This window comes from Megalops cyprinoides, chromosome 23 (assembly GCF_013368585.1).
Source record: "Megalops cyprinoides isolate fMegCyp1 chromosome 23, fMegCyp1.pri, whole genome shotgun sequence".
Classification (NCBI taxonomy): Eukaryota; Metazoa; Chordata; class Actinopteri; order Elopiformes; family Megalopidae; genus Megalops; species Megalops cyprinoides.
The window spans coordinates 9,930,087-10,068,245 of record NC_050605.1 but is presented as its reverse complement, the minus strand read 5'-3'; the positions used below and the strand labels follow the sequence as shown (position 1 = coordinate 10,068,245).

Below are 138,159 nucleotides of genomic sequence, written 5' to 3'. Positions count from 1 at the left end.
AAAGTCTGCATTGAACATAAAAATCATTTGAATTTTGGTTTTGCGTTGATTATTCATCTTTGTGCCATTTAGAAATGAGTAAAATAATTCACAGTTGAATCAATACTTTTTAGTCCTCACGGAGATGGAAAATTGTTTTTGATTGAATACAATACCTTTCCACTGTGTAATCCTCTCTTGGTGTTATGATGCATGAAACATGTGAAAATGTGATCAATGAATATTAAATGAATGAATGTTGAAATAAACACATAAACAATTAAACTGTTAACTAAACCCAATGTTGAGAAATAATAAATAACAATCCATAGCACACAGAATATACATTTGTGCATGTACTGAAATGATTTAATGCTGATGCTGATGTATTGGTGATTAAATGATACCCTTCATATCAGGAACATTGATGGAATTACTATTTGTTATTGTTATTGTTATTTATTTATTATTTCTATCACTACTGAAATATTCTGGCTTGTATTTGTCAAGTAATAAACTGCTAAACTGCTTATATTGTATTTGAAGAGGATCACTGTTTTCTGTTTATGTGATGTACTGAAAACCCCTAATCACATGACAACCCCAATCAATAATTGATATAGAGTCTATAGACTTGGACTTGTGCAAACAAAACATTGTTTTCTGGAATAAAACACATTGGAGTCAAGCCGTTTGTTTAATTTTCATGGTTGTCAATGTTGTAGTGGTCATGAACATGATTTCCTTGAAATCACAGGGTGCTGGGAAATTCTTTGTCCTCTCAAAAACAGCTAATTTCAGAAAATGCATTACAATAAGCAATGGAGACCTTCTTTAAGAGAAGCAACACAGTTAAAGTTCACTTAGCTTCTGTCCTACCTGATCATCTGTGCCAATCTCCTTCCATATACATATGTACAGAGTAACAAAAGTTCCCTTTCTATCTGTGATTCAGTGCTTTATTATGTGGCATTGTGCAATGGATCAGGCGGAATATAACACATCCACCCCCTTTACAATGGATTATGTGGTGTTCACCAATATTAAGGAGGACATTGTGTAATTAGCAAAACAGAGTAAAGTTTGTCAGATTTGTCACTCACAGTGGAATGCCGCTTCAAGTTAAGAAGTGGCTACATCTGAGCTGCCCATGCAGGCAGAAAAATCTATGAGAGGCAACACAGTCTCTTATTCAAGTTCACCTAGCTTCTGTCCTACATGATCACCTGTGATCTCCTTCTATATGCATGTGTACTGAGTAACAAAAGTCCCCCTTATATGTTGATTTCAGTGCTTTATCATGTGGCATTTTGCAATGGATCAGGCAGAAAATGACATGTCACCACCACCCCTGCCCCCCCTTCCAGATGGATATGTGGGAGGAAAAAGTTAGTAGGTGGAACTGGATGATGCTCTAGGAGGGACAGGCCTTTCTCTTTCCTGTAACATACGCATTATCATGCTTTCCACATAACCTCCTGATTTTCCATTGACGATGCATAGATTATGTCTGATGGGCTAATTCATGTCTGACGGGTGCATTTCACTGTCAGTCTCTGTGGCAGTCTTCACTAGCTGCATTATACTGCCTTCTACTAGTTCCTGTGTTGTGGGGCCATATTTGATGTTTTCATCAGTGTGATAACATGCCTTAGTATAAACAATCTGAATGCCATGCTTTTTGCTGTGGAGGAGCATTCTTTGGAGCCATGCTGAAGCCTTTCCAATGGGCTTTGAGATGATGGCTTCAATTTGTTTGTGGTAAGACAGCCCTCTTCTGCCACATACAGTGCCCTAAACACAAAGGTGATGGGTTGCTTACCTTTCATCCAGAAGGCTCCAACCCCATCCTTAGAAGCATCTGATCTTGATTCTCAGTGCCTTCCCGTGGGTAGAAGAACCTTTTTCAGCTCATGCAGTGCCTTCTGCTGTTCTGGATGCCCCTGCCATGGGATGTCCTGTCTGTAGAGAAGTTGTATAAGTGCATGAAAATGTAAATGAGTGTGGCCTCATTTGGGATATACTCAGCTAGGTACCGTGTCATGGCCAGTAACCTCTGAAGTACCTTTTTGTCAGGTGCGTCTGGGCATGTCCAGTTCCCTAACTACTGGGGGAGATATTGAAATATTATGTTGCTCCCAAGATTGAGCATTGCAAAAATTAAACTCCATTTCTTTCCCTAAGCATTGCATAAAACTCCCATTCCTTCTCTGTTAATTACTCACTGCAAAGAATGTTTTGAATGTTGATTCAAAGCAATAAAAATAAATCTTCTTTTTCATATTATTGTCATTGATATTATTAACAGTACAAAATAATATTTCACTGAATAGAAAGTGATGGCAAAAAATGTGATCCAAGTTTAGTTATACAAATCATAAAAACGAATTACAAGTTAATAGACTTTGACTGGTAGCAGTTTTTTATTTTGTCGTTGAAAAAGGAGAAACAGCAGTAGAAATTCTGAGGTCACCAAGAGCCAGGGCAACACAGCCCAGCAAAAGCCCATACTCACAGCCATAACTTCACCTTTGTTTTCCACTCAACCTTTCAGAAACCAGTCACTTGACAAAAAAAATTTTGGTAAATATTCACAATGTCAATGGACTTATTTGTGCAAACAAAACACTGCTTTCCGGAATAAAACACATTGGAGTCAAGCCATTTGTTTAATTTTGGTTGTTGTGATGAACATGATTTCCTTGAAATCATGGCATGCGGGGAAAGTCATTGTCCTCTCAAAAACTATATTATCAGCAAAGTCGAGGTCCTCAAGCTGAGAGAATGAGGTGCACTGGATACCACAGGGTTTATCGACTTTTTTAAAAATTTTGGTTGTTGTCATTATTAGTCGTCATTAACATGATTTCCTTGAAATTTTTGGGTGCTGGGAAAGTCATTGTCCTCTCAAAAACAGCTAATTTCATAAAATGTCTTAAAATAAGCAATGGAAACCTCCTTTACGGCTTTATGTCATGTTATGGTTGTTCATGTAATTGTAATACATATTGTCCACAGTACATATTTATTAATTCATGGAAATATTTTTAGTTATTATTAGTTTGGCAAGCGCTGATATCCAAACAAACTAACAGTGTTAACCATGGCATGATACTTAAATGCATATCACAGCAGCAATAATACCAATTAGGAAATTGGTACAGAACAGCCAGATTTACAGTTAAAATGCATCAAGCTGTAAAACAGTGAAACACAGAGCCTAACAATGATCTACAAGAGAAACTTTTCTTTAAGCACAGAATTCACATTTTATAGAGGAGTGATCCATAAAAGCAGCCTTAATTTGCTATCCCATGACACATCCATATCTATACAAACCTAATTATTTTTATAGTAGTATCATTATAATAATATTATTATAAGGTAACCCATTAGTCAATTTGCCACACTGTTGGCATCAGTGGTAATGCATCATTATATAATTAGGTTCAGACCGGGATCTGTTTGCAAAGTTGGTGTGTCGGTGCCACAAAATAACCAGCAGGGGGCAGCACTTGCCCAGCAGAGATAATCGTGAGTTCTACTGAACATTGCTGCACGTGAGGAGGCTGAGGGCTAGATTAGATTAAGATAAAGCACTGAGAACAAGACCAAAACAAAGTTTAAATAATAAGGTAAAACGACAATCTTTTTTATTAGTTTTGTTTGCTTACTGAGACATGATGCTTTTCAACATTGTGAGATTGTCAGTACAGTATTTGGTACCTACCTGCTTTTTTGGCTCTGCACAACAGGAGAATGTATACATTACAAAATGTAGACCAAAAGGAGTCACCTTTTAAAGAAAATGGCCATAGATCACTGAGTGTGTTTTTAACTGTTCTGAGGTGATTCATACCTGAAATTCATTAGGTCATTGCTCATCACACAGCCCCGCTTACATGTATATGAAAATAAAGGCAAACGTGTTTTGCTAACATAATATACACACATAATAATACACTGGATATCAGGAAGGTTCTAGCTTCCTCTTACAGCAATTCTAGCTCACAATTATGGGCAGCAATGTCAGGTAGCATTTGGGAGCCTTGAGATTTGAAGGTATTTTTTCAGTTATGATCTCTCCAGTCTGAAACACTTCTCTGAGTTTTTATCTGGAAATATCATTTGAATCGTATATTGCCATGAATTAATACAATGTTAGAAGCAAGCTTAGCCTGAGGGAGTCAGCAGAGAACAGCAATAAAAGAAGTAATTCAGAGTGCCTAGTGTTGCACATGACTGCCCTCTAGTGGTATGTTTAAGTCCACTACAGGCTTCCAGCTTCATGTCCACAATGCTTACTTTTTAAGTATAGCCCCCACCAACTTGAAGACCAGACCGGCAAAATTATATTAGCTTGTGTTAGGTGCAGTGAGTTGCTTTTTATGACACTGATACCTCAACAAGCATTGCATTCATGTCATAACATCATACACAAAAACTGTATCCAGTTTCCTAAGTTTGGGTGACAAATGAAATGCAAAACAGGCTGTTTTCTCATTTTCCTGTTTGTGATTGAAGAAAGAAAAAAAGATGGGCAGAAAGTACCAAGTCTTCACCTCACAGTATTAACTTTTAAATTACGGCTTTGATTCAGGAAATCACAACCAAGGTCCTAATCATTTTGGAATGGCATGAATTTTGCGGGGGTAAAAATCAGTATTGCCCTCACAATAAAAGTTAATAGTCAAGAATTTACACAATATCTATAAGGCTGTGGAGACACCCAGAAAACATTTCAGGTCCTCCTTCTTGAATGAAATCATATGGCAGTGAACACATGACAAAGAGTGTTCTCACCCATAGGTAAATTATAGATTCGATCAAGGGGTGTCACCACGAGTCAAGAACCACTACATTCTTCTGACTTCCCACTGACTAAGGACATTCCTAGAGGGCAGAAAGAATATGTTACTCATGCTACTGCATAGCTCTGCAAATTGGGAATTTTGAAGGACTGCACTGCAGTTTCATTTCATTATGTCAGATAAATAGTCCCCCAAAACTTTATATAATTACACCTTAGGGTGATACGGTCACCATGAAGCCTGGGATCAGCTACTGCATTGTTTAAACATGTTAAGAACAATCCTTGTTGCATGACCGTCGGAAAGAGACCAAGATTTTAAATACTCATCCTTGCACACAAATGTCAATGCTAAACCTTTGAGTGACATTGCACCACACTTAGGATGTTACATTCAGAGGTTGAAAGTTTGAACTGTACATCCCATGTTGCTACATGTTAATACAGCTATGATGATAGAGCAGGAATAGCAGGCATTCATTTCATCTGTTTCCTCCCTGCTGTCATGTAGGTACATTGGTCACTTGTCACTCGCTTAAAGATTGGCATTTGACAATGACACCATGGTTTCGGCAAAATGTGAGGCTGAAAATCACCATTAGCCCACTTATGACTGTGTGTTGATTGTTTTAATGCAGCATTTTGTTATGAAAACAGTATACAGTGTGGTTGTTACAAAGCAACTAATGATTCACAACCAGGCAAAATGTATATGTGCAGTGTAATCCAAAGTGGCTTCAACACTATTCATACACTGAGGTGAAATACCTCTTTGCAGTACAGTAGAGTGTTTTGGGATCAGACCCCAACAGTTTTAATAAACCTTATAAAATATCAATTAAGCCATCTTACATACATGGCTCAAAAAGTGAAAGTGTTTAAGATTTTAAATCAAAAACAAAAACACACACCATAACTGCATGCACTACATGAATGTCAAATGCAGTTGGAAAAATGAGTTGATCCATTTTGTCACTGCACGCCTCTACTGGCAACACTAAATTATTCTGTACTTTGCAGATGAGACTAACGTTGCTGTATCTCAGTTGTAGTTGTACATGTAGTATGTACTGTATGACAAATCTGCATTGCCCGCCCTTTCCTTTCTAACAGACTTAGAATGTGTGCTTTAGACTGGGGTCCATATGTAAATGCTTGTCTGTATGCATATAGGTACACTGGAGGAATATGTTTACATTAAAGTGCTATTACAAATTATATGGCTAGCAAACCTTGAGCCCACATAGCCCTCTTAGCAAAAATTACTTTCATCAAAAGTTCTTAGACTTTATGAAAAAGGAGAAATTGTTCTTATTTAAGAAGGGGAACCTCCTCTGAAGACCTTTGTACATGGTGATTTTTTAACAGTATTGTTTGTGATACAAGGGTTTTAACAGATATATTTGTCTAATTATATTACATGAGCAGGTACAGTGCACATTACCCATTAATTGATGCTTTTTAATCCAAAACCTTGGAGTATCTTATTTATGGTTTACAGGCATAATCTATTAAATGGGCTTAATCCATTAAGTGAACCATAAGAGTAATCAGTTATGACGTTTTGCTGTAAGACAATAAAAATGAATGCTATGATTCAGTCTCATATGACTATAATCATATATTTGTAACTACTTTATGGTGCTGATGCTACTGGTGAAAGGACTGTATGATATACTGAAAGTATGCATGCTTCAATTTACATGTAAGAAAACAGTGTTATGATAACAAATGGAACAACTACCTATTTTCATAGCAGCTTTTTGAAAGTTACACTTTAGGTAGTAGCAATCCTGGATCAAATTTGATTAATAACATATGGTGATAAAATCCTTAAATTAAGTGCAAACAATAATCAAGAACATGTTTGTTGGTACAGTTCACCAGATCACATACATATTAAACTTAAATTCCCTTAAACTAAATTGCATCTTCACTTATCGCCATACAATAAGCAAGTCAGTTAAACATTCAAAATTATACATTGATATATTTATGTGTGAAATATCAACCTCAAGAGGGGCTTTGACGATCTAGCCGTACTGTGAAGCTTTCAAAATAAACTGTTGCTTGTACACTATATGGAATGACAATGTTTGGACAAATTGAGTGTTGTGACTTACAAGTGAGGTACAATACAACACAAGCGAAAAACCATACAGAGTCACAATATTAGAAGTACTGCATGTCAAGTTCCAAAGGTTGGCCAGGCGAGGTACCAACCAGCAGGTGAAGTTAGTGAGTGTGTTAAGCCATTATAAACAAACTTCTCTGTATCACAGCAATTTCAAACTCAACATTTTTTCACACACCTGCACATATCAGCTTGCCATAAATAATTCATCAGTTTTATTTTATGTTACTCGGCACTTCACACCAAAGCTCAGTGCGTGCACGTATGTCCTCATAGCCACTATCAAGGAAGAACCGCGCATCAACTTCAGGAGCAATCGGGCAGTAAGAGCTAGAACTGATATAGACGTCATACCCTGGGAGATCTCTTGAGGGATCCTTGTTAAAGTGTGTAGCCCATGCGTATGTGTCAGGATTTTTAGAGTCATCGTTGACTGGGGAATAGAAACCCACCCATGCATAATAGAAGTTGCTTGTCCAATCAGTAAATGACTTCCTGATGAATAGCCGAGCATAGGCACAGCCATCTTTAGCAAAGAGCTGCAGTAGGGCATCAAATCCACTGATTTTCACAGGTGCTTTTCCACAGGAGTCACTGACCTCTGGCCCCCTCCAGACTGAATTTCCATGCCTTTCTGTGAACAGCCTCACATTCAGACCATGAGTAATGGGCACTGAAGTCTCATATGAGCCTGAGGCTTGCTCATATACCCAGTTATAAGCCAGGTATTGATTATATTCAGAATCATCTGCAGGATCAACATCATTTTTGAACAACCCAACCCAGGCATCCTCATTCAGCCCCTCTTCAGGAACATGATTCCAGACAATCTTAGCCTTTCCATTCTCTAAGGTATGAACTTCGAGCTGTGGCTGACAACTTTCAGTTGGCATCAATGGCATCACACGTGTCTAATCTAAACAAGGATTGCCTCTTCTGTCTTCTTTTGCAACTAAAAAGTTCCATGGAAAAATAATTTTCGAAGAAGTCGGGACTGAGATTAGCGATTTGTCTAATGAGGTCATTATTAATGTAGAAGGTTCTGTCTGGATCATAATAATGTGAATTTTGAATATGCTGGGTGATATAGACAGCGTTAATGTAAAAAGAAATATCTGAGTCAGAATCTTCTCTGTTACGCCCTCCGATGATGAGTCTATCAATATTTTCATTTCTTCTGTAATGTACAGTTAAATACCCAGGCAAATCATTTGCTCCAGGATGGTTATAGGAATTCAGATTGCCTATGATGTAATAATAGTAATTATTGCTGGCAGTAGTTATAAGTCTTTCATTGTTATAAAATCGATGACATCCAAACTGATTAATATTGGGATTTATCCCAGTCATCCAGTTGTTGTCATAAAATCTGACGTGACGTGAAAACCAATAGAGAAGCCTAAGTCCCTGTGGATTGAGGCATGCCTTTCTCAAGTCATCCAAACTGCTCAATTCTTCTACTGCTAAGACAGCAGAGAGAGTCAGAACCAGAAAGAAACAAACCAGAGAACGTCTCATTGTGACCCTTTGAAAGAAAGAGTGAGAGACAAAATAGTTTTACATCAACCATTCAGGAACCAAATACCTATGCCCAGTAAAACTGGCAATGATGTGAAGATTAGCTGGACTAAAACTGATAATCACTAATTGTGTAATATACATATATTTGTACAAATATAACAATTTGATGTTCTAGGACATGACCAATTATACTGTGTTAAACTGAAAAGACAACAATGCTAAGTAAAATACAGGTACAGTGCTTTCTAACAACTTAACGCTAAACAAAGTTTGGGGTAAATAAATAAATAAATAAAAGATTTTTCAGAATAATATTAGTAACAAATACAAAATAACACAATGACCAATGTTTTTTTTTTTTTCTAAAATCCAGTACATGCAGAATGTTACGTAATGCTTTTTTAGAGCCTTTCAATAACTGCTGCAAATGAACTTTGGATACACCTACCTGTGCAATGTGTGTCTCCTCTGACGGACCTGAGATGTGTCTTATTTTATAACTGTGTGTGTGCGTGTGTGTGTGCGTGCGTACGCCTGTGTGTCTGTGTTTAATTTGGTTTACATAACAGTTCAGTTCAGTTCAGTAGATCTATATTGTCCTCAGAGGTGAAGTTTTACGCAGCATTTGCAAGATCTTCTTTACTTTTGCAGTTTTAATTCAGTGACGGATCTGTGAAAAGTGTCAGCATGGTATGGTCCAAATCAAAGGGAATTCAGCTGCCTGAGCAGGAAAAATCTCAGTTACATCTTGGAATGAATTGAATTTTTTTCTTAGCTGTGTTGTCTGTAGTATTCTCAGTGGATTGATCTATGGTTTGACTGTGGATTGATCCAACAATTAAATAATTATCTTTTTCAGTAATTAATTAATTACCTTTTTACCAGTCCTTTAGGACACATGAAGACAATTATTTTAAAATATAGACAATATACCATATATATGTCTTCATGCGTGGTGAAATGAATAATAATTCCATTCCATTGTTTTGCTTTTAAATGACCTATTGCTGTATTTTGTGTTGTCTAAAAGGGTCCACCAGAGAGGGAAAGCGATTATGGGTCTGGTGGAATAAAAAAAGAAATATTAAAATAAGTACAATAACTCCCAGCTGAGTGGGTCATTCTTACTTTTAACCACATTGATTTTCAGTACAGAAATTTGCTTGTGTCATGATGCATACATACCAGGCACATGCTTGGTGTAAATCTTACTGGAGCCAACAATGGTGGAATGAACAAGCTTTGTTCCATGAGGAGTAGGGGTCGGTATTTCAGCTGGGTCCCCTCGTCTTTCCACTGAGGGACCCTATACTGGCTCATGAGATGTCTGTGAAGTCCCTCGGTGACATCAGTTGGGAACTATTCATCCTCCACATGACGCATGCTCCGCTGTAGCACACGATGGGACCTACAGTGTGAAAAATAGCCTTTGTCTCACGTTTGAGTGTATTGCAGGATTAAAATCATTAAAACAATTTGGGTCAGATGACTTCAAAAGAACTAAAAGGTTATCTACATCTTTGCCACATTTGCTACAGAAGACAGCGTATGACCACATTTCACCCATGGTTAAGTGGCTAAAAACTAAAATAATTTTGACCAGTAGAGACCTGTTCTGGCTTTATGGAGAGCTGTGTTGCTCTCTATTCTCCTTCACCTTTTTGAATATTTACTTACTTTGTTTACAACTGACTGATTGCTGTAGAGTTCAGTTGAAGACAAAGTCTGACAACGTGGATGTTGGACTATGAAGTGTTTTCACTTGTGATCCCTGTCATAGCAGTGATGAACATGATTTCCTTGAAATCACGTGGTATTGTGGAAAGTCAAAGTCAAGTCAAAAAAATAATTATATTATATATTTATATATTTATATGTATATATATATATATATATATATATATATATATATATATATATATATATATATATATATATCCCACAGGTCAGTAATTTAATGACAACAGTCTTATCAAGATTATCTTAAAATGGTATTCTCAAAATGTTCCTTTTTGTATTGCCAACATTATTTATTATTGAGAATGTATGCTTCAGAGTGGATGGATGTGGTGGATTATTGAGATAAAAAGCAGAACCAAATACACAGCTGGTCAGATGATTACACATGACTCAGAGCCAAATGCAAGTATTTGTTTATCTTTTTAGATGTTAGATGATGCCAGAAATGGTTAGGTGGTCAAATAGCGAGCAGCAATCTTTGCATTTGGCAGGAACAAGAGCTGGGGTATTTTGCTGTCAAGGTTGAGAGGATCTGTGTCAACTGTCCTACTCTAGTGAGATAAACATTTAGTCAAAAGTGAAACTGGCTGTAGATAAAGCCACCTACTCACAATTCATCTTTTGGCTTATTAATTCTGTGAATAAATAGTGGTGTTATAACATTTATATCACCTTTTGGTGACCAACTAAACCGATAAAGATTAACCAATAAAATAATGGTGAAATTCATTCGTCATTTGTCTATATAGAAATACATTAAATATAAAAATGTTAAATAATGAACTAATTTTGACCAATGGAAATGTTAACTCAGAGCAATTAAGCCCTGCAAAAGCCCATTCTCTTAGCAAAAAACCTCACCCCTGCTTTCCACTCAACCCTTCAGAAACTAGGCACTTGACCAAAAATCTCAGTAAATATTCACATCAAGCATCATGGATTTTGGACTTGTGCAAACAAAACAATGTTTTCTGGAATAAAACACATTGGAGTCAATCCATTTGTTTAATTTTGGTTGTTGTCAATGTTGTAGTGGTCACGAACATGATTTCCTTGAAATCACAGGGTGCTGGGAAATTCTTTGTCCTCTCAAAAACAGCTAATTTCAGAAAATGTATTACAATAAGCAATGGAGACCTTCTTTGAGAGGCAACACAGTCTCCTATTGAAGTTCACCTAGCTTCTGTCCTACTTGACCATCTGTGCCAATCTCCTTCTTTATGAATGTGTACAGAGTAACAAAAGTCCCCCTTATATGTTGATTTCAGTGCTTTATCATGTGGCATTATGCAATGGATCAGGCAGAAAATGACACATCACCCCCCTGCGTCCTCCTTCCGATGGATATGTTGGGGAAAAAGTCACTAGGTGGCACTGGATGATGTTCTATGAGGGACAGGCCTTTCTCTTTCCTGTTGCAAGCCTTTCAACTGAGGAGATGACTACCTTTCACAGGAGTAGGCTACTATATGGAGGGATACATTTTACATGCAACTGCATGTGATTGCAGAGAAAGGAGTGCTTTAACACAAAATAACTTCAATTTAGGCATTGCTGTTCAGTTCTGTATAATAATAAGAGACTTCTTCATTTAATTGCATCAATGTGTTAATGCTATGGTAGCTTAACATAATTAGACATATCATAACATAACATAGATCAACATGATCTATGTCAGTGATTTCATGGATGAGAAACTTGATTTTCATGATCCCAAAATTGAATTCCAATGCACCTTTTCATCACATGCATTATCATGCTTTCCACATAACCCCCTGATTTTCCATTGACGATGCATAGATTATGTCCGATGGGCTAATTCATGTCTGACAGGTGCATTTCACTGTCAGTCTCTGTGGCAGTCTTCACTAGCTGCATTATACTGCCTTCTACTAGTTCCTGTGTTGTGGGAGCATAATTGACATTTTCATCAGTGTGGTAACATGCCTTAGTCATAGTAGTATAAACAATCTGAATGTCATACTTTTTAAAATGCATCAAGCTGTAAAACAGTGAAACATAGAGCCTAACAATGATCTACAACTGCAACATTTCTTAAAGCACAGCATTCACATTTTACAGAGGAGCGATCTATAAAAGCAGCCTTAACCTGCTATTCAATGACACATCCTTATCTATACAATTCTAATTATTTTATAATAATATCATTATAATAATATTATTATAAGTTAACCCATTAGTCAATTTGCCACACTGTTGGCATCAGTAGTCATGCATCCTTATAATAATTATATAATAATAATATAATAACTAGAGGTTGCAAGCTACCTCAAATGCTTCCAAGCCCCAAAGGTATAAAAAGATATATAACAATTAAACAAACTGAATTTTTTTCTGCACAGCATGATTCCATAATCACATTAACACCTTCAGCGCTTTCAGAACAAATCAAACAGCAAAAGAATAGTAATACAATAATGAGATGACTGCAGACACAAGGATGAGAACAGAGAGAAAGCACAAGGAGAGAGCTGAACAAACGTTAGTTGTTATGTCTGCTGTCTTGTCCGAGAGTTGTGCTTGTTAGAAAGTATGCCTAAATGAAATGGTAAAGGCCATTTGTAACGGAATAGAAGAACAGGAGACATGTATAGTTTTTAGGTATACTTAATGTGTAGTTCAGAAATAATGTTGTTTTATGTGTCATGTGTAAATGTAATGTAATGTCTGCTGAGAGTGGTAGATTAATTGAAAGTAGTGCAGGGAATTTTGAAATGCCATACATTCAGTAGAGCAATGTTTGAGAAATGACAGTAAGGCTACTTGAGAAGTTGTATGTTAATGATCATTAAAAATGGTAATGAATATTGTCAATGAATTGAGAACAAAAAGAGTTATGACGTGTTATAGAGAAGTGTTCATATTGTGGGCAGTGAAAATATAATCGAGATGCTGTACAAAATTATTGTGTGAAAGAAGGTTTTATAAGAGATAAACAGCAGTTTGCACAGTAACCAATGAAAAAGACAAAGAATACTTTTGTTGTGAAAGTTTAATTTGAATACTAAAACTATATTAATAGCAGACTTGATATGGCTGTGTATGGTTGTAAATGTTTAGGGTTAGGGTTAGTGCAACAGTGTAATGAAAGTGTTGTTATTGATGAGAATTTCAGTGTAGTAGTGTTGTCTTGGTTGAATGATTAGTTCTGATGAAATCGTAACAATTTACAGAGGGATATAGGACTTTTTGAATGGCATTTGTCTTCCTTCATAGGAATACAATTTATGTATATTAGATAAAAGGAAGGTATAAAACATAGCTCTGGAAATGAGAGGAGTGTGACAGATGAGTGTTGGGAGATGTGTGTTTTAATTTAATTTAATTAAGGGAAATCAACATTTCATTGGAAAAAGGTAAATATGACATGTAAAGATTGTGTTTTATAGGGCTAAAGCAAGACTAGTACATGAAAGAGTTAGTTCCAAGAGTTGAAGGAAAATGTAGAAATTGTGTGAACTGAAGAATTATGAATGTGTCAATGTGAGCTTGGAGGACCTATTGAGTGTTCAAGCGCAGATTGGAGACAGTGATAACAGTATAAGACCTGCATGCATTGGTAAGTACTTGATCTTTTTTGATGTGATTTGTTTTGATGAGTAATCACAGTTGGTTAGTGTTCTTAGCAAACCTGGGTACTGAAAGGTGTGAGACCATGTTGTGAAAGGTCATTTGCATATAGTGCTCATTGTGAGTGTCATGGAATGAAATGGAATTTAGATCTAAATGTGAATAGTATGTGCATTTAGTAAATAATATTGTAGAAACCATTTGTATTGACATTTGACAATGTTTTTTTAAATAAAGTAGTTTGTGTATAGATTAAATGTAATATATCAATGATGAATGCAAAAAAGGAGGAATAGATATGGAGGTAATACATTTACATGTATGTTTAGTATAAACAAATACACATCAAGTATAAATATTAATGTCACATGAGTGATAAGTATTGGAGATTTCTTTTGTTTTTGAAGATGGTTTTGGTTATTATATCAATAGTAGCCTATATGATGCAAAAAGAAATGGTCTAAACATAATTGTTGCTGATAACTGTTATTGTAGAGCGCAGAGGTAATGATAAAAGGTAATGATGATGTAATGGTCATGAAGGATATGTATGTTTAAAAGATAAGTAATATGAAAGACTCATTATCAAGGATTTAAAGGATATTTTATAGAATTTGTGTGGATTGATTCTTACTATTATATAATGTATGAATCTGAAGTTTGGAGCATCTACTGAAGTGTAGCTACAAAAGAGACATTGGTAATACAGTGTGAGATGGGAATTGCATTGATAAAAGCTTGACCTTTTTCACGTGCATTTCTTTGATGAGTAGGCAAAGTTGATCAGCTTTAGGTCTGCATTGATGAAAAGCCTTAAGGGACAACAAAGAGTCATTTGAATATAGCTGTCATATTGAATGTCATATAATCGAATGCACTTTAGAGGTACATGTGAAGTAGCGTATTGAGAAATTTCATCGAGAAAAGGTAAATATGACATGTAAAGATTGTGTTTTATAGTGCTAAAACAAAACTAGTACATGAAAGAGTTAGTTCCAAGAGTTGAAGGAAAATGTAGAAATTGTGTTAAATGAAGAATTGTGAATGTGTCAATGTGAGCTTGGAGGACCTATTGAGTGTTCAAGCACAGATTGGAGACAGTGATAACAGTGTAAGACCTGCATGCATTGGTAAGTACTTGATCTTTTTTGATGTGGTTTGTTTTGATGAGTAATCACAGTTGGTTAGTGTTCTTAGCAAACCTGGGTACTGAAAGGTGTGAGACCATGTTGTGAAAGGTCATTTGCATATAGTGCTCATTGTGTGTCCTGGAATGAGATTTGATGAGTTGGTAAAGTTGATCAGCTTTAAGTCTGAATTGATGAAAAGTCTTAAAGGACAACAAAGAGTCATTTGAATAATGATGCTATATTGAATGGTATATAATCAAATGCAATTTAGAGGTTAACATGAAGAATATATATGATTATAAAGTAAATAATATTGCAAAAGTGATTTAAATTAAAAGGTAACTATATTTTGAAAGTGAACTTATTTTATGAAAGTTATAGCAGTAAATGCCAAAGAGTATCGTTAATGATTTAAGGTTGGTTAGTAAAATGTAAGAGGGAAAATGTGCTATCATATATGCTACAGTATTATAAGTATGATGTTTGTCATGTGGCAATTGAGAATATATGTGTATACATGAGAATACAGAATACATCAAGAATGCATAGTTAGTAGCAGTTGTGTCACATTGATGTTAAATACTGGGGACACATTTGAAATTTGGGGTATGGAAATGTTTCCATATGAAAAGCAGTTCGTGTGAGGCAATTTGATGTAGTTGTGTGGGTATATAGATATATATTACTATTTTGATGTAAATGATATACAAACATTGTAGCCGCATAGAGCTTTATTGTCAAGAAAGAAGATGTATGAATACAAATGTGTGAAAATCAAATTTTGATTGTTTGCTCATTGTAGTTCTCTAGGTATTTATGATGAAGAATAGAAAAGGCACAATTTTTTGTTAAAATTGTATATATGTTTCAATCTTGTCGTGTAATATTTTATAAATATAACATGAATGATGATATGCTGAGGAGATCATACAGATATTGTAAAGGATGTATAGGATGTATACATTATATAGAGTCAATGTTTAAACATTGTAATAATATTAACAATCACTTAAAAGGAAAGTTGGAGTGAATTGAGTAAAGGTGTGGTTTACAGATTAGAAGTGTTTGCTGTAAAGAACAAATGAAATGTAGGAAAAGATATCATGTCTGTAGAATTTGTGAGGGGGGGGGGGGTGTTGCTTAAAAGTGATTGGATTTTGAAAGAGTATATAAAGAAGGGTCAGGTTATACATGCTAGTTCTTTGACTTCAATGCTGAATAAGCAACACTTGTGAATCAGAGCCTAACATTCAATAAGGAACACTTTTAAGGGAGTGCTCCACTACTTTACTTATTTGAAAGCAAATCAGGAAAAGTAGCTGTGAACTTTCTATAGACGTGATCCTGGAAATTGGTGTGAATATTTACAGAAGAGAAAGAGACGCTGTCCTCTTTTAAAGGTAATGTACAAATTCACATTTATTTTTCAATAGAGATGTAAATGTTTTAAACATACCAAAATTTAGAGTAAAATACAATTGAAAGAGTACCCTCATATAGATCTAGTGATATAAAGTTAATATGTTGCAGAAGTTATAAAAGGTGTTATTGTTTGTAAACAAACATTTTGAAGTGATATAAGAACATGTACATTTAGATGTTGTAAAGAAATTATGCGTACTTTTTAAAAAATGAAATAATGAAAGAGTCAGAATATGGCAAGATACAGAAAATGTGAGGAACTTCAGCCTCTGGTGAGTAACGACAAAAGTGTGGGTAGACATGCTATAGAAATTACTCAGGGAAATGCTAAATGAAATGCATTTGTTGTTGACATGGTAGAGATTGAAGAGGTTTCACATGTAATAGAGGTAAAAGTGTTTTGATGTGGAGGTATCAAGCACCAGTGTTGTTATGATAATTGTGTGGTTTACAGTTAGAAAATCATATGTGTGGGTATTTACAGATGTTGGTATACATATTAGAAAATTAGACTACGTAATGACATACTTGAATTGCTTTCTTGCATTAGTCTTCTTGCAATAACGTCCTTTTTAGGTTAAAAATATAGTTGAAATATGGTATAAATAAATGCAAAGTATCTGTGAAACTTTGCATTAATACAGATGTGTATTACTGCTGTTATAGCGAGGATCAAAAAACTTTAATCCATGTTTATCTATAATCACTATTTATCCTGTTACTTTCATGTCTCAAATCAGATTTTGTTGATTACATTGACACTGCTTAATCCTCCTTCCATCCTGTGTGCATGCTTGTGGATTTCCTTTTCATCAATGAATATTTTAACTCAACACCAAAATAATATGATGAAGGCAGTCTGGCACAATTATCGACTGAAATATTTTTGATGTGTTTGACAATGATGGTAGCAGGAGCAGCTTTCAATAGTACTACCTACATATTTTACATATTTTTCATGGTTATGTGGTTGAAAAGCCATGACTTGATAAAAAGTCCTGAAAAAAATGCTTTGCAATTGTTTGTGGTTGTATGTGGTACCCTGTGGTTGTTTGTGGTACTTTGTGGTAGGTGTTTATGGTAATCTGTGATACTCTTTTTTTGTTTGTGGTACTTCGTGGTCCTGTATGATAATTAGTAGGACCCATGGCAAGTGTAGTCTTAAAACTGTATTGACTGGGAATGCAGCCGACCTAGAGTCTCATCTGCAAACTTTTACAAAGTTAAAGATAGCAGAAAAATCATAAATTCTCTCCTAGTAGCTGTGGCCCATTGAGATGGCATTACTACAGTTTTGAAGTAAGATATTTGCTTTGTACCAAAAACTGGATTCAGGTTCCCCACCTTTGAAGCTGTTGTTTTAAACTTTTCTCGTTCTAAACTGTGACAAAAGAATCTGTGCTTCCAAGCCACTAATATTCTGACTTTGAAATATTTGCTTGCCATCTGATCCCTACATAGATTTTCTACATGAACTCTCTTTGCTTATATCAGGCTCGACAAGGTTCTCATTGTTCAGTATTTCAATATTTATACTAACTGTACATCTGATATTCTAAAAATGGCCCTTATGTTTGTTCTTGAGTCTGGCTTCATCTTTCATGTAACTGATCCTACACATTACTGGAAACTTGTTACATCTCATTATCACCCTTGGTACTGACTTGTAAGACCTGACTGTTTACCTTATCAGACGACATTTATGTTTGGGGGCCCGGCTGTGCACTTAACTTTCACTGATGCTATTTTTTCCAGAAATAAACTGAGGATACGTCATGGCCAGCAGCAATGAGTGCATCGTGAAACTGAACGACGGAGTAAGGAAGATCTACAGGGCTCAAGATGTCAGAGAGGAAACTGAGCTGAAAATGAGATCTTACGCTAACTGGGGGGAATTCCTGGTTCCGGGGCCAATGTCAATTGCTATACTCGGTGAACTTGTATTTATATCAGCAAACCACGATTTCGCAATTAACAGACACACACCCAACAAAACCTACAGGCACATAAAACACCCAGAGTCCTTCAGAGCCTGTTTGATGCAACTCTGTAATGATGGATGGAAAGCTTTCAACACAGCTCACAAAAACATGGATGCAATACGTCTCTTAAGCTCACACATACCAAATGACGTGAAGATGGTGGTGCAGACCCTCATGCAAGATGATGAAAAAATTGTGCAGGGACTGCTTCCTAGTCAACTGAAAAAAATTAAAAACATTTCAGACAAGTGTTTCAGCCTGGCAGAAAAGGTTGAAAAGGATTTCCACAACATCATTGACCTTACCTCTGAACTTCTGGAAAACTGCACATCTGCTAAATCATCTCACGAAGGAAGCCTGAAAGAAGTTAACCAGGCCATTGAAGCTGCTGAACTGAAGAAGAAATCTGCAGAACTGGCCAAAGAAATGGCAAAAGAATATCATGAAAATGTCAATAAGCAACTGGAAGAAGCGCAAGAATATTACAAGAACGCCATCAACTCTACGCCCGGTGTAGGTACCATGATTGCAGCATCCCTGGTAGATGCTGTTCATACCATTGCTAGTATTCTCCCAAACTTCTTCCACATAATAACTAGCAATTCACAAAGCAGCCAAAGCCAAGAAGAATCTCAGTCTCTAGAGTCGGACCCTTTTGCCATTATGAACATTGCATCAAAAGTTGACATAATCCTTGAATCGTCAAGAAGTCTTTTGGGTTACATCAACAAGTGTCATGAAATTGATATGACCCGGCTCCGTGACCAAGAGACAAACACAGCAAAATCAAATGACATTTGGAAAACTTTCAAGAGTGTTGCAGCTTCAGTGGAAAAGGAGAAGGAATGTGATGTCAGAGCAAGTGCGCTGAATCTATGCAGGAAAGGTGGAGACATTTGTGAAAAGTTAGACCAAATGGTGTCCAAAGCATGTCATCAGGATGTACCTGATCCGACATTAATAGTTGCAGACATACAAAAGCTGGTCACGATGGCTCAGAAGTTTAAGGTTAGCTGTAATGGTATAACAGGTTCCTCTGCCTTTAAACAACATGCCCCAAATGCATCAAAAGCAATGGCAAGTTCAGAAATGTCTGAGAGTTCTTTGCAGTCTATGATGCAAATGAGTCACATGAAAATCGAGCAGAGCATAGAGCAGCTGAAACAGAGCAGAGAGGAATACCACAAGTCCTTTGAGAATATGAAAAAATGCACCCAGGAGTTTGACAGCATTTTCAATGAAATGCAGAAACTTCAAGTGGAGAAAATTGACTTTGACACCTCAATAAAAATGTTGGTGAAAGGATTAGATGCACTGGGTCGAGTGAGAGAACAGTGGACCAAGATGGTACAGTTCTTCGAAATGATCACCAACCTAATTGACTCATGTCTGCAACAAAACATCTCTGAATTTCTTGACCATTGTCAGTCGATTCCTGAAATACCCAACTACCGCCATATAGATTACATTAAAGACGTGCTATATGGTCCAGCATTCCAGGCAAGTAATGTAGCTCACCTTGTCCATATGATCTCCGAGACATATGTTCAAGTTTCTAACAAGTACCTTATGGATCGCATGAGTAACTTGACAACTCTAATGTCTCTTGAGCAAAGCAGTTCTCAGTTTGAAAAAGCTCGTAGGGAACTGGAGGGAAGCTGCAAGGAAGCTCTAACAGGGATTCTGGATCTTGTGCAGAAAAACAGAGATGAATTTGACATGCTGATTGAGAAGAGAGTTAATTCCATCAATGAGAACCTGAAGGCTGTGCTGCCAGCTCCTTCCACGGCAGAGATGAAAGCGATTGAGGATGCTGTGCAAAAGCCACCCCAGCTACTGCTGAAGGAGATGTCAGCAGAGGATGAAGATCAGTTTGCCTAAGGATTTCATGCAAAAATGGAGAGACTGAAACACAAATACAAGTACAAACCACCAAGTACAAACATTCATTTATCGTGACCATTTTCCTACATAACATTCTGATGAATGTTGAAAATATTGTAAGCATGCATGAAATTCATTAGATTAAATTGAAAATCATATCCTTTAAAAAGTTCTCTACAACATGGATTTTTTTCCTCATGTAAAGAATCATTTAAACTTTTGTTTTCAGCGTTGCAGAAGTATCATCAGTGCTTGCACTAACATTTTTAAATAGTGGTCTTCCTATGCAGTATCCCTGCTTTACACTTTAGTGTTTCTGCTCCTGTCTTTTCATAACACCTGAGTGCGTTGAAGAATGTTTATGTATGTCTTTTTAGAGAAAGTAAGTCTGCATTGAACATAAAATCGTTTGAATTTTGGTTTTGCGTTGATTATTCATCTTTGTGCCATTTAGAAATGAGTAAAATAATTCACAGTTGAATCAATACTTTTTAGTCCTCACGGAGATGGAAAATTGTTTTTGATTGAATACAATACCTTTCCACTGTGTAATCCTCTCTTGGTGTTATGATGCATGAAACATGTGAAAATGTGATCAATGAATATTAAATGAATGAATGTTGAAATAAACACATAAACAATTAAACTGTTAACTAAACCCAATGTTGAGAAATAATAAATAACAATCCATAGCACACAGAATATACATTTGTGCATGTACTGAAATGATTTAATGCTGATGCTGATGTATTGGTGATTAAATGATACCCTTCATATCAGGAACATTGATGGAATTACTATTTGTTATTGTTATTGTTATTTATTTATTATTTCTATCACTACTGAAATATTCTGGCTTGTATTTGTCAAGTAATAAACTGCTAAACTGCTTATATTGTATTTGAAGAGGATCACTGTTTTCTGTTTATGTGATGTACTGAAAACCCCTAATCACATGACAACCCCAATCAATAATTGATATAGAGTCTATAGACTTGGACTTGTGCAAACAAAACATTGTTTTCTGGAATAAAACACATTGGAGTCAAGCCGTTTGTTTAATTTTCATGGTTGTCAATGTTGTAGTGGTCATGAACATGATTTCCTTGAAATCACAGGGTGCTGGGAAATTCTTTGTCCTCTCAAAAACAGCTAATTTCAGAAAATGCATTACAATAAGCAATGGAGACCTTCTTTAAGAGAAGCAACACAGTTCAAGTTCACTTAGCTTCTGTCCTACCTGATCATCTGTGCCAATCTCCTTCCATATACATATGTACAGAGTAACAAAAGTTCCCTTTCTATCTGTGATTCAGTGCTTTATTATGTGGCATTGTGCAATGGATCAGGCGGAATATAACACATCCACCCCCTTTACAATGGATTATGTGGTGTTCACCAATATTAAGGAGGACATTGTGTAATTAGCAAAACAGAGTAAAGTTTGTCAGATTTGTCACTCACAGTGGAATGCCGCTTCAAGTTAAGAAGTGGCTACATCTGAGCTGCCCATGCAGGCAGAAAAATCTATGAGAGGCAACACAGTCTCTTATTCAAGTTCACCTAGCTTCTGTCCTACATCATCACCTGTGATCTCCTTCTATATGCATGTGTACTGAGTAACAAAAGTCCCCCTTATATGTTGATTTCAGTGCTTTATCATGTGGCATTTTGCAATGGATCAGGCAGAAAATGACACATCACCCCCCTGCGTCCTCCTTCCGATGGATATGTTGGGGAAAAAGTCACTAGGTGGCACTGGATGATGTTCTATGAGGGACAGGCCTTTCTCTTTCCTGTTGCAAGCCTTTCAACTGAGGAGATGACTACCTTTCACAGGAGTAGGCTACTATATGGAGGGATACATTTTACATGCAACTGCATGTGATTGCAGAGAAAGGAGTGCTTTAACACAAAATAACTTCAATTTAGGCATTGCTGTTCAGTTCTGTATAATAATAAGAGACTTCTTCATTTAATTGCATCAATGTGTTAATGCTATGGTAGCTTAACATAATTAGACATATCATAACATAACATAGATCAACATGATCTATGTCAGTGATTTCATGGATGAGAAACTTGATTTTCATGATCCCAAAATTGAATTCCAATGCACCTTTTCATCACATGCATTATCATGCTTTCCACATAACCCCCTGATTTTCCATTGACGATGCATAGATTATGTCCGATGGGCTAATTCATGTCTGACAGGTGCATTTCACTGTCAGTCTCTGTGTCAGTCTTCACTAGCTGCATTATATGTAGAATAATGTGTCAATGTGAGTATAATGTACTTACCAATGCATGCAGGTCTTATACTGTTATCACTGTTTATCACTGTTTCACTGTTTTACAGCTTGATGCATTTTAAAAAGTATGGCATTCAGATTGTTTATACTACTATGACTAAGGCATGTTACCACACTGATGAAAATGTCAATTATGCTCCCACAACACAGGAACTAGTAGAAGGCAGTATAATGTACTTACCAATGCATGCAGGTCTTATACTGTTATCACTGTCTCCAATCTGCGCTTGAACACTCAATAGGTCCTCCAAGCTCACATTGACACATTCATAATTCTTCAGTTCACACAATTTCTACATTTTCCTTCAACTCTTGGAACTAACTCTTTCATGTACTAGTTTTGTTTTAGCACTATAAAACACAATCTTTACATGTCATATTTACCTTTTTCCAATGAAATGTCTCAATGCACTACAGCAATTGCTAAAAAGATGATTTCCCCTTAATTAAATTAAATTAAATTAAAACACACATCTCCCAACACTCATCTGTCACACTCCTCTCATTTCCAGAGCTATGTTTTATACCTTCCTTTTATCTAATATACATAAATTGTATTCATACAAAGGAAGACAAATGCCATTCAAAAAGTCCTATATCCCTCTGTGCATTGTTACGATTTCATCAGAACCAATCATTCAACCAAGACAACACTACTACACTGAAATTCTCATCAATAACAACACTTTCATTACACTGTTGCACTAACCCTAACCCTAAACATTTACAACCATACACAGCCATATCAAGTCTGACCTTCATATAGTTTTAGTATTCAAATTAAACTTTCAAGTCACAACAAAAGTATTCTTTGTCTTTTTCATTGGTTACTGTGCAAACTGCTGTTTATCTCTTATAAAACCTTCCCTTCTTATAAAACCTCCCCTTAATTATTATACAGAATGTGTCAATGTGAGCTTGGAGGACCTATTGAGTGTTCAAGCGCAGATTGGAGACAGTGATAACAGTGTAAGACCTGCATGCATTGGTAAGTACATTATACTGCCTTCTACTAGTTCCTGTGTTGTGGGAGCATAATTGACATTTTCATCAGTGTGGTAACATGCCTTAGTCATAGTAGTATAAACAATCTGAATGCCATACTTTTTAAAATGCATCAAGCTGTAAAGCAGTGAAACAGTGATAACAGTATAAGACCTGCATGCATTGGTAAGTACATTATACTGCCTTCTACTAGTTCCTGTGTTGTGGGAGCATAATTGACATTTTCATCAGTGTGGTAACATGCCTTAGACTAATGGGTTAACTTGGGTTAACTTATAATAATTGATGTGGTTTGTTTTGATGAGTAATCACAGTCGGTTAGTGTTCTTAGCAAACCTGGGTACTGAAAGGTGTGAGACCATGTTGTGAAAGGTCATTTGCATATAGTGCTCATTGTGAGTGTCATGGAATGAAATGGAATTTAGATCTAAATGTGAATAGTATGTGCATTTAGTAAATAATATTGTAGAAACCATTTGTATTGACATTTGACAATGTTTTTTTTAAATAAAGTAGTTTGTGTATAGATTAAATGTAATATATCAATGATGAATGCAAAAAAGGAGGAATAGATATGGAGGTAATACATTTACATGTATGTTTAGTATAAACAAATACACATCAAGTATAAATATTAATGTCACATGAGTGATAAGTATTGGAGATTTCTTTTGTTTTTGAAGATGGTTTTGGTTATTATATCAATAGTAGCCTATATGATGCAAAAAGAAATGGTCTAAACATAATTGTTGCTGATAACTGTTATTGTAGAGCGCAGAGGTAATGATAAAAGGTAATGATGATGTAATGGTCATGAAGGATATGTATGTTTAAAAGATAAGTAATATGAAAGACTCATTGTCAAGGATTTAAAGGATATTTTATAGAATTTGTGTGGATTGATTCTTAACTATTATATAATGTATGAATCTGAAGTTTGGAGCATCTACTGAAGTGTAGCTACAAAAGAGACATTGGTAATACAGTGTGAGATGGGAATTGCATTGATAAAAGCTTGACCTTTTTCACGTGCATTTCTTTGATGAGTAGGCAAAGTTGATCAGCTTTAGGTCTGCATTGATGAAAAGCCTTAAGGGACAACAAAGAGTCATTTGAATATAGCTGTCATATTGAATGTCATATAATCGAATGCACTTTAGAGGTACATGTGAAGTAGTGTATTGAGAAATTTCATCGAGAAAAGGTAAATATGACATGTAAAGATTGTGTTTTATAGTGCTAAAACAAAACTAGTACATGAAAGAGTTAGTTCCAAGAGTTGAAGGAAAATGTAGAAATTGTGTTAAATGAAGAATTGTGAATGTGTCAATGTGAGCTTGGAGGACCTACTGAGTGTTCAAGCACAGATTGGAGACAGTGATAACAGTGTAAGACCTGCATGCATTGGTAAGTACTTGATCTTTTTTGATGTGGTTTGTTTTGATGAGTAATCACAGTCGGTTAGTGTTCTTAGCAAACCTGGGTACTGAAAGGTGTGAGACCATGTTGTGAAAGGTCATTTGCATATAGTGCTCATTGTGTGTCCTGGAATGAGATTTGATGAGTTGGTAAAGTTGATCAGCTTTAAGTCTGAATTGATGAAAAGTCTTAAAGGACAACAAAGAGTCATTTGAATAATGATGCTATATTGAATGGTATATAATCAAATGCAATTTAGAGGTTAACATGAAGAATATATATGATTATAAAGTAAATAATATTGCAAAAGTGATTTAAATTAAAAGGTAACTATATTTTGAAAGTGAACTTATTTTATGAAAGTTATAGCAGTAAATGCCAAAGAGTATCGTTAATGATTTAAGGTTGGTTAGTAAAATGTAAGAGGGAAAATGTGCTATCATATATGCTACAGTATTATAAGTATGATGTTTGTCATGTGGCAATTGAGAATATATGTGTATACATGAGAATACAGAATACATCAAGAATGCATAGTTAGTAGCAGTTGTGTCACATTGATGTTAAATACTGGGGACACATTTGAAATTTGGGGTATGGAAATGTTTCCATATGAAAAGCAGTTCGTGTGAGGCAATTTGATGTAGTTGTGTGGGTATATAGATATATATTACTATTTTGATGTAAATGATATACAAACATTGTAGCCGCATAGAGCTTTATTGTCAAGAAAGAAGATGTATGAATACAAATGTGTGAAAATCAAATTTTGATTGTTTGCTCATTGTAGTTCTCTAGGTATTTATGATGAAGAATAGAAAAGGCACAATTTTTTGTTAAAATTGTATATATGTTTCAATCTTGTCGTGTAATATTTTATAAATATAACATGAATGATGATATGCTGAGGAGATCATACAGATATTGTAAAGGATGTATAGGATGTATACATTATATAGAGTCAATGTTTAAACATTGTAATAATATTAACAATCACTTAAAAGGAAAGTTGGAGTGAATTGAGTAAAGGTGTGGTTTACAGATTAGAAGTGTTTGCTGTAAAGAACAAATGAAATGTAGGAAAAGATATCATGTCTGTAGAATTTGTGAGGGGGGGGGGGGGTGTTGCTTAAAAGTGATTGGATTTTGAAAGAGTATATAAAGAAGGGTCAGGTTATACATGCTAGTTCTTTGACTTCAATGCTGAATAAGCAACACTTGTGAATCAGAGCCTAACATTCAATAAGGAACACTTTTAAGGGAGTGCTCCACTACTTTACTTATTTGAAAGCAAATCAGGAAAAGTAGCTGTGAACTTTCTATAGACGTGATCCTGGAAATTGGTGTGAATATTTACAGAAGAGAAAGAGACGCTGTCCTCTTTTAAAGGTAATGTACAAATTCACATTTATTTTTCAATAGAGATGTAAATGTTTTAAACATACCAAAATTTAGAGTAAAATACAATTGAAAGAGTACCCTCATATAGATCTAGTGATATAAAGTTAATATGTTGCAGAAGTTATAAAAGGTGTTATTGTTTGTAAACAAACATTTTGAAGTGATATAAGAACATGTACATTTAGATGTTGTAAAGAAATTATGCGTACTTTTTAAAAAATGAAATAATGAAAGAGTCAGAATATGGCAAGATACAGAAAATGTGAGGAACTTCAGCCTCTGGTGAGTAACGACAAAAGTGTGGGTAGACATGCTATAGAAATTACTCAGGGAAATGCTAAATGAAATGCATTTGTTGTTGACATGGTAGAGATTGAAGAGGTTTCACATGTAATAGAGGTAAAAGTGTTTTGATGTGGAGGTATCAAGCACCAGTGTTGTTATGATAATTGTGTGGTTTACAGTTAGAAAATCATATGTGTGGGTATTTACAGATGTTGGTATACATATTAGAAAATTAGACTACGTAATGACATACTTGAATTGCTTTCTTGCATTAGTCTTCTTGCAATAACGTCCTTTTTAGGTTAAAAATATAGTTGAAATATGGTATAAATAAATGCAAAGTATCTGTGAAACTTTGCATTAATACAGATGTGTATTACTGCTGTTATAGCGAGGATCAAAAAACTTTAATCCATGTTTATCTATAATCACTATTTATCCTGTTACTTTCATGTCTCAAATCAGATTTTGTTGATTACATTGACACTGCTTAATCCTCCTTCCATCCTGTGTGCATGCTTGTGGATTTCCTTTTCATCAATGAATATTTTAACTCAACACCAAAATAATATGATGAAGGCAGTCTGGCACAATTATCGACTGAAATATTTTTGATGTGTTTGACAATGATGGTAGCAGGAGCAGCTTTCAATAGTACTACCTACATATTTTACATATTTTTCATGGTTATGTGGTTGAAAAGCCATGACTTGATAAAAAGTCCTGAAAAAAATGCTTTGCAATTGTTTGTGGTTGTATGTGGTACCCTGTGGTTGTTTGTGGTACTTTGTGGTAGGTGTTTATGGTAATCTGTGATACTCTTTTTTTGTTTGTGGTACTTCGTGGTCCTGTATGATAATTAGTAGGACCCATGGCAAGTGTAGTCTTAAAACTGTATTGACTGGGAATGCAGCCGACCTAGAGTCTCATCTGCAAACTTTTACAAAGTTAAAGATAGCAGAAAAATCATAAATTCTCTCCTAGTAGCTGTGGCCCATTGAGATGGCATTACTACAGTTTTGAAGTAAGATATTTGCTTTGTACCAAAAACTGGATTCAGGTTCCCCACCTTTGAAGCTGTTGTTTTAAACTTTTCTCGTTCTAAACTGTGACAAAAGAATCTGTGCTTCCAAGCCACTAATATTCTGACTTTGAAATATTTGCTTGCCATCTGATCCCTACATAGATTTTCTACATGAACTCTCTTTGCTTATATCAGGCTCGACAAGGTTCTCATTGTTCAGTATTTCAATATTTATACTAACTGTACATCTGATATTCTAAAAATGGCCCTTATGTTTGTTCTTGAGTCTGGCTTCATCTTTCATGTAACTGATCCTACACATTACTGGAAACTTGTTACATCTCATTATCACCCTTGGTACTGACTTGTAAGACCTGACTGTTTACCTTATCAGACGACATTTATGTTTGGGGGCCCGGCTGTGCACTTAACTTTCACTGATGCTATTTTTTCCAGAAATAAACTGAGGATACGTCATGGCCAGCAGCAATGAGTGCATCGTGAAACTGAACGACGGAGTAAGGAAGATCTACAGGGCTCAAGATGTCAGAGAGGAAACTGAGCTGAAAATGAGATCTTACGCTAACTGGGGGGAATTCCTGGTTCCGGGGCCAATGTCAATTGCTATACTCGGTGAACTTGTATTTATATCAGCAAACCACGATTTCGCAATTAACAGACACACACCCAACAAAACCTACAGGCACATAAAACACCCAGAGTCCTTCAGAGCCTGTTTGATGCAACTCTGTAATGATGGATGGAAAGCTTTCAACACAGCTCACAAAAACATGGATGCAATACGTCTCTTAAGCTCACACATACCAAATGACGTGAAGATGGTGGTGCAGACCCTCATGCAAGATGATGAAAAAATTGTGCAGGGACTGCTTCCTAGTCAACTGAAAAAAATTAAAAACATTTCAGACAAGTGTTTCAGCCTGGCAGAAAAGGTTGAAAAGGATTTCCACAACATCATTGACCTTACCTCTGAACTTCTGGAAAACTGCACATCTGCTAAATCATCTCACGAAGGAAGCCTGAAAGAAGTTAACCAGGCCATTGAAGCTGCTGAACTGAAGAAGAAATCTGCAGAACTGGCCAAAGAAATGGCAAAAGAATATCATGAAAATGTCAATAAGCAACTGGAAGAAGCGCAAGAATATTACAAGAACGCCATCAACTCTACGCCCGGTGTAGGTACCATGATTGCAGCATCCCTGGTAGATGCTGTTCATACCATTGCTAGTATTCTCCCAAACTTCCTCCACAAAATAACTAGCAATTCACAAAGCAGCCAAAGCCAAGAAGAATCTCAGTCTCTAGAGTCGGACCCTTTTGCCATTATGAACATTGCATCAAAAGTTGACATAATCCTTGAATCGTCAAGAAGTCTTTTGGGTTACATCAACAAGTGTCATGAAATTGATATGACCCGGCTCCGTGACCAAGAGACAAACACAGCAAAATCAAATGACATTTGGAAAACTTTCAAGAGTGTTGCAGCTTCAGTGGAAAAGGAGAAGGAATGTGATGTCAGAGCAAGTGCGCTGAATCTATGCAGGAAAGGTGGAGACATTTGTGAAAAGTTATACCAAATGGTGTCCAAAGCATGTCATCAGGATGTACCTGATCCGACATTAATAGTTGCAGACATACAAAAGCTGGTCACGATGGCTCAGAAGTTTAAGGTTAGCTGTAATGGTATAACGGGTTCCTCTGCCTTTAAACAACATGCCCCAAATGCATCAAAAGCAATGGCAAGTTCAGAAATGTCTGAGAGTTCTTTGCAGTCTATGATGCAAATGAGTCACATGAAAATCGAGCAGAGCATAGAGCAGCTGAAACAGAGCAGAGAGGAATACCACAAGTCCTTTGAGAATATGAAAAAATGCACCCAGGAGTTTGACAGCATTTTCAATGAAATGCAGAAACTTCAAGTGGAGAAAATTGACTTTGACACCTCAATAAAAATGTTGGTGAAAGGATTAGATGCACTGGGTCGAGTGAGAGAACAGTGGACCAAGATGGTACAGTTCTTCGAAATGATCACCAACCTAATTGACTCATGTCTGCAACAAAACATCTCTGAATTTCTTGACCATTGTCAGTCGATTCCTGAAATACCCAACTACCGCCATATAGATTACATTAAAGACGTGCTATATGGTCCAGCATTCCAGGCAAGTAATGTAGCTCACCTTGTCCATATGATTTCCGAGACATATGTTCAAGTTTCTAACAGGTACCTTATGGATCGCATGAGTAACTTGACAACTCTAATGTCTCTTGAGCAAAGCAGTTCTCAGTTTGAAAAAGCTCGTAGGGAACTGGAGGGAAGCTGCAAGGAAGCTCTAACAGGGATTCTGGATCTTGTGCAGAAAAACAGAGATGAATTTGACATGCTGATTGAGAAGAGAGTTAATTCCATCAATGAGAACCTGAAGGCTGTGCTGCCAGCTCCTTCCACGGCAGAGATGAAAGCGATTGAGGATGCTGTGCAAAAGCCACCCCAGCTACTGCTGAAGGAGATGTCAGCAGAGGATGAAGATCAGTTTGCCTAAGGATTTCATGCAAAAATGGAGAGACTGAAACACAAATACAAGTACAAACCACCAAGTACAAACATTCATTTATCGTGACCATTTTCCTACATAACATTCTGATGAATGTTGAAAATATTGTAAGCATGCATGAAATTCATTAGATTAAATTGAAAATCATATCCTTTAAAAAGTTCTCTACAACATGGATTTTTTTCCTCATGTAAAGAATCATTTAAACTTTTGTTTTCAGCGTTGCAGAAGTATCATCAGTGCTTGCACTAACATTTTTAAATAGTGGTCTTTCTATGCAGTATCCCTGCTTTACACTTTAGTGTTTCTGCTCCTGTCTTTTCATAACACCTGAGTGTGTTGAAGAATATTTATGTATGTGTTTTTAGACAGAGTAAGTCTGCATTGAACATAAAATCGTTTGAATTTTGGTTTTGCATTGATTATTCTTCTTTGTGTCATTTTAAAATGAGTAAAATAATTCACAATTGAATCAATACTTTTTAGTCCTCACGGAGATGTAAAAAATGTTTTTGATTTAATACAATACCTTTCCACTGTGTAATCAAGCATCATGGATTTTGGACTTGTGCAAACAAAACATTGTTTTCTGGAATAAAACACTTTGGAGTCAATCCATTTGTTTAATTTTCGTGGTTGTCAATGTTGTAGTGGTCATGAACATGATTTCCTTGAAATCACAGGGTGCTGGCAAGTTCTTTGTCCTCTCAAAAACAGCTAATTTCAGAAAATGTATTACAATAAGCAATGGAGACCTTCTTTGAGAGGCAACACAGTCTCCTATTGAAGTTCACCTAGCTTCTGTCCTACTTGACCATCAGTGCCTCCTTCTTTATGAATGAGTACAGAGTAACAAAAGTGCCCCTTATATGTTGATTTCAATGCTTTATCATGTGGCATTATCCAATGGATCAGGCAGAAAATGACACATCACACCCCTCCCCCCTTCCGATGGATATGTGGGGGATTAAAGTTATTAGGTGGCACTGGATGATGTTCTATGAGGGACAGGCCTTTCTCTTTCCTGTAACATATGCATTATTATGCTTTCCACATAACCCCCTGATTTTCCACTGACAATGCATAGATTACGTCTGATGGGCTAATTCATGTCTGACGGGTGCATTTCACTGTCAGTCTCTGGGCAGTCTTCACTAGCTGCATTATACTGCCTTCTACGAGGTCCTGTGTTGTGGGAGCATAATTGACATTTTCATCAGTGTGGTAACATGCCTTAGTCATAGTAGTATAAACAATCTGAATGCCATGCTTTTTGCTGTGGAGGAGCATTCTTTGGAGCCATGCTGAAGCCTTTCCAATGGGCTTTGAGATGATGGCTTCAGTTTGTTTGTGGTAAGACAGCCCTCTGACAGAAACAACGTATACATTCTGGTGAAACCATTCCTTCACAAACACAGCTCTTGTTGTACCTGGGCATAATTTTGTTCTGTCACATACAGTGTCCTGAATGCACAGGTGATGGGTTTCTTACCTTTCATCCAGAAGGCTCCAACCCCATCCTTAGAAGCATCTGATCTTGATTCTCAGTGCCTTCCTGTGGGTAGGTCTCTGTTAATTTCTCACCACAAATAGATTTTTAATGTTCATTCAAAGCAGTAAAAATAAATCTTAGTCAAATATTACATCTTCTTGTTGTTCATATTATTGATATTGATATTATTAATAGATTATAAAATATTTATATTCACTATTATTTATTTGGCAGTTAACCCATTAGTTTGCCACACTGTTGGCATCAGCAGTAATGCATCATTAGGTTCAGACTGGGATCATTTTGCTTCGCTGGTGTGTCAGTGCCACAAAATAACCAGCAGGGGGCAGCACTTGCCCGACAGAGGTGATCGTGAGTTCCACTGCACACTGCTGTACGTGGGGAGGCCGAAGGCTCGACGGGTCTCTGCATTCCAGCAGAACGTAGTGAAGAATGAGTCTGCCCATGGCGAGCCTAATCTAATGAAAGCTGTCAGTGAGAGAACCAGTGAGAGAACAGCCCACCAGCCCCAATCCAAAAATAAACACTCATAACGGCTGTGACGGTTGACTCGTCCCTAATCAAATTGTTTTGAAGTGAGGGGACCATGATGCAGAAATGGAAATACATTTACATGCAGGATGGAGGCTGCCCGCCCAGCTCTGTGGTTGATGTCTTAATAAAATCCCAGTGGAGTTAAATTAGATCAAGGCAATGTACTGAAAACAAGACCAAAACAAAATTTAAATAATAAAAAAATGACAGTCTATTTTTCTTCCTATTTGTTTTGTTTGTTTACTGAGGCATGCTGCTTTTCAACATTGTGAGATTGTCAGTACGATATTTGGTACCTGCTTGTTTGTGTGGCTCCGCACAATAGGAGAGTGTGTCCTCGTATTACAAAGCGTAGACTGAAATAAGTCATCTTTTGAAGAGAGATCACCAAAGTTCACTGAACGTTATTTTAATTGTTCTGAGTGGATTCATTCCTGGAATTCATTAGGTCATTGCTCATCACACAGCTCCTCTTACATGTATATGAAAAATAACCAAATGCTCAAATAAAGGCAAAAGTGTCTCGCTAACCATGTAAAGCTCTCAGAATTATTCGGCGTCATCTTGAAATAAAATGGAAATTAGCCTTTCATTCTGTAATGTCCCACTTTGATGTTAGAAACCTGCTCCAGTGCTGTTTACAAGAGCAATTCATCCAGCTGATGTTTGCTTGGCAGTTGATTGCAATGAGCTGTTATCAGACTCCAGTAATGGTTCTGTTTCTTTTTGGGTAATGGAGCGTCAGCGAAGCACATATTCTGTCAGCCAAGCCCTGCTTTGCCTCAGCCGCCATTAATCTCACGTGTCTTTGCATACTGCTTCCCAGTATTGATTGAGAGGCTGTCCAATCCACTTCAAGGACATGACTAGTTCCTCATCTCAGAGTTGTAAATGAGGTCTTACACATGAAGATTGCCCCCAGCAAGAGCCATTTGTTGAGCCTTTTTTTCAGTCATATTGAACAATCCTAGTTCGTTTTAACAGAGACAAAAAAAAATTTGCAAATGGCTCGGTTTCAAAGTGCAAGCTGAGCGCTATGGTTCGAAACAGCTATTTCAGGTCAAGGCTATGCCCTTAATCAGCTATGGCCACGAGCTCAAAGTAGTAGGACAATGTTGCCTTCATCCAGCTTATGTTGACCAGGGATCCTGGAGTCTCTGCTGTATACTAGCCAACTAGCGACAACACAGCGGAAGGCCTTCGTCAGTAATAACACGGATCAAGCCAAGCCAAACAGGGCCTGGTGGGGATGCTTCCAGTGTGGGTACACTGTTGGAAAGGTCACTGCAAAAATAAGGGGTACTTTCAGCAACCCTGTGTCAGGCACTTTGAAGGGTATATGTTCCTCAGAACAGATTTTCAACAACTTCAGAGCTGGGAAGGTATTTGTGGGTAGGATCTTTCAGTTTGAGTAGTTTCCCTCACATAGAAAGTGAAGTCACTGAAGCACAGAAAATTAGACATAATTACTTTCATTTCAAGTAATTCCCATTCTACTCAGGTAGAGAAATTATTTGAAAACCATGGTTATACTTGTCATCAATAAGTTTTTGAATATTCAGCAATGAAGTGTGCACATCAGAGCTCCTATAGTAGTTAGAGTAACCTAAAGGTTATGCTCCCAGGGGCTTATTTTCTATTTAAAAGTACTAGAATTGGCTCCTAAGCAGCAGTGTGGAAAATGACACAAAAAGCTCAAAGGCATCAGGTGTTGTTTACAATAAACTCTGGGAGCATCAATTTTCTAAATTCTACTAACCAAGGAAAAGTGGAGTATACAGTTAACATTCTAAATGCATGTGCAGACACATCCCTTCATGTGCAATCAGTGTACTGAAAACATGGCCAGTGTGTCCTTGCTGGTATGCTTAGGGTTGCCCTGACAACACTTCAGGTGTGCGACTAAGTTGAATAAACAGGTTGATAAAATGGCTGCACACTTCACAACCAGACAGAGCGGAAACGATAATGCACCCAGCACGTGCGGAACTCAGTGACAGATAGCGAGTGCCTCCAGACGCACCCGCCATCATATTTCCCACCTGCTCCCCAGACAGTTACACAGTACCAGCTCACTTCGAAGGTCTGAGTGCTTATCCTCAAACCCACAAATCTCATTTAATGTGACTTTGTTTCGGGAGAGGCGGAGGCGGATTTGCCACAGTCTCTTTATTTTCCCTCTACTGTACGAGGAGAGGTTCCTTGAACTGTTGGAGGAGTGTAAATGATGGGCAGTGAGGCTGGTGGCAGTTTTGATGAATGGGGCCCGCGGGGCACGTTTGTTACAGATTATGGTTCTCTTTGGCACTGCAGCAGTGATAGGAGAGTGAACCCGCCCCCTACGCTGAACCGTGCCTCTGTCAGAAGCACCTCCTTCAAGTGTCATTCTATATGCCCCACCCTATCCCAGGAACCCCCTGATTTATCAAAAATCACAGTTGTGCAACAGATGAAGTTTTTACCCTTCCACAGTTAATATGTGGAGGTCTATAGTAACCTTTCAGTTAACATACAGAGTCAATCCTGCTTTTATCAGGCGATGGGAAGATAGAGAACGTGAAATATGTGACCAATGAGTTTAAAGGTAGGTTGGGCTGGAGATTTAAACAACGGTAGTTTTGAACTTTGTGTCCATCAAAAGGTTTGAGAACATATTTGAAGATTAGGGCAAGACAGCAACACAGGTGAACCCCCATCTTGGTGCAGAAGAAGCCTCTATTTATAACACAGTACAGTCTTCTCACTTTCCTCCATCATTTTGCAGCGCATCAGGTGCAGTTTGACCTGGGGCCTCTTAAACCCTCAAATGGCGTCACGTTCCCATCACTAAATTGCAGCGTTTGTCTCCTCTCAGCAGTCTGCTGATTTGTGCCCCAATACATCTTGACACTGACTGATATTTCTTCCCTGGATGTTTTAGTAGTCAGTTAATCTATGGACAGCCTTTTTATTTATCTAAGGGCAGAATCAATGGGGCAAGAGACATGCTCAAGAATTATATCAGTCTACTTTCAATCAATATGTTTTATAAGGGTCACTCTTTCCCTTCATTATTGATTTTGCTGGTACTTATAAACTTCAAAAAGTTCCCCATGTTAGCTAATAGCAGTCTTCTCTTTGTACAAAAGGTCCCTTCTGTCTCATACATGTACTCAAACATGCATTTGTCTTGTCTGAACTTAAATCAATCAGTCAATAAATATCGTTATTTGTCCAAAAGGCCAATAAAAGATTTTTTCTGTTGTCTTATTTTACTTAAAAACAACATACATTGTTGCCCTTTTTTGCATATACTGTTTATCCTCAGATTTATGGTCGATGATTGCCCATAGATAATTATAGGTCTCAACAAACTCTACAGACTGGTTAAGATTTGTTACAGTGTTCTGAAGCATGTAGAGGTCATTTAGTTTTTTTGACTTAGGAGAAGAGAGAAGTCTTCACACAACTGGACCTTGGCCTCTGGACCCGAGGGCTGACGTTAATTATCAATGCAAGAGCAGTTCAATTTAACTGGCATTTTGAGTGAGAAAATTGAGATAGACACAGGAAACAAGTACAACATTTATAAACATATACACTGTACCTTGAGTGACAGTATATGAAGTGAAACTTATTTGTTATTAGATTGGAGGAATGGCACCAGTCACGTTTGGTTCATTTTGCACTTTCAGGCATTGTTCACTATCACAAAAAAAGGTCCAAGGTGTTCTTCCATATTCTACTTTGTATTCCAGTTCTGTCTACATGATTTATCTGTTGCAGCAGACAGAAGGAAAAAAAGATCAGCCGAAAGAGAATAACGCATTTTCGTTTCTCCTCCTGCATTAATTTATTAAGGCCAAAGCAAATGCAACATCCCTTATAACAAATGCGTGGCATTATTGCGTCTGAACTTTATTCATAGCACCCAGCTCACTACACTAATAAAACTCTGTTAAGCTGTTGAGGAAAAAGTTGGCAAATGCAGGCCTCATCTACTAGTCACTCCTTGGTTTTCTGACATTAGCAAAGGGAACAGGTTGGGGGGGGGTGGGGTTTGTTGGGGTGCAGCAGTGAAGGTTCTGTATAAAGGACGTCCCTTCATTGTAGGGATGAACCTGTACCAGCATATTTTATAATGCACAGCTCCTACATACCCAGGGCAGACTGGGTTTGAAGGGGCATTTTGAATGGCACAGACAGGAGGGAGATTTAGTGTGACTGCACCACAGCCAGGCCTCACAAATCCTCTCCTCTCAGTGGAAATGCCACAGATTTGGCAAAAAGAGGCAGAGAGAAGTCATCTGAACAAACATAATTGCATCAGTGGATACCGAGCCAGCAAACCAGTAATTTTCACAATGGCTTCACACAGCTGGAACTAAAGGCTGGTTTCTCTTTCTCTTTTTGAGACAAATTTACAGTAGTCTTCTTTACTTATCATTTAATTACACATAAGAGTCACTGTATCATGATTCTCTCAAGGGTCATCTTGCTTAGTGTCCAAGTGTAAGTCCATAAAGAGTTCTATGTTCCTGGAATGTGGAATACTTCTGATACCTGTCCCTGGTAATGGGTGAACTCCTGCACCAAACACCTTGAACACAACAAACTGTGGCTGACTGTGCCACACTACAAGGTATGGTTAACTGTGCTAAGATAATGTAAAATGCAGTCATTTATGTTGATCCCTCTTTGCACTTCTTGATGAGAAGCTGGCTGGGAGGAAAATTATAAATGTATAATACATATTAGAGACAGAGAGAGTGACAGCAGATAGGGGCACATAAACCACATTTTCCCAATGCATCAGACAACACTTTGCTGAAATGAAGCCCCAATACAATGTAGCAACTATATACAGTACATGTAAAAACATGTATAGCAGGGATAGTGAACCAGTATTACTCAATTAAAGAAACAGCAAACCAATATATTAACAGGCATTACATTCCCAGTTCAAAGTATTTGCTAAATAGGCCAATTTTGTTTCATTGTTTGGGTCAATGAGAAAGCCTTCAACAACTCAACCATCTTTTTTCAGTTCAGCTGGGGCTGGTTTTTTGACCTCAACATGACGTCAGTTAGAGAAGCACTTTCAAGCCCAACAGTATGCCTGGCTGCACAGTTATCTCCCCTCCGTTATGACACATGGTAAACATTTTTTTTTTTCAGTGTTACATTATTCAGTTGTTTGTGAAGCAGATGCTCTTATCCAGGGTGACTCACGTAGATAATATTTTTTCACATTATCCATTTATACTGCTGGATATTTATGCTGGCGCTTCAGGTTAAGTACATTGCTCAAGGACCCACTAACTGTATCCCACCTGGGAATTCGAACCTCCAGCCTTACAGCTATAAGGTTAATGACTACATCACCAGCAGCTATCAATTCACTCATTTTAAGTTGATTAAAGTTGTTGGCTTTTGTTTGACCTGACTTTTTTCCCTGAGGGAGACAAAGCAATGTGGGTAGTCATGCCTTGATTACGTGCTCAACAGCTCCACCAGGCCGCACTTTTCCAACCATTGCACTGAGAACCTGAACTCAAATAGCAATGGTCCAGATGCACCTTTAAATATGCATGAACAACCTGAGGATTCAGACCTGACCATGGCAGGGAGGAGGATCAGAACCAGTTTCTGCAACCAGTCTATTCAGTATAGCTAACACAAGTAATGGAAACTTTACGTCTTGCATTACATTACATTACTTCATTTAGCAGATGCCCTTACCCAGAGTGACTTACAAATAAGTGCATCACTATGCTAAGAATAGTTATCACAAGGTATTACAAGATATACATTTAATGAGGTATATCAGAGCAGAGCCGTAACGCAGAGCGTCATGTATTGGTAATGTTATGTGTCCATGCCTCCCATCAGTTAGGGGCTTTGTGCCTGCTGGTGGGCTAGTTAATTATCTTCTACCCAGCTGGCTGTAATGGTTTTCTTTCATGCATCTTCAGTAAGTCAAACCTTACCCCATGGATAGTTCTGCTAGCATTATCTTACGCAGACATTTCCATCCAATACACTTCCAAGATTTTGCCAGAGTGCTGTCAAGTCATGGGAATTTTAGGTAAAGCTGGGTTTGGTGAAGCTGTTGGTTTATAGCATGTTCAGCATTCAGTTCAGTTCGATTCCAACCAAATTAAGCTTTCCCTTGTGCAGTCGAATAATCCTAAATTGCCATGAAAGAAGTAACGCATGTTTAGGGGATCTGATTGAACCCAGTCCTTAAGGATATGTTATGCCCATATACCCATCCTTGGTCACTTACAATATAAGATGATTGTAGTTAAACTTAAATTTAAAACTTAAAAAGTTAAATAGATTTCTCAAGAACTATGAAAGCTTTAAAATAATAGCCTTGAACCAATTTGGTTTCTCTCCCCAATTCTGAAAGCATTAGTGGCTCAAAGAGAGCCAGAAAACTAGCTGTAGTGTGGGTATCCGGAACTGGAAGTGTGTAAATCTAGTTATCAACACGCCGAAGCCCTTTGCTTTTTCCATGTTTATTTCTATTCACATGCTAGTCCTTTTAATGGCCAATTCATATTGCAGATGCAGATTTCATTACAATAGCAAATGGATTAAGTTGTCTTTTTTCAATCAAGAACTTGATTTAAATGTGTTATTCAATCAGTCACTCATTGTAATGGAATCTGCATCTGAAAAGGATGAAATACTTTAACCCGATGTTTCAGCCACCGTAATAAAGTGAACGCTGTCTGTGTGAATATAGTGTGCGTTCATTTGAATTTTGAATATGGATGAAATTAGATCTCTTAGATTGCATTAGCTGTCAAAATTACTTTCGCTGATGCATCTGGGAGCAGAACATTTCAACAGCACTTGATGTCCCCCTCATGAGCCTAATTAAGGATCATCTGATAAAAATCTTATCTAAACTAAATACGAAGATGTTATATTCAGAAAACTTCAGTAAAACGCAACTCCGACAACAGTGTTAAACAAGACGGGTTCAGTTAGAAAGCATTCACCTGTGAAAAATGAAACATTGAAAACAATGAGGCTTGACTGTCATTCAGGATGGGGGAATATCAGTTCTTTCCCCTGCCCACACCTCTGTCTGATTTCCATCTACTCTTTGTTAAGTTGTGACAACTTGCTTTTAAAGAGATTTGATCCTATTTTGTGAATCCCCCTGTCTGACCATGAATTCTGTCTTTTAATCTGCAGGCAAAAGCTCCTATCATTGTTAGGCCACAAAATCAATGCTGATGCAGCAAAACGCATCAAAACTACTTTTTCTGCACAATACTGGATGAATTCAATTAGGCCCATTGCCCATGATGGTGCTGTAATGTGGAAAGGCTGGTGAGTGGTACTGATGGGCAATGGTTGCTGTACTTATCATTGCATGGTTTTATTCAACAAAGTAGCACAGTTATAAAGAGCATCAGTCTCAGCATGTTGCTGATGTGGGCACCATGCCACTGGTCTTCAGACATAAAGTCTGTTACATTTTAGGGACTGCTCAACATAGACATGCTTTTTTGCACAGGCCACCCCTGTGTAGACCTTGCCTTAATACCAACGTACAGACCAGCTAAAGGGGGAGAAAGATAATGGATAAATATCTGTGGCATAAGCCTGTCAGTCCTTCAGTACCCATATTTCCATTTGCATCTTTTGCTGAATGCAATACATTCACAATCAAAATGTAGGATATAAAAAATAGATTTGATCTTGTTAGTGCTGTGTTCATCTAAGGACACAGATGCATTTGAACAGGAGATAGATTTCACTTAAGGCAGAATAAATATACTTGCTTCCTGTTCTGTAATAACATACTAAGTAAGAAGTGAGTACATGAGGATCAGCGAGAGAGAAGAGGTTTGACCGTGTTCTGTTTTTACACAAAAAGCTACCCATGAAATATCGACATGGTAATGCACATTAGTTAAAAAAATTAGTTAACTGTTTTCATAGGTGATTTTCTTTTAAATTAAGAATTTGTTTGTTGTCTTCCTTGTCTTTCCTTTGAATGCTTTAATTGTACCTTCATAAAGCAGTCCATTACTGCTTTACAAAGCTTTCATAAATGATTACAGTGACTTTTGAAAGTTGACTTTTGAGATTTTGTTAGCATACGGTATGTTTATTTTTTCTAACTAATATCCTGTTTATGAAGGTTCAGCATGTGTTTTTTTAGGCCGTACGAAGGCACACTTCATAAAGTGCGACCCATTTTTCAAGCAAAGAAGTGTCTCCCTCTCATTCCAATCAAAGGTACAGTGTAGTCTGACCTCATAGGCAAGGCTGTATATAACATTTCTCATTTAGGGCTGTCCGTAATTAAATCCCATCCAAACTACCTCTCTCCTTTTAGGACCTAAAAGATGTCGAAAATCAGTTCCTTGACCCAGCACTTTTGCTGGACAACAGTGGCAAGAATCAATACAACAGAATACTGCCCTGTAAGTGTTCTGTTTACTTTATGTGTGCGGTAATCTGCTGCCATGGCTACTTTGAGAACTCCACAGGAGAGGACAAGATTATTGGAAATGACGTATATCAGCTCTGGGGGGGAGAGACAGTCATGTCAGTGTGTCTGGTCTGCTCAGCCAATATTTAACGCCGAGGGCCTAAATGAAATTGATTTGGAAAAAAAAAGGTTTGTGAACAGTGGATGGTGATGGCCATATCATTGCATCAGTTTTTTTTTTTCATCAGTTGTTATTCTTGACTTCATTTAGGTCTAGATAAATTGTTTCACACAGAAATAATCAGATGGCAGTTATAGTATTTCAGTGATAACGCAAAAAACATTACAATATCAGGCAATGGATTTTCAGGTTTGTGCTTGAATTCATACACAGTAGTCAATCTTCACATCATCTGGTTATTCATGTAATATAGTACTAGAAAACTGCATGGTCATAATTTCAACTCTTTTTCCCAGTCTGCTTTGGTTGCTTTTGAGTATCTTGCCAATCAACTTTACTGAAAATGTGTGGTCATTTTAAGAGAGTCAGGCCCATTATGTCTTTGACACTGAAATCAACCACAGCCACAATGGAAAAACAGGTTAGTCCTAAAGAAAACCAGCCAATCAGCAACATCAGATGCCTGACAGTATCAGCACCTTGCCGTGTAGAAGAAACTCCACAAGGCAACGTTGTCCGGGGGGGCGGGGGGCTGGGGGGGTAGCTAAATCACCTGTAGTTGCGTTCCAGTATGCTGACATGCAGAGTCTGTTTGTCTCATTTGTTTTTAGTTAAGTTGATGCGGTCACTTTGGGAATGCTTCTTCTTGATTAAGAATTGCATGGTAGGATGAATCAGATGGAGCACAATGAAGATGCTTTTTTTTCTCCTTGTTCATGCTCGTTGGCATTCTAGAATCGAGCCTCATAAATGGTTGCAGCAATTCTACTGTGCATTCATTTTATGAATACAAATGAATGAATTAAAAGTCCTAATGTCCGGTTGTACACCTGAATCTAAGAAGACAGGCCATCAAAGCCCTGGTCCTGAAGAGCACCATTGCTTTCAGCTTAATCAGTGAACAAAAGACAATTCAATTACCAAAGACCGGGAGTGTCTGTGCCTTGAATGTCTGTATTTGTAATTAGCGCTTGATGTCGCCAACAGCACCCAAACTAGAATCACATCAAATATCAATTAAGTATATGGCTTAAGAAATAAAAGCTCTGGTCTTTGAAGGATACATATTCCAAATTATGTTTCAGTACCATCAACAGTTCTCAAATTTACTTGATCCAGAGGAAATAGCTTAATTGCTTAACTGATTTTTCTTACTGATAAAGCCTGTAACTGTGTACCACAACACCCAGAACAACAGCACAATATCTGAATGTGTGTGCAATCGGGGTGTGTGTCTCCCTGTGTGCACTCTTTATTTGTAAATGAATGTGTGTGTGTGTGTGTGTGTGTGTGTAAGGGATGGCACAAAGCCTCACAGAGCAGGACTAATATTTATCCACCTCCCCACCTGCATATCCAAGGGTTGTAACCCCCTCCAGAGAGATCTCTGTCTCCAGTACCTCCATCACAATCTTGAATTTCCCAGGCACCCCACTGTTTCTTTTTTACTTACTTTCATGTCTTGTTACTCTTTTCCACTGTGCCATCTCTGACAGCTGCCACTTCCACGAGCCCCCCCCCCCCCCCCCCCCCCCCCAAGGCAAGGTCACGTACACCAGTGTGTGTTTCATTCTCAAGCAGGCCAAGACACGGACGCTTTTCGCAGAGCACTTCAGGTCAGTGGGATCGTTCAAAAGTAGCACTCCACTTCACGTACTCTTCAACCAGTGCCATTCCACCCAATGAGCTGTGCCATTTCTGCTGAAATAATAGAAAACTCAGGTCTGCGAATCACAAAGGCAATGAATCTCACCATTGGGACTGCGTGTCAGCTGTGGGTCTGAACAGCTCCCCATGCCCTCTCTGGCTCTCAAAGGTACAGTCTTTAAACATGTGGGAGTGTGTTTTTATGTTTTATTTATATATTATAAATATTTAAATATGGGAATTTATTCTAATTTAACATATATTTAATCAGGGCAGTCAAATGAGAGCGCATTTTTCTTTTACAGTGACAACCTGGGCAATCAAGGCAAAAAGAGTTATTTCTTCCTCGGGTGTTGCCTTAGCTGTCAACAGCCCTGACTTTTCAGTGATTCTGTTTTTCCTTCACGTAGACAGCCGGGAGAGCTATGCATCAGGACAGCTATGCAAGACTGTGATAAGGGCTGCCGTCTTTGATTCATTTCTTTTCTTTCAGTCCAGTTCACCCAGCCTTATCAGGCAGAATTAATGTGTGTATTCTTGTTCACCGTTAATTATTTCCGGCAAATATCTTATTGCAATACTCTTCCTCCAGACTCTAAGAGCCATGAAGTGCTGTGCCGCTGTTCTTCATGATGTAAGGGCAAAATGACCCAAACACAGGGAGTCTGACTTTTTGCATTGGAGCTGCACAGAGACACAGGTTATTTGTGATTTAAAGAAAGACACAGTCTGTTGGCCTTAAAACAGTACAAAGGAGTGTGAGGTGGAGATGTGGGCTCATTGAGTCTAGAACAATTGAATGAGCAGAGACTTGCCTACAAACTCTGCCATTGATCTGCTCTCTGTTTAAACCTGACATTTAAATACCTGTGTATCTTTCAATAGAAGGAGTGAACATTCAACAGAGACTCAAGGACCATGATCAGAAGAAGATGCACTGGCTAACAAGACAATAAAATGCCAAGTGTGAGAAAGGATCAGGTGCTCTGTCACAAGATGAACAGTCACTTGTTTGGGAAAAAAAACTGATGTTCTTGAGATTTTTTGTTCCATGCATTACAAGCCAGCTGTAGGGAATGAAGTCACAGCCTGGAGGTGTTTTTTTTGTTGTTGTTTTAACTTTTCTTCATACCCTGGGGGTCCCTGAAAGCAAATCCCACAAAGGGGGATATCCAATCAGGCACACCCCTCATGTTAACAAAGCCATCACAGTCTCCGCTCGCTGAATCACCTTGCATCAGAAATACTGTCGCCTCGCCCCCACCCCCCTGCGGACGCCCCCGTCGCATCTCACCCAAGCTATTTTAGGCCGAATCTGGTGGACCATCAGCCGGTATTTAAAGTCTCAGCGATGGCTGAAAATAGATCTCCCGCTGGACCCATCCGCCCCCGCACCACCCACTCCGCGAGATGAGCCTTCCTAAGCCCGTTTGTCAAAACAAGATATTTCTCATCAGGATTAACTGCCGTTTTCTGAACATTTGCACCACCCCTCCCGAGCAATCTGCCCTTGATATTATTGAGGGAGGTATTAAGGCTGTTTAATCTCCACTCCTGTTGTTCTTCTCTTCTATGTGATGGTGCTTTGCAGTATATCTGTAGTATTGTTGTCGTATTTGTGTGTTGTGTGTGTGTGTGTGTGTGTGTGTGTGTGTGTGTGTGTAGGGGGGGGGTACAGTAGAGTAACCGTCTTTAATGGATCGACACTTATAGATTCTTAAGCAAGCCCTTACAGCTTCGCTGAGCAATTAGTAAAAATACCGTGTCATCAGACTGACAAACATTCTGTATTTACTGGATTCAGCCAATTTACTATGAGGTCCGATTGTATAAAATAGTGAATAAATACAGTTGAAGATTCTAGAGTCCTAAACATTAAGTATTGCTACATCTACATTTCTACATTGCTGCAAGTGAGCATTGATGAAGAGCTGCCTTTACTTTCTCCATGCAGAATGGGCTTGAATGACATGCAGCCGCTGTAGTGTGTGTGGGTGCTCAGGGCACTCCCTCTTATGCCTACCTGCAGATCCCTGGTGAATGGGAGTGGGCAGTGGTCTCTTCTTATAGGGATCACACCAACTCCAGCGTTGAGTCCTGCTGACAAGAAAGAGAAACAGAGGTAGAGGTGGTTATGGGTCACCGCCACTGAACTGTCTAGTGCTGGGGACTGTTTTCTTTGAAAAGCCAGGGACCCCAGTACTAGGGGCAGTGTGGGAATGGGTGAGGCTGAAATCCCCATCTCCTGACTCCCTTATCCTGTTATGGTTTTGGTGTCTGTGTGTCTGTGCGTCTGTGTGTCTTGCATCTGTGATTGCGTCCTCTTTTATGCGCCTCACATCCTCTGCTGTCAATTGGTTGGCTATTACGTTTCAGTTGACTTTCAGATGTAGTATCCCTCTGTGTTTTTGGTTCACGGTGCAGTCACTGCATTGTGTAGAATAGACTTGTTTGCTTTGTCTTTTGTGTGGGAGCATAGATGGGAGCACTCCAGCAAGTGCCTGAAGTACCAAGTACCTCCTGGTGCAGTAATCGACTGAAATATAGAGTAACAGAAATTGTGCTTACCTGCTTCTTAGTGATTTTGTTCTGGTATGGTAGAAGATCATGTTACGGGTGAAGACGTCATCCAGGAGGTAACACAGCGTTTTGTACGGTAGCCTTGAAATGCAATCTGTGTCAGAAGAATTTATTCTTTAAAATAATGAAAAATTCCCCCAAATGAGTCTAGGAGAGTTACAGTAGTAAACTTTAAAAGCAGATAGTGCCCTTGATTCCATCAGAAGCCAACAAAGGAAATATCATCTGATGAAGGTATTGCTTTTTGGCTACCTCCACCTCCAATAGCAATTCTACAGTACCTACATGACTTCACCATAGTACCCAGAACTTGGCTATACGCTGTAAGTAGCACCCAGTATTTGATCACCCCAACCCCAAAGTAAAAACTGTATCTGAAATCTACAATAATGTTGCTCTATGAATAATTGTTTGGCTCCATGTGAAAATTAAGATATGAGGTAATTTTGCTCTAATAGGTCACAAGTATGATGTGGGTATGTTGTTCCAGATGGTAGTTATTACTCTGTCCCTGTGTTCTTGTTGCTCCTGTGATACACACTCAGTGTATCTTACCATCTTAATTTGAAATATGCCCAACATACAGTATCTGCTCACCAAAATGCTGAGGAGGATCAGTTTCACTGTACCACAGCAATCAGTTCAACCAAACCAGAGCAGAGGGCAGGAGAGTTGAGGCACAAATGACTCTCAAATCCTATTAAATATGATTAACTCCAGGTGCTCCAGCCACTGGAGAAGATGGAGAGGGCTCCCAAATGTGGCATTAGTTATGATTTTTTAAATGTACTGTAAAGCCTGAGCCCTTGTAGTAAAACAAACAGTTGGGATCAATCTTCATACAATCCTGAGTAGTACATTTGAATGTTGGGTAGTGTAGATCTTTTTTTCCCCATAATGTAAACCTCTTTTGAAATGGCAAACTGCACATTACTCTTATTTCAGTGCAACAACCTCTGCAGCTGTACAGGAGCAATGAAGCAAGATGAAGCTGAAGCAGAGCTGTGTAATAGTAGCTTATGAGTTCTGTGTAAAGCCAGTAGGGTATCAGGTAGCAGAGCAGTTTCAGCAGTGATGTCACCCCCTGAGGCTTAGCTGGCATCATTACCTATGGAGCTGGGGACAAATTGCCTTTTTCTCAGGTAATAATGATGTTCGTGCTTAGTGAGCTGTGTGTGACGAGAGTACAGGTTTGAATATCACTGGCTGAGGTGCAGACCTCTTTTGTGTTCATTACAAGTGCAATCCTCAGATACTCTTGCAGCTAACAGTAATTTTTCAAACTACAAGTCCCACAGTACACCACCACAAGTAGGTGCTTATCCACTGACGTCAACTCATAGATGCATGAAAACTTAAGGGTCCTTGAGAGTGATGGCATAGAGAGACCCTACTGACATACCCACCTCTACCCTTTTGTAACAGTTTTAGCCAGTTTTATTTACCACTGTGATGCCCTCGTCATTCTCAGATAATGTTACGGCTGTGATCAAGCCGCCACCACAGGGCTCTGTCTGCACTCAGGACAAACACCTTACCAGTTGAGCAACTGTATGTCCCACATATGTAGTGAATCAAATGGGTAGCACTTAACCAATGTGAAACCAAAAGAGTTTTCCCCACCTCATTTTGTACACTTATGCTGTAAACAAGAGATCAGATCATTGTATGATCGCTGAATGAGACTTTTAAGCTATAACAAACCCTCCACCCAGCCCACTCCAACACACATATCCTATGAATTCCTGGCTGTCACATTTGTCACTTGATATACACCTGAATGGTTCATCCCTTCCTAATTGCACCAAAGCTTCCAGACACTTTGGTGTTCTAATCTTGTGTCAAAAGGCCTGAAAAAAACCTTTCAAAAGGCTGCATTTTACCTTTAAACATAATCTGAATGATTAGTCATTTGAAGGTCTTTCAAAGCAGAGAGGGGTGTTCACCCTTGCCTTTCACCAGCAGTGCCAGACCTTTCCTTTACTGAAAAATTTGAAATGCAGAGGAAGAGAGATCTAAGAATAACTAAACCTTCCTCTTGTAAGCGTTGCTGTCATGGTAACCCCCCATCAAATAAGTGTATAATTTGAGGCAGCTGTGTTTATGGGGAAAAAAACAATGATGTGAAATTAAAAATAATGGCGGACCCAGCAGTCCTCCATCTGTGCATTTAAATCATATATTTTGTACAGTTATTAATAGACGTATAGAATCTGTCATTTAATAGGCTGTTTTTAACTTTTTGCCAGCTGGAGTTTTTTGGAAAGACTCAAGCACACGGAGATGTTTGGAGACAATAATCATGTTTTTAATAAAGATTTATACCAGGCACTCTTCATTAAAGTAATACATTGGTTTATGAACATGTGTTTGTTTGATAGGCTGGAGCTCAGTTGGAGAACAAGTCTAAGAAACAATGGCATGATTTCTTACAGTTCACTAAGAAGCAATAGCACAGTGAAGTCCTGTTACTGTGTGTGTGTGTGCGCATGTGTGTGCTGGGGGCAGAAATGACAAAAACGGGGTCTTTCCCCAAAATATGATTTAAAAATTCATTTTGCCTTCATTTCTACCCATGCTGAAATGAAATGTTGTAATATACTAAAGGATAAGTTCAGCCCAAGAATATATTGTGAATATAATTAGAATATATTAATGCAATTCAGAAATATGTTGCAATATACCAAAATGGCAATAATTTACACATTTTAAATATATTTTGGAACTAAAAATATATATTCTGTAAAATATATTCTCAATATAGAATAATTTTTGTATGGGTATGTTCCCCATGAGTGGATTTAGAACGCCTTCTATGGTAAGACAATGTTAATGTGTTTCACCATTGATTGCTGAAGAAGTATTATATTTCTGGCTTGATAAACTGCATTTTTCAATATTTTCTTTGAAAAATTGGGGTCTTGTAATCAGGACTGCCTAATATTTGGAACAATAATGGTAAATATTGAACATAGATTTCATGTTGTGTTTGATTGGGTTATTAACAAATTAAGCAATTAATAAACCACTCAAATTTGAAATGCTGATTGAACATGCTGCTTTGTTCAAAAAACAGTTGGCTGGTGAAAATGTGATTTTAAACTATTTGAATGTAAGTCACCACATGTTAATTTTTAGTTTTAGTTTGTTAGTTTTGTAGTCTTTTTGAACCTGATGTATTCTACACAGTAAAATGCTTTCTTGTAAACAATGTAACTTTTGCCTTATACAATTCTATTAAGAAGAGTATTACATTGCAATTTGTCTTTTCTTTAAAAATATAAACTGTTCATTTTCTTCTCTGACAAGTTTTTTTTTAATATATATTATATATCAGTTTAATCAGGGCTATGAATATGGAGGCAATGCATTTCCCCCCCTATTTTTTGGAATCACCTCTTTCACCCACAGGAAATCCTGAAGCAACTCCTCTGTTATACAATCCAGCAGGTATTGGCTTTTTTGGCTTTTTTACAGCAATACAAATTACACAGTGTACTATACAGTGGGAAACCATGGAACCCCATAAACCCACCCTGACAAAGCCAATTATGCCCCTCTACTACAGACACACACATTCATCTAATAACCCAATAGCCCAAACCTGAAGTAGCAATTCTAGGGCTACAAAGCGCAGCTGAGTGCCTTTACCAGCTGATCCACTGTGTGCTGCTACTGATATATTTCTGACGTACAATGACATTTCTGATGTTTTTCTAATGCTCAATCACTTAATTGGTTTATGCATACTTATCTCATAATGTGTTAATACGTGACAACTTAATTTGATGCTCTTTTGTGTCTGAAGGAACATATTCCTTTTCACCACGCGTTAGACAACACAATAAAGTATTGCAACCATCCAATGTCTTTTTCTGTTATGTAATTTGTAGTGTGTCTTTGTATTTGTTTATGTACATTTATCAAATCTGATGACAACAAATACACATATACAAATGTATACGTGTGTTTAACTGTCTTATACAGACGCATTGTATAATTAAAACTGTGAATTGTGATTTCAAATAATGTAACCAAAATACAATGTTATTTATTTAAAATAGAACGGAAACCATATCTTTGGAGCAAACAGTAATGCGTTCCATTCATTCCATTCAAAACAGCCTGTGAATGTTTAAAACATAAAAATGTCCTTTGTAAACACATCATATTCATCTCAATATGGCGGGAGAATCAGTCTGAGGGATTTTGAGGGTTACTTCTTGCCATCTCAAGACCACAGCAATTACTATAATGTTGCTGAAGAGATTTTAAACAAACATGAATTAGAAAGATGTAGGAATCACAGCTCTCAGTTCAATGTGATGTCAATGCAGTTAATTACTGTATGTAGGGACTAATGCACCGAATATGAACATATGAATGAATATGGTGTTCAAGTTATTTGAAGTCAAAAACATTTACAACTCCTTAAATGGAGGGGCATAAAAGCCTCAATATAGACATATTTGTTGGTTCAACAAAGATGTTGAGTCCAACAGGGGAGACACCAGAAAATGGCAGCTATCATGTTGGCCATTCCGTGATTAACAGGGCTTCTAAGACCATGCACTTAAAAACTATTGTTTACCTTGATATGTTGTATGTATCTAATTGGAACTTAAAATTAATCTAACATTTTCAGAAAAAAAAGCTATAAATATTTCTAAAAGCATATAAAGGTGTAAGTTGAATGTACTGGGCACACGCTAATTCGATAGCAATTGCAAGGTTGATTTATAAACGCCTGGCTCATCTGAATTTCCCTGGGTATCACTTCCTCATGGAACCACCCGCCTTTTAAGTACTCTACACATTAGCTTCCCTGGGTCAATGTGTGATAAAAGGACAGACGAGGGAGACATTCTGAAGTTCACGGTCTAATGTATTTCACACCCAGACAGCTTATTCCACAATTTATGCACAAGGCTGAATGGCTTAGGAGTCATTCATTCATGAAATGCGCCGAATCGCAGAGGGTCGATGAGAACTGGCACAGATTGTTGTGCCCAGATGAGAGTGCATTCCATAAGACTGGGTATTTTTATCCTGTCCTGAATTCGAGCCAAATGCAAAATATAGATATACAATGAATAATTTGGGTCAAAAATTTTATGATTAGGTCAAACTTTCAATCTCATTTGACAAGCCAAATGTGGTATCCTGTATGGATGTACACACAAGGTATGGCAACCATTGACAGATAATGAACTTTTGATTGGGAAAAGGAATCTGATAAGATCCTATGTAACATTTGGCAGTAACTTTAAATGAACAAGGTCATTGTAGCTTGATTTCTGTGGTCAAAACCTTGCAACTTTTAAAATCAGTCCCAATATTTCACCATCACCAGAGAAGTTTGGCAGCTTGAAGGAAAATTTCCTGTTCAAGTCATTTCATGAGATTATTTTCTCATTCTAATCCATTTTCTTACATTGCATACAATTTATATATTACAAATCTATACAGCTGGTATATACGAATGGGTCATGACCATAGCTGTCATGAAACCCGCAAAGTGCTTTTCTTTGATAAAGTAAGGACTTGTGGCTGAGACAAACCGATTTTATAGGCCAAAATCAACGATGTGTGGGTTGCTCCATAGAGATGGCCAGTATGGTCTGACGTCACTTAAGGTTCAAGGAGGAGCCAATGGAAACACAGAAGAACCAATACACCAGAGTCCAATCACCATGGAAACCAGACACTCACCAGACACAGATGACAGAGTGGAAAGAAAATAGCATTGTGTGTGTGTGTGTTTTCCTACAGACTAAGCCATTTGCAGTACATTACTTACTGCACATAATTACATATGCCAACATCAAAAAGGTTTCCACTGTCCAGGTCCTCTATCCTCGGTGTGCTTCAGCTGAACAAGCACAATGAATGTTTCACACATCGAGAGACTTGACACAAAGACACAAGCAGACAAAGACAAAAACATTCGTTTAAAGCTTCCTGCCAGGAAGGCTGTGGCCGGGGCAGCAAGGCAAAGGATCACCCCTGCTGTGAAGTCATCATTCCTCCGCCACCAATCGGAGCACCGAGACAACTTCCTTCTGCACCCTCTGGCTTGTAGAGGGAACATCTGACCACCATTAACTGTCACTGCAGTGGGCAGGCCCTCCTAAAGAGGGAACCTCATGGTGTGGGGGAGGTTTTGTTGGTGCCCCCTGCTGGTCCCTAAGAGAACTTCCTCTTCTGGATGGCCTCGGCACGCACAGCCAGGCTGCGGGCGCAGATGGTGAGCAGGACAATGAGGGTGCCCACCAGCAGGCTGACCAGAGGCCAGAGCACACAGTGCAGCAGCACGGTCTCGTCATGGGACCGCTTCCAAAGCACATCGTCAGGCCTGCAGGGGGCGACAAAGAGAGCAGCAATGGGGAAAGGTGTCACCGACTACACTGCTCCAGAAGGGACAGAAGTCCTTCAAACTCTGCTGTAGGTCCCAATCATTTTGCCAACGCTGGGTACTTAATCCTCTCTATCAAAGGGAGACAAACCTGGTGCTAGCGTGCCACAGACATTCCTGGTGTTTCGTCCACCTCATCTTATAATTGAATTATGGAATAATGTAACATTTTGGGCCCATTACTATGAAATAATTAATAAAATGAAATAATTTGCAATTATTTTACAAATAAAACATGCAAATTTTTATTTTGTACCTTACCCAAGGGTACAACAGCAGAGGCCCACCTGGGAATTAAACCAGCAACCTTTTTATTATATATTATTTTCTCTGCTCCTTAACATGACACCACACCATCTGCCATTGTTGCATACCATTGATGACACTGCATGTGGGGCATCCGGGTCCAGCAAAATCAACAAATTAAGCTATGCACTTTTCTGCACATTTTTTAATATATTATTGCAAAAATAAACTTGGGGGGGGGCACAAGCAAGGATCCTCCCCTAATCCAAAAACAAGAAGACCCTCCCTTGCATTTAAACATTATTTGCATGCCCATCGACTCCCCCAAAGTATGTATTGAGCAGTCCCTAAGAAAATAATTTTTGAACAGAGGGCCTGGACTAGGCTCAAAGCCCAATCTCCGACCTTGTGATGAAAAGACATCTTCCTGTAATGATGCCATTTTGCTACTTTGCAGAACCATCACAGTGATTGGGACAGAGACCAGAACTCTTGATCCCTAAGGCCTTAGATCGAAACGGCAACACTTTGGCAGCACTCCACAGAGGAATCCATAATGCTTCATTTAATTGCGGCCAGTCAAAACGGCGAGAAGGATTTTGGCCCATCCAAGTGATTTACTTCCGGAACAGAGTAAGGACAGGCTGGGGAGTACTGATGGACCTCTACAATTTGACAGTCGGTGGGGAGATTTTTTTTTGTAGGCTGGTGTTTTTGGGCCTGAACTTAAGAAACTCAGTAGAGGGGCAAGCTTTGATATATCAGCAGACTGCTGAAATCAGGTCAGGATAAGGGCTGTAGTTTCAAAAAGTTGGTGGCAAGGGACGTGAGTGCAGTCTTAACCACCGCTGCTGACTGCCTAAAATAAACAGTGATACAGTGTCATCTCCCCTGCATGGTGATATTGCCACCGTTCAAGGTCCCAGGGGACAGAATTCGGCGGTGTGAAGAAACAGGAAATTATGAAATGATAACAGATGCAGCCGGGAATAGTCCCCAAATCTGTACAGCTGCAGGTATTAGCGAAAGATGCTGTGATCCAGTCCCAGTGACATTGCACTTATCTGTAATTAGAGTAGCTATCTTACTGCATTACCACGCTGTGTGAGTGGACATACAGTACACAGCTGTGTTTTATGTGAATATTATAGCATAAACATTGATTCCACATTACAGAACTCTTCTGCATTATGCAGCCATTATTAATGTAGGTTCATAAAGCTGTAAAATGTCCTAGATACAGGGAAATGTCTTATCAGTCACTTAAATGGAGCACGTGTGGAGTTCCTAAGTCTTGATCTGATAAGAATAGAATATTTTCTCCACACATCAGTGTGCATTCATCATTCAAATGAAGGAAGGCCACATTATTATTTCTTGGAATAATGATGTAAAAATATCCATTTTTTCTTTGACACAATGATGAAATAGAGCAGAGATAGATCTGTCTTTTTCTGCAGATCTGAAAAGATCTCATAATGAATTGAAACTGTGACTATAAAGACCGGGCAGACGCTTATATCGAAATGAATACAGTCACTAATGAGCTTTCTTTTTTTAAACAAATTGCTTTTCGCAAGAGCATATTGACATAAACGCTGAGCTGAGTAGTCAGAGACAAATGTGTCTTATTTCAAGTGCTAAGCTCATATGGTCTGGCCTATATTCTGTTGTGAACCCTTCTGAGTAAATATTTTCATTACCAGATATAAAAGGCAAGCGGAGTGGAAAGGGACGGAGTCTGGGGAGCCCTGCTTCAGTCAGCTCTGCATCAGCACCGTGCTCCACTCGAGCTTGGAGCCTCCCGGACCCCTGCTGGAAAGTAGAACATATCCGCCCCGGCAAAAGGAGCTCTGGGGGCCCCCAGACTTTCCTGTGTTAGTTTTACTTTTAATTTAGTCTGAGTTCAGCTCAGCGGCTGGAACATTTGTACAATTAACGAATCGATCACCCCTCAGGTGCTGGATTATCTATCGTCTATCACTGTTAGTAGGGATGCTGGAGGGTTTGCGATCATGGATCTGACAATTTTATGTTGAGGTTAGATGGTACAGAGGAAAACGTTTGCAAGAACCCCTGACCTCAGGCTCATCGTGGTTATTTATGTAGGGAAATGCCAAAGGGGCATAACTACCTGGGCTGTATAGGTTTTGTCCTGCTAGCCCAGCTTGGCAGATGGCATATTTCCCATGCCAATCTGGTGACGCATTATACCGCATTGTGCTCTTGTCAGTGTCAGCTACCAGGCTATGCAGTAACACTCTATCTATACCTCATAACAATTTGACAATGCTGCTATGTCAAGAATGTTACAAGTTAACTGTGGATACTGGGGGCCGATTTCACGTGATCTTTGAGGGTGCAGGAGGCAGGTCTTTATCAATCGCTCTAACTGCAGTGGACAAAAGTCAGTTAATCAGTTTTGGAGGAGAAGGAAAATTGTTCATTGGAGTAGGTGCAGAAAGGATGTTTCAGTCAATCTTTGTGGGGTGAGGAGGAAAGTCTCTGGCATATGGGAACAGCAATAACGTCTCACTTTGTCAGGTTGGGCGCAACTGTAAAGTCTCACCTTCGCTGCTGGTTGAAGAAGCAGGTGAATGACTGAGAGCTGACCTCTTTGGTCCAGTAGTCTTGCCACCTCAGCACATTCTCTTTGTTCTTCTGGTTGTCTCTCTCGCAGGGAGGAACGTAGGAGCACTGACCCAAACAGCAGGGGACAGTATTCAGTGTTACACCAGGAAAGGAAATAATACTCTTCAATCATCCTTTAGCCTACTATCTCATCACCTTACCCTCCCCCATACACTTTAGCATGCAAAACTACCCCTTGTATTGCATACGTACCCTGAGAGTATTTAGAGTTTCACAAGTTGATATTTGGACAAAATGTGTTACTGTAAGTTTGAAAGGGAAATTAATAATAATAAAATGTTCGGTTATTCATACATAAGAGAAATATTTTACACTTTAATATAGGCATCAGTTTTTAACTTAAGATGCCACTTTTCAAGAATGTAAGCTTTTTTGTGCATAAAGGATTAAAATTTAGTAAATAATGAGCAAGGTGAGTTTTTTTTGTAAGTATACAAGTTCTCATCAACTCTTATCCTACTGCTAGCAGTAAACCCATCCTTAACCCCAGTCCTGAGCTCCCAGCAAACCCAATTCATCTGCTTCATGTAGTCACATACATGTCACAGCATGTATTTACAAATTTTTTATATTGAGAGCTAATGTCCCACACAGCAAAATTATTCGTAATGCAACAGTAGGTTATTCACAGATTTCTTATTCTCAAGAATAAGTGTAACAAAGAGTCTCAAGGCACATTGGGATATAATTAAACTATAATTCTCTATGCCTAGGCCCTAGGGCCATGCAAAAGGGTCACTGTGAAATAAAATAGTTTCTAAACATAAATTAATTATATCTGAGTTATATTCACACAAGAGAAAATAGTCAGATTCTTTAATATTTAAATACACTTTGGGTTTACAGTGAGATAATCCATGATATTAAAGTCATAGGGGCCAAGTAAAAGGGCAACAGACAGTCCTATTGGTTGACAATCATGATGACCTCTGAGGACTTGTCTCTGAAGCCATGGTTCTCAGATTCCAGTGAGTAGAGAAAAGTGAAAGTAATCCCTGTGCCCCTCCATGAAGCGAGGCCCCTCCATGGTCCCTGAGCCCACCAGGATGTCTGCTTCACCTGGGCAACAGGGTTTCCATGGCAATACACAGATAAGAGCTCTGTGGAGCAGGGTGCCAAGGTTATTAACGCCTCAGGTAATGAAGCCCAGAGAGCAGCCCCCTGTCTGTCGCCTCCACACCTCTGTCACCCACACCATCAGAGACTGAAATGGTGGCTACGATGGCGAGATCAAAGGTGTGAGACAACTAATGTCAGAATGTTCTCGTACAAATTGCAGTCTACACATACCAAGAACTATATGGGCTTTTTATTGAGAAATTTGTGATGTGAGATAAATGTGAGATAAAGTTCAGATGAAATGGTGACTTTTCCATACAGTCTAACAATATTCTTCAAGGGATAATACTGCCTCCTAAAATGACCAAAGTTTTTCACTTGAGTGACTTACTTACTGTAAGTGCACATTTAAGTTCATTTTTATTATAATTTAAATTTTTCATTTTATAGATATCCATCCAGACTTTTACTTATGACTTCAGTTTGTAGATGAAAACCAAAGTCATGCAAGACAGAAAAATCAGGTTTGGAGAGATATTAAATTTGAAAATTTGGAATTTTGGGAAAATATTAAATATTCCTATGAAATTGCTGAAATTGCTATTCTATATAGACAATATATAGATATAATATACAGAATAGCAATTTAAGTGTATGCTTGACTGAAGTGTTATTTTCACATAATCAAAACAAAGAACTTGTTCAGCATTGCACAGATACAGTTTTTGACCTACTGTGTTTCCAAAGAAAACAATGCCCATGAGAATTACAATGCTCCTCCTACTCCACAGTTGACAACACCCCCCCTCACCTTCATATGGCCCGCATTTGCCTTGCTCATGACACAGAAACACTGTGACTTCAATCCAACGTGTATTAAAAATCTGAGCATTATCTGCGAGATTACAGAGCGCATTGGGAAAAGGATTAACCACGTGCATATCTGTATGTGTGTGTGTGTGTGTTTGTGCACTGAGTGCGTGCAGGAGAGGCAAAGAAATCAAGCATTTGTGCGTGTGTGTGTGTGTGTGAGTGAGAGACAGAGACAATGTGTATAAACATTACCATGTGTGCACAAGTGAGAAAGGTGAGCACGAACAATAGTGCATGTCTCCTGTCCTCAGGAAATGGCAACCCTGTTTCCCATGATCCCCTGTGTGTGCACTCCCTTTGTGTCCCCTGCACAGATACATTTATCATAGACGGGATTAAGTGCCTTATGTCCTGTTTCATCCAATGCCACTGAAATTGAAGTAGGATTGAGCAAAGCCCCTTCGGCCGCCTTCATTCTGCTGCCACAGTCAGATCCACAAACAATCAGAAGCCATGCCACTCTCAAGCATCATACAACAATAAAAAGAAGAAGAGGATTTCTCCTTTTCCTCTTCTTTTTCTTCTTCTTCTTCTTCTTCTTCTTTTTATTATTATTATTGTTGCCGCTGTTTTGTTGTTGTTGTTAGTATTAGCATTAGCATGAAGCAAATACCATTATTCAGGGTAAGTAGGTTCAAGTGTCAGATGGACATAATTACAGTAAAAATCTAGAAAACAATAAATACTGCAACTAGAATGTTCAAATAGAAATGCAACTCACATGCAAGGAATTTAATCTGTTATGTTCATTAATATCAAGCTGTTATTTGTAAGAGTAAAAAAATCATGGATTACCAGAAAGATACATGGTCAAAGTAAATTAAAGGCATTGAACAAGCCTTAAATTAAAGTCTAATGAAAGAGTGGGGGAAAAGGTAATATTTACAGAGGTGTGCATTTAAGGCCGTTTGAGTTGTCAGAACAGTCAGTTAGCTCGACGAGGACATCAACAGTCACATCAGCTGTTGACAGCCTGCTGTCGTGTTTCTCTTTATCTCTCATCCATCTGTCAGAGCGGTGAGTCAGCCCTCTGTGCTGTGATTGGCTGAATGCTGAGACGAAAAGGCCACGGAATACAGATGAGCATCAATGGCCTTAATGTGTTGATTCTGACATCACAATGCTCGGAGACATAAATGCTCCAATCAGATATGAGGGCAGGTCAGGTGGAAGGCGATAATCCTGAAATTTTGAAATGAAATGCCACCTCCTTTGCAATCGTCCCCACAGAGTAACAAATGTCTTTTCCACTACTACAAAATGAATACATGATTAATTGAGCAAAATAACACTTGATATATTGTATACTCTTAAATCATTTTTTAAGTCAAACTTGATTCTTATTTAGTTGTCTATTGCAGCCAGTTTTTGTACAGATATTTTATTAATTTTATCCTCTCATTCTGGTTGCAAGATAGGTTTGGCTGTTTGGCTCTTTCTGTTATGGTTCGCTGTCAGTGTTTTATGATCTGACTAGTGAAGACTATTTGTTGGATTAATTACTGCATACAGAGGGGAGAATTCGATTACAAAACACACCATAGAAGATAGCTAATCTCTGTATTTTTTCTGTTTCACAGTGTCTGACTGGGGATTGATTGTCATTTCATTTAGTTTTTAAACTCCGGTGTAAAAATAGCCAGTGCTGTCACTGGAATTCTTCACTTTAATTATACAATGATTAAATGTTGGTATTCATCAGCAGATGCTCCTCTCACGTCTCTCATAATTTAGCATTACTGTTGATCAACCAGCCCTTGTCAAATATTCAGGGTAGAAATTGCATCAGTCCACATCCATCAGTATATCCCGTTAAACAAATGCGGAGTCACACTACCATCCCGGAGTCAGACTGTGATGTCACCATCCACATGCCTGTTGCATAACCTTCCATATTCCCAACATAACACAGGCAGCTCTGTCAGGCTAGAACTAAGAGTGTGCATTATCTCCATTTTTTTTTTTTCCATTCGGCTTTGCCACAGTCATTTTGGTCTTTACCCATTACATACAAATTGCTGATTTATTTCAATTAAGAATCACATTAATCATTGGTGTGCAGCCTGAAGTGGTTTTGTTCAAATTCCCCAATGTCTCAAAGGTATACAATGGCACCCTAATGTATTCCTGGCCTGTGCCAATACTGTTATTTAACAGAAGAAAGTGTGTAATTGTTTTTGTGCAAAAAAAGTAACTTTGTAAATTGTATTGCACAGAGCACAGAGCAACGGGACGTGATACATATAACTTTGTGTTATCAAATAAAACTGGGTCAAGAGAAAATGCCAGAATCATCTTAACAGACTAACAGAAAATCAAAGCCACTCCAGAAATGAGTAGTCTGGACCACAGAGCAACCCACAGAAATAAAGCCCCTCATGTTCCACTTGTCATCAATATTGATCAAATGTATGTGACAGCAGGTTGGCTGTATTGAACAGGACTTAACCAGAATCCATCCATTCATAAGATTAGTGCTGAAATAACACAGATTCCATCTCTCACATTAACAGAGGGCCATGAGGTTCAGCTTGTCTGATAAAAGCCTGTGGACAAGGAAAAATGGAAAGGAAAATGTGAAACAGTAATTATTTGCCATGGTGTGCCTCCATGTGCTTAAGTTGTCCTTGGGCATTCAGTTACTGTAGATGATACAGACCTGTTGTTGATGGTGAGCAGTAGCACAGTGGTTAGCCCTGTCCTAACAGAGAAGACATAACTGCATACCTTGGCTTAGGTGCAACTTGGATTAATAGAAACAGCCGCTGTGACGTGCCCAACATCACTGACACCTCTCAGCAAACAAATGACAATCATGTTGAATTGTCTGTGCAGTGCAGCAAAGCACAAGGACAGAGCGCTGATTCAACTTCTGCACGTGGCAGCCTGGCTGCTCTCCCATTGCCCTGTGTGAGACCAGGGGGCTCAGGTGAATGCATTACGATACCTAGCTGTACATATTATTCCCATGCATTCATCACATCAAATGCATCAAATGCTCTTCTACATAAAAGAGAAACAGATAGCCAACCTGGACTTTTGCAGATTCAAATATACTTTGAAATGGGTTCGTGAAGTGATTTAAGTTAGTGGGTTAAGTAGAGAGCAGACAATACACCTCTCTCATGGTATGATCTGTATCCTGATACCATGATTAAAACTGTAACTTGTTCAGACATAAATAATGTCTTATACATTATACATTGACCTTCCTAAAATGCATGTAATAAAATTTTTGCTTGACATCATTAGACCACATCTAAAATCACATGATACATTGCAAGCAATCCTCTCAACATCACAATCCACATTGTAATATTGTATTGTCATAATATATGATGTAACAAATCTTACATGTAACAAATGTTACATCTCCACCCAGTACTACACATAAACAAAAAAGGTCCACAAAATTTCAGATTGCCTTAATTATTGTACTTATGCATTTGAAGTACAACAACAAGAACAAACTTTCCAATTACTTGCCACCACCCGCCCAAACACAGCCACCACCACCTCTGTGGCGTCCTTTATGTTCCCTTCTGACTATGTTTGTATTGTATCCGCTCCCCAGTAAAAACAAAATCCAAATCCTTCATTATATGACAATTACCACAAATTAATTAGACAGGCCTGCTTTACATTCCAGTCCTCATTATGCTTCAGCCTGCTGCTGTCCCCCCTCCTGTGCATTTGGGAAACAGCAGCGCTTTACAGGAGCAGAGTCAATGGACTCCAGAAGCGTTGGCAGCTCTCCATTTGTCTGAGCGCAAATCCCATCACATCTCAACCACAAAGCCCTTCTCTGTTAAATCGTTTTCCATTAACAAAAAGGTTACTCTTGTCGTTTGACCAAGGAACTCGCGACAGGGTGATTATTAAGAAACACTTAGAACTACATTCACGCAACACACAACAGCTCTCATGCCTTTCTGACTGAACAGCCCTTGTTCACCATCCCTGTCAGTTTATTTCCTCCCAGTCTTTTCATTTCATTTCAACTGGTTCTGGATATTCGTCACTAGATGACTAATTCAAGGTTCAAGGTCATCTTTATTGTCCCACTATGGGGAAAATGTTTTGCAGCCAGGGTTCACATCCAACAAAATACAAAGGACAACACTGACTACAACATCAGCACACTAATCATAGTACAGTATGTAGTACAGCTAGTACAGCGAATGGAAGTTCATACCAAGATAAAAATAAATAAATAAGTATGCCGGTGTGCAAATGTACAAATGTGCAATGTGCTGGGAAAGGAAATTCGTATCAAGCACAATGTGCTAGTGTGCAAATATGCAAGAGTGCCAGTGTACATGTGGTGCAAGGAGTGCAAGCCAGAGCGCTATCTGCTATTAAGCAAATCAATTGCACTAGGGAGTCATGGAGAGACACTGTTTGTAGGACTAAGAGACGCGGAGTCTCTTAGTCCTACAAACAGTAGCCCTGAAACGCCGACCTGAGGGCAATAGCACAAACTCCCTCTGGAATGGATGGTCCTGACAATCCAATATAGCGTAAGCCCTCCTAAGGACCTGCCTGTTATAAAAAGCCTGACATGACTCCCACCTGAGATCTTACTGGCCATATTAACAAGACTTCCAAGTCTGTTCTTATTGGACAGATTTAAGTTACCAAACCATGCAATAATACAAAAGGTAAAAACAGATTCGATAAAACTTCTATAAAAGAGAGTCATCATCTCAGTATGTAAGGTCTTGTCTGTGTTTCACTGCAAATCTGTTCTTCCTGGTGTGATTTGCCCCAGATATTGATGTCATTTGAAACCGCACAAAATGCACCACGAAGATACATGCTAACAATGAAGCCCATTCAAGAATAACCAACATACAGTCCATATCAACAAAATTTTGCTATCTATTAGCTCTGTGAGCAACCCCATACACACATGCACATCCACAAAAAGCCTAACAAAGATGTATAACAGCAAAAATATTTGGCATTATAGCATCCACGTGGTAAAAAAATAAATCATCCATAAGAGCAACACTACTTCACACCACACTGACATTGAGTAAGTAAAAAAATCTGCAAGAGGAATATTCCACTATATTAGATTTAGATCAAGGTTTTAGTAATTGGCCAGGCCCTGTGTGCCCAGCAGAGAGTGCATCCAGCCTCCAGGATGCAAGGGGGTGCCTTAACAGGCGTCTTTGCAATCAGTGTCAGAGGATGGTGAGCTATCATTGCTTCAAGTCGGATATTCCACCACTTAAAGGGTTCAAGTGAGGGAAAGGGAAAAGTTTACGGTGTACAACCACTGATGGCAAGAGATACAAGATGATCAGAGGTTGCGAGACAGAGAACTAATCCACAACTGTAAGGGCTAATGATGGATTAGAAGTACAGTAGGAAGGAGCTGTGACCTTAACTGCCAGGTTGGCTGCCACCAGGGTGTTGAGTTTGATGCGAGGTGTGATCAGTAGCCAGTGGACGAAGACAAAGAGGATCACTAAGGGAAGTTAAAGACCAGCTGAGCAGCAGCATTTTGAATTTGATCCAAAAAGTATGATCTGAAGCAATCTAGTGGCAAAGGCGGGGAGGCCAGCCTGCAGGAACTTTCAATATTCCGGGCAAGATATCACAAAGGCAGGGAGCAGGGAGATAATGGGAGATGTATATATTCGTCTTACATTATTGCAGAAGAACCAACAGGTTTAACAAAAACATATCCTCTATTAAAGAGATTGTATCATCAAGAGTAATACCCATACCTTTGATGCCTGGGACGGAAACATAACAGAACTCTCCAAGATTATGGAGAGGTGGAGTCTATCTGACAGCTAGAGCAGGTGTGTCACAGTTTGCATTTAAATCAATGGCTCTGTGTGCTATGATAATTTAGTCTACACAGTAATCCTTGCACAGGAGGATGAGCCGCCAAACCCCAGGCATCAACTGCAGCTAGTGACCCAAACTTTTGGGACATAATAATGAACCTCTGTGTTTGCAAAGAACAACCATTTGGGTCCTCTGTCAGTGCTTGGTGACAGAGGTGATGTCTGGTGATTACCTCTTTATCCACTACAAACAGAAGTGCTGGTAAGAGCTTTGAGCCTCAGTTACGACCGGGGATTTAGGTGCTAGGTTCAACCTGCACTTGTACACTCTGCATCCCCACAACACTCCGCTCTGCTCAGACAAAGCCCGACATTTTCAGTCTGCTGTTTGCCCTCCACAGTGTCACACCTCGCGCTCCGCATCATTCTCCGACCTCTGGCAGCCAGCGGAAAAGGCGGCGTAGCGATGCATCACCTCGCTAAACCTCAGAGCCAAAGCCATTATCATTCCTCTGCACTCTGACAGGATCTCTGATAAAGCGCTTCCTGTGCCCGATAAAGCCTCTCCCTCAGCATAACCTTTAAAACCTCGGAACATACGTGAGTGATAATGTTCTTTTCCTCATGCGGCAGCCAAGGTTGGTGGCGGCAGACTCACATAGGGGTGCAAAGGAAGAAATATGGGCGTGTCACTCCATTAACGTGCGCCATTTTCTTTCAGAACGGAATCCTCACGTTAACTCGGAGATTGACATCCCTCCCAAAGCCATTTATATTAAGTAGTAAGCCAGTTCTATCACACACCAGGATTTATACTTTATACTGCGACTCTGCTGTATTAAAGTGCTTGACGACGGGCATTTTTCATGAATGTAATTGATTCGCTTTCAGTGCAGCCTGATCTCAAGGAGGGTCTTCAGCGATGAGACGAGACTGAAGGGCCGTGTGGATGAGGAAAACAGTGCCTCTCCATTATCGTTTCAGGAAACGCATTATCACTTCCCTTTCAACAGCTTGAATAACTGCCTTTGTCAAGAGTACATCTGCTGAAGTGGCCAAAAAGTACTCCTAAGTATATGATGCCGGACTTGAGAAATTAACAGCAGCCGCACTTACTCAAGATGACCCTACAAAACTCTTAGGGTGCATGCTGTAAAAGATCAGATCGTATTATACAACCACAGGGTATAAACTAATAGAAAATAAAAGTGACTTATGAGGTAGAGAGAGATAAGGAACAAGCTCCCTCCCTGTGGCAAAGATCGAACCCAATCACAGCAATGAGAGAGCCCTCGTAAAACCACACGAATGGTTTTCCTCTCAAGGCTATTAAATGGGCTTTCAAGGAAAGTACCCTCAGAATGGTATTTGGGCAGACTTGTGCACAAGGTACATCAGTGCATAATGGAAGATTGTATTATTAACTTCTTTATGCTTTTATATATCCTTGGGCTAGTATTGCAAGCAATGGTCCAAACTCATACCATTCCATGGCAGTTGAGTTTTGTTATTCCACAGAAAACTGAATTCAGTAAAAATATATTCAGAAATAAGGAATGGACTTGGCCTGTAATGAAACTGTCACGACAAGAAGCATCTAAACATTGTAAAATGTTTTATAGAATTGGTGTAATCATCAATTATCTTTGAAAACAAACTCTCTACAATGCTGCTACCTTGCATTCATGCATGCAGGGCCAAGGAGGTGATTACATTACATTTATTTGCTTAGCAGATTTCACAGGGCTTGCATTTGTGCATATGGTCTATAACACGTATGTGTGTATAACACTGGTGCATAGTCGCTGAAGCAGTTCGGGTAAAGTGCCTTGCTTGAGGGTAAACTCAACTTGGGGCTTGAATCTGCCAACATGCGGTCCCAAGTTCCTAAATACCATTCCACACATTCCACACTGTATCAGACACTTCATCCGTGGCTGTCTCTCGCACTCTCCCCACTTCTTCACTATAACTTCAACACTGACCCTCTGTCAGCATCAAGGGGCAAGTTTGAAAGAAGTTCTTCAGGCATATACATGTCAAAAAAACAGCATATTTTCACCACTGCACTGCTATTTTTCCTGCATTATTACATTATGGTCAATGGCTCACAAGGATGAGATCCTGGTCCTGGGCAACAACCCTCTAGTCTCTTTGTAACTTTTGTGAACATCTGTGTGTGTGGTTCACAAACACCAGCATATCCTCTCTCTCAACCCTGAGATTTCTGAGGGTTTCTGTCAGTACCAACCAGAAGGAAATCCCACCCAGAACATTTTCAAAACATGACCTCTGATAAAGGCTCCTACTTCCAGGAATATTTAGCATTTTAGTCCTAATAACAATCTGTTTTTCATTCCTGGTGAAACATAAGCAGCTTATCACCAAAGACTGTTAAAAGACATTATAAAACTATGTCAATGCTGCACAGCAACTGCATATGTGTCCACTCTCCTAACATTGTTTTAAAAGCAAACTGGTATACAGCTTGTCTTCCAAGATACCTTGGGGTCCAGTTTCTGCTTGTGTCAGAAAAAAAGCCTGTGATGAGGGGACCACAAATATGAAACAACTCCAATTAATGTGCACTGTTCAATCTCAACAATGTGAATGTCACCCTTGTGAAAGGGATGATGAATGAATTTCCCCATAATTTTATCATTCGTGGATATTAATCCCATTCACACACAACTTCCTTTGACACAAACAGGCCGGATGTTTTGGTAAAGAAAGGCCATCTATTGAGGAGAATGATACGATACAGAGCACACATCTTTCATAGAAATTTGGTGACACTTCAACAAAACTTGATTAGAAATTTAAAAAAGAAAATGTTTTGGAGTAGAAGGGGAGGGAAAACTGTCTACTCTATTTTGCAAGTTGAGTATGAAGGATTTACTGGTCCATGAAAAAGTTTAATAGTTATGGCAGGGAATAAAATTTAATGAGAAACTGAGTGAAGTATGCTGTATTACCTGAACTAAAGGAATCTTTTGACATTGAAGTCTAAAACTCCTCATCAAACTTCAGCATGTCTGATTTAATTAATTATAACATTTAACTATGGAAAACTAGTGTAATTTTCAATTGGTTCTTTAAAGCTGTGTCACATAGTTTATGCCTTCACTCTGCTATGCTTTCAAGCCTATTTCTGAGAGCGTATAAAAACACCTTCAGCAAGACAGCAGAGTGAACTGTGCCTGTTCCAAAACAAAATGGTAATTTAAAAATGCCAATAGAAGCATGAGATTCTGCAAACCCCTACAGGCTGTGAACCCAAGTCACTAACATCAGAACAGCATAACTTTAAGATCACAGGGCCATAGACAGAGGGACCAGGAGAGATCAAACGAAGCAGAGCAAATGGAACAATATCCTGCAAACACAGCCCCACAGAAACCATGCTTGAATGACCGTGTGCCACTAAACATCATACTGTCACTTTGCTCACTGGCCTTATTGATGGAGTCTGGCCTGAAAGCTGAAGGTTATGGATTTCAATTCCTACCTGAGTCATACCAGACATTAAAAAAAAATCAAATCAACCACTTAAAATGCTTGTAACTCACCATTACTGAGATGGACACGTGGCTGTGGTGTTCCAACCAGCATTTTACAGAGATAAAGTAACAGAAGTTGACTGCCGTTTAACACGTTTGATATTTGTTGAGATTGCTGTGGCCTCTGTGTGGCATGAAAGGGATAGAAATACAAAGCAGTTTGCCAGTCTGACCAGCAGCTGAGAGCTGCCTGACTCCTGCGAGCTGACAAGTAGCATCTGAAGCACCACAAAATCAATAAGCAGTTAAAATTGAGTATGGGTGAGATACAGCACCTTCTGTGCACAGTTATTAGGGGGTCATCAACAACACACCATACAAATTTTATAGGTATAGCAGCTAAACAGGGACACCCCCCCCCCCCCCCCCTTCACAGAGGCAGAATATTAGATATTACATTAGATATTCACTGAGCTTATAGAAACATTTATGAAGGCAACAACACAGAATTTTTGTTGGAGAATTAATGCCCAAATGCCCTTTGGTGGTCAGGAATAAAAAAGTACTGGCAAATTTGTCACCAGATTATTTTTACTGTGTTTATTAAGTAAGTATTCCCCCACCTCACCGCACCCCCATTAAATAAATATTTACATTTATTGGTCAAAGAGTGTGCCATATCAGTGTGTTACTCTGTTGACACAGCAATGTTTAACTAAACGCTGTTCATTCACAGATGCCGTTGGGTCTGTTTCATCAATAACCAAACAACATGGACTGGTAGGATAGTGTGATTCAGCAGAGACAACCTCCCAAAACTCCCCTCAGAATGAACCAGAACGATTGCAGTCAAGAGACATAGAGCTCATTAAAGTCCAACAGTTTGGAGCCTCATTTAAAATTTTAACAAACTAACAGACACGGTCAACCAGCTTGTGAAATCACTCTACACAAATCGTTCATTTAATCATGGCGCATGGGAAAAATGATGCATGGAGTAACTGTGTTAAGTGATATTTAGCATTATTAATCAAAATTATAGTATGACTTTTTAATGATCTTGTCCCTTAATTAAAAGATGTTAATATATAAGCTGCCTAAGTCGAACATGAGGGATCATTTATTAGCGACACCACTTAGTTTAAGTGTGGCAGAACAAATCACCTAAACCATCTTTTTATTTTCAGTGATACATACACAGCAATGATATACTGAACAAGTGCTTGCAAGTTCTTATTTTAGCCACTTGACCACTGCTGTTAGCTTTAAAAACATCAGTCCGTGAAGCCTTGCTCTACTTTCCGTTTGTATTTCTCTTCAAGATGAACAGACTGAGCAATCTAATTCAGACTGAGGCATTTTTTTTTTTTTATTTTATTTTAAAAAGGAGGATATGAAAGAGCAGGGGGGCAGAAATATTATCTTATGAAGACAACTGTGAAAGGGAATGTGTTTGCTTCTCTCAATAATTCCTCTTAAAAAGATGACATCACTGCAATTGTCACCGAGCTGCTCCTCTCTGTATGATTTCCACAAATGTCTCTCTGCTTATGGCTGCGGTCAGATGTAATGATGTTCAGTGTGCAAACAGCAACACGGCTCAACATCTGTTCTTCCTGTCACACTCACGTCTTCTGAAATGAGCTTTTTGGTTATTACTGAATACTCAATTAAAATGAACGCATGGCCCCAAAACCCCATGGGCTGGCCCAATGGCTGGCTCAAAGGAGCAATGTTTTGCATACCATCCATATGAACTGTTCACTCTAAACAGAGAACAGCCGAGAACAGGCATTTGGTATGGGTTTGAAAAAATGTGGGCTTATGAGTTTAGTTCCTGGTAAAGATTTAGTCTTCCAGATGTGCAAATGAGAACAAAAGCTTTCATCTTTTTTTTGGCCAGCAAAAATATTTTCTTAATTCCAAAAAGCACTGAAATATAAAATCAAAAATCCATGCCTTCAATGTGAAAAAGAGCCCAAGGTGTTTGTACTGCTCCTCCACTCTTGATCCCAAGGCCCCCTCTCCTCTAGAACCTTTTTGAGAGGCTGCAAGTATTCATATGCCACACATTTTTAAGTGGCTCCCATGCCACCTCTTTTGTTCTCTATGCAAGTCCACCTTGCCTGTAACTGAAGGATGGTACTGATGAGACAGGGAAAAAAACTGAAATAGTGCTTAAGAACAATCAAGGTTCCAATTAGAAAAGAAAAAAAAATTACTCCCCCAAAATAATTTTGACAAATGAGAAAAAAAAGTTTAAATCCCAATAAGATCTTCATCAGGAGTCAAAACTGACATCTTTTATTGCTAAAAAACATTTGACTAAAGTACATTTTTGAGGGAGTGTACTATTGATTTAATAACAATTGTCTTCTCTCAGTCCAGCACCGAATTTTAAACAGACAGCGTATGTTCTTTGATCGCCCATTACTTGTAACCATTGCCTGGCTGGATTTCAGTATCATCCAATGGCACCAAGGTTGTGGTACCGCCTACATCCTAAAGGGGGTTTGCTGTTGAAAATCAAATGCCCAGAGACTTCTCTACCCCCATCCCGAACATAAGTATTCAGTTTCATAATGGTAGTACTTTAGAATGCTGATATTACTACAAGCCAACAAATGGAACCATACACAAACATGGCTGGAGAGATAATTTCCTTGATGAGGATCTAATATACATCTGAAGAAGTGAAGAGCATTCCAATTCTCATTAACCGATGCCTTAATAAACAAGAACTTGCATCTGAACTACATCATTTCTATTTGTTTTATTCACTAAAATAGTTCCAAACAAGACTCCTAAATATTTAATTGTATTTCCAAATTTTAATTGTATATATTATTTCAAAATATTATTCTATATATCTTCTTGCATGGTTTAAAATGTAATTAAAATTGTCATTAATTTATATATAAATGGGTGTAGACAAAATAATGGAAAACACTCAAGAATATTTGAATATTTGTTAATTAATAAGTAGTTTGGCTGCCCTTTGTCTTCAGAAGAGGTTAGATTCTTCTTGGAATGCTTTTATAAAATTTTGAACTGTGTCAAGTGGGATATTCAGTCATTCTTCAAGAAGGAAAACTTCCAGTGCTGAAAGATGAAGGAGGTACTACTCTACTCAGTACTCTGTTATAAAACTTCATATTTACAGTATATATAAAGGGGTGTGTGTGTGTGCATGCGTGCGTGCGTGCGTGTGTCCAAACATACATTATGCATCTTTGTCAGCTGTGAACCAGCTCTGATCCCAGCATCACCTCACCTTATTCCAATCCTGTATATACACACCTTGCTGTCTCTGACATCTGCTACCCCCTCAGAAGAGCTTTGCTTGTTTTTGCGTCTCAGTGATGAGGGGAATGTGACACAAGAGAGGTGAGCCCTGCTCCTTCATGAATGGCAAATGCGCATGGGATGAGACTGGCGCGCTGTAATGTAGGCCACCGTCTGGGCGGAGTAAACCCCGGGTATTAAACAGGACACCGCGTGGATCCTTGAGGAAATCAACCCTGAGGAAAGCTGCTTGGTTGGCTGTGCCAAGCATGTACAAGTGTGCCTTGTAAGAGCCGCTGACCTGTGTGTGTGACTTGTTTTGCATGGGCTTCATTTCCTAGTTGACCTTGAGGTTTGAAAGAGAGAAAGAGAGAACAAAAGAGAAAAAGATGGAGGAAAAAAAGACGAAGGCCCATGACCCCAGACCCAGCTGTCAGATAATGTCACGGCACATGATGTCCATGGGCTCACAGGCTCATTAAGCAGTTGCTTAATCAAGTCATTAGCTCCACGTCTTCCAGGAGCCTGAGCTTTCATTACTGGCCGTTTCTGAAAGGTCAGTGTTCCCTTAAGAACCACATACCGATGAGATGCCGTAAGACATGTGCACATTGCTCTAACTATTACTCGGAGGTAACCTGAGTGGACAGCCCCTGCAATGCTAACAACATGTCCTCACAGGCCAGCCAGGGGTGCTCTTCAAAATAAATTCACGAGTAATTCAGATAATTGTGCGGTCAAGATAATCGGCTAATCTCTGGGGCAGGGATTGCTACTCATCTGCTAATGTGTGGCTCTCTCTGTAGACCCAAGGATAGATAGAGACTGGGATTTAGCTGTAGGTAGACTGGCAACCAGGTGATTGTGGGTTTAAATCCCTAGTGACATCTGCTGTTTTACCCTTGAGCAAAGCAGTTTCTCCCAGTTTAAAAAAACCAAAGATCACATAATATGGAAATATAAAAGGTGTACTGTCAGGTCAGCAATTTGTTCCAGGCAAGGACATCTCATATGAAATAAACTATGTAAATTAAATTGTAAATTCATAGGGTACAAGTTTACACGGGCACACTTTTTATTTCAAGTAGTAATAATAACATACTTCCCTGGGCTTGGAGTTAAAGTCAGGAATATACAATAAGGGGTCCAGGTCTGTTTTGATGTGCAGTTCTGGCACCAATGATTTGGACAGGATGTTTCAACCTATCAGGACCCAGCGTCCTTAATCCATGTCTTCATCACTCTCATGAAAACCCTGACGCAGCACACTTAAAATGAAGTCACCCGCCTGGGTTGATATCATCAGTAGCCAATACCTAATGGTTATTTCAAGCCAAAGAGGGATGAGTTGTAGAGTTGGACAAAATAATTTGGAAAATGAGATGAGATAATGTAAGCACAGAGACTGCCAGGAAAACCCACAACTCTGTGACTGTACAGAACAAGCTCTAGCAAAGAGGGCTTGTGTCTAATACAAGCACTATCAGCTTTAAAACTCTGGCTACCCAAACACTAACGTGCAGAGCGCAGGTGAGCACCACGATTACCCAGGTGAGTGATAACCCCATTTTTTTTTTCAAGAATAGTTCTTTAGACATGAGGTACAGTCTGGACCATTTTGCAATCCAGCTTTGCAACTGACCCCTATGTGTGTCAAAATCTTGGCACACAGACCTAGAGAATTCATTTGACTTCTTATTGAACTTGTTCTTTTTTGGTCAGCTTTTCAAGACACCCACTTTATACACCAAAGAGACCATGCCATATTTGGTCTTGGTTTGTAAATGGTACTGCATAAACAAGATCATAGTTAGATAATGGTGTGTCAGCTTGGGGAGAAGTCAGACTTTGGAGTCTCGTTTATTCTTTGTCTTCTCTAGACTCCCGATGGTAGACTGAACTGAACACCAGCTGAATCTTCTTACCTGTTATTGTCTCCCAATAACTCTCATATCATTACCTCTGCTCTTTCTTCCCTTGTATGTGTGTTTAATCTAATCTCTAAAAAACATGTTTTGATCATGGATCTTTATAATAATCACCATTATTTACTTCTGTTGCAATTATTGTTCACTAGTTTGAATTTAATCTGAACTGTCATAATTTCTTGCATTTCTACTTTTCATGACTAGGTAAAGCAGAACAATTTTCAAATGTGCTTGAAAATATTCTTCATATTTGCATTTGATAATTTATTTGCATCTGCAAAGCATATAAATTGTATTGTAATAATGACACATATTGGAAGCCACACTGGATAAACTGGCAAATATCAATGTACAGTAAAGTGGAACCATGAACTCAGGCAGTGAGTTTGAGGCTGAATCCCTTGGTGAGATGCTGCTGTTCTAACCCTATGACCACTTTAGTAGCAATCCAGCTCTCAGCTAACCTGCAGGCTTATTATTTCATTACTGTAATGTTGTATCAATGTTGTGAATGTTGAACTGTTGAAAAGCTATGCATAAGCAATGTAATTGGAAATGATCAAGGACAGGGACATCTGACATAGCAAATACTGTCACGAAACGAGGCAATCACTAATATCAATCAATAACTCTCAGCACATTTTAATGCGCTTTAGAATGTTACTATAGACACCAAGTGAAAACAGAAACTGTTAAGAAGCATGGGTAGAATTATGTTACCATGGTGCTCCAAGGTAACAGTTTCTTTATGTACAGACATTTAATCAGTTTTGGTGCTGAACCAACATGTATTTTTTTAATCCATGAGTGGCTGAGGTACAGAATCAATAGAAATTAAGGGGTTTCTTTCCATTCAAAAATTATGTCCCAATTCCTACAGTAAATGTTCTTTATTAATTTTACTGACTGAGAATCTTACAATGCTGTGTTAAATATAACAAATCAGTAAGACTCTAAAAATTTTTCCTCAGAGTTAAGAACAATGCATCACGGTGCTCAGGTGAATCTGCTCCTGACGGTTAACAACAACCTGTACGTGTTATTAGCACACAAAACCAAAGCCTCTGGCATTATGCTCATCTACTAATGTGTTAAATATTGTTATGAGTTCGTAAAAATTGATAATAAATGAATAATAAAAGAGTCTTGTTTCAATTCATGATAATTCATTACCTTTTGAAGGGAGAACAGCTTATAACAATGTTGAAGAGGTAATAAAGTGTTCATATAAGGACTAAGCTGGATACAAAGATGCTCATACTAGGACACTGGTGTGACGATGCTTTGACTCAATAAAATTCAGACTTGTAAGACTGACCATGAGCATCTCAGCATATTTCTCATGCTTGTGAGTCTTTACATTTGTTTCCCCATTGAGGATACACAGGTTTTTCATCATGAAAATTCTGATGTATTGTTTGTTAACTGAAAAATTGAAGTAATGGATCTAAATCACAAAACACATTTCCCCCCGGGTCTCAAAATCACAAGCCTATAGTCTCAAGTCAAATTTCCCTAACCACCACAATACTGTTCTTACACTGTACACCAAGGATTGATTGCAATGACAATGGTGTGAAGTTGCTTCAATTCATTAAAAATCGAGGATGTGCGATTGTACATCACCACCTAAGCATGGTTCCAGTGGCTGTAGTTCTCTTACAGAAGCTGACATAATTTGCCACAAACAAACACTATGCAGATGTGTCGCCTTTTATGCAAAGTATGAAATCTCTCCAGTCCTTTTGTGAGAGAAAAAAAAAACAGTTCTTGCCAAAATACCAAGTTATCTACTTTTATAGTGGAGGAACTTCACAGGTGTTAAAGTCTCAAGAGAGTTTTATTTAATTAGCATGACCAATGATACAGTGTCTCTTGTACACATATAAGCAACAGCCTGCAGATAAATGCTAAATTCAGATACATAGTTGTTGAGACTAAGTAAAACCGCTACTTTCACAGCAGCTGGAATAGTACACTGAAGATCAGCTCTCAGCAGGATGTAATACGCAGCTTTGACTAAATTGTGATGTTGACCTCAGAAAAAATGTCTTCATTCATAAATGATGCAAGTAGATCTTTAAAGATGATATTACTGCTCTTACTCCTTCTACTAGTACTTCTACTACCAAAACTACTATGATGAAGAAAGACACTATTGAGCCACTGCCTGGACATTGCAAAAAGTCCCCTAAACTTTCAAAAAGACAGGTTAATGAGCAATGGTTAGATTTGCTTTGTAATAATTGATAAAAAAAAAAAAATAAACACATAAGTACAGTTCTGCTTGTTTGATGTACTGTAATTATTTATCAGTTATAAATATTTAATAAAGAACTTAAACACGCGTATTACGATCCCGGAGTCGGAGTTAACATGTAGCCTACCTTGGGGTTCAGCACCAACTGCTGTTCGTCGTAATGTAGCAACGCCACGGAGTTGGACTCCGAGTTATTGACAAATATCTGCAGACACGGGTACAACGATGTGCCTTTGCAGTCCGCCCCGCACGTGAAGACGCACTCGAACATCTCCTCCACTCGCTGCACGGAGATCACGGTGCAGTTGGCCGGCTTGCTCTGCATGTTCTGCAGCGTGGGGTTCAGCCAGCAGAAGCCGAGTATAAAGAGCGACACGATGCCACAGACGATGAGGAATAGACCGAGTCGGATGCTTTTGTCCTCTGCCTCCGAATACTCGTAAGACACTCTTATCTTCGCCATTAGCCCTCGTCCGCGCAGCGACCAAGAGCATTAACACCACCTGAAATGGGATGGAGAGGACGCGGGGGGTCTCGGTTGACCCCCGGCGCTGTTCACCACCACGCAGGAGTAGTAGCTTCCATCAAAACTTCCCTCGTAGTCAGGAGCTCCCGATGTGCGCCTTTGTGGTTTATTGTGTACGGAAGGATTGGCGAAGGCGGCTGTTTTGCAGTCCTCCTTCTTGTTTACGCGCGTGGTTTTCCCCCGGATTTCTGTTTCAGCAGCCCCCGCAGATTCGGAATTTGTTGAAAGGCTGTATGTTACATCTGGGATTAGATAAGCTTCTTATGCAGAAATAGCACAGGGTTATGCAGAAATACGGCTCTTGACTGGCGGTCAGCTGATGTGCAGCGGTTACTATGTCCATCACCGCTGCAATCGTGCTCCTGGCGGAAAAAGAGCGTTCCTCGGTGGTTGCGTTTAGCTATAGCTCTGAGCTCGGTTGACACAAGGCCGTCGGTATTTAAAAAGTTCGAAAAGTGAGCGCAGCAGGAATCGGTGAATAAATTGAACGTTCACAGCTGAATCAGCAAGATTTCGTTTAAGGCGTTTAGCATTTCCTTTCGAGTGGAGGGGCTGTCACTGCTTGGTGCTGACCATTTGGCACGTATCTCCCGACAGATTGTAATGTCAGTTCGTTGGCAGGGTACTTAAGTTGCGTTTGGCACACGAAATGATAACGATTACGGCTCGGACTCAGAAAGCAATGCAGTATTATGCATTGTAAGAATCAGTTCAACAGATGCCCTGGTGATTCTGGCGTCTTGGGACCTGTTCGTGTCTGAAACGCCTGAATATTGCACGTCTGTTTATTCCGCACATTGTTTTATCCCTCTCCGTTTCCCTTGCAAGTCCGCGCACTTGGATTCGGGCCACGACACCTGAGCACCTGAGTTCTGAATGCTGTCCTGCATTTATTGTGCTGTTTTAGGAGACAGCGCTAGAAACACGCAGGAGCGGATACATTTGAAACTAGTTTCACGTCCGTTTTGTACAATGAGTAATAAAGGTGTACATATTCCTGGTGGTAGACTTATGATTTAATGATTATGATGATTACAACCAAATTAATTTTGTTCGATACAACCTATCATGAATTCACTATCAGCTGTTAATGTGAGGTACCAATTTTAGTTTGGTCTAACCATATGCATTAGCAACAGCTGAGTCCATATCGGTAATGTGCTGCATTCTTCCTTCAGTAGGCTAATGCAGCGTTTCCCAACCCTGCTCCTGAAGGCACACCGTCCTGCATATCTTCTATCTATCCCTGCTCTACCTACCTGACTGAACTCATCAGTGGCACTTTTGATTAGCTGAGCACACCTGATTTAGTCAAGCAGGAAGGATACATAGAAGATATGCAAGACAGTGTGCCTCCAGGAGCAGGGTTGGGAAACACGGGGCTAATGCAACTAAAATGTCATTTTCAGTCTCACACTCACAACCCCTTCGTCACAAATTTTGCATATCATGTACATATTGATATTTCAATGAAGCTCAGGTTATCTTCCGCAAGAGTGCAAGAGCACTGTCCCCCTGGATATCTACACTCAATCTCCTTTGTTCAAAGACCCTGGAATGTAGCTGTTCTATATTGTTTATAACCTTGCTATCACTTGTATATTAAACACAGCAAGGTAAGAATCTCATTTCACAGTATATATAATATGACCCTTGATGAAATGATATTCACGCCACCCGATTACACGCAAATCTTCAGGAAAATGTTTATGTGGATAAACAACGAATGGACAAGTAACCTGTTGGAAGTGACACTGCAGCATTACGTAGACACACCGAGACGTTGAGGCCGCTATGTACCTCTGATTCGAAGACAAATGTGCATTCGATTTTCGTGAACTTTTTCTTAAAATCAAAGTATTGGCCTTGTCCCCGAGGCCCTCACTAGCCAGGAATAAGTTCAATGCCTGAAAGCTCAGCATTTCGCTTAGGTCCACACGAAGCTGTCCCATTCCTGGGATTTTATCTGACATTTTTCTGTAGGCTGTCAGTAACTTGCCGTGCGTGAGATTTTTTGCGAGATTCAGAGATCCATAAAAAGTATGTCTGCACATAAACTCAGATTTATTAAGACTGTTGTACAACGACCATAATATCGATTTATTTAAAGGACGAACTGTTACAAGTACTGTGGTGGTAATAAGGTGGGCAGGGTCTCGACCGCGCTGCCAAGTCATTCTGGGGAAAGCTGCAGCTCTCTTTACTACCTGCTAATTATGAGAAAATGAAAAATTAAAAATAACTGTGCATGAAATAAATATGAAGAGACCAGATTGTACGTGGGCCAGCATCGATTTAAGGCATTCATTTGTTAATTAGTAGAGGATTAAATCGCTCAAAACAGCACGCGCTCGGTGTGCAGACAGTCCGTGCGCTTAATTGCGTCGGCCACGCGCTTTTCAGAGCCGTAAATCACGTCAAGAGCCCTTTATTCCTCTCATAACTTTAAACTTAAAACCGTGTCTCTAGTAGGCAACCTCTTTCAGCAATATATGTCAAAGATTGATTTTATTATCTTATTAGCTTTCTTAAGGTTTTTACCTTCAGACTGGTGGGACAACAAATCACTTGCTCACACGAAAGGTTCTTGGCAGAGTTATTGTCTTTGGCATTAGGTTTTTAAAGTTCTTACCTTATTGAAGTTTTTTTTTGTTTTGTTATGGAGTTGAAAGCCTGTGTAAAAAGTCCATTGAAAGGCTTCACACTGTTTACCATTGACAGTTAATGGGTTGATTTCAATGGAAGAGACCTTTTCTCTTAAAAAAAAAAAAAAAAAATCTCTCACATTAAAGTACAACATATCATATCCTGGGATGATCTAAGTAGGAAAATACATTTGCAAGTTTAGTAACTGGACAGAGTTACACTTCAGAGTAGTCAGCCCAACAAAGAGGCACGGATACATTAATCCTACAGGGAGTCATTAAAATCCACATTCATAATCCTATCCAATCCAGATGTAAATCACTAATCAGTGAGCCCACATGGCACCAATCAATACTGCCACACTGTGTACTGATCAGGAGCTATGTTCCCGTCTCTGATAGCACTGAGCTCAGCTTAATTCTGATTCCTTTCAGCAAGCTCAAGGTTACAGTTCTGACACTCTCTGCCAAAGACAAGAAATGACAACTGCTCTTTCTAGACAGGTTGGTTTAAATGTACTGGAAAGTGGGGTACTTGGACTGGAAGCTCATCTTCCGGAAGGGTTCCGATATAGCAATGCTCCCTCTGGTGGGAAAGGAGAGAAGTGCAGCACAAGTCAACAGTAACAAAGCAATTCTAGCACCCCAAGAACCAAAGTAAAAGGGAACGGTGACAGAAACCCAATATACTGGTCCTTCCCCTGAGTCTTATTGTCTTCTATGTTTGCTATGCTTTTCACTATATTAGAAGTATTCGTGTGTCATTTTTTCCTGACTGTTGCTGTAGGTGACTGTCTGTATTTCAAGCATGAATGCATCCCACAAAGTACACCCTTTTAATCCCATTAACAATCAGGTATTTCCCTTAGAGAAAAATGAAGGCATAATACCTTAACCTCTGTTTGTATTTGGGCTATGCTGGCAAAGTCTGACTAACATTTTTGGAAACCCAGTACTATGCAGTGCCTGAGACAGCAACACTCCCCCATCTGCAAGAGAACTGCAGTATCCAGTACACCTACAGGTGAACTGCGCATGGACATTTTGGGTTAAACAAGGTGAGTTTACACAAAGTTAATTTCCCCTGGCATTGGGGGAAAAAAAAATAAAACAGACGAGTAAAATTATTCCCAGAAATTCATTCAATGAAAATCAGAATGACTCAATGCCAATTGTAACAGGATGGGCAAAAATAACACCATCAAGTATGTAGCTCTGTACTGCACATTACCAGTGAAGCAGTTTGCTCAGCTAAAAGAAGAATGCATCTCTTTTGCTGCTGACCACCCCAGACCTCACACCTGACACCTGTTCAGATTGCAGGTTTCATACTCTAGGGATGGCTTTTGACAAGATCAGGACATTCAGTGAGGAGGATGAGCTGGGGAGAATGCAAGTAGGCCTGAACATCCCTCAGATCAAGCAACACCATCAGTTCAGTTCTGACTACTGTGAGTGCACCGTTTGTGTGCAGAACCGAACACAAACAGTACACTCACAGTAAGTCTGTATGACTGTAGGTGAATCTTTTCAACCTTAAAACTCAACCGGCTGATCTGATATGCATTCCTATGAATGAATGACTAATCGGTTCTGCATTACAAAGATGTTTAAATTTACCGAGGATGTTCTAGTACCAAATTCGTTTCTGAATTCATACTTACCCACACTCTGCCTTTATGACATCTGCACTGCCCCTCAACCAATCAGGAACCTACCTCAAAACTATGAGGCACACATATGAAACATCTACACTCAGGGTATCAAGGTTTGGGAAAGGCTATCTACCTACCAGGCAGTGGCAGAGGAAACTGAACACTTAATTAAGCTGAATTAAGCGTGTGATATTGAACTGATGATACCCCTACCTCTTAAACACACCCACAGCCAGCCCCCTCAAATCAGACTCCACACTGCATTCAGGAGAGCCTTTCTACTTTATTACAAAGAGAAGAAGCTTGAACGTGGTCAGAAAATACAAGATTGATCTGTTGAATTTTTTTTTTTATTGGGTTTTTCTTTTCCTATGAAATGCTGCCGTTTAAAACAGCCAGACTGAAATGCCTCAAGTCCTCTTCCTCAAATCCCAACTCGTTCAACTTGGGTATGGATGTCCTTGGTTCGCTGAAAATCTGGCCCTTTTATTTTTTTTTGTCGTTTGTCATCATTCAAATCAAAAGTGCACAGGGCGACAACCGTGGTCCCCTGCCCAGCAGCTCCAGAAATGTCCTGTTTTAATCCACATATTGCATCCGTGCTCACCTCCTAAAAACGAGGTACAGCAGGGCAACGTTTTTTTTTCTTTTTTTTTCTCCAAAATAGATGTCATATATATAATATATACACATTCGTACATACATATCTTTATTCATGTGATGTCCAAAAATTAAAAAAATGTACACGTTTATTACAAAATCGTAACAAAGACTGGACAGTGTTTCGCTCATTCTGGAACGATGAAGCTCAGTAATCTCACAGCCCGGGAGGAGATCGTCCACGGGACTGTGGCAATAACGTTCACTAAAACAGTCTCGGATTTGTTTTTATTGAAGCTGGGCAGAAAACGCCCATTGAGAAAAGGTGTGTGTGTGTATGTGTGTGTGTGTGTGTGATGGGGGGTGGGGCAGGAGGGTGGTGGGTGTGGTATATGTAAATGAGAAGGGAGGAGGGTTAAAGGTTAAAGAAAAACAGGCTGCTTATCTTTCCAAACCAAATACGAGAAAGTGACTTCACATAAAGAATGCACAAACAATTTTTGTGTTATTTTATAACCAAATAGTGCTACAGCGGATGGCATTTCTCCTGTCTTTTATCGGTTTGATTTTTAAGCTGTTATTGTATTTGTTGGTACTTCCCCCCGCGCTTCTCAGGTTTTGCCACTCTGGAAAATTAAGTATGAACCTTGTTCTGTTACTGTGAGTGTTTGAACGTCAGCTATCCTGCCTTTGAAAAGATGGGCAGCTGAAAACGAGCCGTAAACGGAAATTCAGACCCTGCTCAAATGAAAAGAATGAAGGAAAAGAAAACGATGAGGAATTAAAAAAAAAAAAAAAAAAAAGGAACAAGGTTGGTGTTTGGGCAGCACGAAAATTCGTAAGGCAGGACCCCAAAAACGGTGACCCCCCTCCGCCTAAGTCAATTTGCCAGATCTTCAAGGAATAAAAACCAGGATGCCTGAGTCACGTCAGTGCCTGCTGTTTCAGTAAGCGACGTGCTGAGACAGCCATACCCCATGAACAGGGAAGTCTTTCAGAAGGCTTGCTGAGCTGGGTTGTAGTTGAAGGTCGATGGCACGTGAGGCCTTTCTTCTAGCTTGTCGTATTCCAGGTGAAACTCCTGAAACACCAGAACACATTGGCGGAGTTAGTGTTACTTCTGCACAGCAGGCATGAAAGACATGAGTGGAGCTGGGGGGAGTTTCTGTTGAAAAGACAGTAAGGACACTCTTAGCATTGACAGCATTCTTGTCAGCCTTCAATTCAGGAAAATAAATATTTCACGAAGGAATGGATCTGACTGCCCCAATGGCACTACACTGCATCAAGCCGTCACCTCATAAGGACATTCAAACCCACATGCAGACATCTGTGGAACATTTAGAAAGTGATACATCCTTAAAAACGGGAGTTGTAGGTTAACGAACTGGCCTTTCTTACACATACTGATATACACTTCTCTGACTGCCACTGCTTGCATCAATTTGAATGTGATTAATGCAAACAGTGATGCAGCCACTGATCAACAATTTTTCAGATCCTCCTTGACCCCCCCTGGGTGACTGCCCCAGACTCTGCTGTCTGATGTCAGAGTTTGCCTCCGCAGTGATCGCGGTGTAATTGAGTGACAGCTCAGTCTAGCACTGTTCTGTATCAAAGACTGTACAGCTGTCAGGCAAATCGATGCTGTCACAACCAGCAGCACACCCAACAGCTCAGTAGAGTGTCTGCTTTTGTGGAAAGGGGGTTAGGTGCAGGGCTCAGACATGGTGCTCCACTCCGAACTGTAATGAGCTGCTGATGGAGAGAGGGGTTAATGCTTGGATTTCTACAGGGTCTGCTGTGATTGGCCCTTGCTGCAAGTGCTGTGCAGCAATGGGGGTGTGAATGTGCGTTTCCCATTTCTGTGCTTCCTGTCTGTATGGTTCGTGGTATGTTTGAGCAGTGTGGGTGGAACGTGCAATGATAGTCTCTGCTGGCAGCCAAACAAACAAACCAGGAGAAAGGGCCAGGGAAGAGGCTAAAGGACAGAATGATAAGGCATACAAACAGAAATATAATTTCTGAAGAGGAACAAACAATTCAAATTCAAGGGTCCACATTCAAGGATCAGTTCTAGAGGCTTATGTAAATGTTTGTGATCCACACAAATGCTGCTTTTTGTGGTGCAACCAAAACATGAGGAGGACCACAGCTATGACCCAATCGCCCTTGATACACCCTTTTCTATCTTGCATTCAAGTCCCTGCTGGGGCACTGCTGCTGTACCCTTGGGCAAGGTACTTAACCCGGAATTACCTCAGTAAATATCCAGCTGTATAAATCGGTAACATGAAAAAAAAACTGTAACCTATGTAAGTCACTCTGGATAAGAGCGTCTGCTAAATGCCAATAATGTAATGCAATAATGCATTTACAGTAGGAAAACATGACTGAGTACACCATGTATGAGATGGCAAATACTCAATATCTCAAACACACAACTGCAGCACAGTTCCCCCCAAAGCAATAGAAATGTCCAGCACAGTTCAAGACAACCTGCCATGTTCTCCGACCAGAGACAGAGACTGATGTAGATTAAAGGTAGTGGATACTCAAGCCAATACCTTTACCTTAGCTACCTTCCTCCAGTTAAGACAATCAAAGAAGTAGTACGTTCCCCTCTCGTAGGTGTTGGTCTTTAATGTGGGCTCCATGCCCGGCGCCCGTGTGATCCACACTCGCTCCTCCTTGTGGTACCTCCAGTCACGGTTGAAACTGTAGGAGACGGGGGGGGGGGCAAAATAGTAGGGGGACCAACATTAACACTTTACATGAAGTGGAAATTACAACTGTTATGATCCACTTAAGCAAGCTGTATCCGAGCCCGGGTGCAATATAAATTCATTCTCGCGTTTCATCTCTCCTTTAGTATACCACGTCCCCAGCAGAGAGGCTGCAGGTACCACTTTAAAGTCTTTGGCAGGGTGTGACTCAACTACAAATTAAAACCCATAACCCTCTTGGGGGATAGGGAAGACTCTTAAATCACAAGGATTCTTGAAACAGTAATGAACCATGTACTAAACCTTTTTAAGTCATAAGCTTACAGTCTATTTAGTGTGAATAAATGGTGGAAGGAATCCCAAGGTCCCTCCAAAGATCTCCCTAGCAAATCATGAACAAATTGCTTGTTACCTCTCAAAATATCCACCCTAAACTCCTAAAAAGGTTTTTTTCTTTTTTTTTTTTTTTTTTACATAAACTTGTCATAGGTAAAGTTTTCTAAGCCTTCAAAACCTATGTGTAGTAATAGACTGCTGATTGCTACTTATGTCCTACTGAGGCAGTTAATGTCTAATCCAGCATAGTTACTTTGAAGTGTTACCACAACAGTATTTTCATTTAGGATAAACTTTGCAGTAACTCAACACATTATGTGTTCTTGCAAATGCTCTCTTCCAGAACAGTCTTTCAAATCAGGCAAGTCTTACAAGAGCTCATATTTCTGGCTGTGGAAACTCTTAATTTAATGACGCAATGAGTGGATTCAATCTGGCATATAAGGGCTAAAGTGGAACCATACCCAGATTCCCTCTTGTTCTTGACCTCCACTAAATGAGTGATTTTACTCCTACTGCCCTGAAGAGGGCGCTTGTTTCACACCAGCTGATGCGATACCTCAAAATCTTTGATAAAGACCCTAAAACCAATCCTTTCAGTCATACTTCTCAAATATCTCTAAATGGTACTCAATATTGTTTTTTTCATCTAAATGACTGCATGGATTATTGTTATACTTTATATATAATGCAGAATGCATTGTGCCTTGTTCAATTCTAGAGCACATAACACACTTTGACAGACTGGGCACAGATAAGATTCTGCTCCAAAGGGTCCCTGAATCAATTTTCCTATTTTATGCACAATGATCGGGGTGAGGACTGGGATTGCAAGAGCTGATCTCGGGTCTGTCGTTGGGAACAGAGAGTACCTGGAGTGATTAACTGAAGACGAGAAGCTGCCAAGACAACCAGGAGCCTGGCCAAAGAATCAATTAGCAGCTAAGCAGGAGCAGCCAGGCAAAAACAGCTCATGAAGAACTGGGATTCATGTTTGGTCAGAATATGTTAAACCTTCCACCTCGAGTGTCCTGGGTTCAAGTCCCAATCAGGACTTGACTGTCTTACCCATGACAGAGCCCATTTCACGGCTCCAACAAAAAACTCACTGAGCCTCAGGCTTCCTCCACTCAGTAAAAGAGTACTGGCAACATTAAGGCAGCGTCACTCCTGCTTATTTTAAACGGTCTTTCAGATGCATAACTACACTACCGAGACCTTAAAGCACACTGCCTCCATCGAATGCACTCCATCTGCAAAATTCATCCCCGGTGCTGGCCTCAGGACGTCGTCACATTCGCCTCAGTGACTCAAACCGATAATTTACTGAGTGAAGGAAAAAAAATACATGGCTGAATAATTAAGGTGATGGGTCCCTTGCAGTTCATGTTCTTGTTACTCAGGGAAATTAGAGGCCGAATGACTGGCTGTTTGATTAGTCCAATCCGGCAGTGCCTGCTGGAGGCTGTGGGGTACGAGAGCTCTCCTCATCAGAGGGGCACAGCACCTGTGCGCATCTGCGGAGCACGTGGGTAGGTCTGCCCTGCTCTGATCTCCACTTCTAATATCGTTAACTCTTTTATGGCTTTTTGCTCGTTTTGTACTCTGCCTTAACTTTTAAGTCACTTTGGATGTGTGGAAGCGTGTTGCCAAATGAATAGATGTAATGTAAATGACCATGCTTAAAGACAATGTGTTCTGTTCACTGGAAAAGCGGGATTAGTGACATTATTGTTAGAGCTGTGCCATCCAACAGATTTTAAAAATGGTTTGGTCAAAGTTCAGGTAATAAGGGTCCCACAAAGACAGTATAAACTTCAATATACTACCATACTTAGCAGCCTCAGTACATGTCACAACGCCAGCTCAGAAGTCAGTGTATTATCATATTCAGCCTACAGTACCTTGACACTGTGAGTGATACAGAGGTTCTAGGTGGGTTATGGAGGTGTACGCAGACATATTAAATTACCATCACCAGGCTGCCAACAAATACCAGAATAAATTCACAACCAATGTCATCTCAAAGGCTGATACCCGATTTTTAACAATGTGACAACGCAGAGTAACTGGGACAAAAAGTGGGTTAGGCTAAGCGCTGGAGAAGGCATCCAGGTACGGCCCTGCGCTACGGTGGTCTCCGGCTCACGGCCCATTAGGGCTTTAATTGGGAGTGCAAGCAGAGAGAGGTGCCTCTGTTCATGGCCGAGCTCCCACAATCCCTCAGGTTCTCTGTCACGGCTATTGCTTTATTCATCAGATGCTAATGGAGCGGAGAGTTACAGCAGGGCCACCTTAGCATTACAACTGGGCCGTTTCCTTCCTCCATTTCTAAAGCCCTCCTCTGCAATATATATGCTGTTTCCACAATGCTGAGAGAGAGAGAGAGTGAGCGACACCCATGCTGGAATTCCAGAAGAGAAAACAGAAAATGGCTTTCCAAATCCTTTTGAATATTCAGTTGCAGATACATGACTGTCATTGTTTGACAAACAGTCGAAGTCATACATGAGTGAAGAAAATTAGTGAAGAGTTTCAAAATTAAGTGCCTGATTCTTGCTGGAGAGTGCTTTCTCAGACAATTTTAAAAAGTATGCTTTTCTGTCCTTTGTTCTTTTAGTGAATAGCTGGCAAACTCCAAATAATACAAAAGTAACAAAGTAGTAATTTATGTTTGTTTCAACGTGTTATTCAAAGGACAAATCTCAGGCCCGTCAATTTTATGGAACCATAAATGGAGGGAATAAGTAGCCATTATACAATATCACCATAAAATTCAATCAGGTTTTGCACTCTGTAAACAAACAAATAGCATACATAACTCGTTGGTATCCTCATTTCAAAGGTAATGTGACAAACTCATCTTAAAAACAAGGGGCACTTCTTCGCTGACTCTGTTGTTTGTAATTATAAAAGGCAGAATACAAGCACCAAAGCTAACAAATGGCTAGTCAAATACTTTCACACTTATAGTCGCTTTAAAGAAAACTTAAATGTTTCAGCAATCCAAAGTGCATTAAACCTTCGTAGATTCTTTCAGCAAGCATAAGTTAGGAATGTAAAGTTCTCTAAATTGAATTCAGATTACACCCGTTTCCATATCGAGCTCGTTCCAATTCTTCCACATCAAGCTGAGACTAAAGGCTAGGGCCGCTAAGAGAAACATGGCCAGAGACACAGCCTGATGGCCTAATGATGCTAGTAACGTTAGCAACAGTGTCAACTCATGGCATTTTACACTTGTAATCCTACATGAGATGCCTCAAAATCAAAAGACTTTAGCATTAAATCTAGCTCTGTCTAGCTCTAGCTTTTGAAGGGCTTTCTTGGCTGTTTTGTATTCAGATAATCCAATAGTCAGGTAAAGGCGAAGACCAGGGGTTGCAGGATACATACAGCTCTACTGCCGCTAGCAGCTGTAAGAGGTCTCCTCCATTCATGTAGTACAGGTAGAACAGCAGGTCTTCTCCATAACGAGACAGTTTTATTGCAGCCAGCTGTGGGGAGAAAGAAGCAATGAGGAAAGATCTGATCATGCCTTTTTCATCACATTCTGGTACCTTCATCACTTAACACCACTGCATGTACTATTAACACCTCCACAACTGCATCCTTAAATTCTTCCCGGGGTTTTTTCCCTAAAGACACACCTAATAAAATGCTGGATGAAGTGACCAAGAATCTACAAATCAGGCCCACTGACTAGGTACATCCAATTAAACATGTATAAGAAAATAAAGCTTGTGACACATGTTGAATCCTTAAAAGTGAAACTTAAAAGTAAAAAAAGAAATGATTAATGAATCATTTTTCAGAGGAGCAATTAAGCATACATTTGTTAGGACCAAAGTAATTACTTGTGCTTTTTTATGAGTCTTGTTTAGCACTCCTTGTGCACACATTAAAGAGAACTAAGTATAAAGGTCTAAAAACAAGTGTTATCAGGTCATCGAAAGTTTAAACACGACAATCAATGACAGAAATTAAATACTGGAGAAATATTTCTTGAAGAAAAGACAAAAGACAATAAGGCATGCATCATAATGCATATCAGCTGCTGGAGTGTTCCCTGATAGAAGAATGATTCACACACACAGCATGATGTGTTTGGCTGCTGCACACACCGCTGTGGGCGCCTACCTTGTCCCTTATGTGAATGTTGGTTAAGTACTCAGATGGAACATGGAAGTCTGAAAGAAGAGAGATTGAAACACGGTCAGAACATGGTCAGAGGAAAGAGTGGGATTACTCAACCGCCCCACCCTCACCCAACCCCTCGTTCTGGTCTGTGTCAGTGAAATCGCTTACCGATGTCTTGAGGTCGGCAAGGCGCTGATGCCCAGGGGGATGCAAATTTGGGGTACAGATTTCTGCGGGACAAAGAGCACAAAAAAGGGTCAACAACATTCACCTGTGAGCAAATTTAGTTCCTATTTGTTTGGACATGACAATGATTTACACATCCATAAACACCCAAGGGTCTAAACAAGGCAGATGCAGTTTATACAAGGAGTACCGATTCCTGCCCATCTGTGTGTTCCGTGAGTAGACAGTACAGGCCTGAAAGGTTCATTATCTAGCCTGTGAGACAGAAGCGCAGTGTGAATGATGGATGATGCACTGTGTCATTCATTTTCCCGTGACTGTGAGGGGGGCGGGGCTCAGGCCATAAAAATGGGGCGTTCCCTGTCTCTTTGGCTGTGGTTGCGCAAGTACCCAAGGCGAAACGCAACAGGAGAGAGTACGTAATGTAATGGGTTAGCAACGGAGGGGGGGCGGGGTTTCTGGCATCTCCTCTCCCTGAAGCTGGTCCCCTGAAGGTCCTGACTCACTGTCTATCCTTTGCAGACCTGATGCCACATCCTGAGCGAGGTCAGCACCATAAAGTCAGGGTATGAATCAGCGCCTTAATTGGACAAAAATTGCTCTTGGTACGTGAGAGGCACATATCAGCGAATAGCAATGTCACCTGTACTCAAACGTACTGAAGTAAAAATTTCAAGGACGTCAAGAGGGAAAATTACAGCAGTAATTACTTTAATCATAACAGTTGAAAGGTGCTCATAAAGTGTTAAAAAAGGGGAAAAAAGGAGAACAAAACTCTCACTCTATACAACAATCCTCAGTGCTCTAGACAAATGCAAAACTCACTTTTAAATATATCAGGTAGACAGGTGTACGATCACATTCCTAATTTTAGACAGTCCTTATAACAAGCCCTCATCCTTCAGTGCTCCCCTCTCTACGAGCTCATGGTTTCCTGAGCTTGTACCCATTACTGATTCTGCTTGCGTAAACACACTGCACAGAAAGAATCAAAAAGAATACAAAAAACAAAAATCAAGAGTAGAAACTCAGTGCTTTTGTAGATTGTGGCATACTGAAATCAACAGATATCATTCCCAATAACACGCCTCAATACTATGTTTCTGGCGGCATTTTGAACAGAAGGGAGACCATTATTTCCAATCAGCATCCAAGTTAAAGGTCAGCCTTTATCTGATTGCCCCAAGTCAGTAGGTTCCATTTACCATTACTACCTGGGCCATGTTTGGTAGGATGTACAAAGCATTTATAATTACAGCATGAGGTGGCCTTTGATTTGGCATGAGCATTATATATCAAACAAACCTCTTTCCCTGATGGCCCAAAAAAGAACATCAATTTCACGCTCCAGCTATAGTAGGTGCAGACTAAAGGATACTTGTAACTGCTGATTGTAACTTCAGACAGAGGCCTTAGCTGCCCTGTTAAAGCCCACAGTAGTGGGGCTCTCCCACCCCTGACAGGTATCACATTTGCGGCTGCCCTGTCACCACATTTCCCACTGGCCACACGCCTCAGTGCCACCGGGACCCAATCAATCTCACTCTGATAATCTTCCGCCAGGAGCCGCGCTACATTATCTGAGATATGCCGACACTCAGGGCTCGAGATAAAACATGCGGGAGAGGATTATACGCCAACGAGGGCTTCGCCGTAATCTCTGGGACAAGTACCGCTGCCTCGGCATAACACAGGGTGAGAGCTGACATTTTGATCTCTCCGGACGTGTGTGCGTGTGTGTGTGTGTCTTTGTGTGTGAGACACATAGGATCCATCGCTCCACCTTCCATGTCCTTGACACAACCGTGAACAGCAGCCTTAGTTTCAGCCCAGCTCGTGGTTGGAGGACAGCCCGGATGCTTCATACCCCGCATCCTAAGGGAATCTGCCCATCCCTACATATACTATACCCCCAACAGATCCCAGGAAAGGAGTTAATTCTTCAAGAACACAAGGTGACTTGGGTGTTATTCAAACAGACCTCTTTCCTTCCCCACTTGCACACACACTGTCCCTTATGTCTTAGATGAATGGGGTGTTTGCTTTCCTATCTTATGACAGAGAGGAAAGTGTCAGTGAGATGGAGGAAAATAGCCATTTTAAAGAGGTTAGAGGATGATGCTTCAGGTTAGGGTCAGGGTCATAGTCAGGGTCAGGGGTTAGGTTTAAAGGAGTGGTTAGGGGTACAGACCACAGGGCATTGGGACTTACTCTGGTGAGTTGAGGTTGAGTCCAAGTGTCGTCAAGTCACTGCCAAGCGCCAGGTGCACCATCCCTGGGTCCGTCTCCGCCGCCCGGATGAAGGTTAACAACCCGATCATCCCGAACTGGTCTGTTACCATCCCGGAGGGAATGTTCGTCACCCGTCCTGAGGGAAGCAGCATGGGGGTGTGGTTAGGGGGCTACACCTTAAGAACTGAAAGCTGTTCTACTTGGGTCTTTTCTAATGTTCCATTCCATCCATTAGTGGAGTGCGTGCAGAAGCTGGTGGGTGTCTATAGGACAGACAAGTCAGAGTAGAGGTCAATTAAAATTGAGTAAAAAAATATGTGCTTAATGCAGTTGGGAGCCCTTACCAAAGCCAAAACACATGGGCTTAGTAATTTAGTATGTAATTTCAATTATGCAAACTGTACAAGTCATAGGGAAGGGGAAGCTATCACTGTTTTCTGCTACGATCATGGTCAGCCAGCTGCAAAAAACAAAGATCAGTTTACAGGCATAATTAAAATATTTAGAAATCACTAAAGAGACATTTTTAAACCGACAAGCTCTGTTTCTGAGACCATCATGACTTCATACCCCCGATACAGACCTGATGTGTGACTGGTGACCAAAATACAAGCAGCTCTGTGAGTGGATTGAACTAATGCATCCCTAGCACGTGACTGGGAGCTCACCGTCAGGTAACACTTGGATCCCTTTCTTCTGCTGGTTGTTGTTCTGCACCGTTGAGCTCTTGTCTCCTGGGAATTTGGGCCCATCTGTGCTTGATGCATTTTTTCCTGATGAGTTTAAATTCTGAGGGAGGACAAAGATAAAACGGTATTACTGAATCCATTAGTCATTCTGCATGGTCACCATCAGGCATGGCATAGCCGTTGATGGCATTCTACCAAGATCTTCCTCAACATAACTTAGCAGTAGACCAAACAGGCATTTTTGCACAGCGCTATCATAAGCAGCATATTATATGACCACCACAGGACCGGGGTGATAAGATCCAGTCAGGAAAATAAGAAAAGCACAGAGACGTTGCACAATCAGCAGGTCCTGCTTCCATCGCAGTGCAGAAGCACACCCGTTTCATCCAGTCCTCGGTTAACAGAGAGTGGTTGCCACCACGACCCCCCCATCGACCACCCATGCACACACACACACACACACACGCATGCACACACACACTCACACACATGTGCACACACGCACCTTTAATGGACGGCAACATGGCCACATTCAAGGAAAAACAGGATTTAGCTATGATATCTGTTGTAAACAAGAATGTTTAAGTTTTAATAGGCTGGCCCTTCGATGGAGAAAATAGGTCATCCAGGGCTGACTAACTTTTACAACTGATCTCCATTCTAATTCTAAAAGAGGTCAATAAAAAGAGTGTTAAGAGCTGTTATGAGGGAGTTCAGGGATGAAGCTTCATTGAAACTTCAATAAAGAGAAGAAGGTCATCACCAAGGAAAAAATTTACTACCAATCTGTACAGGTCTAAAGATGATTTTAAAGCGTGCTGGGGTGGCAAAGAGTTTAGACACGGTTTGGTGCAATGCATTTTCTGGAGTCTTTCTTATCTCCAATTCAATAATACTACATTTGCAGTTATCCCAGAGGGGGCAATTAAGCTTGGTTTGGTACACTGCTGGAGACATTCTATAATGCTATAAAACTCAAGAGAGGAAGGGAAGGTAGAAGGCAATGAAACGAGACAGGAATGCACCCAGAGGCCTCTGGGCAGCATCGACAGCCCCTCACCGATTTGCTGTCGTCATTGCTCGACGTGGGGTCCTTGTAGTTGGGGCCTGGCAGTGCGGGGAAGTCCTCGTTGTGTATGGAGAAGTCTTGGGACTGTTCATTCGACGGCTTCGTGACCATCCCAACTGCCACGCAAGAGAGACCACCTGTTTTGTGACTGATGACTTTAGAAAAAGGCACTTGGGCAATTACGTCTAATGTAGCACATAGTTGACAAGCTGGCAGAGAGGGTGGCACAGTACAAAACTGTCACTGCCATTAAACTGCATTCTATAACTGAGGGTCTTGGATTCAAATGCCAAGTGGATCACTGCATTGGACCTTACAGCAATGCTATATACTTCAACTTCGCTAGTTAACATCTGTATAAATGAGATTATTAAGGGAATTTGTAAACTTAACTTGCCATGTACATAAAACTGTAGGCGTGAAACGAAATACTGTAATTCCAAATTTTTACTTGTTATTTTGTCTGTCCATCAGTCCTCAGAAGCGCTAAGACAAAAAGTACTTTTTTAAAACAATTAGTTTTGACCCACTGTTCCTATCAGTCAGTTTGTTTTTCCAGTGACAATATTCACTAAAATACCACAAGTAACAGAATTTCCATACATAGTTTTAATACCATTGTGTTCCATGGTTTTCTTATCTGCATTATTTCTTGTTACGCATTATATATAATTTCAAGATAATTTAGTATTGTGAACTCCATTTTGCAAATCTTATCACATCGTGAGCTGAAGTTATTGTCTCATTCTGATTAAGCTGAGTGCAGAAATCAACTTAGCACAGATACAATGCAGGATAACGAGAAGTTTTAGGCCATACAATGCCATTGCTAGTTCTGTTGTCCAAGTTGGACTGGTGTTCAAATCGGGCATTTATTTTGCATTTTATCCCTGCACAAATGAATACCAAGACACAAATAAAATTATTACAGTTATTCCAGTCACAAAACTAATTGCAATAAATGCTATGGATTGATATGCTTGTTGCTTTATCTATACTAGTGGTGGATAGTTTGCAACTGAAACAACGACAGTGTGGATGAAACGGGCGGGTGTTCCTGGCCCTACCATACGGAGCTCTCCCAGCCAGCGGGTTGAGTAACGGCGTCGGGTTGCCACTTCCTTCCCTTCGACTTCTGTCTGCCAGCGCCGGGAAGTCCGACAGGTCCAGTCCCGTCACGTTTTCACTCCCGTCTGCAACAGCAGCAAGAGGGCACGGGATCAGCGGATGTAGCGGCAGTGTTGCAAAGTGGTAAGGAGCGGGGCTTGTAACTGAAAGGTTGCTGGTTTGAGTCCCTGCTGGGGTACTGCCGCTGTACCCTTTGGCAAGGTACTTATCCCAGAATTGCCTCAGTAAACATCCAGCTGTATAAATGGATAACATGTATAAACTGAACCTATGTAAGCTGCTCTGGACAAGAGCATCTGCTAAATGACAAAAATGTGATGTAATGCACCTTACACAGTCATCAATGTGCCACAGCAGTAGTGGGAAACTCCAGGCCATACCCTATCAGTGTAGCTCCGGCTCTAGTGTATGCTTACAACCACTTATACCTTACTTATACCACTGGTGTCACTATGTGACAAAGATGATTACACCACATAATGCCTGTGTGACTAAAGATTATTACATTAACAACATGAAAGGTACGGTTAGCACTGAACTCTAGGGTTATGGGTTCCAGTGTTTGGTGAGGCACTGCTGTTGTGCCCTTAAGCAAGGAAATGTCCTGTTTATTTTCAGTTTAAAACTATAGCTGTAAAGAAGTAGACTGATACAGACAGAGCAACAGATGCAAAACAGTACTAACTGCAAGCCGTTTTGGAAAAAGATGTGTGCTAACAAAGCAGTGAACATGAAACCAAGACCACCCATCACTGCAATGCTGACAGAGGCAGCATGTTGAGTGAACTCTTCAAAAGCTATCGCTTTTATTTTTTGTGCAAAGTTCCAGAATACTAGACGGAAAAAAGACCAGCACACTGAATGTGAGGAAAAATACACTAGCTAAGGCAAGATGAAGAAATCTTTCTTCCAGCATGGCTGAGAGCTCCTAGTTTGCAATGCGTTACCGTCTCAGCTAATCAGCAATCAAATCAGTCTGTGCTTGGTGCAGTCCATTTCTACAGAAAGGAAGCTTTGATCAGTTGGAGTCTAAACTAGATACTGCCAGTTTCTGAGTGTCCCTTGTGTTTTGTGTTATTGTGTAGCATTCAGAAATCTTCTCTTTTTTTTTTTTTTTACAGGAACCAAGATCCTGTGAAACAGGTTGCCTTATAAGTCTAAATTCAGGGTAATATTTACTTATAAACCTATAATCATTTTACCACTACAAGTGTGACTTAGAAGTTTAGCTCTACACTTTTACTGGGCACCAGCTGGTCCATGTTACTGTGATATGTGCAGTTTGACTGCGAGATGGTGGGGGAGCACCAGCAGAAGCCTAAATACAGGAGGACTTCCCAGGGCCACAGCAGTGGATGTCCTGCTGTCGTTGGCAAGACTGCAGCAGCCAAGGCCGAACTACAGCCAGACAGGAAGGGGCACTCGCCTGTTCCGTTGAAGATGTTGCTCGATAACGAGTTGTTCATCCCGAATGCCTGATTCCTGTTCATTCCAAACCCAGACATACTGCAACGACAAAGAGAGACAACCAGATTAACACTGCAAGCGCATGGCCTGCCACTGACAGGATATAAATAGGCCCTCTCCATTTTAACACTTTTTAACACATTTGTTCACATCGACTCTGGCTGTGATCCAGATTTCAGACCAGGAAAACTAAATGCAATCCATTCTCTCACCAAGGCCCAGATTTAAATCTAAGCATAATGGGCTTCACTTTGAGAAACTCATTAAAGCAAGTAATCCATTTTTTTGTCTCTTACCGGATTTTCCATTAATAACTGTGGTCGCCAAACTTATAATATCGTCTAAGGAAAAAAGAAGTTACACTTGCTTAAATGAGGTGCTCAGAGACAAACTACACTGTGGTCCCATTTAATCCTGGGCCCAGGTGTAGATGGAAAATTGTCACAGCCAGTGGGAAGCAGAAAGCCTTGGTGTGATAATTGATGTCTTCGGTAATGGGCACACTTACACCGAGCCTCCATTACGCACCGCTAGACTCATTTCATGGCCCATACTGAAAGGTCATTATTCCACTTTGCCATGGTAATGTGATCTCATTGATTAAACTAATAACCGCAGTTTAATTTGCCTGGTCTGCTCTGGAACAGCCTGTGAAGGACACTGGCCATGCGACACCCCTCGCAGCCTCTCTCTGTGCTCTCAAAGCGAACAAAGCCAGCGAACAGGCGCAGAGCTACCCACAATTCACTGGGCTCCCAGCATGCACTGGGCTCCCAGCATGCACCTTGCCCTGCCCTGTCATACACTGAAGTGGGAGGTGAAGTTACACACTGTATGATAGCAATCACAGTTCATCTGGCCAGCTTTTAGACAAGCTTGTGTTAGTGTGTCCTTTGCAGTGGTCCCTTAATAGGCCAATAGCTAGGTTCTATTTGGATAGAAGGCCCATGAGTATTTGATTGGACACTGCAGGTATTTAGAAATCTGCTGTGTGAGATCTGTTGCTGACACGGTGTGATGCATGTTTAGCTTTGCCACCTCAGCCCTGATTCAGACAGATTCAGGCTCTACATTTCAGGTAAATACCAAATATAGCAATTAGCAAATAACCACCATGGGTGAGACACACAGTCGTGGCAAGATAATGTTTTTATGCCTGTGGAATCTAGGAAAGGTACGTACTGTAAGGATGTTATCAGTTGTGTCCCTTATAGTTATGTTTTACCATATTAAAAAGTATTATTTTCATTAAAGTTGAGATTGTTTGATCATCACACTATATCAATGATTTAACAGATGTGTGGTATCTTAAATTCGGCTTTAGCTATAATGAAAGTTTCACAGCTCCCTGGGGAAAAAAAAAAAAAAAAACACTAATTAAATGTTTGAAAATTAGTCCCCGAGTTATCAATTAAATAGATTTTACAAGGCAGATTAATAAATGCTGGCCACAGCCAACCAATCACCTCCCTGTGATTTATTTTCTCGTGGAAGCACCCTCGATGCCTTTTAGCGGAGGCCAGGCATCTACGGCCGGTGGAGAGGAGTCATTATTCGTGGTGCGTTCTTGGGTAAGAGCATTTGCATGTTTCCTCTGCCGGGGCCCTGCACACCCCGGTTTAAAATGCAAGGGAAATGGACTGTCTATGCGCATTACGCTTTAGCCATTCCCTTTAATGATATTAAGTCCCCATTACACAGAGGACAAGATCAAAGGAGTGAAGGGGTCCTTATGACCACACATGATGAATAATTCCGGCTCAGGGCCACTGTGCCAGTGAACAGAGACACTTGGTAAACACAGTGAGGCTACAAACACTGCAAATGAGTGCATGAAGACTGTACATGAATGTATTCTGCTTTCTTATTAATTACTGCACTGGGTTTTCTATGGTTTGTTCACTGAAATAGAGCCTAAGACAGCTTTGTAGGAACAGCGGTTCCTTTCTGTTCTGATTCAAATACCAACAACAGAACCCGACTTGAAACCGTGCTGATCAACCCTGGTCTGGAAGGACTTGCAATTGTGGGAGGCTTTGGTTTCAACTAGAGACTGAACCTCCTGGTTCGACTAATTCTGACAATGCATGTTCATGTTTCGCTTGGGCGTTTTAACAAGCAATAATTCTGATACTTCTGGTGCTCCTTTTTGTACCCGGTGTGGATACACAAAAATACATTCTGTTTGGATCAATTTTCCATACAAACCACCTCATGGAGGTATGTATTTGCACTGCCATACACAAATCATATTTGAAAAAAAATAAATGTATATATTTATTTAAAGATCTCCTCGGGACCTGTTCTCTACCATCATGGTGCAGAAAACACAACACCAGCATGGATACATGGAGCAAGACAATTTGACAATACGTGTGGACATCATACTTTAGACTAAAAAGCTGGATTGGCCACGATTTATCTGATCTGGGACCTGGAAAAAACTGCTGGGTTACAACCCTCAAGGGGAAGAGCTCACTAATCTTGATTTAACTAGGCACAGTTCACCGGATCATTCCATCCTTGTTACATGCATGTGTCCTGCACTACTGTTTAGTGTATCTCTGCTGTGGTGTGGCATTTGTTGTTGTCACCGTGACGTTGTTTGAAGGCACTACAAGAGATACTGGAATCGGAGCCAAATTTCTTGTATGTGTAAAAGCATGCTTGGCCAATAAAGTCTGATGCTGATCCTGATCTATCCGTCAATTCTAATCATCAGCTGAGAAGATGTGGCTGGATCAGCTGGACCTGCACGGCTAAAGGAGCCTGAGGAGCTGTAGGTGAGCCTTGCCCCCCCCCCCCCCCGGTTCCTCCCGTTCCCCCTCCTGGACAGACGTACCTGTTGATGGTGAAGGGCTGTCGGGACGGTTGCTGCTTTGGCATGCATATGATGCTGGGCGAGCTCCTGTTGGGGCTGCCCAGCCCTGAGCTGCTCATGCTGTTGGTCCTGCCGCTCATCCCCATGCCTTGCCCCACCTGGGAGTGATTCATCATGTTCCGCGTGTTCATGGGCAGGATCCCCCTGCGGGACGGACCGGCGCCGAAAAATCAGTAACCGGGGACACTCTGACTTCCTTTGCTAAAGGCAGGTTTGAGTACAGACGAGGATCGCCCTTCAGAGAGGAACCTCACTTTCACTCCTCAGACGAAAAACTGCAGAAGAATGAGTGGCTCAGTTCACGTGAAACTGAAGCCCAACGTCCCCAGCTGAAAGAGTATCTCCTAAGCAAACAATACAAAGGATAACTCATTTCATAATGGGACGCCTCGACGTGTGCTGAGATTTCACAAGATGGACTTGGGCTGGGTGACATGTGTAAAATGCCCCTCCCCTGCTGCCTGTGTGTCTCTCAGAGCAATATTAACGACCATGTAAAATCATCAGCTGTCAGTAAAGGGCTTTTCTGATCACTGGTTTCTCATGTCTCCAACTCTCCTGGTTTTCAGTCAGTCCCCAGTGGAGGAAGCTCTTTGGAATACTGACTGACAAAGATGGTAGAAGCATTCTAATTATATTTTTATGAAAAACACAGATAATCATAGGGTTAAGAACATAACACACCTGCACAAATTCTTTTATTAAAAAACTGTGTCAGGCTCATCTTGTGGAAACCATATCTTGTGCATGAAAGAGACTTGGGCTGCTGTATTCTTAAGATTCTGTCCTCAGTCACTGACCCAAGATTATTTACATACCTGTATCATTTAGACTATGGAAAAAGATTTTAAAATTGTCCAGGGTCCGTGATCATGGACAGAATATGGTATGAGAAGGATCTGGGTCAGTGTAAAGGTTAGGTAAGCTCACCCTGGATCATTTATAGACAGAACAGACAGAACATGGAGCTCAGGTGACTGAGTGACACAGCCAGTGCCGTGCACATGTGATGGGGGTGGCAGTCGTACCTGCTTGGCGAGGGCGGAGTGTGCAGGGACATTGTGGGGACGCCCGTCGTCGGGGTTACGTGGCTCGGTAGCTGAGAACCCTGTGTTAAGCTGCGGTTTAGCTGGGGGGGGTTGCTCATGCCCCGCATGGAAAAGCCTAGTGCACCTGGACGGGGGGAAAAAAAACAAAAAAAAAAAAAAACATACAAACGGATCAGAGACAGATCTGTGTAGGCCGGCTCCAACTCATAGCACTGAACCCGGATCAGTTTCACCCTGGTAAATTATGCCAGTGTACAGCACACAGACACAAGCACGGCCCTTTAAGAAAAGACCTAGTCCCTTTTTTCAAATCCAAGTCCCTTTCCCGAACCACAACCACAGTCGAGCTCCAACAAAAATCACTTGACATATCCGACACACTTGCATTGGAGGTGAGCATCAATCACATGCCACATACTGTGGTCGTCCCACGCCTGCTTTAGATACCAGCTCTGCAGATAACAGATGGGGACGGCCCCACTGGTGCCACCCGATCAGGGCTATTTTTCCCTCTTATTGCATAACACTTTTGTGACCATAAGGGAAGCTGGAGGCTGGCAGTACAAAGGAGAACACTTATTTTTTTTTAAAAAAAACATTATAATCAGCTTCCGCACGCCATCCCCTCTGGAGTCCCAGTAATGTTCCAGGGCCTGGAGACATTAGCGCAGCGGATGCGTCACATCCAGCTTCTCATTGAATTCTTCATACGGCTGCAAACGCTCTTGCCCTCAGGCGAGAGCTGTGATGCTAATGTGAACACTCCATTCCGTGATTCCCCCATGATTTCAAACTGAGCTCTTAAACGGATTAATAGAAACGCAGACCAAACGCCTGCTGTCGGCTCCAATGCTGTAGACTGTTCCAGACTCTAGCCGCAAAAAAGCCTTGAGTAGCTTCAATGACTCGGCCCGCACTGGTGCAGATTAGGGGACTGCATTTACAATGAACATGCCCGACAAAAGGACCCATGGCTGCTTCCGTGCTCAGTGGGTGTGCTTTCACAGTGATGTAACAATGGGGGCCTGCTCCTTTAAGGTATCTATGGCAACAGCCCACACACCTGCCCACATCTCCCCTGAAAAGAAAGTAACAGGTTTCAAAATGTAACACATTTCTGAAACCCTTTGGCTGGGGAGTTTGAATGCCTAATCATTTTTTATATATATATCTGACTTACCCGCTAGCAAGTGCCTTTTAAAAAGGATGCTTGAGTAAAGTCATGCTTAAGTGAAAATCCAAACATCTTCAGATTTAACCCAAGGTATGGATTCCCACCTTGTGCTGTCCATGAACGCAGTCTCATCACCATTTTGCGGAAGTAAACAACAACCCGCTCCCACAGCGCTGTGTCAAACCATAGCGGAAATCTCTGCGCTTGCACTGTGACACTGATATTTTCTAACACACAAAGACGACTACATTCACACATCCATATGACATTAAGACTTCTAAACACGTGCAGCAGCACTTCCAAACCTATGTCCTCGAAAAAGCAGGGCAGCTCTCACTCAAACAGTCTATTTACAGGGCTATTGATCTCCTGCACACAATTAAGAACTTCCTGCCTAAAGCCTAGAATCTGAATGGAAATCTGCCATTTTAAAAGCGGTTGCCTTTCACAAGTGCTCCGTTATAAATATATGTACATTTTTGAGCATGCTCAAATCAATCAGCTTTTATCTGGTATATCGCCCTGGTCACAGGACATGACACAGTGCACTGTGCAAAGACGGAATAAAGAGGAAACATGAAAATAAGACTACATGGGAAAAATAAGCTACCCTGAACCCACTGCAACTCAATTATTATTATTAACCCAATTATTTTGTGCTACAAGCTTAATGTAAGGGCATGCAACATACTGATCTGACTTTGCATCAGCCCAGATTAAGGGTTAAACTACAGTGGTGGTCACTTGCTGATGGCATTTTTTTCATTTCCAAAACCATAAACCAATATTGTGACGTATAAACTGCCAATCAAGCAAAGCTACAGCGTGGAGTAATGAAGACCGGGAATGACGAAACTACGACTGCGACAACCTTAGCAGCTGTACCATGCCCCCTACAAGTTTACACAGTGCAAACCAGTCAGCTGATGGAAGCAACTCTGATCCTGTGATGCACTGAGCATTATTAAAATCTGTCCTGAGAAAAAAGCTCAGTTCTGTGACTATACTGTGAGTAAAGAGGTGGCAGTGCAGGATAGTGGTAAGGTGCAGGGCTTGTAACCAAAAGGTTTCTAGCTCAATTCCCTAGTGGGGCACTGCTGCGGTACCCTTGGGCAAGATACTTAACCCACAATTGCCTCAGTAAATATCCAGCTGCATAAATGCATCACATGAAAAAAATGTCCCCTACGTAAATCACTCTGGATAAGCGTCAGCTAAATATCAGTACTGTAATGTAATGTACTAATAGATAAGAAAGGCAAAGCACTGTATGAATGAATCGCTGCACCATTCTTAGACCGTGACAGTCCAAAGGGCAGAGAGATGACAGATGACGTGGAAAAACATGGGGATTTATTCTTGCCCTGTTTAATCAGACGTTGTCTACATCGGATGATTTGAGTTTCCGCTTTTTTCTGAACACATTTAACCCCGCTGCACACGGTGCAAACGCACGCCAGGCGGATTCTCACCGCGCGCACTCCCTCGCCAGTGCAGTTCATCCGTGCGCATCCATTCAACCCTAGATAACACTTTGGCGGTTGAGCTTTAAGACAGCCGCAGCTCAGGCATGTCTCATTATGAATGTTCACTTTAACCGCAGAGTTACAGAACACGCCCAGAGTTTCAGCTCCTCACATACAGACAGGCCACCTGTGCCACCTTTTCACATCTCTGAAACATGGATAAGCACTGGAGGCAGCTAAATGCAAAAGCTTTTCAACGCAATGCATTTCTGAGCTAATAAATGCGTTCAAATAAATAACTATACTGACTGCTATGAAAAAGAACAAATGGGAAAAATTAGTTATTGATCTGGCCGATGTTATATTTTATTAGTATAAATTTGCTACGGTTTCATTTTTGCTGTTGTGATTTAATAAACTGCTTAGGATAAACTAAGCAGCTAAATTTACAGATTATGTAACTCTTCATTTGAATCTTGCATATATTAAACCATGGAATCTGATCCTTTGGTCCCGCGATAATCGATCAGCTGAAAACTGGTGCAAGCCCAGCTGAAGCTGATCTGGGTTCAGAGACAGGTGAAGATGGTTCCCACAGTCCCCTGGTGTCAAATTCACCAAAGCAAACTGAGAATTATACAAACTTTGCTAACCGTGCAAGGTGTCTGAGTGCAAACAGTGCACCATGTAAAGTATGTGAGAGCAATGTTTAATAAAAAAAAAAACATATATGCTTACTTTGTGGCCCATATAAACTTGCACCAAGCTGGGACAATTGACCTGATGATGATGGTGACGGAGATGCCAGCATCTGGAAGAAAGTCAGACAGTGTTAGAGACTGGATTGGACAGCACAAAAGAGAACTTCAGTAAGGTCTACCTACCTCTACAATGCAAACAAATGCTACAAAATATTTTATAATGCAAGAAAGCAATACATACAAGGAGGGAAAGGAATGAAATGTAATGTCACAACCTTCAAATATGAATGCATGCATGACACACCCACCCACAGGCCCACGCATTAAAAAAAAGAACTTTATGGCCATACTGCATCTGCAGCATTCTATAGGGATCATGTTTCAAGTCATGTGACTCAAAACTGGTCAGATAAGGTAATTTCACAAAGGAGTATGGAACAGTACCACAAGCTGACACTAGCCATAAAAGCCTCGCTTTCCACACAGTCTCCAGTTCCACCACTAGTCCCTGTTGTGACCCACTGGAGTACTGACCCACTATTTTTGGCCATTTTAATATCACTGCAGTGCATTGTTTCATTTTTGATGAAAACCAATACCCACTAAAAAAAATCCAAGGTTTATAATCTATATTACATGTAACTTGCCATTACTGTACAAAACCTTGCTAAATTGCTAAAACGTAAGATGGCAATAAATACAGAGCTATTTTACTAAATGAAGTTAGCATTTAAAACTCACAGGTTAGACAGTCTTGCGCATTTAAGCATGCACATTAATTTCATTCACAATGCATTCCATCTTGCCAAGTAAAAATCCGGGTCGGATGCAACAGTTCATTTACGTGTAGTTCATCGGCTTTTCAATTCAGTGAATCAACGCATTTGTCCCAGTCCGACCAGTGCATTTTGCTGAACATTAAAAAGAATTTCTACCAATTGAGCCAAGCTCTAATTCAGTGCTCCCCAGAGCCACATGTTTCCAACTGTCTGCTGTCCCTTATGTACAGATGTAGAGTACTACTACAAAATGACATTCATTGCATAATCACTCAGAGCCATAACCAGCACCACGATGAGGGTAACTGGTGGGGTCACAAACTCTAGAAGTGAGACAGCTAGTTAGTTCTATTTCCTACATATGTGGAAAGACTTTTTTAATTCAGGGTACACAACTGGAAATGTGTGCTTAGTCAGAGAAACTTTGGCATGGCATGTCTTAGCGAGGTATGCTGTTTGTTGCTCTTTTTTGTAAAGAATGAAATGAAGATTATGAAAAATGAAAAATGATTGCGAAATTTTATTTTATTTTTTTAAAATAGTTGGTAGTTGGGTTGTTTTTTTCCTAAAATAAACACTCCCAGATTCTGGACTGGGACCACTGCTCTAACTTAAGCGCTGAAAGAATAAAAAAAAAAAAAAAAACACGACAAAACCCCTTTTGTTTCACAAAAGCAATAATTATCTCTGTCCCTTTCTCCCTCCCTCAGGATAGGTACAATTCATGGATCACAGCAGGGGTGAAACATAACTCGGTGAGTTTTAATGAGATGCCAGTCAATGTTGCACACAAATCTCATGCAATGTCATATTCTGCCTGAGCCCTTGCCATGGAAAAAGACAGAGACTGTATAAAATTCAACAATTGCGTAACTATCAATTTTCCTTTCCACCCACTTAGGACACAAAGACAAGCTTAAAAAGCATCAATTATAATAAGACAAGTCTGTTAAATTGTTTTCAGCATGTAGTGATATGCTTTTCTGAAAAGAGAAGACCTGCTACAAGGCATCCATTCTCACAAAGTGCTACGCATGTTGTCCTGTGTTTAACAAACCCGAGAATTAATTCTATTTTTTCCAGTTTCTCACACATTTTTCATTCATTTCAAGAACTACTGTAGTCAAAATGCGCAAGAAAAACAACACAATTACCAATTCCTAATTTAAAGCTCATTTCGAAGCACACAGCTGTTATTCAGCTAAGTCCTCATCTGACCTATGAAAAATCCAGGGGGGGAAACACAATACGCTCAAGTACCTGAATAAATTATATTCACAAATACTAATGCCAGGGGCATATGATTGCAAAGGCTCTGCTTCTCCACTGCTGGTAATGAGCCAGGATAACAGAGGAGAAATGTCTTATTCAACATCGATACTAGAACACGATATGCTGTAAACTCCAGCAAAAATGTCATTAAATTCATAAACAAGCTTCCTTTACCCTGCTCCAAACGAACGGTCCACCGAAACTCACAAAGTGGCTTCAGCAAAATTCTCATTTAACTGAGCCCTAATTTTATGCCTTGACAAAGCCTAACAATTTCTCCTATCAGGAACAAATGTGCAATTTTCCAGTTACGTGTGGTTCAAGGCACTGAGCGGAGCCTCAACTGGGGTGTGAAGCTATTCATCCTACGAGCAATATTTCAATAAACCACAGGCTGCGCCGGGAGGCGAAGTGGAAGCGCAATCTGCTGCGTATTGTTATGAGAAACAGTAATGAATGAGCACGAAATAAGACACAGATCAATGCTCTGAATCGACGTGTCTCTTTGGAGAGGCTGCGGGAGAAGCAGGAGGCAGTGCAGGAGTCCTTGAGAAGACCGGCGTCAAGCTGCGCTTCACAAGAATGGACCCGCTGTGTCTCTGAATCCACGGCTTGCGAATGCGATTTGCGCACTTCTTTTTTTTTTTTTTTCTTTCCCCCTAAGGTGTGCCGGGGTTAGGCTGTGTCACGTGGGCGCACATCCCACGCTGAGCTGTCAACACACCTGTCAGCGTCTTCGTTTTCAAACCGGCGATCACCCAAGTGAGAAACACGCACGGCCCTCAGTGGGCTCCGTACACGCATGGCTTTAAGGTCTTATTTTAACTCTAGATGAAAGGGATCCCTCCTGCAGAGACTTCTACAACCTGTCTGGCTCACCTTAAGATACACTCTGAAGGCTTTTGGTCTGAAATCTCACTTCTGCGGGGGAGCGACGCTTGCAGGCGGTGAAATGCACAAACATCGGATTGAGAGATGAGGCCGACGGTGTCTTGCACGATGCGACCCAAATCTCTGAACCTCACCATCCACCGCAGTGGAACCATGACACTGCCTGCTCCAAAAGAGCAGTCTTTTCCCACTGACTAAAGTTTTTTTTTTTTTTTTTTTTTTTTCTAGAAAAGGAGGTCAAGATCACCTTGTTAGAGGGAGACCCAATCAACAGCCAATATAAGAGAATAAAAAACCCCTCCCATTTCATGTTGAGTTCCTAGGCCCCTTGCTTGAAGGAGATGCCTATAAACACAGGCGATGAAAACAAGAGACATCTATGATCCAGGTCGCAATGGGTGTAATGTGAGCTTTTACAACTCTCAGCTCATCTTCGATGCCATCTAGTTGTGCCTTTTATCAGCATATACTCCTGACCACACACAAATCAGCTTTAACCCAAACTACAGAGCAATGAGTCCCTCAGCAGGCAAGGGTCACCTATTTGTGAGGATTGCAAAACATGCACGCTTGTGGAAAAAAGACATTTGTGCAGTTGATTGGAGTAGTAAATATGAAATGTAGACAGTCTCATCACTTTCCTGTTTGGCTGTAATCCTGCTGTCAAGATAGTCTCTTTTTGGAGAACACTAAAGATGATCACTTCAGGTAAAAACCAAGAGCAAAACTGACTGAACTGAGCAGTGACATGGGGTGAGAAAACTGCTCTTGGGCTACATCCTGATTGCAAGGTCATTTCCAAGGCGGTGGATGGTTCAGTTCTGCTTGCCCTCTCTCACACAAAGGAGCAAACCCACACAACTTCTGGTTAAGTGGGGGTGAAGTTACCTATGAGAAAATGACCTCTTTCAAGGGAAAAAGAGAACTGGGTCTTTCATCCCTGCTACCTGTTACGAGAAACAACTGAAAGGGCAAAAAGTGTGCGGACTAAAGGTTGATACTATTTCACAATGGGAGCAATTAGAAAACACAGCCCCCAGGATTTCTGATACAAACATGAGATAATTCTCCCAGTATTAAAGGAAAAAGTCTTCTGACGAGACAAGACATGTGCTTTGACAAGGAAAAATCTGCTCCTCCATGCTGAGCTCAAAAGTAGAGACCTTTCAAACATTTGTTACAGAAGCGGCTACGGCTGGTAGAATAGTAAATATTTATCTGACACATCAACAGGGTTACTGGATGAGGTAAAGGTCACAGAGATTCGAAAGGGGGGAAAAATACACTTTTCTGGGGGAGGGAATGTTTCGTCTTTCCTCTCTTTTTGAAAATGGAATTGGACAGCTGAACTCGGAACCGAACCGAGCTCTCTCTCACCCTGACATCAACCCTCCACCCTTTCAGGTCCCTGTAGTGGGAGAAGTGGGCCCGACCCAAGGAGCTTTTGCCAGGCAGGGATGTTGGGGAGATGGACGTGGGTGTGAGCAAACTGGGGCACCAGGAGCAAAGCGCAGCGGTGGTCAGGTTGACTGGATATCCAACAAGCAATATACAAACATGAGCCCTTGTGAAATCCAAAAAAAAAAAAATAATAAAATAAAAGCACAACAAAAAATGCAAACATTTGTCCAATGACTACTGGCTCTTAAACCACCATCAAGGCACAGCCCCTCCTCTCTGTTGTCAAAAGGGGATGGAGTGTAATACTCATAATTCGTGGGTCGAGAACCCCTGAGTAACTGCGGTCTCCAAAAATGCGGTCTCAAAGCACTTCAGGTTTTAATTCCACTGAAGAAGTAAATGGAAAAGCCCAAGAAAAACTCTGACAGCATCTAGTGTACTTCTGTGAAGACATTTCCAGGCAAAGCTACTAATACTTGACACACTCCTGTGTAACTGGAGCCTGATTTTTTTTTTTTTTTTTTTTTAATGAGAGGGTCAAATAAGTATCTGCAGATGAAACTCAGACAAACGAAAACATGAGAAATGTCAGGTCTCTTCTAATCGGGGGCAGAGCACCCCCGACAAACTGCATCAGCTCCGATGTCACTCATCGCTGGTGTCACTGACTGCTCCCGCGGCGGCTGCCAGTCTGACCCCCGAAGGTGTGGATGTCACGATGTCTCCCTGACGGATGCACCGGCCCCCGGCCCGTCCCCGGCAGGGCCCTGCTCGGGGGGGATGCGGGTTACCGATTTCATACGCGGCTGAGAGGAGAGGGAATTCTCACAGGCGCTTTGCCAAAATGTGCCTTGTAATCGAGTAAGCAACCAATCGAGTCAGGAGCAGCGTAGCAGCATAGCATAGCGGTTAATGGCCTCCATGGTTAATGGACTCGTAACCGAAAGATTGCCGGTTCGATTCCCCAATGGGGCACTGCTGCTGTACCCTTGGGCAAAGTACTTAACCCAGAACTGCCTTAGTAAATATCCAGCTGGATAAATGGGTAACATTGTGAAAAACTGTAGCTGATGTAAGTCGCTCTGGATAAGAGCGTCTGCTAAATGCCAATAATGTAACATAAGGTAATCTCAAGCATAAAAACAGTGAAGGTAAGGGAGCTGAGTGCTATCACAACATGGGCTCTATGACCTTAGAACCCCTGAAAAAGGGCTCTCTCACCTGGGAGTGACCTCACAATGGTTAATCCTGTTTTCTTACAGGAATGACGTTTGACAGCGTAGAAGGGGAAATTACCAGTAAAAACTAGAAGGTAAAAACAGATTAAAATAACTGCAGAGGCCCACTTGTTAGACACTTTACCAGAAATGTTACAACCACTTTGACTGAATATGGAATTTTACACTGCAGTGTTTGCTCAATTTTTTTCCAGCATGGTGGGTGGAACTGTGTTATTAAATTATATTTTTATTCGAACATTTAGAACAATCACAGAATCATCACAAATCTACATAATGTACTCCACTGCCTACATATACATACAGTTCAGACATCTTGAGTTATGTGCATTAATTCTTTTACAAGCTGTCCCCTATTCCACTTCTCTCAAGTGTAAACCCGTTTTAGGCTTGAGATATTCAACAATTTATTTCCACAGTATCTTTTCCTGATACACGTTCGCGTCTCAAGTTCATCGATATTTTCCAATACATTCGCATTTTTACAATCATGACCTGATGTGAAATTTTACAGCCGGTCACACAAAACACAGGCCACTCGGACCGTGCAGCTGAGTAATTTTATATGAAAGTGGTGTGCTCCCATACAGGGTCACATGGATTAAACACGAAAGTCCAAAAGTCACATGTTAGCAAAGCCCTGTCATTATGGCAATCCCCAGTGTTAAAAAGGCAGCCCAGGCCATGGTATGTACTACTGAATCAGGCATAATTATGAAGGACCGTGTGGCTGAGAACTTATTCACTCATTGGCTATAGGAAACTCTGTCACCAATCCGACCGTACTCAAAAATTTCAGGTTGTTCTAAGTGTTGCCGCACAAGCACTGAGTTGCATTAGGAAAATCTCACCTCAAATATATCCTTTCAGTGGCAGAACTCCTTCTACAGGACATTCTGCTGTAAATGAAATATGTTACAAATCTGAAATAAATGCATGTTTATCTGAAATGTTTCTGTGGAAATACTTTTTCATGCTATTTCCCTCTCCCAACAAGGAGGAGAGAAGCGTATACAATCTCCTCTTTCACAAGGTATAATTTAAGACTTTAATCAAACGCAGTTATTCATTCAAAGCAACAATTATTTGCCCATCCCATGTTTCGGCATTCCACAAATTATGGTGCATTACAGGTTAATTACAGCCGCGTATTCAAAGCCTCAAAGGCGTGCAACAGAAAAACGATGACAAATATCCTGGTTGTGACATGCTGGAGAGAACTCCTCACTGCACCCGTGCTGCCAGGTCCCTTTAACCAGTTTGCCAAGAGGTGGCAAGGATGTGTGAGAGAACAGGTTCGTGCTCTATAGACAGGTGCCCAAGGGCACCCTGGACCACAAAGGTATGAGGAGCGGCCAGGAGGCCTTCTGAATGGGAAAAGGTCGGAACATGCTGGCACTTACGTCTTTGTCTGATCGATGTGGGAACATCGACGGCTGGCCGTAGTACATACTTTCATCGGGGTAGTCACTTTCGACCCCCTCTACAAACTTCTTTCTCGTAGCACTAAACATGCTGTTTGTCACCTGCAAGGAGAAAGGGAGAAAGGGGGAGGGAGGTTTAATTTTCTGCTGTCATCACCAGGCACTCAAACGCTCCACCCCTTCAAGCTCCTCCCTCCCACCAAGAGCCCCGCCTCCCACCCACAATGCAAAGGGGAGGAGTCCCGTGGGACCACCGTGGAGGAGGAGGCTCAGGGAAGTGAGGGTGGAGCAAAGGCAGGAGAGGCACGAGAGCCAGGCTGCTGAGATCAGCTTGTTTCTAGCCCATGGAGGTGCCCTTATCTTCTGAAACACACTCCCTTATAGGGGACTCTTCCCTGGAAATTTTAAAAGATATCTGCCCTCACCAGTATCTCTCCTACAGAGATATATATATATATATATGTGTATGTGTGTGTGTGTGTGTGTGTGTGTGTGTGTGTGTGAGATATATACATATATATATATCACACACACAAACAGATATACATATACATATATAATATGAGACTGCCAGGCCTGAAAAGTGACAGCTAGCCTATTTTCTTCCTCTGCCATTAACAATATCAGAGAAATTACATGAAGTACAGAAGATAAGACCTCTCATCTGTGAAGTCACTGGAGCATTTTGGAATGACACTGATTGTGTTCGTGCCCTATATAATAGACCAGTGTGCTGAGTGTACGAAATCCCAATAATATGACTGGCTGCTAGAATGGTATAATGGAGGCACTACAGTTCACCTAACTGTAGACACAAAATCTTCAGAAATACTGCTAGCTAATTAGTTGTGCAACAGGACATGGAATACATATCTTAATGAGAAAAGAATGAAGACAAAACAAAAACAAACCTTTCTTCTGCTTATTGGTTGCACTACTTTGCATTCATTAAGCACTGTTGAGTGAGACAGCCATTTACTGGCAGCAGAATATCAACATATTCATTAATATCACTAGCATGCACCTTTAATAATGAGCTTCCTGAGTAAATAAAAGTAAGCTGATCAGAACTGCCTTCTCCATCATCGTGATTTTCTCCACCCCTCTTCTGCACTAAAAGAAACTTTACTGTGCATTGGTTTCTCGGAATAGCCTGAGGCCAAGCAACAAGTTCCAATGTTACCAAAAGTAAATCCCAATAGATCATTCATTGGGAATCAACGCTTTTTGGTGTTGAGACATCATAACGGTATCAGCACCATCGTGCAAATAGTTCTCTCTGCACTCGGTATCCCAGCTGCCTCCTGGTGTGCTGTACTTCCACACCATTGAGCACATGCCCATTCCCTTCAGCTACAATCAGTGTTTTGGAAAAAAAAAAAAAAATCAAAAGAAAAGGTGGGAATACAGAGTACTTTTTTTACAGGGAGAAGAAGAATGCCCTGAGGGAGACAGCATTTCTGATAGCAAACAAAAATCGGCTACTTTTTGTTTTTTTTCTTTTTTCCCTCCGCACAGTCCAAGACAAGCGAAAGCATCTCTGGAAAACACCAAGCATCTCCTTGTCAACTTTCAAAACGAGTGAATTTATCTCAGCTGGCAAAGTTTCCAGGTATTTCAGCAATGAGTCACAGACGTTCTGATGTGGGTTACTTGTCTTCAGCCACATCGACGAGGCCACGCTCTACATCACAGCACAGGACTCATTTACGCGGCTTCACTTTCGGTTTGTCACAGTGGAGTGCATCAGCTCACAGGCCTCCTCGACAGCGCATGGTTCGGACACAGATCGATACTCTATCTTGCACTGACCCCACCTGAAGAATAAGCTACCTTTGGCTGGAACCAATCGATGCAGTATCTCGTTGTAATGAATGGAGAGAGGCACTGGGGATCTCCTGCAACTTCTTCGCAGCGCAAACGTCCAATGCTGACACAGTTAAGTTTCATTTGCGGCTCATCTCCATTGCTCCTGATCAACTACAGCTTGACAGGCCACAGACACACTTCATTTGCACTGCATTATCTTGAGATTGTGCAGTCAACTCCTGTCAGACTCAGCCCCTGCGCTGTATGTTATGGGGATCTTCTTAAGATGTCTATCTGGCTGGACATGTTTCACAACGTTCATCTCTTTGGTAAACATGAATATCAGTCTGCAAGATCTTTTCTCTCGTAGGGGATCGCACACTTTGAACAGCGTCTGGCCAAGATGCTACTTCCTCCTTCCTTTGAAAACATTCTAGAAACGCCAATGTATATCCGCCAAACGTATTGTGATAATGACCCGGCCACATCAGATGCCCAACAGTACCTTGAGATGTCCCTGGACGCGAGTAATCAAACATGAGCCATATGAAGCCACCTGGCCTGCTGCAAAGGGGCTAGAACCAAGGAGAGGCACCGATTAACTGCACGTCCGCGCCTGTGAGACTCCCCTTTCCGCTCGCCTGTCACACCCGCGGCATGAAAGCCGCGCTGAAACACGACACCACCCTGCGTTTCAGTTCCCCATTCAGCACGTGCTGGCAGGGGAGCTCCATGAAATATTAACAAACCTCAAACGATGCTGATGGCGCGCGATATGGCAGCCTGAGGTACGCGCGTGGATTTATCACAGAGCGCATCGAAGCTGCCTTTCAGGCCGTAAAAAGAACCCACGGGCTTTCCGACTGATGCTGGCACACTTACCCAGCCCCGTACGACGTGCCAGGGAGCTCGATATCTCAATAACCAAGAGCAGGCTTTGGCTCGAGGGCTGACGTCAGCCTCCCAACACAGGAACAGCGGCTTGGGGTGCTGTCAACAGCTCCCCCCTCTGCTGTCATGAAGCTGTCATGACATTTTTATTCGAATATTACATTTAAAACGATCGAAGAACAATTCACTTCAAACAAATCTACATAATGTACTACAATGTCTAAATGTATATTCAGATATCAGTTGTGATTGTCCTAACCTGTGTTCGTACCTATAGCAGGTAGGACAGCGCAATCACTGACTATCTTCCACCTCAGACTGAAGACCCACCTCTTCAGACTGCATCTCGGTTCCACCTCAATCCCAGCCCCCTAACACCTGCTACCTCTAGGATTTGATGTTTATTTTACATGTAGTACTGTGCTGTATTTGTGTTCTAGTGAATGATGTATGCTAGCATACTTGGCTTCCCTTAACTTGTACAACCTGACTAGACAACTTGTGGTAGGGCTTGAATGGTGTTATACTCACACTGGAAGTTGCTCTGGATAAGGACACCTGCTAAATGCATGTAATGTAATGTAATGTAATGAACACATCCCCCTCTGCAGGAGAAGCCGTCGCTGAACAAAAGTTGCTCGCTGTAACAAACGCTTAATGCGCCGACCTTCAGGTAATTTGCTTTCTGATGCTAGCCGAGACTGTGAAATGGCGTGGGATGGCACAGTAGAAATGAATTAAGCACAAAAAGCTTCAGAAAATGGAATGCGTCTCGTGCTCGGTTAACACGCCCCAAGGATAAATACCAAAATTTCTGACACCAGTTCACACCAGCCTTTGTGACCAGACCGAAAAAAAAGGAGTCGTTTTAAATAAAGGCCTAACAGTCCAGAGCCAGACTGACTGCAGCCAGCAGGTGGCTTAGTGCACTAAGACCCAATAACAAGGGACAGCTGGCCTTATTTAATTATATGAGGTGGTGGTAGGGACAAATGAGTAAACACACTATGGCATTCAAGCCGGCTGGCATGGATGAAAGCACCTATTAAGCCCACCGCTTTATTTATTTATTTTGCCAAGTTTCCCGACAGTGTCTTCCATTAAGGCACCACAATGAACAATGTATCATCTGACAGACTGACATTAGTACTGAACTGCGGCAGACTGGTAAAAGTCCTTTTAAATATTCACCATCCCTGGTGGCATTTTCCAGCTGCACGGCCGAGAGACACTGGAACCCAGCTGTTGGTTCTGCGTTGGATTGCTTACGCGCGTTACGGACTAACGGCGTGGCAATGTTGGCCGAAACATCCTGGGGTCTGAGTTTTACATGGGATAGTGCCCTCGTGGTCCGATAAACCTTACGCACACGCTCACCTTAATTCTAGCTTTAAACAGCAGGCAGGACACAGCACCATGAGAGATGCATTTATCTTTCCACTTGCAATCAATCAACTGTGGGAGTTAAAACAAAGGCTTCAATAAAAAAATGAAGGTCAAAGCAAACTGGCAGGACTTGTCCTTGAGGACTGGGCTTGCCCCTGGCACATGGGAGACAAACTAGAACGACCATAAAGCATTATGTTATTACTGACATTTAGCAGACGCTCTTATCCAGAGCAACTTACATCGGTTACAATTACGTTGTCCGTTTATACAGCTTGAGGCAATTCTGGGTTAGGTACCTTGCCCATGCAACAACAGCAGCGCCCCAGCAGGGAATCGAACTGGCAACCTTTCAGTTACAAGTCCTGCTCCTTAACCGCTACGCTACACTGCCGCCCGACATGCGCATGCACAGATTGACTTCTTCATGCCATTAGGCCATTGCTTGCATTGCAGCAATGAGCCAACAGAGCTTTGGGCCAAACGACTTAGCGGAGGAAAAAAAGTGCAAGGCTCAGACAGCGGCAGCTCTTCTCAGACATCCGATACGTCGGCGTGTGAACCCGGGGGGGCGGGGCTGCAGGGCCGCGTTCCGGAGGGATCCTCAGATGCGGGGGCCTCCCGCCGACCCCGGTGCAGCGCGGTCAGCTGCGGGGCGCTGCTGTGGGAAAGCAGATGGAGCAGCTGGGGAAGGCGGTCACGCACGGACTTTACAGGAAACCGTAACTTACGTTTGCGCAATAAAACGCACGGAGGACCGGCCCCGCGCAGTGCGATGGGTTGCGTAACACAAGAGCGGCGGCGGGTTTCGAAGGTAGACTGGATCGGACAGAATGTTATGGAGGTTAAGACAGAAATTAAGCCTCTACGATGTTCTCCCACCGCACCTCCAAAGCTCTCCGGTGTCTACCATTTGCCATTATGCCTGTTGTGCACACATACAATGTACTTGACAATTACAATCAGACGGCAGTCTGAGCAGGGGGCAGAAGGTTGCTGAAAGGAGCAGGCCCGAAGCCTTGACCTCACACTCCCACACAAAAGCCCCACTCAGCCTCGAAAGCTCAGGGAGCAAACGTCCCCCCCCCCCCCCCGCCCCCGGCTTTGCCTTTGCGCCGATGGGCGGATTCTGGCAGGGAGCAGCAGCTTCACAATGCACAGCGAGGCCGGAGTGATGCTGCAAGGGGCGTGTGTGGGGGGAGCTGAGACCATCTGTGTGCCGAGCACTGGGGGCTTTTCTGGAGCACAGCAGCCAGCTGCCCTGAGGGGTGAGGAGTGGGGGGTGGGGGGGAGGGGGGGGTTAGTGCGTCCATACAGCAGACGCATTCCTGGGGAACTGATACGCACCCCCCAACCCCCCCCCCCCCCCTAACCAGGCATCACAGTAGGGAATCCAGGTCAAACACATCAGCAAGGACAGATCTGCACCGCACGTAGGCCCCTGTCAGACCACAAAGCACTTTCCCTCCCGAGCTCAGCCTTTCACACAGGCGGTGTCAAGCAGCAATTCACACAAACACCAACGATGAACGCCGCTACACGCTCTGCATCTCCGCGCACGCTCCCTTACAGACGCACCTCTACTGAAGCAGCCATCTCGTGACATGCCCACCACCGACTTCGCTCATGAGACCTGAGATCAATTAAATAAATAAATAAATAAATAAATAAATCCTACTTGCTAAGCACAGACACGTTTGCAAGTTTGCGGGGACTAAATAATTAATGGTTTGTTGGGGGGGGAAGGGGGGTTCATTTTTCTGCAAAACAGACGCTTTCTGAGGGCTACGAGCAGGAGCGGGGCAGCTCGGACGGAGCGGCGACTCGGAGCGAGGCGTGCACTGCGCGGAGGGCGATTCGTGATTAACGGCGAGCGTGCACGCGCTCTCCGCCTCTGCAGATGTACAGAGCACAGCTCACCTCTGCCACTCCAGCGGCTGATTCACCGCGTAACCGCTGGATGAACGCCGACAGCCTGTGCCTCGCGTCCATCTATAACACGTGTGGACGCTGCATTTTTCACATGGGCTTTTGATGCTGCTCCCAACTCGACATTTCAAGGCTGTGGTAACGGATGACACCGCAACCAAGACACCGTCCACCAGTAAAATCAGGAGAACCGCAATGGTAAAGCTCAGGAGCTGGAAAGTGCGCTGTGTAATATTCACTCTTTGCAGCTGCCTTGTGGTGAAGATAAGCATTTACTGCCACCAGGATGACAAGACAAAGGAGACAAAAGAGAAAATGATTCTGCACTTTGGCCGGTGGAAGGATCGATCAGAAAGTATTTGTTCCCATGATATCTAATCAATCGGGCAGAAGCTGTCAAAACGAGACAGACTCAAGGCTCAGCGGCATTTTCACCACTCTGTCCCTGACAACAGCGTCAGCTAAATAATAAAAACAAAACAAATAAAAAAAAGGTCCGTCTGCCTCTTTCCTGTCAGTTTGCTCAGTGAGTGACGTGCAGGGAGATAAGCACAGCTCCCAGACCAAGTGACAATATCTGTGTGTGTGACCAACGGTGCACAACGAAAATACTGGGTTGTCTCCAGGGAGCACAACAAGGCCTCTGAGTGTAGTGGGCACCGATCCTTCACTATCTGCCAAATCAAATTCCACACCACGATTTGGAAGAGACCGTCCTTCACTTAGGTGGGAGCACAGGCCTGGTCTATTTTAGGGATTTAACACTTCCTTATCTGAGGGCTACCATGGTTACACTCACAAACAGCCCGTGGGCAGCACAGGCATTGGGCTGTGGGCCACACGCCCTGACCCCGTTTTGAGGACTTTGGTTTGTGGAGCTCCCACAGTTTCTCAATCATTACAGACTGCGACACACAGCACAGGCAGGTGACTTTCCTGAGGGGTCTCGGTCCACCGCAGGTTTTAATTGTTCAATTAAGTCATTATAATCACGAGCCCAAATTTTCCAAAACTGTTTCTATTTGAATAGCTCTTAAAAACTGCATGAGATCTTCAGCTTTTGCCATACGCCCAAAGTGCTAAAAGTTTTAGCGCTTCATGGACAAAATATACCAAAATAACGACAAGCATGTTATATGTAAAACTATCCTACAGGAAACCGGGATGAAAGCTTTGCACTCATTATACTGCAGGACTGACTTCTCTCAGAGACATGCTCCTCTATGGTGCACCTTGTTGCATAGTCTACGATTGATATATTACACACCAAGACATACTCTGAGGCTATTCAGGACGAACACCTAGCTGAAGGGTACAACAGCATTACCCTCCCCCAGGACTCAAGAGGGCAGGCAGCTGCTAAGAAGCCTGTTCATTGCCCAGTGCACTGCAGAGCCCAGTCACATTTCTGTTTATGCGTAACAACGCACAGAGGAAGAGTCCTGAGACTGGAAGAGGGCCAGGGTTTCGGACGGAGCGGCCGCCACACCTCGTTGGCCCGCACGTTTCAGACAGCAGGGCTGGGCTCCACGGGGGGCCGTGGCGTGACGCGCTACCTCCTCCCCTGCGCTCTGCTGCCCCACGCTCACGGCTACACCACACCTCCAGCTGCCCGGCCTGCCGCGGGGCGATTGGCCGGATCTGGGGCTTAGCGGGTGGGACGAGGAGTGGCGCGCTGACCCAGATCCCACAGGAGCGTGGAGCAGCTCATCCCTGCATCAACCTGGGGAGGGGATGCTGGAGGGGGAGAGGTTACTGCCCACCCTGGCAACCCTACGTACGTATGGTACTATACTTGACTTGTGTTGTATAGTCAGGTTGCACAATTTAATCTGTGGTAGGGCTTGAATTATGCTCACACTCACTGGTCTGGGAGCATTGTTAGCCTGGTCTAACTCTGTTGCTCATTTAACTCGAACGGATACACTTATGCTCTATTGTGCTGAAAGTTGCTCTGGATGAGAGTATCTGCTAAATGCATGTAATGTAATGTAACGTAACGTAATGTACCGCCACCCCAACCGCGCCTCATTTCCGCCGAGCCCAGCGCTGGCGACTCTCACGCCGCCGCCGGGCGATGTTTTAATCCCACTCAAAGGATTTCCGTTTTCCCTTCTGCTTAATCCGTGGAGGCGAGCGCAACGAGCTCCGCCGCCGATCAAACGGAGAGCTCCGGCGTGAGCTGCAAAGAATTAGCGGCACTTGACCTTATACTCATTCCACACGCTCGCGGCCCCTCGCCGGGCAGCTGCACCAGGGTTAGAGCCCAGAGGGCCACGATAATCTCCACCACCGCCGCTGCCGCCATGCCTCTGAGTGCGGCCTGTGTGTTAGAGTGAGAGCTGGGGGCAGGCAACACTAACATTACATTACACCGTTGGCATTTAGCAGACGCTCTTATACAGAGCAACTTACACAGGTTACAGTTTTTACATGATATCTAGTTATACAGCTGGATATTTCAGGGTAACTCTGGGTCAAGCGCTTTGCCCAAGGGTACAGCAGCAGTGTCCCAACAGAGAATTGAACTGGCAACCTGTCAGTCACCAGTACTGCTTCTTACCACTATGCTACACCACCATCCAGAGTGACTTACATAGGTTACAATGTTTACATATTATCAATTTATACAGCTGGGTATTTACTGAGGCAATTCTGGGTTAAGTACCTTGCCCAAGGGTACAGCAGCAGCGCCCCAGCAGGGATCTGAACCAGCAACCTTTCAGTTGCAAGCCCCGCTCCTTCCTACCGTGCCACAGTGCCGCTAACCTGCTATCAGTCCTGACAGGGAGCCGTACGTATCCTTTTATTAGCGGGGATGAGTTCTGTATGGGAGGATGAAGAATGTGGGAGGCGGTGACCCTGAGCCAGCTGCTCTCTGCTCGGGGATCGAGGATCACGCGTCCGCTGGCAGATTTATGTCGGGGAGCGAGAGGCCGTGGGTGGCGAGGAGCGCGGCGCAGCCTTGGCAGGGAGGAGGAGCGCGGAGCCGTTCCAGAGGACGTAAATCCAGAGCGTCGCCCTGGCAGAGCCCGCTGATGAAGTGTCAGCTCCTCCGCTCGCCTGGAGAGGATACGGTCCGGTCTGGGGCCCGATCGAGCTCTGGCTACGCCCGGCGGACGCCCAACCCCCAACCCCCAACCGTGCTCTGACGGGCTGCCTCGTGGCCCCACTGAAGGTGAATGCTAGCGGCACTGTGAGGATGACGCTCTGAGGCAGGTTTTGCAGCGAATGTGTCAGTCCTTTAACACCTTGGGGACACACACCCGAGCGGTGTTCGAGCGTGCTCACCGTCCTCAGTGAGTTTCTGAAGTCGTGTCCTGTGGAGGTTTACATTCCCAGCTCTATTCTGTGCTAGGGACATAACTACACACAAATGATCTCTGTCTGCGATTACACTGGCTGCCTTCCAGCGATCCACACATGAAACCTGCCTGTGTAGGCCCAGGCTCCACACTCATCTCATAGCTACCTCCATATCCCCCTGGCAGACGCAAATCAGTTGATCAACGAACAGCTGATCTGCCTTCGGAGGGAAATCAAAAACCCTAAATTAAGAGAACGGCTCGTTTGATACCCAGCGGAGCCCCCCCTGGAGGGTGGGCAAAAACAGCTCCAGCGCAAGGCCCCCTGACGCCGCGGCTGCCTGAGGCCTTGCCTGCACCTGCGTCATAACGGCTACACACCACTGCACACCGCAGCTCCCATATCAATGCTCACAGCGGGCCTGCCTCACTCTGCAGCAGATACACACAGATACACACCCTCAAGGCTACATCTGAACAAACAGAGTCTCTTCACAAAAGGAGCTCGCTGTCGAGGTCACCCTTGCCACAGAGATAACAGCAGCGCTCATATACAGGCCTCTCTCCCTTCTGTAGCACAGTGGTTAAGGAGGAAGAGGTTGCCAGTTCAATTCCCCACTGGGACACTGCTACAGTGCGCTTGGGCAAGGTACTTAACTCACAATTGCCTCAGTAAAAACCCACCTGTATAAATGGATAACATTGTTAAACTGTCACTGCAAGTCGCTCTGGATAAGAGCATCTGCTAAAAGCCAATAATGCAATATAAGGTCCAGGGTGAGATATCAACACGGCCTGTCTGCAGTTAAGCAACCCCACGGGCATCGTCTGACCCACACAGCTGTCAAAGGTGTCAGAAGGGCATTGTGGCTGTAAGCCACTCAGGCTGCATTCAGAATGGGCATAAATACAGGATGCTTACAGTAGGGTTCCAAGCAACAATGACAACCACAGTAAACTCTTTCCCAGGCAGGTAGTAAGATGCTTATTTGTGTGCGTTAGTTTGTGAACGCGCAGAAACCTGTGATTGGTAAGCGCACTTGAAAAACCAGTGGGAGCTGCACTGTGTACACGTTGCATAACTGATGCACTTCCATCACCCTACAGAAGACTGTAGTAAACATTCTGCAAAAGCAATAGGCAAATGGCATTTTCAATCCCTCTGTGATCCCAACGAGTCCTGAAGACCTCGACAGCGGTGCTGACAAGAGGAAAAACACTCCCTAGACAGCATTCATATTGTCCGCAGCGTATACGCTCAGCTCAGGGGTTAAACTCGCTACATGGCGATTTTTTTTAAGTCAGTTTTTCATGTGAAGAAGGACGCAAGAGGAGAGGACATGAGTGCATTTATCAACACAGACTGGGAATAGAAGGTCTTTTACACAGCAATGCGAAGCCTCGTCTCTGACGGACAGGAGGAACTGGTCACCTGTTTCTTTGCGGCTCTAACACACGGTTCCCTCTCCTGCCAGGATGGAGCGAATCCTTTCCCGGGATCCTTGGAGGAGCGCCGCTAGCTGTGGAGCCGACAGGCAAGCCCGAGCACCTGATTTTAACGCACGCTCAGCCAAGATAGCATATGCGATAAGGGAGTAAACAGCCCCACCTCTCCCTCCCTCCGCCCCCCCCCCTTGGTAATTACCATTTGCACACACTATCCTCCAAAGCTGAGCCTGCTAATGAAATCAGCTTTCCTTTCCCTTCTCTTCCTCCTCCCTGCTTGCCCGGTCTAGTAACTTGATCCTTCTCCCCAGGCATGACTTGATGCCTGCGGACAAATGGGGAAAGACCTGGAGGCGAGGCAGGACTTTGACCGACCAATGAGATCTCTACAAGTGGGCATGGGCTAGAGCTTCCCTCTTGGTTTTAAATAATGCATTTGTTTTCCCTCCAATTTTTTACTGCAGGCAAGCTCTGACTGCGGGGCACTCTGGGCCTAATGCTGGGAGCATAACTGCCAGAGATACACAGGAGGGAAATTTCATTTGAAAAGCCCCATGTTCTGCTCCCTCTCACTTTTTCCCCTACAGACCTCCAGGTTTATTCTACCTCACTGGTTAGTAATGGATGGACTTTCACACAGGTCTGGTCTGTAGTGCTCCTGTTCCCAAGATTCTGCAAAGCACAGGTCTGAACAGGAGAATGAGTCACTCTGTCCTGCTGGTTCAACCAGTGTGGTACAACAATTATGGAAGTGGCCTTGCACTGTTTTCAGGGTTCAGACCCTGCTAAGGTTAAGACTGCTGTAGCCACAAGGGAGTCACTTAACCAGAATTATCTCAGTAAATACCCGGGGACACATATACAGGATGCGGATGTAGTAAGCCACGAGGAAGCCACAAGCCCTAAGGAACGGCATCTACTTGTGACAAGACACAACACACAAAAACCTTATTACCTTGCAGCCTTAGGGGAAAATAAAATTACAGTCATGCCAGTTGCGTAGTTCAGGCTGTTAACAAAGTAACAAAAGCAATTACAAAAAAAAGCTGCTGTGTACAACATCCCTCAGAGAGGGACATACTGCAGGGGTATTTGTTTGGATATAGAGTAGGTGGTGAGCACGATGCCAAACCACTTGAGCAGACGACATGTTTTCGTCAAACTTTCGTCTGGCGTACTCATGCAGGCCTGTCTGTAGTTCTCCAACAGGCTCAGAAATTACACCCCACGTGACGCTACCGATACTGCGAAGAGCTATCCAAATTGTGACATCTCTACAGGACCTCACACAGGCAGTTTTTGACACACATTTCCACCTAAAGATGACACTGCCAAGTTTGGGGGCGGCAGTGTGGCATAGTGGTAAGGAGCAGGACTTGTAACAGAAACGTTGCCGGTTCAATTCCCCACTGGGGCACTGCTGCAAGGTACTTAACCCAGAATTGCCTCAGTATTGCCTCAGTATCAAGCTGTACCAGCGTGTAAAATGTAAAAACTGTTACCTATGTAAGTTGCTCTGAATGGGTGTCTGCCAATACTGTAATGTAATGTAATGAAGAGGTGTCTCCATCGCTGCAGTGCCATGCTTGACCCTCTACCTTCAGCGTGGGGTCCTGGAGCAAAAAATCCGAGCCTGCGCTCATCCGATCCGCAGAGGGAAGTGAGGAAAAGAGCGTCCGGCAGCAAGTCACGGCGGAGAGCAGCATATGTCCGCCACGTGGCAGGCGGCCTGCACCATCTGCGCCTCCGCCGTTAGGGCGCCACGCCGTCCGGCTCGGCCCAGGACGCACCCTCCGAGGGGGCTCCACCACACGGGCCACGCGCTCTTCACCACGCCGTAGCTATTTACACAATGTGCATGACGGTGGTTCTGTTCACCCGTTTGCAAACATTAAGGCCTTCATGGCGTGATATTGACCATAAAAAGTCGCTACATTTAATTGTACCGACTGACGGTCACAGTGCGTCATGGCGACAACCTTTGACAAGACAACAATTTTCCTCCTGCTGTTTGGGAGTGGCCCTCCCATCCACTCTACTAGTGGGGCTACTCTACTATGGTGCCACACAGATGGTCTCACCAATCAAGCTAAGAGCACACAGTGTTACATTCCTCACAATAAATAGCAGTTTGGTCCATTCTACTAATGCAGGCTCTCCAGACCGTTGCAGTGCTGAGGCAACAAAAGGCATAAGGTGTACCTGCCAGAGACATTGTACCGCATTGTACCTGCTGCTGGAAAACCCAGGAACAGCTAAATGGCTAAGCAGCAGGACTTTAGCTCCTGTTCCTATTATGAATGGCAGTGCTGACATTCTCCTCTGTGAAACTGGCAGCTCCCTGGAGCAGTCCAGCTGTTCAAATGACACCTGACCAAGTAAGCAGCAGCAAACCACCAGCCACAGTCACTATCCTTTAGAAAGTATAAATGTAGGATATTCCAAGGGTTTGGTGGCCTCTGCTGCTTCAAGTCAATGTAGCCATGCTGACAATCAATTCAGTGCCTGAATTAAGCCGTAACCCAAAGGTTTGGAGATTTATATTCAGCTACCGAGAGTGAGAGTGTGACTGGGAACAATTCATTGATCCCAAGTCTAAACTGGTGATGAGCCGTAAAACTCAATTATTCAGAGTGGGACAATATTTGGTCACTCGTCGATTATGGAGATCATATTAAATCTTGTCGGAAAACAAATGTGAGCAAATCTCTGCAGTGGCTGAGGAAAAAAAGCAGGGTTAGATTATCTGAATATATGTTCTCAGGGGGAACAGAAGTCCAGATTACTGGAACAGCTCTTTCTCAGCCTCGATTCAACGCAGGCGAAGTCCCTCCTGATGAAACTTGGAGGAAAACCTCAACGGGAGCAGGTTTTTTTTGGCGGAGTGAGACGTCGCACGGCACGCTGTTGACGCTTTCACAACGCAGCCTTCGCGCGGTGACAGAAGGCAGAAAACCGAGCACGAAAGCGAAACCAAACGGCGACGACACGGACGCAAAACCTCACCTTAAAATAACGCCTCAGCTGGTGTTTTTCCGTCGGTTAGTGCAGCAGCGCACCTCTTAAATCACGAGAAACAAGAGTGGCGGACCGCACCAACAGAGTTCAGCTCGTTTTGGAGCGCTATGGACTTTCGAGGGTCAAGAAATATGTCCAGCTACATTTTGTTCACTCACATTTTCACTCTTCAAATTCCTTAAAATTCCTAAGAGCATTTTTAATCTATATTCTTTTTAATCATTTACATTAAAAAAAGCATCTTTTTCAAGGTCAGCTTCTAATGACCTTCTAGTGAAAGTCACAGTCTAATTACCAAAGAATAATGTTACAGAGTCTGGTATCACACTGACCAGCTAAACAGCCTGCATAAAATGTACTATTCCACATTCATTGGTCTGTGTTTTGCATTCTTTTGCATGCATAATACTTGGGCACTTGTACATTAAAACCTAGTTGTGAAATAGATCAGGCTACTCTAAGAAACCGGACATGATGGCCAATATCTTCTCATCATCAGGTAAACACAGTTCAACACCTAGATGGCAGTGAAGACTTGGCTCAACAGCACTACACAGGAAATGCAAGTGGGACAGGACCAGCTGGTTCTCAGCTTGTCCGTTTCCATGGAGATACGAACTCCGCCAGGTGTGGAGAAATCTGGAGAATTACTCAAAGAGAAGGAGACCTCTTCATTCACAGCGAGCGCGATCACAGACTGCCGGGGCTGTTCAGCGAATTTCAACCTTCAAACCGTTGCTGTCAGCAAGACATCTGAGGAGCCAGGCTAGCATTTAGCGCTAGCTCTGCACAAGTTCTGATTTTGCACCAGACGTCACTTTGGCCGGGCTCATAACCAAAAGGCTGCAGGCTCGATTCCCCACTCAGTCACTGCTGCTCTACCCCCCGGGCAAGGTACTTAACCCAGAATTTCCCCAGTAAATAAAATGTAATAAAATGTAAAGTTGTAACCTATGTGAGTCGCTCTGGTTAAAAGCATCTGCTAAATGACAATAATGTAATGTAACGCACTGGCTAACCCAATAACAGGGGCTGAGCAGTCCAAAACCAGGATCAGCCTTGATGTGGAAAACCAAGCATAAGCGTGCTTTGAACACTGCAAAGCACCAGGGCTGGTTTTCGGCCCTGACCACTGCGCACGCCTACCTGCAGCGGCACCTCTGTAACCCGAGTCCCACACAGGGCTGACTCAGGCCCCCGGGGAGGGGGAGGAGCCAGCATTTGAGGAGCAGGTAGGCCGAGGCGAGCTCTGCGGTCCCGCTCAGCATCGGGGGGGGGGGGCATTTACCGCGGCGGCTGCCGTGACTCACGCCGCCACAGACTCACGCGCTGTCAATGTCACTCAGGTTCAGGTGGGAGTGAGGACACAGCGTACAAAGAGCCGCAGGCCCCCCCACCCCACCCCACCCCTCTGGGCTGACAGATGCCTCACTGCCTCACAGCGGCATGGCGTAGGGGAGGGAGGGTGTTGGAAGTGGGGGTTGGGGGATGCCCTGTTTGTCTCTGAACAGAGGGATGGCTGTGACACCTTCGATACAGGCAGCGGCGGAGATGACGGAGAGCGCTTCCTTCAGCGAGGGGCTCCGCTCGGTCGATTCGGGAGCAGCTGGCCGATTTATCAGATCAAAACACACACGTGCGATCACACACCGGTACCTGAAGACAAAAGGATTCCCCTGCTTAACGACTGACACAGCCACTGCTTCTGATCACAAAAGCATTTTGAAATCTGAAAATATAAAAAAACAAATAGAGCAAAATTACTGTGAAATAAGTAAGTAAGTTTTAAAGACATCATAGAACAGCGTTTCCCAAACCTCCTGGAGGATCCCTTATCCTGCACGTTTTAGATCTCTCCCTGCTCCAACACAGCTGATTGAAATGATCAGTTTGTTATAGGAGTTCGCAACAAGTTGATCATTTGAATCAGCTGTGTTGGAGCAGGGAGAGGTCTAAAACATGCAGGACAAGGGGTCCTCCAGGAGAGGTTTGGGAAACGCTGTCAGAGAAAGAAACTTTATACATGAGAGGGACAACAGTGGATTTCATTGGTTAATAAACGGATTACTTGTCCAATGAGCCTACAAGGCAGCTCGTTAGATCGGCAACTCGGAGGCATTCGAAAATTTTAATATGGAACTTGTGTCAAAAAAACGTTAAGCCAGAATTAAATAACAGGAGTGTAAAACCCAACCTAATCTGTCATAATTCATAGAGGCGCACCATTTAATATTTCCTCAGGAAGGTACGCTTCCAGCACGGTTTTCCCAGCAGACCTCAAGACCTGTAAGGTAGCTCATTTACAGTACACTGCTGTTCTCACTTCTCATTCATGATACATTTCGGCTGCCATTACTCCTCTTTCAGCCCTCAGAGTTACGCTGTAGGAATTAGCACGGAACGAGCAGGGTTTGTTACCGTGTTTATTCTCAGAATGAAATCAGCTGCAATTTTCACTGCTGCCTCGGGAGATCACAGGGGAGGAAACACAGGAGGCACAGGGTCGGTAGCCATAAAGTGGATATTATGACATTTTTGTTCCACAATGTCTTTGTTTATGTCTAATGGCATATTTAATACTCTGTTAAAAGCTTACAAGCTTGGTTGTTCAAAAACAACCAAACTGTGCTCATTCCAACCAAAGTGTGCTTATTTCTATGAAAATAAAATGTCGAAATTTGACCTACTCATAAAAAGCGTAGTTCAACTACTACGTAATGGCTTTTATTATTTCTTTTTTTGGCTTGTATTTTTTGTTATTTTCATTCAACAGTAGCTTTTAGGAGAAGAAAGAGTAACAGTTCTGCTCCTGCTTGTTGAATGGACAAATAGTATTCCTGCTATGACAACATTCAGAAAAAACGTACATTATTAGTGATTTGCCCAATTACCTTGTCTTGTGAGGTTCATCAATGTGCATAATCTTTTAAGGGTTTGACAGCTTACGGATTGCTCAGTGCTCACATTAAAGGCCACACGTAACACACACACACACACACACACACACACACACACACACACACAGAGCTGCTGCGTGGTGAACTATCCGGAGCGTGAGTGCAGTCTTCATTAGAGATCCAATTACAGGGAAATTGTTGCAGGGTAATTATCCTTCGCACACCACACACTGTAAGCGAAGCCTATTCTCTCCTGTGATTACTGATACAAACGGTTTGATGTTTCTGACACAACATCTGTGGTAACACAGATCCCCACTGCGAAATTCTTGATGCATGGCAGACATGCGACAGGATTTCCTACCAGTATCTTTTTTCTGATTGCATGCATTCAAATCTGTTGTTTAACGTCTACTGCAAAAACAACCACACTAAACAATAAATACAGCTCATTTCATCTGAAAGAAATATCAGCCGCACTGACTCTTAAAGCAGATTTCCACTTAAGATGCAACTCAATGCTTCTGATATTACAGAACCAGCTTGATAATAGACTATGTGTACATAACCACCTCAATATTTGATGGATTTTTTAAATCCAAAACAGGTCCACTCTTTGAGCTTTGATTTTGAAAATCTATCAAATATTAAATTTGAAATTTCACATTTTAAATTTAAACACCAACATCTGATGTGGAAATGTATATAAGGACAATCAATGGGATTTCCAGATCTCCTTATCCAGTTGCTGAACCTTGGGTAAAAGCAGTGAGTGACCTGTGTCAGCTCCACCCAGGTGTAAGCCCACCTCTGGTGCCAGCGGCAACCTGACACAGCTGTTGCTTGGCAGCACACTGCCCTAAGGCTAAGGCTAATGCTGGGAAATGTAGTCCAGTATACTCAATGACTACAATTCCACACCGTAGGGAGAAGCAGTCCACTAACCAATTACATTTACATTTACATTTATTCATTTAGCAGACGCTTTTATCCAAAGCGACTTACAGAGGTTACAGTTCTTTACAATGTTATCTATTTATACAGCTGGATATTTACTGAGGCAATTGTGGGTTAAGTACCTTGCCCAAGGGTACAGCAGCAGTGTCCCAGCGGGGATCGAACTGGCAACCTTTCGGTTATGAGTCCTGCTCCTTAACCTCTATGCTAATTACAGGTGTACCAGTGACACTGCACAGCTGTAAAGTGGTGCAGGAGCATATTTTGACTACAGTATCTGCAGTAAATGCATATAAGGTAAGCCTGGAACCTGACAAGGATTAGGGTCAAAGCAGTAACTGTGATTAAGAAAAACCAGCGAAAAAAGGATACTACCCCCAACATGTTTGCTGGCCCAGCTAGAGGGTTTGAGAGAAATGATCTCCATTGCAGGCCCAATTAGAGCTGTTGGAGCTTGAGGCGACGGCTGCTGGCTTTTTCACCACAGATTTTTTTTTTGACCGGAGGTGTCATTTCTCACAGTAAGAACCTCCTCAGCTCTCGCAGATTGCTGATGAGACACCGTTTGTTACGACAGAAATGCCATCCCCTTGGCAGCACAGCTTCTCATTACGAAAAGTCGAGGACTGCTGGACTGAAGCTTTTTGTTTGCTACAGAACAGAGTAGGATCGAATGCAGCAGACTCTTTTTGACTTGTTAATCGCTGAATGTGGGCTCCTGCCAACATCACTGGCGGCTTCTCCGGGACGCCCAGGTGAAAGCGGCCAATGCCGGGGCACGTCAACTGATCCAGGATAAGTAAGAGGCTTCCCTTCCACAGAGCACTTCACAAGGCCTTTGAGACGGAACTCTGGACTCAGATCTCAACAACATGTAGGTTAAGCTGGCCCCTTCCCTCAACACCAGTGCACGTCCTCACAGGCGCAAACACATCTATATTTCTGGAAATGCTTTAGTCACAGTTACCTCAAAAACAGCTGTAAATCAAAGGGCACCTTGGGGGGTTCTCAGAGAGTAAGTGAAAGACTTATTAATATTTATCAATCTTGTAAGGGTCACAATATTGCTGCACATTATGTCATCATTATGTGCAACTTTCCCTGAGGTTCACATTCAACTACTCAGAGAATTTCATTCCAGGCTACTGCGATATACAAGTTCACAAGGTAAACTTGACATATTTTTAGAACTACTAGATGCAACTGTTAGATGCCCTTTAAATCAATGCAGTGCTTACTTTGCACTGTACAGGACTGCGGTATTCAGCGCAATGTACAGGCAACGTGAACGAAAGCAAAGACAGCAAAAAGAATGAACCCAGAAGGGCCCTGCAACACACTGCCCACAGTGGTGTTCTCATCAGAAGCAATCTCGTCCTCGTATGTGATGATGTCCTTAGCCCCTCTTCAACCCTTCCTCGATCTCAAACTTAACTTTAGCCCTTAACTGTCTTTAGAGACTAACCACAACGACATTAAATGGTAGTGGTATGGTACACTTTATTGATCCCCGTGGGGAAATTCATCTTCTGCATTGGACCCATCCGAAGCAGTGGGCAGCCGCAGTGCAGCGCCCGGGGACCAACTCCAGTTCTTTTGTCAGTGCCTTGGTCAAGGGCGCTGACAGGAGTATTAACCCTAATGGTGGGAGGAAACCGGAGCGCCCGGCAGAAACCCACGCAAACATGCAAACTCCACAAAGAAAGGACCTTGGACGGCTGGCATTTGATTGCTGTGAGGCAACAGTGCTAACCACTGAGCCACCATGCTGCCCCCAGGACAAGGTTGCCTTTTTGGACAGGCATCCACAGTCAGCATCTTTTGAATCAAACTTCTGTGGAAACTAAAAGACACGTGTGTCCAGGGAGGGCTATACAGCGGACCTTCAGTGAGATGAAAAGCTCTAGAAATGACCTATGACAACTTTCAAATTGGGAGGGCAAGAACACTCATCTCAATCTATTGTAACTGGAAATCGAACAACAACAACAGAACCACCAAGCAAGAGTTCACTCAAATTGAACAAAATGTCTTCTTTGTGACAACTCTTGCTATATCCCCACAAAGCACATTTTGATTATATTTGTAATATGGGGAATGGAAATAATGGCAGCTGACGACAGCTGTCAGATTTCCTGAGGGGTAACTTTTAAGGTACTGTATGTGCCAACGCGTTTCTCTTGTTTCACAGTAGGTCCAAAAGCAGACAGTAAAAATGGACCCCTTGATGATTTTAAGAGACAGAAAACCCCAGAGTGACGTAAAACAGCATTTATAGGAAAAATGGCACCCAACAGTCACAATGTGCCAAATTCAGAGAATCAAACGCAGAGTGCATGTCTTATAAGTGGAGTTCCAGGGACTGAGCCCCCCCACCCCCGAGGACTGCGTGACCCAACCACCTCTTGCAACAGTCGTATTCGCCTTAAAATCTCATCATTTCTTCCTTGTTCCAAAGCCAAGTATTTCACCAAGTTCTGTCCGAGTCTCTCTGTAGCATCCAAATTTCTCTACAGTCTCTATCAGTAGCCACAGAAAGAAAAACAAATAGATACACAGATACACACGGACACACAGGGGCAGTCAAATTAATTTGTCAACACACAGATGATGAAGGCAAGTAATGCAATGGCCAAATAGCAGCATCCTAAAAGCATCACCTGTTTAAGGGAAGACCTTGAAGCAGTATGCAAAATCAGAGAGGGATGCTGATTGGAGCACCAGGGAGAGATCATCCAAACATCTCTGAATTTCCGACACATTTAATTGGACCTCCTCCTCTGTGCAGGTGCCAGAGCATCAGCTAATGAGACAGTTTTAACACTTAAGAAATGAGGCGCAAACGTGTCACCTTTACATAAGGAAGAAACAGGTCAGAGGTCAGCCACACAGAAAGTTAACACCCTCAGGTTCTTTCTGTAGATCGCGAACCGGCATCCCAGAATTTCAATGTGACCGTTTGATCCTAAGAGTTTAAATATCAGTTTTAAAAAAAGCAGGTGGCTATTTTGACAAAGCATTAGGCCTAGGCTTTTACAAATGGCCTGTCATAGCTGAATAGCTACATACCACTCCAAAAAGGCCATTTAGGGGTGGGCTCCAATTGCAAGAGGGAGGCGTGCTCCATCTGCCAGAGTGACAAAGACAATGCTTGAACAACGAGGCTCCACTCTCAATGAGCTGACCACACTGCAGTTATAGGGTGTGAAGAAAACTTATTCCTTCCTACTGCGCTTCAAGAACCTGTTCCTAAACAGCACTGTACCTATACAGCGTCTCAGTGTGGCACCAGCATATTTATATCGCTGACTTACGGCCAAAAGAGGGCCAGTTCTTTGTGGGTTTAGCAATGTTAACACCAATGAGCTTCACGGACCATGCGTACAGACCAAGAATCTAGGACTTTACGGCATAAACACAGGATCTGAGATTCGTGAACCCCAAATGATGGGTGAACTACGGCTTTGCTGTTCTATTAAAAAGAGGATGTGGCTAGGGAGACCCACAATTTAAGCATGTTTAGACTAACCAAAAAACACATAATAAAAAAAAGGGGAACCCTTTGTGAACCCTCTTGCACTCCAACTTACATTTAGTATGAGAGGCAAAAACCAAGAGTTTGGTAATATTAAGTGCAAAAATTCAGTTGAGCTATCTGGACAAAGATGCTTTCACTGTTCCGACATGTTTTAAATTACTGCTGAAAGCTGCGGGCAGCTGCTGTGTCAACTGCCCGTTGCCTCAAAAAGAACTACATTCATTTTGTTTTCCTTTAAGAACATGCAGAAGATGTGCAATTATTCGGGCATTTATGTTGTCATTTTAACTGACCAAGACCAGTAGTTTTGCATTTAAACACTGCCCTTAGATCCTGGAGCTCTCATTGGGATGCCGTACAATAAGGTTCCAGGCCTTTCTTCAAGAGACCTGACACTTTGGAAGGCTGTCACTTCTTGCAGTGGATGGTTGTTAAAAAAAAATGAGAGGTCTGAAACATGGAATTAAAGGGTTAAAGGGTTAACCTTTAAAGGGAACCATTAAAGGGAATTAAACATTAAAGGGTTTACATGTCTTCGTTTCTCGTGTTCACTTCTCAAATACGCAGAGATATCAAATAAAAGTGAAAACATAACCCTAAAACATACCACAAGAAAGCTACACTTTCTGCACTGTGTCCATCCCCCTCATCCAACCCCCCATTCACATTTTTCCAAGACCGGGCACTCGCACTGTAAACAAAAAGCCTTGCTCGTTCAGCAGCACCGGTTCTTGACACGTTACACACCTGGAGATATTCCCATTTCATTTCGCCCCCTTCACCCCCCCCCCATTCTGAAACTCATCGTGCTACGAAACAGAGAGTACTTCACACTTCAGCGGGTTTGATTTCAAGCCCGCCGATGACTGACACTGTCGGTTCCCGCTGTTACGAGCTCCGCAGGCAAGAGAGACGCGGATTTCCACGGCCCTCGGCTTAAGCGAAGCCATTAAGGGGATGGGACGGGGGAACGAAAGCGGGGCCAGGGTTACCGGCGCATTCCAAGCAGAACCCGATAGGCACGGGCACGCTTGCTAAAGGCAGAGGGAAGGCAGGGGGTCTGCTGTAACTGCACAGGCTGGCTGGCAGAGGAAATGGAAACCCACCTTCCAGATCCACACCTTCCTCTTCTGGAGTAGGACAAAAACACACACACACACGCACACACACACCCAGGGCAGCGCAGCAGACACGCCTAATTAAACAAGGGCTCTCTGAGCGGCCGCGCCGGTGTTGATTATATGCCATTTCTCGGCGCATACAAATCAAAAATCTGCATTTTCATCAACACCCTCGGGCTTCATCACAGGCTGAATGAAAGGCGCCTGAATTCTCTTCGGCGGGAGGGGGCAGCAGCGGTGTTCGCGGCTGGGTGTGCGAGCTGCTCAACGCCGCGCGAGGGGAAAAAAACATCCGTACGCTCGCTAAAACAAGGAGGGTTTGGGTGGCTTTCATCGACTCTTTATGGACACAGATGCAGTCAACAATCTTTCTGGAGAGGACTACGGTGGGTAGTCACACACAACTAGCGTCAACCTCCATCTTTCTCAGCCTGAACCCAGATGAAGGAAATAGGTATCAGAGAATGCGGTGCAATGATACTGAACTACCTCTAAAGCTTATGTAGTCAACTCTGTATGACTGCATACTGGATAAGTGCAAACTTTGCCTTATGGCAAGGTATTCAGCTGGTCCCATGACTTCACTTATTTTTGTTATGTGCATACTCTGGTTGAGTGTATCATGTCACAAAAGAGCACATGCATTTATTATGAGCTGACAGTGGATAACAATGACCCGCTACATTTCAGACAAAAGGCATTTACTTTGCATCTTTAAAGTCTTTATAGATAGATCGGGACTCCGTCTGAATTTTTCTCCTCCTTTTTGAAGACCAAAAAGCCATATCACTCCTTTAACTGCCACAAAGGAGAATATCAAATAGCATGATTTGTCACACATGAATAACACCTTTAAACGGCAGACCGATCAGACCCCGTTTACATGTGTTCCAACATGCTACCAAGCTTGAGGATCCTTCAGTGGAAACAAACTATATTGATGCATTTCAATACACACTGGTTAAGGACGGTCTTCAGTCAGGCATAAACTCAAGGGAGCTCCGACTACATTCTGCAGAACCAATTTATTTTTACTGTCCATATACCTTCACAAACTCTTCACAAACTCCATTAAAGGCTCGGTGCTCTTGTGCACTTGAGACAACTTTAAAATCGCACATAAGTGGGCAGAGTTCATTATGCTTTGCATAAATTTACAAGGTCAAAAAAGCTGTATTTTTTCTACTGCTAATAATAAACGTTTTACAGCTTCTTCCTGCCAATGCAAAGTCACGTCTTGCCTGCAGCTCTTTCGACCTGTATACTTCTAGCAGCATCAGATACGTTAAAACATATTACCACTGGTCTTGTGCATGCAAGACTAAAAGAAAGATTAGAGTTAACAGCACAACACTGAGAAGCATGCTACTTAATTATATACTATGGACTGGGCCCAACACAGGCATATATCTCACCAAAAAACAAACACAGAACCTTAGGAATATGAAAATAAGACTGTGCACCTGTCTGGATCTACATCCAGACGAAATAAAATGTAAATGGTATCCGTTTGGGAAGCCAATTTACAGTTTCGGGTATGTTCTCCTCATAAGCAATGAAAGAAAAAAATAAGCGAAAAGTTTTAAAATCCTATGTTTTCTGAATGCCAAAGAAACTGGCAAAAATTTTTCCAAGTGAGCCAGAAAGTTGCTTGCACCTTGCATTTTCCCCCCAAGTTAAACAACCTGAAATAGCCTGTAACACAACAGCACAAAAGATCCAACAATCTAAAACCTCCCGTGCAAAAAGATGTAACAGTGTAATCAATAAAGTTTGAATGATACCATGTCACTCCACAAGTCTGTCAGAGCTGGCCATGACATTGGCCTTAAGAAGTACATGCTAAAGCAAAAGACTATAAAAAGTTTCAGAAACATCTGGGACAGGGACATCTACAGGACACATGAGACTCTACCTCTGTACTAACTGTTACCGGCGAGGTCATTTTAGTTCAACAGCAGGTATTGTGCTACACTGGGTATGACTAAGACCACTTTAAAAAAAATCCATTAAGCAGTTACTGTATGACACCAAAGCCAGAGTTGCCTGTAGTACATAATAGGGAGAGCGGGGGACATGGAATTTGTGTAAGCAATAGTCACACTGTGAACACTGAAACAAATGAAAGACTAGGAAACCTCTGAAAATAATGGTGTGCATTCATTCATGTCTTTTAATGCACTCCCTGGACCCATTTCTCTACAATGGAGTAGGACCGAGTCAAAATAAACCAAAGCAAAACTGGAAATCTTGGTGCTTTTGGCTGTCTCGCTCACTGTTGGGTCTTTACAACGTGGTCAAGGGTAGGTTTAGTATCAGGCAACCAGATGGATGAGTATTTTGTACTCTGAAGTTAGTTAGATCAAAAAAACTTGAAGCTGCCTGACTCAGAGCAATGTTCTTCGCTTTTTAGAGGGGTTAGCTGGTTGTTGTCTGAGACTGATTCCAGACCAGCCAAGCGTATTTGTTTTCTACCTTCGAGGATGACCGCCGCAAAAAAATAACACTGTGGTCTGCAAGGAACAGCCAGAGCCCAGAATCCAGCCCTCTCCTCCCTGAGGCTGTCTCTGGCAACCAGGCTCACACAGGAAAGAAATTAACAGCGCTGATTCACGGACATGGATTTCTCTTACACGTGCCTCGTTCCGAAGTGTGGCCGGAACCCCACAGGGATGCCGCCTTCGCGTAATGCTACAACTGCACATGTGAAACACTGTAGAATTTTTTTTTTTTTTAAAAAAAGGTGAGCGCTCCTGCTCTCAAGTGCAGGGATTATGATTTGAAACCATGGATTTGGATGACATATCGTCTGCACTTTTCCTGTGCGGCACTCTCAAATGCCTGGTCTTCAAATGGCTGTCAGATAAAAGGAGCAGCGTAGAAAAAAGGCGAAAACCCACACTGTCATGCGTTTTGGTTAACCCCAGTGCAGATATCACAGGACAGACAAAATATTATTTTAATATAGCTCTTGCCACTTCCCTAGCTGTAAAAGCTGGTGATGTAATGCAATAACTGGCACACTTTGACTGATTGAAGTTCTTCAAAAAAGGCATTTAAAAACACCTGTAATATTATCTTGTTGTTATTCACAGTATAAACCACACAATTTGGCAGCTTTTAAGGCTTCTTTGCTCAGTAAGGATAGGCTGATAAGGACTGGTGCATAACTATCATGACAGGAATGCCTGAAGTGAAGTGAAGTGAAAAAACCTCACTGATGATTGAAAATAATTGTTGCAGTTAGTAAAGTAGTCACTTATGACACATTACTGTCAGAGTAGCAGAGGTGTACTTACTTTCCATTACAAAAATCTCTCTTTACGGGTAAAACTTACCAAACGATTATAAATCATACCCACTAAGGAATTTACAACCGTACACGTAAACCTTATCGATGCAAGGCAAAGACATAAAAATCAGCAGAACACATAGATGAGGCATTTCGGCTTATCTAGCATGGACAAAAATTAAAGGAAAAATAACCTCAAAATGAATTAAACAAGTCACGTGGTTGTGGCGCTAACGTAAGTAGCCAATGACTTCAATTTAAACATCACGAAAACACATTGCAACGTAGTACTGATATTACCCATTTACGGGAAGGATAAGACACTAGGACAGTACATATTTTGTTTTAAAGTAATCAGGTGATTGCAACACTGTTGCGCATCCAGCGTTGAAAAGATCAAATGTATGAATTGGCACAGCAACAGCCATATTTGCAATGGCTGCAAGAGATAACGATCGCAAAAGTTTAACATAGGAAGCCAAGTAGTGCACTCCCTTTTCGAGCTCAATTTACAAACTTACCGAAACCCTGCGAAATTTACCTAGCCAGCTTCTTTAGCCATTACCGTGACCGCTAACTTATCCACAGAGCTAAAACTTGTAGGCTAGCCAACTAGCTAGCTACCACGTAAATGCAAAAGCACTATCCCCTATAGCTACCTCGTAGTGTCGAAACACCACTGCCGCTGGAAGACTCATATTTCAAATTAAAAAGGCTATATAGCGATCTTACACTTCAATAGCGCGAAACAGAGACACATTAAAGAAGCTAAAGCATAACTTGACAAATAGCTGGCTGGCCAATTTACATTAAACAAATTACACATACTGAGTATCGACTGAGATACCTATGTCAGGAGGACATCAGCTTAGTTGCAGACTAAAGCTAACGCGGTTAAGGTAGGCTGGTTAGACAGAAAGCAAAAGGACAGCGCAGATCACTAACGAAGCTATATTGCTAGATAGGAAGCTAATATTATAAAGGCAAAATATCAAACGAGCGCGCAATTTAAAATGCTTGCTTCCTGAAGCAGCCAGAGCCGCAGTTAGCTATGCTAGCCAGGTACACATATGAAGCTAACGTTAGCTGTTTGTGCAAATACAATTTGCAAAGGAAAGGAGAGTTTGCTGTTCACTCACTTAGCAGATCATATCTTTGTAAAGCAACAGCTACTATGTTAGAAAGTAACTATCTTGACTAACAGGGTAAGAAAGGGATTTAGCTTAGTAGCTAGTTAGCTAACAGTTTGCAGCACACATAGGCGAGTGCTCATTGCCATTTATTGTACAGCACAGCTACTGTTAGCTAGCTAGCTACCTGCAACCAGTATAGTAGGCAGCTAGCTGTCTATCAGGGTGTTTCTAACCATTCGTTCCTATAAACCCCAAGTCTTATCGCCTTTGAATTGCTCGTGGTATTTCCCCTTGTTTTAACTTGCTGACTATGTGGCACAAGCTGCTCGCAAATTAGCTACTATGGGAGAAGGGCTATTGAACGGGTTGGGCCTGCACTGCCTCGGTTCTCAGTCCCCTCTCGATTTATAGCTTAGCTATAGCCCCAGACAAAAACCAGAAGCAATAATGCAACCGTTCGGATTGAAACCCGCCGGTCACGCCGAATCCGACCGAACCGGCACCGTCGGGTACGGAAGGGGTTCAGGGACGAGATGCACCGGTCACCCGACAGACCGAACGGAATATTTTTTGAGAAAAAAATCTGAGGAAAAAAAAACTCACCGCATTAATTTCTCTTCTCCTCGCAGATCCAAGATGGCTGTGTATTCGACACTCGAGGATGCTGGGTGAATAACCTTTACCCTCTAACCTCACCGTGACCTCCAAAGCCATGGCCAGCTCAGGAGGGCTCTTCTCCCCTGTGAGTCTTCTGAGACTTCGGCAGAGAAAAGAGGCTGGCGATGACCAACGATCCCGCCGTCAGACAGCTTCGGAATGGATCTGAAACACGAAATCGAAAACTCTTCTGTGTCAAGCCACCCGAGCGGCTGACGCACTTGAATCGACAATGTCAGAGTACAGCAACCGCGGAACATTAGTGAAAATGGATTACTTTGATGATGCCACCCGGCGCGGTTGTTTCACAACAGTACACGTGAATTCAAGTATGACTGAATGTATATGAATATGTGTAATTCATATACATATTGAGCTAGCAGTGGCTTGTCTCTGTTGGTTTGTCTGCTGTGAACTGTTTCCATCAAGGCTGACGTGTCTTCACTGTTAAAATGTATCGAATAGTCATGGGGTTGCAATGGCTGCAAACTGTGCTTCTGACAGCAACGTGAGCAGCTTGGTTCGGCTGTGTAGCTACCTAGCATGTTTCCTTGGGAAAGCGTTTACCGTACTTCGGGTTCTGACAGAACTTCTGATGGTGGCCCATCTCGGAGTGGAAAATTAGAGCAACGTAACAGCCAGCTAGCACGCAATCAAATCTAAGTGCTTTGTAGCTAATCAGCAAGCTTGTGTTGCATTTTTAATGTGATTCTGTTTGATTGGGATTTCTAAGCATCTCTTTTTATGAGCTATTATTTATCATTTAAATGTATTTATTCTAAATCTGATGAAGTAAAATGGGTTGCTTGGACACAAGGGTACCCAAAGTGTCACTCAGGACATGGAGGAGAAGGAAAGCTTGAGCTGATGTGGGCAAATCCATCAACATGACTGACCTTGACTAAAATGGTAATACATTTAATGGCATACAACAGTTGCCCCTTGAACTACACATACTATCTCATGACAGGTGGGGGTAAAGGTCATGGTTTTGCTGCCAGTGCTACATATCTTTACACATTCATATTGTAAGAGCTTCTATATAAAATGTCTTCAACATAAAATGGCATATATAAAATGTCATTCAACTAATCATAGACTGTATCCCTCTTGTTGAAATGTGAAATACTTCGTTTGACATTTAATGGTTCATCGAAGGGAAAGGTTACAGAAATACAGTCAAGGGAACTATAGAGATGTGTAGGACCTGCATACTGCATATCCTACTTGTCAGGTGAGTGCAAAGGGCTCTGTCACTAGTGAAACACACTCTTTCACATTCGTACATGCAGTGTGCCTCTTGCAGACTGTCACGCCAAATCAGTTTTGCATTCAGCCAAAAACAGCTACCAGCTCCGACACAGATATTTGAAACTGCAGAAAGAACTGTGGTGAAATGGACTGTTGACTGTAAGACACAGTATCACAGTGTTCCTGGTTCAAGTGGTAATAGCCAGGGGAGACTTTGCGTATGGCACCTTGCTTTGCAATGCTCTCATTTTGTAATTTTCTGAAATATCAAGACAGTCCACATGTTTTCCAGCATAGTGCAGCAAAGCGAATGACTTGTTCACACTAGTACTGAAAATCTCTGCTGCTGTGTGCCACCCCAGATGTGACCCATTAGACCACTACCCTATGGCTTTGTTTCATATTATTGTATCTTGTAGCTCACAGTTAAGAGACCTGAGGTATGGTATCACATTTTGAACAGATCCTGAATTGCATTTGAGAAGGTGGGAGTTCCTCGGTTACAAGGAAGTCATCCTTTCACTGGCATATATGCAAACAAACAAATACACATCTGTTTTCGGGGTCATACCTTCCCATATGTCATGATCTACGTCAGCAGCAATGGAATTACCCAAGGCCTCTACAGCACTTTGATATCTTAATCTGGTGCCTCTTTCATGTGAAGTGACAAGTAGGCAAAACTTTGATCGTTTTTCAATATGATATTTTGAAGTTGTGGAGTTAGACTCACACACCAGGCAGACATCAAAAGCAATCATCCTTTCAAATGATGAATCGAAATGAGTAATCACTCTTCCTTTTTAACAGCTCTTTGTGAATTCAGGTTGCTGTCTTGCTTCCATAATCATCTAGCTGTTTGTAATGACTGTATAGAGGAAAATGATACAAGCATGATTGCAGTGGGTAGATGCATATGTTATGTTCAAATGACTGTGATGTAGGTGAACCTTTTCAGATATGTCAGTGATTAGTTTTATAATTCATAAACTAGACATTACAATGCATTCAAATTATTATGCTGGACATTTTTACAGGGGTTACAGGGGAGATCCATTTTGTTTTAGATTTCATACTTTTCTTAAGTGGTCCTTTTGAACTGAATTGTTTTTGTTAGGGTTCCTAGTCTTTTAAATGGACATATGAACTGATTCTGATCATTTATACATGTATACATTTACAGGCGAAGACATGCAGTTGTAGGGTAAATGACATCAATGCTTTCTCCCTGTTCCACCGCTGCATCTAAGGTGTTCTGTAGAGGGTCCCCTGCTGGTGGCAAATAGAAGTACCACTTTAGGCTGATGATTCACCCCTGGGTCTTAAAACTGAGCTGAGTTATCAATGGCAGGTACCCAGGTTTCATTTCCATGGCTTTTAGAAAGAAAGTAAAGGGATATTCTGATGCAGTCATTCACCTAATTAAGCAGTTAATCTATTGTACTTTGCTTATTTAAACTATGTGTGCCTGAAATTGGGGTGCCTAAGAATTACAGCACTGCTAATTGTTCAGAATCTGATTTAACTACTTTGTAGGATTATCAAGTGGATCAGTTTCAAGGCACAACACTATGTTGTACACTGGGGTGGAGTCATTCCAGCCACCAGAAATGTGACATGTCGTTAATGTGTAGGTTAAGATGTCATAAACAATTGTAGCAGGTTTGATGTGGATTGCAATGGTGTAAGCCTCATTTGGGTATTAAAGGGGTTGTAGCCACGTGGTGCTACACTACATACAATAGGATTGATTGACTATTTGACTGAGTAATCAATTAATTGGAGGCCAACAGTAGCATAATAGCAGTTAACAGTGTTGAATGCAAGAATGTCCCCCTGCATGTCAGGTGTTACTATCACATGGAGGATTATGCTTTGGCACACCGGGTTTGGTTGGCATCAGTAATGCTGATATAAGCAGTTGCAAGATCATAAATTTTAAAAATTAGCTCTGTATAGTGCGGTCCACTTGAGCTCCTTCCCAGATACATGTAGGTAGAGTTGTTTGGGAATTATAAATGGATCTAGGCTGCAGGTAGATGATATCCCATCTAAGGTGAGTGTACTAGAATAAGGATCTTTGGATAATGAAGCCTGTCATATGATTTCAACTGATGAATAGACAATAGTGTACATGAGTGACTGGAAGTGGCCTCCTGAATAATGACCTGGATCAGTATCTGTTCAATAGCATCTAAAGTAGCAAAAAATAAGGTAAACCAGTGATTCATAAAGGTTTCATTCTAGAAGCTTCAATGAGGATGTGTTTATTAATTCATATGTTTTATATACTGGTGACATAGTTTGTTTGAAGACCTGGCACATTCCATGCAGTCAGTACTGACAGCAGGCCAGGGTCATAAATTCCTCATTCCCCGCGCTCCCTTTCTCATAATCACTTCAACAGAAACTTTCAACCACTGTGAAACAGGAGACATGCTTTGCTGCCTTGATGCTGAAACAAATGCAATAAACAAAGTGTAAAAATGCAAAATAACGCTTAACCGTTGCATCTCTAAATTTCCATTAATTCATGCATTGTAAAACAAGGAATGAAGAAGAGAATCAGAATCAGAATCATGGTCTTGGAAAGTTAGGTTTTGCTAGTATAGCTAGTAATTACAATAATATATCCTGTAAAATGCGTAATTCATCACAAACTGCCATGCCATTATCAGCCAAAATGGAAAATGTGTTGCCTCACAAATGTGCATTA

General features: G+C 41.5%; 2 protein-coding genes across 2 annotated transcripts; both read right to left on the bottom strand.

Moving 5' to 3' along the window:
- Positions 1-51,098: 51,098 nt before the first annotated feature.
- LOC118770710 (calcium-activated potassium channel subunit beta-4-like) lies at positions 51,099-73,598 on the bottom strand. The gene is made up of 3 exons (XM_036518478.1): positions 73,263-73,598; positions 54,344-54,471; positions 51,099-51,468 (listed from the first exon to the last, which is right to left on the bottom strand). Exons 1-3 carry the CDS (start codon positions 73,596-73,598, stop codon positions 51,300-51,302), a joined length of 633 nt encoding a protein of 210 aa, XP_036374371.1. The 3' UTR covers positions 51,099-51,299.
- Positions 73,599-79,345: 5,747 nt separating this feature from the next.
- On the bottom strand, positions 79,346-134,249 carry LOC118770508 (CCR4-NOT transcription complex subunit 2-like). Its single transcript, XM_036518229.1, has 15 exons — positions 134,139-134,249; positions 106,793-106,915; positions 99,846-99,918; positions 96,447-96,591; positions 95,380-95,562; positions 92,497-92,576; positions 91,010-91,135; positions 89,934-90,058; positions 88,850-88,970; positions 88,161-88,317; positions 85,932-85,993; positions 85,764-85,813; positions 85,020-85,120; positions 81,135-81,279; positions 79,346-79,642 (listed from the first exon to the last, which is right to left on the bottom strand). The coding sequence occupies exons 1-15, from the start codon at positions 134,247-134,249 to the stop codon at positions 79,556-79,558; spliced, it is 1,689 nt and encodes a 562-aa protein (XP_036374122.1). The 3' UTR covers positions 79,346-79,555.
- Positions 134,250-138,159: the final 3,910 nt, after the last annotated feature.

Excerpts from the sequence above, each read along its gene's own strand:
- LOC118770508 (XM_036518229.1), bottom strand. The coding sequence starts at position 134,249 with ATGGCTTTGGAGGTCACGGTGAGGTTAGAGGGTAAAGGTTATTCACCC. Across the intron at positions 90,059-91,009 it reads GGCTGGGAGAGCTCCGTATG|TTGGGATGGTCACGAAGCCG; the intron begins GTAGGGCCAGGA and ends CTTGCGTGGCAG. Across the intron at positions 85,994-88,160 it reads CTCAACCTCAACTCACCAGA|AAATCTGTACCCCAAATTTG; the intron begins GTAAGTCCCAAT and ends TTTGTCCCGCAG.
- LOC118770710 (XM_036518478.1), bottom strand. The coding sequence starts at position 73,598 with ATGGCGAAGATAAGAGTGTCTTACGAGTATTCGGAGGCAGAGGACAAA. Across the intron at positions 54,472-73,262 it reads AGTTGGTGCTGAACCCCAAG|TGCTCCTACGTTCCTCCCTG; the intron begins GTAGGCTACATG and ends TGTTTGGGTCAG. Across the intron at positions 51,469-54,343 it reads TTCTTCAACCAGCAGCGAAG|GCCTGACGATGTGCTTTGGA; the intron begins GTGAGACTTTAC and ends CGCCCCCTGCAG.